General features: G+C 42.5%; 7 protein-coding genes across 19 annotated transcripts in view; 4 read left to right on the top strand and 3 right to left on the bottom strand.

Moving 5' to 3' along the window:
- Positions 1-9,613, top strand: part of LOC138958038 (protein phosphatase 2C-like domain-containing protein 1) — a 14,238-nt gene extending 4,625 nt beyond the window's left edge. For 6 of the 7 annotated variants that reach the window (XM_070329080.1, XM_070329077.1, XM_070329082.1 and 3 more), the window contains exons 6-7: positions 372-392; positions 8,013-9,613. In XM_070329080.1, coding sequence (XP_070185181.1) covers positions 372-392; positions 8,013-8,513 — 522 coding nt within the window. In that variant the 3' untranslated portion in view covers positions 8,514-9,613. The remainder of the gene's footprint in view (positions 1-371; positions 393-8,012) is intronic. The other variant, XM_070329083.1, reaches the window with a different exon arrangement.
- Positions 9,614-11,174: 1,561 nt separating this feature from the next.
- Positions 11,175-21,882, bottom strand: LOC138958037 (EF-hand domain-containing family member B-like). The gene is made up of 9 exons (XM_070329075.1): positions 21,661-21,882; positions 21,250-21,312; positions 20,435-20,765; positions 19,643-19,967; positions 19,012-19,234; positions 16,060-16,255; positions 15,541-15,753; positions 14,465-14,646; positions 11,175-13,634 (listed from the first exon to the last, which is right to left on the bottom strand). The coding sequence occupies exons 1-9, from the start codon at positions 21,748-21,750 to the stop codon at positions 13,455-13,457; spliced, it is 1,803 nt and encodes a 600-aa protein (XP_070185176.1). The 5' UTR covers positions 21,751-21,882; the 3' UTR covers positions 11,175-13,454.
- Positions 21,883-22,706: 824 nt separating this feature from the next.
- On the top strand, positions 22,707-46,197 carry LOC138958036 (ras-related protein Rab-5C-like). The gene is made up of 6 exons (XM_070329074.1): positions 22,707-22,842; positions 26,273-26,495; positions 27,058-27,209; positions 37,416-37,538; positions 41,944-42,037; positions 42,705-46,197. Exons 2-6 carry the CDS (start codon positions 26,333-26,335, stop codon positions 42,812-42,814), a joined length of 642 nt encoding a protein of 213 aa, XP_070185175.1. The 5' UTR covers positions 22,707-22,842; positions 26,273-26,332; the 3' UTR covers positions 42,815-46,197.
- A 2,567-nt stretch (positions 46,198-48,764) lies between these two features.
- Positions 48,765-80,341, top strand: LOC138958035 (ras-related protein Rab-5C-like). Of its 2 annotated transcripts, none has more exons than XM_070329072.1 (6): positions 48,765-49,093; positions 55,401-55,621; positions 58,192-58,343; positions 69,625-69,750; positions 77,947-78,040; positions 78,622-80,341. In XM_070329072.1, the coding sequence occupies exons 2-6, from the start codon at positions 55,432-55,434 to the stop codon at positions 78,723-78,725; spliced, it is 666 nt and encodes a 221-aa protein (XP_070185173.1). In that variant the 5' UTR covers positions 48,765-49,093; positions 55,401-55,431; the 3' UTR covers positions 78,726-80,341. The 2 variants fall into 2 exon arrangements, with proteins under 2 accessions (XP_070185173.1, XP_070185174.1); XM_070329073.1 differs by lacking the exon at positions 48,765-49,093 and adding an exon at positions 49,754-49,772.
- A 5,023-nt stretch (positions 80,342-85,364) lies between these two features.
- On the top strand, positions 85,365-106,427 carry LOC138955627 (zinc metalloproteinase nas-13-like). The gene is made up of 12 exons (XM_070327196.1): positions 85,365-85,470; positions 88,259-88,337; positions 88,836-88,935; positions 89,484-89,593; positions 89,874-89,994; positions 92,838-92,904; positions 93,427-93,630; positions 94,171-94,300; positions 98,350-98,577; positions 99,601-99,714; positions 102,157-102,288; positions 105,667-106,427. Exons 1-12 carry the CDS (start codon positions 85,429-85,431, stop codon positions 105,912-105,914), a joined length of 1,575 nt encoding a protein of 524 aa, XP_070183297.1. The 5' UTR covers positions 85,365-85,428; the 3' UTR covers positions 105,915-106,427.
- Positions 106,428-109,127: 2,700 nt separating this feature from the next.
- LOC138958033 (zinc metalloproteinase nas-13-like) lies at positions 109,128-131,935 on the bottom strand. Of its 6 annotated transcripts, XM_070329065.1 has the most exons (12): positions 131,569-131,935; positions 129,344-129,443; positions 127,526-127,638; positions 126,449-126,569; positions 125,937-126,006; positions 122,811-123,014; positions 122,160-122,292; positions 120,369-120,575; positions 112,548-112,661; positions 111,942-112,070; positions 110,274-110,438; positions 109,128-109,430 (listed from the first exon to the last, which is right to left on the bottom strand). In XM_070329065.1, the coding sequence occupies exons 1-12, from the start codon at positions 131,684-131,686 to the stop codon at positions 109,399-109,401; spliced, it is 1,506 nt and encodes a 501-aa protein (XP_070185166.1). In that variant the 5' UTR covers positions 131,687-131,935; the 3' UTR covers positions 109,128-109,398. The 6 variants fall into 6 exon arrangements, with proteins under 6 accessions (XP_070185166.1, XP_070185168.1, XP_070185167.1 ...); XM_070329067.1 differs by lacking the exons at positions 129,344-129,443; positions 131,569-131,935 and adding an exon at positions 129,240-129,274; XM_070329066.1 differs by lacking the exons at positions 129,344-129,443; positions 131,569-131,935 and adding an exon at positions 129,028-129,045.
- A 9,659-nt stretch (positions 131,936-141,594) lies between these two features.
- On the bottom strand, positions 141,595-143,434 carry LOC138958032 (beta-1,3-galactosyltransferase 1-like). The gene is made up of 2 exons (XM_070329064.1): positions 143,324-143,434; positions 141,595-143,133 (listed from the first exon to the last, which is right to left on the bottom strand). Coding segments are annotated over exons 1-2 (1,215 nt in total). The 5' UTR covers positions 143,326-143,434; the 3' UTR covers positions 141,595-141,920.
- Between the last annotated feature and the right edge of the window lie 745 nt (positions 143,435-144,179).

Here is a 144,179-nt window from a genome sequence, read left to right as displayed (position 1 = left end):
AGTTTTGGGATGGAGAGTAAATACTTGAGAGATATTAAAAATGTTCAGTAGAAAGAAGAAACCTGGGTAACCAAATTGGGGGAGTTTTACTCTTTTTGTGTGGATTCTTCTTTTACTTCTCTGCCCTTATTTTGTTTTGGGGAAGCAGATTGTATTTTTCTGAAGTGATATGCAAGAAATGAGGAGCATTCTACGCATTTGCTTTTTAAGCTGAAGGGGGAGGGGAAAACAACACTTTGACGTGGTGCAGTTGAAGTATTATGCATTTTCTTGTTTAGAGTGGTGTGTGTGTGTGTGTCTGCTTATATAGTATAGTATGGAAGAGATTATTTTAACAGATGAATTAAGACTGTATTTCACTTCTTTTCAAGTTCTTGGCACAGAGGAAAAAGGTACACTTTTATGAACCTAGACGCATTTGATCCGTTTGTTTGAAATGTTCTTTGTAGCATTTTTAGATTTTCTTTGTTGTGTAATGTTTTTATTTCAGATGTTTGAAGTAGCAGTCTTGGATTTTATTTGTTTTGTTAGTACTTTGTCATTCCATATGTTTACGTTACATAAGAGCGGTCTTAGAATTTCTTTGTTATTTTTGGTTTCTTTGGTTCAGTTCTGTGTTGTGCATAATTAGTACTTTTTCCATTCCAGATGTTCCCATAGGAGCAGTCTTAGCATTTCTTTGTTATTTTTGGTTTCTTTGGTTCAGTTCTGTGTTGTGTTAGTACATTCCAGATGTTCACAGAAGCATGCAGTCTTAGCATTTCTTTGTTATTTTTTGTTTTGTTTTAGTTTTTCGCCCAAGAGGATGAGGTAGTAAATGTTACATGTGTTTATAATAATATAATAATAATAAATGAGCATTTATATAGCGCAACATCATAACTTTACAATTATGCTCTTTGCGCTTGACACATTTAAAATTAAAACACAGTTATACAAGCATTTACATCTACATTCATAGTCAACAACGCTTAATTAAAAGCATACACCATCACACATACATTACAAAAGATTCTTCCACTAACTAAGTAATAAAAACATGAATAAAATAGGTAGTAAAAAACAAGGAAATACCAGCTGAATACCCTTAATCAAACAGAACATGTTATCAACAATGCTGAAAACAGTCCTAGATATGTTTATATACATTATCACTAAAACAACAAATACTTGTAGCCTACTGATGGACTGAGAAAACAAAATCAGGGGTTGTATTTCTTGAAGAGGTGCGTTTTAAGTGCTCGTTTGAATGCTTGGGGTGACTGAGAGTGGCGGATGTGAAAGGGGAGAGAATTCCATTGTGTGGGTGCGCAGAAAGTAAAAGTGCGTTGTCCGTATGTTTTGGTTTTGGTGTGTGGAATGGTAAGGATGCGACAGTCAGAAGAGGCACGGAGTTGTCTTGCTGGAGAATAGACGGTGAGGAGTTCAGAGAAGTAAGCAGGAGACGAGCCAGAAAAGAAGTTAAAGCAGAGGGTGGACAGTTTGTAGTCAATGCGGGCTTGAATAGGTAACCAGTGCAGTGTGTGAAGAAGTGGTGTTGCGTGATCTCGTTTTTGTGCTTTGAGAATGAGGCGTGCTGCCGAGTTTTGGACTTTTTGTAGTTTATGCAGGAGGTACAGAGGACAGCCAGAGAGAAGAGAGTTGCAGTAGTCAAGTTTAGAAAGAACAAAGGCACAGACAAGAGTGTTAGTTGTTTGAGAGGAGAGTGTGTGGCGAATGGTGCTGATCTTACGAAGCTCAAAATAAGCTGCTCTACAGACTAAAGATATATGTTTGTTAAGGGTCATGTCAGATGAAAGGGTGAACCCAAGGTTTCTAGCTGATGGTGAGAAAAGAATGTCGGTATTGCCTATTTGAACAGAAACAGGTTGGGGAGAGGGAAATGTAGTGTTCTTCTTTTTGCACAGTAAGACTTCAGTCTTATCATCATTCAGCTTGAGTTTGTTATCGATTATCAAAGATTTAACATCAGTGATGCATGTCTGAATGGTCTGGATGGCGGAATGTGTCTCTGCAGGGGGACTGGGTTTATACAGCTGGGTGTCATCAGCAAAAGACTGATTTAAAACAGAATGGTTTTGAATCAGTGTGGAGAGGGGCTTAGTGTACATGATGAAAAGGATGGGACCGAGTACTGAACCTTGAGGAACGCCGAAAGAAAGTGGGGCTGGAGCAGACATCTGGCCATCGACAAGCACAGCCTGAGTCCTGCCAATGAGATAGGACTCAAGCCATGCTAACGGTGGACCGGATATGCCGTACAGAGTCTGAAGTCTATGGAGAAGCGTGACATGGTCAATCGTGTCGAACGCTGCAGAAAGGTCAAGTAGGGTAAGCACTGACACATCACCACCATCCAGAGCAGACAGAATGTCACTGATTACTTTAAGTAGGGCTGTTTCAGTACAGTGAGAAGGGCGATAAGCGGACTGAGAGTGCGAGATCAAATCATGGGTGTTCAAATATGACAACAGCTGCTTCAAAACTACCTTTTCAAAAACTTTGGAAAAGAATGATAAATTAGATACAGGACGATAATTCTTCAAAATATTGACATCAAGACTAGGTTTTTTGAGAAGTGGTTTGACAAGTGCAGTTTTGAACAATGATGGAAAAACACCAGATAACAGGCTATCATTGACAATTTGAGTAAGAGTTGGCAACAACACATCAAGATTCTCAAAAAGCAGTGGTGTGGGTATGGCATCAAGTGGACAAGTTGTTGGTTTGGACTTCAGAATAATGGATTTAAGGTCTTTTTCACTGATTGGCTGAAATGATGGAAAAGAACAATCAGTGGGAACATCAACATGACTGGAGGAAGCAGAATGTGCACTCATCTGATCAAGTTCAGAACGAATATCAGAAACCTTCTTGATGAAATAATGTTTGTACTTTATTTCACAAAGCTTGGCTAATTATTAAGCAGAAGAAAATAGCTTTGTCTATGCTTGGTATCTGGGATCTTCTCCTTAAAGGCGTGCATGTGTATGGTCTTTAAAGTAATTGAGGAAGGAATCTTCTTTAAAAAAAAAAAACAAGTCGCGAAAGGCGAAAATAAAATATTTAGTCAAGTAGCTGTCGAACTCACAGAATGAAACTGAACGCAATGCCATTTTTCAGCAAGACCGTATACTCGTAGCATCGTCAGTCCACCGCTCATGGCAAAGGCAGTGAAATTGACAAGAAGAGCGGGGTAGTAGTTGCGCTAAGAAGGATAGCACGCTTTTCTGTACCTCTCTTTGTTTTAACTTTCTGAGCGTGTTTTTAATCCAAACATATCATATCTATATGTTTTTGGAATCAGGAACCGACAAGGAATAAGATGAAAGTGTTTTTAAATTGATTTCGACAATTTAATTTTGATAATAATTTTTATATATTTAATTTTCAGAGCTTGTTTTTAATCCGAATATAACATATTTATATGTTTTTGGAATCAGCAAATGATGGAGAATAAGATGAACGTAAATTTGGATCGTTTTATAAATTTTAATTTTTTTTTTAAATTTTCAGATTTTTAATGACCAAAGTCATTCATTAATTTTCAAGCCACCAAGCTGAAATGCAATACCGAAGTCCGGGCTTCGTCGAAGATTACTTGACCAAAATTTTAATCAATTTGGTTGAAAAATGAGGGCGTGACAGTGCCGCCTCAACTTTCAGGAAAAGCCGGATATGACGTCATCAAAGACATTTATCAAAAAAATGAGAAAAACGTTCGGGGATTTCATACCCAGGAACTCTCATGTCAAATTTCATAAAGATCGGTCCAGTAGTTTAGTCTGAATCGCTCTACACACACACACAGACACACACACACACACACACACATACACCACGACCCTCGTTTCGATTCCCCCTCGATGTTAAAATATTTAGTCAAAACTTGACTAAATATAAAAACCCACGGACATGTTACATGTATTACGGAGAAAACTCGAGATACACAGATGTTTAGCATTACGTATACGTCAATATGCTAGGAATCATATGACGTCATGACGTATCATGCTTGCCTACGCAGATTGTATGTTCGAAAGTCTGACTTCTGTTGGGAATTTGCGTGGTGAAGACTGCGGTAAATATGTAGATGATAAGAGAACAAGGATTGTCTCAGAAGAAACGACTAAATGTTTCAGACCGGTAACTTCATTTCAACATTGCACTATACAATGGACGTTCTATGTGACAGGAAAGTTTGCTGATTTTGTGTTAAACATTGGACAGATCGTCTGCTAGAATCAGAGATAGGTCGCTTCAGATTGCAGCTTCTGGAAATTTGCAAGGTTTGCTGCATAGCATGCTTTTCTGTATACCTCTCTTCGTTTTAACTTTCTGAGCGTGTTTTTATTCCAAACATATCATATCTATATGTTTTTGGAATCAGGAACCGACAAGAAATAAGATGAAATTGTTTTTAAATCGATTTCGGAAATTTAATTGTAATCATAATTTTCATATTTTTAATTTTCAGAGCTTGTTTTTAATCCGAATATAACATATTTATATGTTTTTAGAATCAGACAATGATGAAAAATAAGATGAACGTAAATTTGGATCGTTTTATAAAACAAAAAATGTTAATTACAATTTTCCGATTTTTAATGACCAAAGTCATCAATTAATTTTTAAGCTACCAAGCTGAAATGCAATACCAAAGTCCGGCCTTTGTCGAAGATTGCTTTACAAAAATGTCAATTAATTTGATTAAAAAATGAGGGTGTGACAGTGCCGCCTCAACTTTTACAAAAAGCCGGATATGACGTCATCAAAGACATTTATCGAAAAAATGAATTCTGGGGATATCATGCCCAGGACCTCTCATGTAAAATTTCATAAAGATCGGTCCAGTAGTTTGGTCTGAATCGCTCTACACACACACACGCACAGACACAGACACACAGACACACAGACACACACACACACACACACACACACACACACACACACACACACACACACACACACACACACACACATATACTACGACCCTCGTCTCGATTCCCTCTCTATGTTAAAACATTTAGTCAAAACTTGACTAAATGTAAAAAGGTAAAAAAAAAGAATAAAGAAAAGCGCGCTTTCCTTTAAAGCGCTTAACGCTGCTGCGCTGTACTGGGTTGTCACTTCATGCGATCAGCGGGCCGGTACGCGCCATTAGCACTTTTGATCTTTCAGGCAAAATAAAGATCTCGGCAAGTTGCCTTTTATCATTGCTTATCGGGGTGAAATGACACAGTTCGAACACTCGGTCGGACCACACGAATAGAACCTTTGATCAGACTGAAGTAATAGAACTCTTTTATTCAAGGAAGGTAATTAACCCACGGCGTGTGGAGTCCAACAAACGAGGTTGCGATCAATATGTCCCGTCAGCAAATTCTACAGCAACACCTTTGGAATTAAACATGAAAGTAAAAGTAAAAGTAACAAGTCGCGTAAGGCGAAAATACAATATTTAGTCAAGTAGCTGTCGAACTCACAGAATGAAACTGAACGCAGCAAGACCGTATACTCGTAGCATCGTCACTCCACCGCCCGTGGCAAAGGCAGTGCCCGTGGAATTGACAAGAAGAGCGGGGTATTCGTTGCGCTAAGAAGGATAGCACGCTTTTCTGTACCTCTCTTCGTTTTAACTTTCTGAGCGTGTTTTTAATCCAAACATATCATATCTATATATTTTTGGAATCAGGAACCGACAAGGAATACGATGAAAGTGTTTTTAAATTGATTTCGAAAAAAAAATTTGATAATAATTTTTATATATTTAATTTTCAGAGCTTGTTTTTAATCCAAATATAACATATTGATATGTTTTTGGAATCAGCAAATGATGGAGAATAAGATAAACGTAAATTTGGATCGTTTTATAAATTTTTAATTTTTTTTACAATTTTCAGATTTTTAATGACCAAAGTCATTAATTAATTTTTAAGCCACCAAGCTGAAATGCAATACCGAACCCCGGGCTTCGTCGAAGAGTACTTGACCAAAATTTCAACCAATTTGGTTGAAAAATGAGGGCGTGACAGTGCCGCCTCAACTTTCACGAAAAGCCGGATATGACGTCATCAAAGACATTTATCAAAAAAATGAAAAAAACGTTCGGGGATTTCATACCCAGGAACTCTCATGTCAAATTTCATAAAGATCGGTCCAGTAGTTTAGTCTGAATCGCTCTACACACACACACACACACACAGACACACACACGCACACACGCACATACACCACGACCCTCGTTTCGATTCCCCCTCGATGTTAAAATATTTAGTCAAAACTTGACTAAATATAAAAAGGACCGGAAACTTTTGTGCATTGTGGATTCATCTTTATGGTAATCAGCCATGGGTGTAGTGAGTTGGTTGGCTGTCTGTACATGTGCAGGGTAACCCCTTTGACAAGTGTGTGTGGCTGTCTGTACATGTGCAGGGTAACCCCTTTGACAAGTGTGTGTGGTTTGTCTGTGCATGTGCAGGGTAACCCCTTTGACAAGTGTGTGGGGTTTGTCTGTACATGTGCAGGGTAACCCCTTTGACAAGTGTGTGTGGTTTGTCTGTACATGTGCAGGGTAACCCCTTTGACAAGTGTGTGTGGTTTGTCTGTACATGTGCAGGGTAACCCCTTTGACAAGTGTGTGCATGTGGTTTGTCTGTACATGTGCAGGGTAACCCCTTTGACAAGTGTGTGCATGTGGTTTGTCTGTACATGTGCAGGGTAACCCCTTTGACAAGTGTGTGCATGTGGTTTGTCTGTACATGTGCAGGGTAACCCCTTTGACAAGTGTGTGTGGCTGTCTGTACATGTGCAGGGTAACCCCTTTGACAAGTGTGTGTGGTTTGTCTGTACATGTGCAGGGTAACCCCTTTGACAAGTGTGTGCATGTGGTTTGTCTGTGCATGTGCAGGGTAACCCCTTTGACAAGTGTGTGTATGTGGTTTGTCTGTACATGTGCAGGGTAACCCCTTTGACAAGTGTGTGTGGTTTGTCTGTACATGTGCAGGGTAACCCCTTTGACAAGTGTGTGCATGTGGTTGGCTGTCTGTACATGTGCAGGGTAACCCCTTTGACAAGTGTGTGTGGCTGTCTGTACATGTGCAGGGTAACCCCTTTGACAAGTGTGTGTGGTTTGTCTGGGTTAAGCCATTATAATTGTTAATGTAATTGGAGTAGAAGCAATTTAGAGGGTTTATTTTCTTACAGGTGGAAAATGGGTTTATAGTCGTTTTTATTGCTTTTCCTGTCTGAAATTTGATAGCTTTTCCAAACGTCAAAGCAACATCTAAAGCTAAGTGATCATCCAACATTATTATTTGTGTGTTGTGTATTTTTGTCGTCCACTAGTCTGGTTGGTTGAAGTTCTAGTGAGTGTTTTGTTTTGTCTGAAATTAACATTCCATAATCTCACTTTTCTTCTTCTGCTTTTTTTTGTCCCCATATGTTTTTTTCATGAAAATGAAACCACCTTTAACTTTGGCCCTTAATGTTACTCTTATACAGGTGCAAATGATATAATCATATGCACAATGTCAGGGTGAAAATGTTTCTTCATTTTATAACTGTGTAGTATTATTTTGTCATGATATTATGTGTTGAAACAATTTGCATTTGCATAGTGGATTAACTTTTAATGTAATTCAGGGGATCTTTGAGGCAGAAGCAAATTAAAGTCAAAGTTGACCGAACAGGACAGGTTGAATTATAAATAGGTGTTGCAGTTACGTGGGCAAGTATTACATGCTATTCTCAACACACACTCACAGATCCCTCTGTCTTTGTCTGTCTGCCTGTCTCTCTCCTTCCAGTTTTCTTGCCGCCTTGCCAGAACAAGATGTGAACAGATCAGTATATCTCTCTCTCTTTTTCTCTCTCTCTCTCTCTCTCTCTCTCTCTCTCTCTCTCCCCCCGCCCTTTTTCTCTTTCTTATTTTCTAACTCTCTCTTATGTGAATGTATGTTTTAGCATGTTTACCTTAAAAACACATTTTAGAACCAGCGAAACTTTTCCAGATGCTTCCAGAGAATCAAATCCCGCCACCCACCCAGCCCTCCAGTTCTCTCGCTCTCTTGCTGCAACAAGGTGCCAGCCAAACTCCCACCCCTGCTGGCAGTGACAAGACCTCTGCAACTAGAACAACTGGAGATAAGGGGCAGCGACCCTCTGACGACAAGAGAACCAGCGAAAAGGGGGCTGATGACGCGGCTGTCTCAGAAAAGACCTCCTCTGCCACGAAAGAAGAGGGACGGAGGATTAACGCTGACATGAAAACGGAGGTCGGAAGTCATTTTGGTGACGTGGATGACCAGTTGCTTAGTCACCGAGGAGGGCATGACACGTTGACTCTGCCTGAACACTCGCGACTGCAGCTAGGGGGTCAAGGGTCACCCGAGGAATATCGAAGGGAGCTTGCGAAGGCGATGGCGGAGTATTTGGTACAAGCCGCACTTCTTGCCGGATCGCGGAACAACATCACTGTCATGGTGGCTTTGCTGCCTGGCTGTGGAATTTGACGACATTCAAGGTTTGTGCTGGGAAGGAGTGTCTGAATCCTATTTTTCCCTGAGAAGCCACCAGCTGTATTATGCATGGCAGGGTTTACTGATATTACCAATGATTTACACTTTGAGTGTGCTGGCTCTGAATGTGATATTCTGCAGTTTTCAAACTCACTCACTCTATATTTGAGTTGACCGTCCAATTTTCACTCTTTTTACCAGTTATGTTCTGCCGTCCTTCTTAGTGATTGAACTGCACTCTTCACTTTTGATTGAACTGCTGTGCAAAGTTACATTCTTTAGATCAGGTTTCATCAAGATAAGATAAATGTTTTTTTAAAGCCCTCACAGTTAAACCATTAGGGGCATGTTCGACATTCCGAGGTTTTGTATATTATTTTAATACTTTAAATGCTCATCTTTGTTTTGAAAGTTTAGAGGGTGGTTTCTTTGTGTTTGTGCCTGGATAGATGCACGCACCTCTGTGTAATTGGTTGTTCAAGCTACTTTTGCCATGTCAGTTTGAACTTGTTTATTTACAATGACAAAGCATACCATACATCGTGATACTTAATTTGTGTTGTGTGTTTGATACTCGGTTTATCTTCAATTGATGCAGTAATTGTTGAATGTCTGCGGATTTATAATATAGTTTATTGAATACTAAGTATAGTTGAAGGAGCTAGGAACTGATGATTTCTTTTCTGAGCAATTAAAAAAAATATGTGATTATTCTTTTTCAGTCGTACTGGTTACATAGAACTATAAAGTGGAAGGATAAAGTGAGGCTTATTGTAGCAGATCTTCATAACAACAATATTGCTGGTCATGGATACAAATCTATACGCCCTAAAAGGAGGGTACCACTGTACTAAAATAACAGTATTTTACCTGTAAAGGTAGCATCACTTCAAAGTCAAATTTTATCACACCGGTTCAGTATAAGCAGCATCCAAGTCACGTGAACAAAGAATTACAATAATCAGGGTTCAGGTTTTTACATTAGTTTTGTAATTAATTTTATACATGGATTTCTGATGAACAAAATCTTGCTGTGTTCTCTGTGTTAAAACATTAAATATGTTTCCATGTGTAATTTACATTGCCATAACTGATTTAAGCTTTTGTACTTGATCTGTTCATGTTGTGTGTCTGTCTGTAAGTGTAAGTGAGTGGTGCAGTGACCATGTGTGGGTGGGTATGCAGATGTATGTATTGTAGACTAGAGGAATACCCGGCGAAGCCGGGGTGAATCGCGAGACAGAGATTTACAGACAACGTGGCGGTTCACCACAATCACCTTTGAAGGCGAAGTCCTCTCAAACGGGATTGAGAACTTTTGAGCTTATTTCTAAGCCCTATATTATCTGTTATGGCTTCTCAAATGCCAGAACATACAGACAGACAAAAGCCGCCAGACCCCATCACAAACAGAACTCTACAATCCACAGGTGTTGCCTCCACACACACACACACACACACACACACACACAGAGACACAGAAGCCGTATATATCTATCTATATATATAAATATATAGAGATAGATGACAGTGGATTTTTCGATAAATAGATTCGACCTTTGCACTTTTACAGTGAGGACAACTTACGGGTACATGCAAGGAAAGCCCACAACTTCTAAGGCGAACAACTCTGCAGAGTCTGCTGTGAAGGGCGACGGTAGTCTCCCTGTCACACTCGACCCCCTTTGAATGAACTTTGTCCCCAAAGTTCCAAACCATGGACCCGCCAAGCTTAGGTCCCTCCCAGGTGGAATGGGAACAGCACGAAAATGATTCAGTGGCCTGAACATTTCATATCGAGTCCCATCGCTGTCGACGCCGCCAAATGTAACCGAGTGCCGAAACACCACAATCACCTTTGAAGGCGAAGTCCACTCAAACGGGATTGAGAATAACTGTTATGGCTTCTCGAAGGAAGGCCTGAACATACAGACACACCAAAGCCGCCAGACCACATCACAAACAGAACTCTACAATCCACAGGTGTTGCCCACACACACACACAAACACACAGAGAAGCCGTATATATATATATGTATATCTATATCTATAAATATATAGAGATAGATGACAGTGTATTTTTCGCGTGGCTATAAATTGATTCGACCTTTTCACTTTTACAGTAAGGACAACTTACGGGTGCAAGGAAAGCGTTCTGGACAGTGCAGTGACATTCTAAAAATAGTAACGTAGTAACGGGAATATGGATTGACGCCACACGAAGGAAGGGAGATAAACGCTGAAAACACTGGAGAAGATAAGGAAGAGTTACTGGGAATGGATCCAGAGAAAAACCAAAATCGGTTCAGCGCTGCGCGCTGAGAGCACGTGTTAAAATATCTCATCGAGCAGGTTGTGTCCGGGGTGTAGCTGAATATGGCCACCAAATTTGAAAGAGATCCATCGAGAACTTTGGCCGTGCATCGCGGACACACACACACACACACACACACACACACACACACACACACACACACAAGTCGTATATATATATATAGATGGGGGATGTGCAAACTGAGTGGAAATATGTTTAATTGAAATTGAGATAAGAACTTTACTTATACACACACACACACACACAACACACACACACACACACACCATGCGTGTGCACGCACACACACACACACACACACACACATGAACACATACACACACATTTTAAGTATTTTATTACACAAAACAGAAAGGACGCGCAGTGTAATGCTGAGTTCAAGGGATTTGTCATCAACAGATTATCAGTGCTAGAACACAGATACATCCTTTAAATGATGCACCAAACATTAATGCTGATAGAAAATGTAATGCTGATAAAGTTTACAATGATTAAAAAACAAAATGCAATATCTGTACACTTGTAAAAGTACAGCCAGTCACAATATCAATGGATCAGTTCAGTAAATCAGTGCATGATTGAAAACAAGGGAGTTTGAATAACAAGGCAATGTTCACATCTGGGGCAAAAAACACAGAGCTCTGCAGCTCATAATATGCCAGATTAATAGTACCATAAATGAGCAATGTATCGTTCACGTAATGCTGACACAAGTTTGTTGGAAGGGCAATATAAGATATGTTTGGTGGCTTGTTGACAGACCAGCTTTTTTGTTGGTCCAAGGAGACCAAATCGTCTTTTGTCTTTTGTTTCATCTTTATCGACCAAGGCCGAAGGCCGCGGTTGATAAATATGAGACAAAAGGCGATATGCTCCCCGAGGACCAACAACAAAGTGCTGGTCTGACAACAAGCTACCAAACATCGTTTTTGTCATCATTTTGGTTGTGCAACAAAATGCACAATAACCCACAGGGAGACGAATTTTTAGAATCCAACTCCAGGCCACAAGGCATCGTCACAGTAGCATGAGATAACATGTAAAACTTGTATGTGACGTCAAACATAGCTTGTTGACGCTTTTCTTCCAGTCTGAAAATGTACAGAGCTGCGATCATACCTGTGAATTCAGTAAGTGTTGAGCATATTTCTTTTCTTTTCAGTGTTTATGACTTTTCGTTGTGGATTTTGCGATTACAGAGATAAGTTGCAAATTGACCATGAGTCGCCGCGGTAATTATCAACATTGATTGGGTCTTTGAGAGTGAATGCTTACAATCGTTGTCCTCGGAAACACAAATCCAAAGCCACGATGGTTCCACACATCAAACAATCAGCCTGATTGGCTTTTACTTTGACAATCAACGTTTCACATGAAAGCTCAAACCTATTCACCACCTCGAGTTATTGCATGGGGAACATGAGATTTATTTACCAGGTGTTTGTGAATGAAAACTCGTGAAAATGATGACAAACATTAATATACTGGGAAATGGCATTCACTCAAAACATATACAATGCTGTTGGTTCAGAAAAAGTGCAATGCTGGTCATTGTAAAAGAGATGTACACAAAAATGTACTACTTCTGCTAAACTGTCAGCATAGTTTACCTTCACAAGTGCAAAGCCTCATTGGCTGGAGATGCATCTGTATATAACCATGCTACTTAACAAATCACAGTGATGTACAGTCATGTTGCTGATATCATCTTCAAATTGTTTTGATTCCACCGAGATGTTGCTCATGAAAAACAAATAATTTTGTACACAACATTGTCCTTATGTCAAATATGCTGTGAGGCAAAAGAATTGTGTTTATACTCATCACCGTATGGTTAAATGCTTTCATGCAGACCTGAAGAACATAGCTGTAAAATGCAACAGCAAAAAATATGGAACTGAGGTAATACACATTTCTTGAATAATACAAAAATAAAAGCAAAGGCAATCATTTTGTAGACACACATCATAGAAATCAGAATATTCTATGCTTTTAATGTGAATTTAAATATCAGGTTCACCATAATCATCTTTGTCGTGTCAGAATCTGTGTAAATAATTTCATATACTGGACACAAGGAGGGGGGATGCGGGCACTTTCTTGGAGTTATGACGAAAGTACACAACGTCTCTGTGTAGTAATGCTGAACGGTCTCCTGTCAGTTCACAATATTTGTTTAATTTACAAATTACAGAGAAGGCAGTTTTCTTTTTAAAGTGTGGAAACAGAAACGGCAGTTGGGAGAAAAGACTGCAATTGGCATCATTAAAGACATACAAGCAAACCTGTTTGACTAAACAATTTAAGATGTTCACAGAACAATATGTCCTCTTTTGACAGTGTTCTTCACTTAAAGGCTGCACTAAATGCACGCTTTGAATTGTCATCAGTTTGATGTAAACTTTCAAACTCCGATGAGACAGTGAAAGAAATTTTGATGCTCAGTTTTGACTTGAAAGTTATGTTTGGTTCTTGAAAAAAAAATCAACACAAGAAATGTACACAGACACTTTTTTTCCACACATGTTTTGCACATTATTGACTCAAATTTTTTTCCAAATTGACATCTTGTTGTTTTACCTTAAGTCTTTTTTTTTATTTTAAACCGCCATTGGGTGGTCGTTCATAGCGATCTGGGCAGCCTGAACTTCGTCCAAAGCATTACGGAACGACTCAACGGACACATGCCCCTTGGGATGCTGGGAGGCCACCGATCGGTAGATGGCTTCCAGAGTCTCGCCCGTCATCAGTACACCGATGCTGCCATAGATGTCCTGAATCTGCACATAATAAATCATGATAAATAGCAATGATAATAAAGTTAGCTTGAGAATTCATTTCGAAATGATGGCACATAATAAATAATGATAAATAACAATGATAATAAAGTTAGCTTGAGAATTTATTTCAAAATGATGGCAAATGATAAATAGCAATGATAATAAAGTTAGCTTGAGATTTCATTGCGCGAACTGAACTTTGGAAATCTGGCAAAGAATTATGTCATGGGGGCCCGGTAACTCAGTTGGTAGAGCACTGGACTTGTGATCGGAAGGTCGCAGGTTCGAATTCGGGCCGGGACGGACACGGGTCAACTTTACGTGCAGACCCAGAGACGGAAGCCATGTCCCACCCCCGTGTCATCACAATGGCACGTAAAAGACCTTGGTCATTCTGCCATAAGTGCAGGTGGCTGAATACACCTAAACACGCAGACACCTGGGTAGCACGACTCCATTGCTGCTAGCTTTCCACTGGAAGGAAGCGACCCGAATTTCCCAGTGACGGGACAATAAAGTCATGAAAATGAAAATGAAGAAAGAGATGTAACCTAAGATACATGAATTTAATGCTACAAAAAAATTTTTTAAAAAGTTTTCCCAAACCCTCTGTGAAAATGAACCCAATAGTAAATAGAGGTGTGAGTGGTTTCTCCAAAAGGAGGCAGCAGATATTTCCATCTGTATTATCTTACAGGTATGTGAGGACAATCCTTCCTGGTCTTCTTCTCTGAAGTGAAATGCAAAGTTCTTCAGCAAAGCCAGTTTTTCAAGCTTCAGACAACACCTTGAAGCCATAAAAAAAATAGAGAATGTTTTATTGTTCTTACCTCTGAGATACTTCTTGGAATGAGGAGATCTTTTTCGTACACCCCTCGCTGGCTGTAGAGAGAGGGGTTAGTCAGACCATAGACGTCAGACTCTTCACCGTAATTCTGATGATCATTGATGCGACGAACACGGGGTGGTGCCAGGTCTGAGCGGATGCTTGGAGTTCCATATGTCCGGAAATCTAAGAAACGGAATAAGCAAATATCTATCAAGCCCTTGTCTCGGATTTTCTTTCTTTTTCATTGCTTTTTGTTACCAAAAAAACTAGGTAGACTCAACAAAAACGGAGCTTTATCAATTTACGATGGCTTCTGAAATGAATCATAACATGATTACATCACTGAGGAACATGATTACATCACTGAGGAACATGATTACATCACTGAGGAACATGATTACATCACTGAGGAACATGATTACATCACTGAGGAACATGATTACATCACTGAGGAACATGATTACATCACTGAGTAACATGATTACATCACTGAGGAACATGATTACATCACTGAGGAACATGATTACATCACTGAGGAACATGATTACATCACTGAGGAACATGATTACATCACTGAGGAACATGTGTTCAACAGCTTAACACCAGCACCCCTTATATTGTGTTTCAAATTAATAAATTCCCAGTTGAGTAGGCATTTTTATTTTTATTTTATTTGTGTGTGTGTGAGTGTGTGGGTGGGGGGAAGAAGGGCAATGTCAGATCAGAGCTGCTGCAGCGACTGCTGTCCAAATCTGGATAATTATCAATATAATCCAATCAGTGCCCCTCCCCCCTCACACACACACCCACAAAGAACCAAAATCCTTGTGTAATTAAGTGTACACGACACTCTAATTATTTTTGGAGGCAAAGCCAGTCAAACAGCAGTAAATATGCCAAGAAATGTTTGCAAGGGCCTATCAGGAGACAGGAGCAGTTAGACCCTATCACAAACAGCTCTGAACGTTTGAGTTATAAATAGCTCAATGCTCAAGGCCGGCAGACAACTCTGCAGAGCTGCAGAGCAGCTTCTTAATTGTGACAAGGGGGACTACTGCGTCACCCAGTCACACTCACTTCTCGTGTCCATTCCTGTGGGACCCGCAACCGAGTTGATCATGCCAGCGCTGGTGTGGTGGTTACCGATGGCGCGATCAATCTGTTTCTGCAGACGTCGCGGCGTGCTCTCTGCGCTCTGAGGGGTGCGTTGCTTCAAGTCTCCCTGCTTCACCAGGCCGGTCTGCTCGCCTGTCACCTTATCTGTAGAAAAGCCCGTGGACTTTGCGATGTCTGAAGAAAGAAAAATTGCCATGATACACAGTGTGATTACGCAGCGGTAAGGTGTATGTGTTAAAAGTGAAGTTTATTGTACCTGTGTTTAAAAACAACTACTGTATGGGACAAATTTACAACACAATCATGCGTTCAGGTACACATGCGCACGCACACACACACACACACACACACACACACAAACAGGGAGAAAACACACACACACACAAACACACGCACTCTCACATACATTAGCCTCATATATATGACAAAATATGATACCCCACGAAACTACAAAAGATGATAATCTAAACAGCAACTTACAAGGAATGTCAGCAAAGCCTGAGGGCAGTTTTTCTTTCCAGTTGAGGAAGTTGGCAAACTCGAGGTAGTTGATCTGGCCATCACGGTCAGTGTCACAGTAGTCAAAGACTTGTTCCAGCAGCCACACGTCAATGGGAAGGTCAAACTTGATGCACGCCTCTCGAAGATCGTCAATGTCGATCTTGCCCTTGCCTTCCTGGATAATGAAGGCAAGTAATGGTGATAAGTATCTTCATGATCTTCTATCTAAAATGATGGTGTGTGATGAAAGTCACTTGTTTATTTCGATGCTTGTTATTCTCGCAGGTGCCAGGAGCCTGGTTCCGAATAACTCTCACTTACTCCATTACACATATGTCACATGCAGAGCGCTTACTTCCCTTAGTTGACCAGATGATGGTGTGTGACATACATTAATAGCATACAATATTAATACATGCTCATCCATAGTAGTTATCTTCTCCTGCTAACATAAATAAGTCAATAAGATTAACTTCATTCTGGAAACATTTTGTTGTTTCAAGAGACAAACATATTAAGAAGTCTCAGGACTTTTTAACCCCTTCGCTGCCAATCAAAACTTGCGTATGTGCATTCCTGACTGCCAGGGAATATTGGAGTTCGGGGTGTAATAATTCACAAAAAATTCTAGCTCCAAACTGGCACTAGGTAGGTAAGTAAAACCTATGTTATTTTTAAGAGAAATTAAACCAAAAATCTGTTTTTAGTGTCTAATCATGGAAATAATAATTAGTTTGGCTTATAATGATGTTTAAATATGAACTTTTGAAAAATCAGTCCGGCGCGTCTTCCGGTGCCTGTGGATCAAACACAGGTGGCTGTTTTGCTCGCTCCAAGAAAGGATTATAATCACTATCATCTCCCCTACCCTGTCGCCAAGGCCGAAAATAGCCTTCAGACGCAAAACCACGTCACCATGTATTTTTATTCATGAGAATGAGGTATCCTACCAAGCCATTGGCTGCTATTTTTGTGTGTCAGCAGTGACATAGCATTTCTGGAAATTCCCAGAACGGAGAGGACGGGTAAACCCGTCCTAAGGCGCTGCGGCTGCACAAGCGCATGACGGGTATACCCGTCCTAAGGCAGTCAAGTGGTTAAGCAGGGCCGGACCCAGGGGGGGGGGGGTTCCAGGGGTTCCGGAACCCCACCCCTGGAAAAAGCATGTACCTTGCTTTGAGTGTTTTTTTGGGTTTTTTTTTAAATAAATTTTGTGTGTGTCTCTAACAAATTTTATTCAATGTGAAATCCGATGAGAACCACCAACTCACACTGACAGGCCTTAACCCTCAAAACAAGGCCCAGAATGCACCAGATTGCACAGATTTTCCGGGGGAGCATGCCCCCGGACCCCCCTAGTTCGCAGGCGTGCGCTTGTGGCTTTGCCACTTCGCTGATTTGCCCCCCCCCCCAAAAAGGAGGAACCCCCCCCCTTACAACTCATTTGGTCCCGCCCTGGGTTAAAGGCAGAGTAAGCCTCCCGTAAACCATCACAGATACGGTCAGGCTTTTACACACAGAACAAACACCCTTTCATTTAAACACTCACCAATTGAGAACATCCTAGGTGCCCTCCGTAAAGAGCGAACAATTTTCAAAGAATTTATTTTTGCGTGGTTTATCTTACCCCTGAGCCATCGTGAACCCGTGTGATCCAGTTTTCCCCCTTTTCACAATGCAGTCGTCATAGTTAGTCATTTGAATGCGACTCGACGTGAGCTTATCTACAATAGCACGTTTTTTATGCACGAAACAACGGCTGTGGTTCACAAGAACTCTAGCGATGGCTTTTGACTGTTGAGAGGAACGGCGATTTGCACTGATAAACCGGGCCGTCGTTTGCTACGACCCTTGCGTGACCCTGCTTCCAGGCTTTTCTTTTTTTAAACTTTCACAACTTCGAATTGTTCTGATCTTGTCTTGATGAAAAACGAATTCTTTTATGATTAAAGAATGTTTGTGTAACAAGCTGTCAATTTATTATTTAGATTTTAAAAGTTAGGTCTAGCGCAAAAACGAGGCGCCATTGTTCTTCAGGGCCAAGTCCACGAAAATAAATTCTTGGAAAATGTCTCACGCTCGACAGAAAGCAGCCAGGATGTTCCCGTTCGGTGAGCGTTCAAATGGAAGTATGCTTGTACTGTATTTAGACGCTCGGGGAGCTCTGTGATGGTTTACGGGAGGCTTACTGTGCCTTTAAGTGACGCCATTATTCACATTGCAACATCTTCTGCTACTTTGTGTCACTTCTGACAGCAGATATATTGCATTGAGAAGAGGCCCAGAAGATCCGTCTTGGAATTTTTGATCATTGTCATATCTCATGACAAAACAAAATGACTGTTGGGGAGATCTAATACACAAAGGGAAGTAAGCGCTCTAAATGCATCGCACATGTGTAATAGAGTAGGTGAGAGTTATTCAAAACCAGTACTAGTCTCCTAACACCTGAGAGAATAACAAGCATTGGAATGAACAAGCGACTTTCATCTTCAAAAATGTTTGGGGAGACGAACAATGTTGAACAATAAAAGAATTGTGCAAACACCAAGTGACTACATAGTTCTTTTGTGCAACATGTCTCACAAAGGAAATATTGTGTGTTGATCTGAAAGCACATAACCATGTCATAGAATCAGAAGGCAGATCTCATAGGAAAACTCCTGGGCAATGAAATATTGTGTGTTGTGAAAACCCATTACCTCGTCGTATCGCATAAAGGCAAATTCATGGTACTCTGGCAAATAAAATATTGTGTGTTGTGAAAACCCATTACCTTGTTGTATCACATAAAGGAAAATTTGTGGTACTCTGGGCAATGTAATATCGTGTGTTGTGAAAACACATTACATTGTCGCATCCCAGAAAGGTAAATAAGTGGTACTCTGGGCAATAAAAAAATCTTTGTTGTTGTGAAAACACAATCATTACCTTGTCGTAGAAGCGGAATGCCCTGACAAGGTCGGGGAAGGTGTGGTAGTTGAGCTTGGCGAGGTGTTGTCTCATGGCTGCCACCAGACCGCGCTGCTGGTCCTTGCCGCGCATGTAGTCGCCCGGCACGCGGCAGTGAAGCAGATCCCCCGCTCCGTACTCATCGGGTTTGTACAGGATGCCGAAGGTGTGGTCAGGGCCCACGTTCAGCGTGTCCTTGATGCTGCAATAAAGGATAAGGATAAGACCTTATATAGTTCTGTGAGGGTACCCTCATGGAAATTCGGGCTGCTTTCTCACTGGGGGAAGTCAGCTGCCATACAGGACGGTGCTACCCATTTGTTTTCCTTTCTCCTGCATGATTGTATTCAAGTTTCAAAGCCTTGAGACTTTCCCTGTGAACTTGGGTTCTTTATCGTGTGCGTGCATACAGGGGTGTGTGGACACCAAGGAGAGTCAGCAAAAAGTTGACTCTGGAAAATAAATCCATCGCCGAACGTGGGGATCGAACCCTCGCCGATAGTGACAACTGGTTTTGAAGCCAGCGCCGCTACCCACTGAGGTATTTCCCCACCCCACAATGGTAGTTTGTATTTGAATTAATAAAGAAGATAACATTAAAAGTACGTACGGATCATGAACCTGACCCAGCTGAGGCTGAGACTTTTCTCGGAACTCATCCACTCGTTTGGAAACGATGGGGGTGGCCTTGTCCGTCTTTGTCTCGTACGTCCACTTCATGGTGTTGCGCACCATCTTGCCAGTGATGTCGTGAGGCGTGGGCTTGCCGTACCTGCCCCTGGAATCGTACTCCGGGGCAGAGTAGCCGCGATTGACATGCTCGCCCACGTAGTAATTTTTGTGGGATCTGACGTACAAATCGTGTGCGACCGCTGCCTCATCAAACACCTGGGCGTACGTCTTGTTGGGGTTGATCAGCTCTCCTGCTCCAGCATCTGAAACACAATTTTAATTCCAGGTGAATATTTAAATTCCAGGTGAATCACAATTTGCTTAAAAGAGTATCGTGAAATAAGTCTGGTGAAAATGTCCAGGCTCTGATAGTTTTTCTAGCAACTAGCTTGATTCAACTAGAACATTCCAGGATATTGACATTTGAATTTGGCAGAAAGTGAACAAGCGTAGATACCGCAATGAAAATCTGACGTTCTTGCCAACCACTTGGTATCATCCACGCACACAAGGAAAGTCAAGCTATATCAAAGAAGTGTGTACTATAAGTATTAAAACAACAACAAAATGTCACAACAATAATTGCATGTGCACACACACACACACACACACACACACATACACACACACCCAAACACGCACACACACTCGAGCGTAGACACACACACACACATATACAAATAACAACAACAATTCCTTAAAAATAAAATAGAAACACAAGTTCACATACCAAGCTCTGTAGGGATGCCAAAAGTAAACCGGAGAGGATCCAAATTTTGCGGCAGACCAGTACTCTGGTCATGTGTTATTCCCAAAGGGCCACGTACGTGACTCGCATAATTCTTTTCCTTTATGTCCGCAGACCGCTGCTGGAATAACGTCTTTGGATGTGGGTTGACCATTTCTCCCGCAGTCAACGATGGGTGTGTGTTGACGCCATGACGCATATCCTCAGCCCATTTGAGGTGGGGGTCATATGCCTTGCCGTAGAAGACTGTTCTCTTCTCGGCATCGGGCCGAAAAGTGGCTCGAAATCGTCTGATGATTTCTGGGCTGTCCGGCTGTTGAAATGGAGAACAAAAATCCATAATTGTTCAAATTTGTATGACATATAACACAGAGTACGCTGAGTTTTTATTCAAAATAAATAAGGAAAAATAGAAGGCAAAAAAAAATTGAAGATTTCCAATAATCTTCAACCAGCTTTCTTGTTTGAATGCCCAAAGCTCCTGTTTTTAAATGTCAAAATTCCAGTTTAAAGCCTTATGAACCACGTGCATGTCTGTGTGTGTGTGTGTGTGTGTGTGTGTGTGTGTGTGTGTGTGTGTGTGTGTGTGTGTGTGCAAGCATGTGTGCATGATTTTAGTGTTTGTGTATGCATGTGTGCATGTGTGTGTTTATCATTATGTGTGTGTGCGTGTTTGTGTGTGTTTGTCAAAGAATGTATGTGCGTATGCATGAGCGCCTGTGTTCGTCCATGTCCATCTGTGACTGTGTCTGTTTATCTGTTTGCACTGTAGATACAACACACATACAATAACTCACCCTCTCTTTCTTTGGCTTGAGACATGCTGCGGCAGTGTCACCTGAGGCTGTCAGTTTCCCAGCCTGTGAAGCACACACAAGCACATATTCTTAAATTCCAGAGGATGCATACACAGAACTCCCACAGAGGTATAATAAATGTCAATTCATTGAAATTGCACAGACTTGAATTCTTGAAACCTAGTTTGTCTTTGATTTTAAATAACACATGAAGGCAAAAATATTTGTCGGTGACGTTTGTAAAAATGCTGGTCTTCTTTATAAGTTTATCACCTTAAATCAAACAAGTGATCTAGCAATAAGAGTCAAATACGGTCTGTTATAACCACAAATGATATTTATCTATCAATATCATGATTATGATGATACTACTGACACAAAATAACAGCTGAAACAAGTGAAAGGACTTACCGTTCTGACGAAGGGAGCCCTGTCTTTAAATTTGCCATCATAAATGCTGTGCGTTTGAATATTTGGCAACCTAACCGTTTCGGTCGACATCTTGTTTGTAATTTTCTAAACTCTACTCCCCACACAAAAACTGCCTCGAAACATGCACGCAGAACCTAAACCGCCTTCTTCCACTCGCCCATCGCTGTTGTTCTTAGCAACAGACGAGACAGGACATCCGGTAGGCGGCCAAGTAAGAATATAACCATTTAAGAATTATTACCAAGTCATCGCTGCTTCTACTTTCAGTTGCATGCACCTTAGCTGTAGTCTGAGATGAAACACTGTTAAAAAAAAATATAAAAAAGTGTAAATAATTTACTGATTTTTTCCTCATACAAACTTACAGATCTTAAAATGTCTCTTGTTTCTGTACAGTCCACCAAGCAGTTCTTTATTGCTCGATGAGAAGATAGTCACTCAAGCGTGCAAAAGATTGTTTATCCTCAATAGTCAATAAACTAAGTGGACGTGTATTCCTGTTACTTGTAAATGTGAATTTCACGGCAGAACGTCTCACTTTGAATATTAGAGTGGGAGGCATTTGAAGGATCCAGCCATTTCACGGACCGTTCATTTACGGGGATACATTATAGTAGTAATAGAAGTAACAACAATCAAACTTGCTCTTCGGATAAAATCAAATTTACCACGGAGCACAAGTCCCGATCTGCTCTTTCATCCCCCCATTCTAAAAGAATCTGACACAATACAGATACTGTCTCTTGAGGTATTAAAATAAAAGTTGGACTCATCGCATGCCATGACCTCAGTAAATATTCCTACATGACGTCATGTAAAGGGTGATCATTGAAAAGTGGTATCCCTGCGCATAGCTCTGGGCGATCACCTGTAACTGGTTAACAGAGTTTAATGCAAAAGCAAAACATGGATAAGATATACACATCTTATTTCATATGATATCCCAAACCGTTCACCAATGTAGAATGTGTTGTCATCCTTAGATTGTAGAAAAACCCTTGTACTACTTTCTATGCGTAGATACATCCTCCAGTGTGCATACATTAGTCTTGCCTTCTGGAGGGTGGTACTACGTAATTTACAGACGATTTTTCGCCAACTCACTGCAAACCCAGCTTGTTATTACTTTTCCAGTTCAAGTAAACGGTCCGACCTTCCTAGGTGAGTTCTATTTATTGAACAGAGTAGACTGTGATTTCGTGGATCTTGTAAAAATGTCAATTTTCTTTGGACGGGTGAACAAAATGGCTGACAGATTGACCCATTCTTCCTTGTTTACATCTTGATAATCAACATTACTGACCTGTTTCTCGTAAGAAAGTGTGATTGAATTGGTATTTTTGGACAACCAGAAGAGTTAGAAATATCTGATGTGTAGTTCACTGCTAAACGTTGCTCGCTCGTATGTATATCAGGTCATTTTTAAGACGAGTGTCCACCTGCACTGAATGGAATTGCAGACCTTGTCTTGTGACACAATGTCACTTGTTGGGAGTCGTTCTACGTCAAAGGTAGAATTTGAGAGAATTAGCTCATTTGTGTCTACTGCTTGATAGCCTAATTTAATCTGATGGAGTGTGTCGTCCTAATGCCAAAACAGTCTTTGTTGAGGAAGAGAGTATTGTGTGTGTAGTCTCACTCTCGGCAGATCATGACAGACTGGCAAGCTTTCCCTGCTCAGTGTGATAAAGAGCACAAGGCGTGTTACACTGCTTTTGTCCCTGAATATTGCTGTTCTTGCTTATCTGCCCACAAGACTCAAATGGAGCATGTTATGCTGTGTGGGGAACCAATGTCTTTTACTGTTTCAGTGCTGTTGCGTAACATGCTTGCCTGCTGTTTCACTTTCATGAGCATAGCTCATTAGCTGGAAACACCCACCATTTCTCATGAGTGCAGCCCATCGTTTCCTGACTGTAAAGATATTGTACTTGATACACTTCCACTTCGGAGATTCTGTTACAATTTTGGTCAGATCATTACATACTGGTACTGGTACAGTGGTAGTGGTACTATTGTTTCTGCATTTTACACAGTGTGACAGTGATGAAAGCTGTACACATGAGTGTGCTACTGTGACTATGACTAGTGTGAGACTGAGGGTGAAAGGGACCAACACAGTAGTGTGTACAACTACAATAAAATGAACACATAATATGTACAGCACCCTTATTCTTATTATTTTAATACTAAAAGTAGCATGTTAAGTCTGTTCAGATCATTTTTCATCTATTGTTACGCACATCCTCCGAGTTTCTGACTTTCTCAGGTCTAACTTGCAATCTGAAGGATGCTTGTCATCAGTATGTTGTAGTTGTCATCAGTATGTTGTAGTTGTCATCAGTATGTTGTAGTTGTACATACGCAGGGGTCTTACAAGGGGAGTTCCAATGTATGCCCACAATGCTTATTTGCCAGACCAGTTTTAGGAAAGACTTATCAGGATATATGTAACTGCAAGTTTATCAAAGGCAGCAGCTTTACATGTTGAACTTCGTTTGGGAGAAAAAAAGAACCTTGCCCTTGGCTTAAGAGAGTAAGAGTGACTAAGAGTGACTGCTGCACACAGTACTTTTCAGTTTCCAAACTATAGGACAGTTCTTGTGGAAAAGCCAAATCCAGAACTTGCAGTTGCACTTACAGATGATGACAAAATGGGCGGTCTAATCCAGCCATGGACAATGTAGTGATACTAATAGTCTAGAATTTCTGCAAGGTGTCGGTCCTTCTTGTTACTGTAGGGATAAAAGTTTCCATCCAGAAATCAATAATTCCTGATTTATGAAATGATTTTATGATGGACTTCCTGATTTTCAAACCACTCAATGACTCACCGGCTCTTGGTGTCAAATTCTCAAAATCACAGAGCAAAACTTGAAAAAGTCAGAGCTACCACAGTACCGGGGTCTACAGGCTGATTTTCCTGATACATGTATTGAACATATTCAACTGACATCCTTTTTTTTTAATTACATTTAGTCAAGTTTTGACTCAATGTTTTAACACAGACTTGGAATCGAGACGAGGCTCATGGTGTGTGTGTGTGTGTGTAGAGCGATTCAGACTAAACTACTGGACCGATCTTTATGAAATTTGACATGAGAGTTCCTGGGTATGATATCCCCGGACGTTTTTTTCATTTTTTCGATAAATGTCTTTGATGACGTCATATCCGGCTTTTTGTAAAAGTTGAGGCGGCACTGTCACACCCTCATTTTTCAATCAAATTGATTGAAATTTTGGCCAAGCAATCTTCGACGAAGGCCGGATGTCGGTATTGCATTTCAACTTGGTGGCTTAAAATTTAATTAATGACTTTGGTCATTAAAAATCTGAATTGTAAAATAAATAATTTTTTTATAAAATGATCCAAATTTACGTTCATCTTATTCTTCATCATTTTCTGATTCCAAAAACATATAAATATGTTATGTTTGGATTAAAAACAAGCTCTGAAAATTAAAAATAATAAAAATTATGATCAAAATAAAATTTTTGAAATCAATTTAAAAACATTTTCATCTTATTCCTTGTCGGTTCCTGATTCCAAAAACATATAGATATGATATGTTTGGATTAAAAACACGCTCAGAAAGTTAAAACGAAGAGAGGTACAGTAAAGCGTGCTATGAAGCACAGCGCAACGGCCAACCGCTACCGCGCCAAACAGGCTCGTCACTTTCACTGCCTTTTGCACTAGCGGCGGACTACGTTCAATTTCATTCTGTGAGTTCCACAGCTTGACTAAATGTAGTAATTTCGCCTTACGCGACTTGTTGAACTTTCAAAGTGGACATTGCTAACATCTTTAATATCTGCTGAAATTTCCAACGGTTTAAAATACTTTCCATTTGTGTGCGTGGTAAATGGATGACTTTGATCAATTTCTAACCCATACTTTGAAGGGTTGAAACAATTTATGTTTTGCAGTGACTGTCACAGTGTAAACTGCAACTTAATTAAAAATGTACACTGGCTGCTTTTGAAGGAATCAGAATTCAAATGTAGGTGTGAAGTCCTTAGCACTAGCAGCGTTTACTAGTACAGCTTTCTCAGTTTGTGTTCCATGTCTTTCCCTTCCACTGTTCCAGTCACAGCCACACCTACCCATTTTCACTTCTGTTTTTTTTTTCTCTCTCTCTCTCTCTGGAGTTAGCGGTTGGAAGATAAGGCTCTGCTAATTAAAACTTGTCTCTTACAAGTTACAAAATCATCCTCATGATCCACTTCTTGAGTGTTTACCTGCTTGCATCGATGTAACATGGTATATAAACAAAATCATCCTCATGATCCACTTCTTCTTGAGTGTTTACCTGCTTGCATCGATGTAACATGGTATTATTAACTAATTAAGCTCATTTTCTGTTGCTTTTCCAGAGTATCTGTTTAAATGTTCTCAATTTGCATTAACATTAACAACTATCATAAACTATGATAAAGGGTTTTTTAATAAAAAAAAAAATTGTCTTTTCACTTGTTAGTGTTACGGCATTAGGTCCATGTACTGGTGAATGTTTGGTTTTGCCTCTCCAACGACTAACTTTTCTTGGGTTTTATTAAACTTGTTTTTTCATGTGTGTTTTTTCTCTAGATCCTGGTGAGGTGAACTGCAGTGAGCGTTCTGCAAATATTCAGCACTGAAGTCAGGAGCATGGCTGGCCGGGGCGGCACACAGAGGCCAAATGGAGCAACTCAGGGCAAAATATGTCAGTTCAAGCTGGTTCTACTTGGGGAATCGGCTGTCGGGAAATCCAGTTTGGTATTGCGCTTTGTGAAAGGACAGTTTCATGAATACCAGGAGAGTACAATTGGAGGTAATACTTTTTTTTGGCACTCCATCGGACATTTGTCATCTTTGTACATGATGTAGTGTTGAGCATCTAACATCACTAATGAAACTGAATCAATGTCACTAAGAAGAGGTATTTTGTTGTCATATTGTAGATCTGCTGCATCCTTTGCTGTATCAGTATGGGGAAATCTATGGTCAGATTATTGATTTCCAGAAGATGTGGCTATCGACTTGCTGGCTCATCCACCATTAGTACTATCTTAGCCCACTCAAGTATGCGGATGTGTTTATCTCCTGATGGTTGGTATTACCGCAAGCTGTGGTGGTTGCAACCAGGAATCAGCAGTGGATGAAAGGAAGAGTGGTATTGACACTTGGAGTTAGGTTTAGAGAAAAGCTGATCTATAAGATGGTCCTACAAAGTGACACTGCAAGTGCAAGACTTTCATTTGCAGGGTGGGACAAAAAAATTTAATTTTACTTTTAGATGCGTGAAATTTAGATGCGTGCCAGAAAATGGTTGGCTGAAACATGAATATGATCTGAAGAAGAAATTTAATGTTTTTGTATTTTTTATTTTGCAGCTGCTTTCTTGACACAGACAGTTTGTCTTGATGACACGACAGTCAAGTTTGAAATTTGGGACACAGCTGGACAGGAGCGGTACCATAGTTTAGCCCCTATGTACTACAGAGGTGCTCAGGCTGCCATCGTTGTTTATGACATAACGAATCAGGTAATTAGTGTGTAGACATTTATGTTGATGTGTTTCCTTTTTAAAGTATAGTCATTTACTACATATTTGTTAGACTTTGTGAGCCTGATGACGACAGTTTATCCTTGTATAATTTAACTTAATGATAATACACAAATTTAAAATCTAAAACGTATTATATCCAAGAAAACCCTGCTCAGATCACTGATCCCTACCGCCACCCATTTTGACAAAAAATATGAGTTTAGTCTATACCTGAGAAAAAGCAAGGGACATGACTTTTTTAAAAGAAACATTTTTTCTTGACCTTATTTACAAAACCATGTATACAACTTGAACATGGGATATCAAACTTGCACACACGAATCACCGCTAATTCATTTAGCTTGATGAGGTTTAATTAAAAAACATTAGTGTGAAGAGCTGAAAATGCTAGTGTATCAACAAAGGCAAGGCTGAAGGTAAAAGTACTCTAACATTCTATCTCTGTAATAATTCCACAACTCATCTGTGATCACCCACTCCAGTTTTCCTGTCAGAGTAGAAGTAGCCTATGTAAGTACAGCGCTGAGCTGGGAAATTCACATTTTGGAGAAAACATATGCAGCACCATGTACGTGTTGCTCTTGGTGTGTAACTGTAAGTGTGTCGTGTCGTCTGAATCAGTTGTCCTTGGCTGCCATGAAGAAGTGTGTCTAATAGTTGGGGTTTGTCTCTACTATTTCAAAAGATTCGGCATAATTGTGTCAGTAAAGGTTGGGCTTTCCATGAATGCGTATTATATTGATAGGAGTATAAATAAGAACGCTGACCTGACTTTTGTCAAGAGTATTCATTTTAAGGCATGAGCGACATTTCTGAACAGATCATTGATGTCGGGTTTGATACTGATAGGTCATACATATTGAAAGGGAATCTTCTGTTACCCATAATAAGCGAAAGCTTATTCAAGTTATTGATTGCAGTGGAAGTAAATGAGCATTTGCACAAGAGCACTGTATACCAAAGGTGCACAAGTTTGAAAATAATATTTACAACTGGCTAACATTAGCAAAGTTCTAACATTAACAATAATTAAATTACATATTCTTACCCAACTCACATAGATAGCAATAACCTCGTTCAGTTGCTAAGACATTGAAGCACTCTTACATGGTAACATGGGGAGATAACTCTAAAACAAAAACCACATGCCATATTAGGCACGGTCCGTTGTGGTTATCTCCCCTACCCCGTCGCGATATAACCTTGAATGGTTGAAAACGACGTTAAACACCAAATAAAGAAAGAAAGAAATCTCCTCTACCGGTGTACCGCGCATGCGCAGGATGTATACCGGTGACACTCATTCCTTTTCCTTCAACCCACGTTGCATGACGTGTTTTGAGGTGCTCAGGCTTTTTCTTAAGCCATCGGCCTTTCTCTCGGGGAAGGCCATCGAATCTTGGTAACATATCAACAACCTTCTTTACTTCTTCAGGAATTGGTGAGTGCGTTTCTTTTTTGTATAACGGGAAGATTTCTTAGCGTTTTTGAAGGTTTTGCCACTTGTCTTTTGAACATTTGTCCACCATTCTTGACTTTCAAAATGGCCGACATCCTAGACATAAAGAGAAACTAAGAGCTCTGCCAAGCAGACTCGCTCACCTGGTTCTCAGTTGTTGCAGAGGCGACAGATGTGTTTAGTTCGGCGTCAGGTTTACCTGTCAACGAACTTTTGTCTGCCTGTCAGATATCAGCACCGCCCAGTCCTCTCGGCGCTTTAGCGTCGCGGGCGGTGTTTTTGCGCTCTCGCACGGGTTCGTTCAGAGCCTTCTGCAACAATTACGTCTGCCGACGTTGTTGCAGATCCAACAGTGGTGTTGGACTTGTCGTCAGATGTTGCTTTGGACAAATTTTTGGCTGATTTTCAGGCAACAGCACCTCCTGGTCCTCTCGGCGTTTACGCGTCGGCAGGAGGTGTTCTTGGCGAAGCGCGCAAACCTGCGGCAACGGTTTCCGCTTTAGCGGAAGTGCATACCAGCCAAAAGGTTCATTCCTCACGTCAGCCTTATGCCTTGCGTGGGTACGGGTTGGGGTGTGAAGAGCATGTGTCCGCTACTTCCGGTAGTAGGACAACAGGATCTTCCGGTTGCCATTCTATGGGGCCGGTTGGTGCTGATGCTTACCAGCACCTCCTGGTCCTCTCGGCGTTTACGCGTCGGTAGGAGGTGTTCTTGGCGAAGTACGCAAACATGCGGCAACGGCTTTAGCGGAAGTGCATACCAGCCAAAAGGTTCATTCCTCACGTCAGCCTTATGCCCTACCAGGGTACGGGTTGGGGTGTGAAGAGCATGTGTCCGCTACTTTCGGTAGTAGGACAACAGGATCTTCCGGTTGCCATTCTATGACTCCGGTTGGTGCTGATGCTTACCAATCCACTGCTGGTTCCGCTTCTGCGGCTTCCGGTGGCAGGATGGTATTGCCTTCTGCCGCTAACACGTCTGTGTTGGTAGTTGGCACTCATCAGCCTTCGGCTTCCGGTTCCGCTACTGCGGTTTCCGCTGCTGTTACACAGGCTGCATCCACTTCCTCTTCCAGTCTTTCAGCTGGCATGAGGCAGGTGGATGGGGGATCCGTTCACGGAGTTCCGGCTTCCGGGAGTTTTTTCCCAACCTTTTCCGGTTTCGGCAGATGTTGCCTCGCCGGGATTGGTTTCCGTTTCTCATCCCTTCGACGATCGTTGGGATACTACTGAACAGGATGATGAGGATATGGAAGACGAAGCTTCTGAGGCAGATGGGGATGCCTCTTTTCGATTTTCGGCTAAGCTGCCATCTTTGTTGGCACTAGCAGCAGAGGTTACTACGGAATATTTCCCTGAAGGGGTAGCAGTAGCATCGTCATCTGCCGTTGCTCCACCATCAGCTTTGGCTGATTTTGCTCCTTCTCAGGAACAATCTGCGAACTTTAGGTTTTTAGAGTCTCCTTCGGTGGCTTTTCAACTTGTAAAGTTTTCTCAAACGATGTTTTTGCCCCACCTCTGCCTTTGCTGGCATCACGTGGGGAAGCTCCTGCTTCGGCTTTGCCGGGGCTTGCGTCACATTCAGCTGATTTGAGCCTTCTCAGGAAAATCTTCGAACTTTAAGTTCTTAGATCCTCCCTCGGTGGCATTTGAACTTGTGGAAGTTTTCTCAAATGATTCTCCTTTGCCACCACTTCCTTTGTGGGCAGCGCTCGGCGAAGCACCTGCTGCGGCGTTGCTTTAGCTTGCGTCACCCGCGCAAGTAGGGCATCACTCGCTGAGCGCTTTCCGTAGGCCTCGGTTAACACCAACCCTAAGAACTTAGTTTATTCTTTTGTTCTAACTACGCGGTTCGCTCCCGGGTACCCCGGAATTGACGAACATCCATCTGGATATTTATAGCAAGGAGAAACTGTCTGTTTGCAAGAACAAGGATCTCCTGGCTGTGGAAGATTGTGGCCGCACTTCTTTACAATTATCGCCTTTGACCAAGACTTTGATTCGTTCTCTCTCTCGTGCGGTTACGTCCTCACTGGATATCTTTGTGTTCCGTAAGGATGTAGCTTTGCTGTTCACCTGGGAGTAGGTCTCGACCGAAAGTATTGTTCTTTTGGCGAGACTTTAATCTCTTCCTTGCTCGAAGGTTCTCTTTTCGAGTCCGCTTCTATGCACGTGGACTCTTCTCTAACAAAAAGAAACTCACAGCAAAAGGAAAGCGCACGGCAGGCCTCGGCTTTGTCTTGTTATCAAAAGAAAAGCGCTAGGATGGCCGGTCTCGGCTTTGGCTTTTATCTCCATGCTCTCTCATTCTCGGCAGGGCGCTGTGCCAAATACCCACCCCTCTTCTCCCTCGGGTCAAGTTAGCGGTGGGGGTCGGTGGGCAGACAAAAGCACGCTTTCACTCACACTCTTGGCAGTTATGTCAACTGGAGTTTTAGTGCTCTGCATCACCCTTCTTTCCGCCTTTGTGTTTTACCACAGCGGCTGGTGGGGATTAGGATTCCCACTTCATTGAGGGAGGCGCTGGGGCCTTCCTATTGGGTCACTTCCATAGATCGTACGGATGTTTACTTCCACATTTTGATACACAAAATAGATCGGAAGTGGCTACATTTTATTTAATTCAGAGCTTCAGGGCTCTAATTTCGATTCTAAGTCAAATGAATCCATGGCCGTTTTGATCTCTTTGAGGAGACTGTACAAGCGGCCCTTCCTAGAGGCCCTGTACTCCAGGTGGAAACTGGAATTGCAGGGCTGGAACACATCAAATGTCTAAGGCAGCACCGCTCTGATATGGCCCTTTGTGGTCGGCTGGGCGTTAAGCAAACAAACAAAGGGCTGGAACATGTTAGTGTCTTTTTTCGACTGGTTCACAGACACGACCAATCAATGGGTTCTCACACCATTGCTCTTGCAAGGCGTTCCCATTGGTTCTCTCTTCACCAGCGAAGCAGTTTTTCTGTCTCTTGTGGAATTCTTTCCCCTTGTCAGGCGAGAACATGTGTTGATTCAATCAGACAACACCACAGTGGTGTTTTATCTCAACAAGCAGGGGGGCCTCTCGCTCCCTACCGCTGCCACATCGAGCATGCGAGATTCTGATGTGGTGTTACCACCACGAGATCTTCTTAGCAGCAAAGTACCTTCCTGGGAGGCTCAATGACTTGGCGGACTCTCTAAGTCGGTCGGCCAAGAATGTCCACACAGAATGGACTCTTATCTCACCACGTGCTTCTACGCCTTCAGGCGAATTTGGAGAAGTCGCTGATAGACGTATTTGCCTCTCGGTACTATCGCCTTCAGCTGATGTTCGTCTCCCCGTTCCCGGATCCCGAAGCATACCGGCACGGTTGGCCTAGTGGTAAGGCGTCCGCCCCGTGATCGGGAGGTCGTGGGTTCGAACCCCGGCCGGGTCATACCTAAGACTTTAAAATAGGCAATCTAGTGGCTGCTCCGCCTGGCGTCTGGCATTATGGGGTTAGTGCTAGAACTGGTTGGTCCGGTGTCAGAATAATGTGACTGGGTGAGACATGAAGCCTGTGCTGCGACTTCTGTCTTGTGTGTGGCGCACGTTATATGTCAAAGCACGACCGCCCTGATATGGCCCTTCGTGGTCGGCTGGGCGTTAAGCAAACAAACAAACAAACAAAATCCCGAAGCATGGAAGATCAATGCCCGCAGTGGGGCACTGCGGTTATGAAATTAAAGGCCCCTCCTGTTTTTGGAACCGCAGGAGCTTTCTAGTTTGCTGTTAGGTAGATTTTTGGTTCCTCTTTCCTGTCATGCTCTCTTTTTCTTCATGAATTCTTTTCTTTTTTCTGCCTTCTTGCTCATTCACCTGTATTTTTTCCAAAAATCTCTTCTCTTGCCGCTTGTCTCGCGATTCATGTATAGTTTAATCTGTTAGTGTTCTGATGTAAGTCCAGCAGTAGATAGGTTAAGCCTATTTTAACATACTGGAAACTGGTAATCTTCCAGTAGGTATTAATTTAGTTTTACTAAAGCCTGCTGGGACACAAGTAATGGGTTAGTGCATTTGTAAACAGGAATCGCTTGACAAGTGGCCCCCTTCATCCCCCCCTTCCTCGTCCTGATATGGCTCTGCGCAGTCGGCTGGGCGTTAAGCAAACAAACAAACAAACAAAATCCCGAAGCATGGAAGATCAATACTCTCGATTTTACTTTGAGCGGCCTGCCGGTCGCACAGTATGGGCCCATTCAATCTTGGTTGCCAGGCCTTTTAAGGCTGGCAAGAGGATGCCGTTTTTTACACTCGAGCCACACGGGTGTCTACTGTACGGGAATCATTGAGACGCTCAGGGGCTTCTGCCTCACCTCTGGATTTGGTCCAGAAATCCCATAGGGGTTCAGCCTCTTCGTTTTACGTGTCACATTGACAGGCTTGGAACAAATGGCGTAATATTAACGGAAAGAACTCCACTTCTCTCCGTTCAATGCAGGTGGCGAACCACCTATCCTGGCTTTCCGAATTTTCTCCCACGTCTTTGAATTAAGACGATACGCGATATCAGTTGCACTGAAACAGCTAGGTCGCAATATTTCACTTGGGGGCTTTATAGCCAGCGTGATTAAGGGAGCCTCCCTTCCGTTGTCTGAAAACAAATCTCCAGTCCCGACTTGGGATTTGCTCCTAGTTTTGGAGCTTTTGAGATCAGATTCTTTGATCCGTTACAAAAACTAGCCTTGCTAATCTAACACGGAAAGCGGTCATGCTTACTCTAGTAGCTTCTGAGAGAAGTGGGAGTAAGTGTATTTTCTGTCTGGTTTTGCTATAGGCCCATTGCAGAAACTCAAGTTAACAACAGCATTTCTACTCGGCGCGCGCGGTATGAGAATCACGGGTCGTAACTCTCTGGAATTGGTCATCCGCCGCCATGTTGGATGCCTTGCACGATCTCTGACAGTGCTTGAGCGTTGGGTGGCGACTCGACAAAAGTGAAAATGACACGTTGTGTGGCCAAAAACTGCAGTCAGCAGGCACACTTTAGGATCCCTAAAGTTGTTTACCATCAGGGTGACAACTGGAAGGAAGTTACTGAGCGGAGAAGACGATTATAACTGGTTATTTTTTAATGTGTGCAGTGCGCTAGTCAACAATTGTCCATCGGTTGTGCCTTTAGAGTGAACACTGTGATAGGATGCTTTGAAAATTATACTTTGCAGTAGTTACCTGAGCTGCATTGTACCTCATTTGCCTGTCTTGAGAGCTTTATCTTGTGAATTTTGGTGCACTGTCTGCATGGTAATTTAAGATAAAGAATAAATAAATGAATATAATAATGTATTCTTGCTTTACTTTTTATGTTGTGCTGTTGTGTTAAAAAGGCAGATCCCCTTTGGACTCATGCATGCACAGTTTTCTTCATTTTGTCTGCATACACAGTGAAATACGCAAAAAGAACAAGAGTGCAATGAAGAAAACTAACAAAGACGGCATCCAATATGGTGGCGCGAAGAGAGTATGAGCGGAGTTGTGCCCCTTAGGGCTAAAGCTAGCCGATCCATTTGATAACGTCACGCAGAGTAAGAAGAATGAATTGGACCTATAGACATCTCTTTGGAGAAAGACGGATCTTTGGCTCTTAGGTTTCGTTCAAAATTTCTGGCAAATAAGCAGAAACCACAGAAACCAGCTCCGATAATACAATTCAAACCACTTAGCAATATTTTGGCTCCGCTAGAGCCATATTTAACCAATTGAACATTTCGAGTTTTGAAAACTTTTCTGACTCGCACTGATCCGTTTAGATCACCAAAACAAAGGCTCTTGTTAATATACATCAACAATGGTAGAGGCAATGACTTAGTGAAGTCAACCTTAGTTAGATGGACAGCCACATTGATTAGGCATGCCTACAAGTGGTGGCAAGAAAAAAAGGGGGGGGGGGGCAGTCAGTCCTCCCTCTTCAGGCAGCACGGACTCAAGAAGTCAGAGTGTGTGCCTCTTCTTTAGCTGTATTCAAGTCTGAAAGACTTGCAGAATTTATGAATGCAGCTTATTGGACGTCCAAGGACGTAGTCGTGAGTTTCTATCTGCGGGATATTTCAAGTACCCACTATTATAGTACACATTGTAAGACTAAGCAACGCCTAAAATCTCCATCCTTCTGTAATAAAAAAAAAAACGCTGGCGCTGGACCCGAGTACTCTTCAGACTGGCTCGCTCCCCCAGTATGAAAGTTTTTGTCTTGTGCACGTTTAACACTTTCGCGACGGGAGGTGACTATATTAGTAATAGCACTGCAACGCCCACGGACGGGAAGTGACTATTTTAGTATTAGACATACAAGGTACACGACTCGTGATTGCTTCCCGGTTTTTGAAGCTTGCAGTAAATTGAGTTGTTTCCCTTGACACACTTAGTGTGCCCTTCCGCCATATGCAATATTAGTCTGATTTGTGCGGTTTTTTCGAGAAAAAAAATGAATCGAAGGCGAGCCTTGTCACGGGAGGAGATTCTCCGGATGTTGGATCTTGAGGACCCTGTAGATCATGATTCCGACGTGTTGTTTTCGCCTCAAGAAAGCGATAATAGCAGTGATATTGAGGAAGAAACAGTCCTGTTGTTCCTGCTAGTATGAGTCGGCAAACTACACGTGTTAGGGTGGTACTGCATGAATCTTCGAATGTGTAGTTGCAAGGGGGGCGTGGCAGCACTGATAACAATGGATGGCTGGAGCCTAATCCTTTTGGAAATGTTCATAGGTGTACAGTTGGGACTTTGTTGTGAAAATGTGACTTATATTCAATATGGATTACCTAGACATCATTTGGTGAGTGTCACAGTTTTGTTTCATTTGAGTCAGGATGCTGTGAGTGAATGCGGGATTTGCTTGTTTTTTTCTTTGTACTGTCTCCTTATTTCTGTGTAGAATTTTAACAATATTTCAGCTAATTCATAGGTTTTACACCTTGTTTGGTTATACAATTATTTATAATACTTTCTGTTAAAAAATAACTTTTAAAAAAGCAGTGGAAAAGAAAACACACACAAAAAAATGTTAAAAAACACAAATTATCCCCCTTTCACCCCCCCTTTGCTAAAACAAATCGCGTGACAAACTTATAAATAGCACGACTGAACTGGGCATCCATTTTTTAATTAGTACACAAAATTTGGTGGTGATTGGACTTAATTCAAGCTTGCTAGACAGATTCCTTTACGGTTACTGTTTTTTGGGAAGTTTCTTGGTGGCAAGCTTGGGCAGGCAGGACGTTAACGCCGTGGCAATGCTAGTCACAATAGTGTTAAGACCAAGTGATTGATCTGTGTGAATTACAGGCATTCCCTTTGCTATATAAATACATTGCATGCGAGCCGAGGATGTGCGTGGTGACTGGCCTTTCTCTTTTATTTGTAATTTGATCACAGTGAAAATGCACACACACACATTCACACACAAACACACACACACACACACTCTCTCTCCCTCACTCCCTCTCTCTCTTCCTCTCTATCTCTCTCTCTTACACACACACACACACACACACACACACACACACACGAGTACAGACTCATGCACGCGCACGCACACACACACACACACACACACACACACACACAGTAACACTAACACATGTGCACAAAATGAACACACACCGCGCGACAGAAAAAGACGTCAAAGACTATTGACCGTGACGTAATCTTTTTATGACGCTATATTTCTCGTCAATGTGTGACGCGTTCGGCTGTTCTATGAGACTGCCGCCTGGCTGGCTGTGGCTCCGCGAATTCCCCCCGCCGTCAAGTCGTTTTTTTGTGGTTTATTTCGCATTTAGGTCCCAGGTAACATTATGAAGTTTTAATACGATCAATCGGACCTATTATCAAGTTAGTGTATCAACTTTTGAACGAACTGCGCCCAGTAGTTTCCCAGCAATAAGCTGTTAAGTCGAGACACACACACAGACACACAGACAATTAAAGTCTGCTGGACCCTTGTACTAGCGTACTCGGGGATAAAGTTTAATCAATCAATCAATCAATCACATGGTCTGCCAGCTTTAGTTGCTGCAAGACAAGTACTTACAAGATATTGACTGTGAATATTTTCCCACCACCTAAATTAGCAATCTGCTATCTATGTGAGTTGGGTAAGAATATGTAATTTAATATAAAGTTTCAAAAGTAAACTTTGATTTAATTAATATACTTACCAACTCACATACTTAATTCCCTCCCAGCCTGCCCCGCAAATTGTATAAAGGGGTATATGTTTCAGGACGGAATGAGTGTCACATCCTGCGCGGTACACCGGTAGGGGAGATAACCACCACGGACCGTGCCTTATATGGCATGTGGTTTTTGTTTTAGAGTTATCTCCCCATGTTACCATGTAAGAGTGCTTCCATGTCTTAGCAACTGAACGAGGTTATTGCTATCTATGTGAGTTGGTAAGTATATTAATAAAATCAAAGTTTATTTTTGAAACTTTATATTTAATACAAATTAAAACATTTACATGGAAATGTCAGAAATGTGGAAGGTTTGGTCTGCCTTTTGTAACAGCAACATTGTCACAGCAATTGAGAAATATGTGGCCATTGTTAGTCTCGTATATATATATGTATATGGGTCATCTGTTTCATTTGCAAGCTGTGCTGATGATAAGACATCCCGGTCTTTATGTAATTATAGCTGAAATAGCTTTGTTCTGTTTTGAAAGTCCAGTTCTGTGATTTAGTTCAAAACTTGCTTGCAGGATACGTTTGGCCGCGCAAAGACGTGGGTGAAAGAGCTCCAGAGACAAGCCAGTCCAAATATTGTGATAGCCCTTGCCGGCAACAAAGCAGACCTGGCAAACAAGCGCATGGTGGAATTTGAGGTGAGTGCGCGTTTGCAGTAGGGATTTTGCACGGCTGGTAGTTACGATGGATTAACATTGAAAATGAGTTCAACCAATAGTTTTTGTGTAGACATCTTCTTTGGAAAGTTGATGCAGCGGTATTTTATTAGTAACACAATTGTAGAAACCAGATGCGCGCGATATAAGCCTTCATATGTGTTTGTGAGAATTTAAGGGGGGACAGGGTAGGCAAGCACTTTTTTTTTTTTTTTTGGAAACAGCTTGCTGCTTGTTTGATTTTTGCAAGCAGAATAACCTAATTAAGGGAAACCATTTTAAATTTTGAGTGAAAAGCAATTTTGGGGGGTTTTATTCACCAAAATGTGAGAAAAACGTTATAAAATGTGCTTTTTTTAAAATGTTGCAGTTTGTGAACCAGTGCATGTCTTGATCCAATTTTTCTTCTTTGCAGCAATATGTGTGTGTTTAATAATTCTGTGTATCGAAAAGCATTTCTAAGCAATATATTATTTTAATTTAGCATTTTCAGTTACCGGTTCAGTTTTGATAAGAAAAATACATGAAATCCTAACTGTCAGACTCATAAAAACCCAACCAATGCACTGAACTCTTATTCCATACACAGAACTGATGCTGTAAAACTCATAAACAACATATACAAAAACTGAACAAATCCATCAAGCCTTTCAAAAGTTGCAACATTTTAATTGTAGCGTTTTGTCTGAAAATTACATTCAGAGAAAACAGCATTTTAAAGATTTGAACCAGTACATAAAAAAACCAGTAGCACAGTGCACCCTGAATTCATATGTTTTTATCAGAATGACCACTTTACTATGTAGGGAAAAGGATTTGACAATCAAATTATCAGGATTTTTTTTATATACATCATATGAAAACAGCCATCTTTGTTTGTACCGATATGAAAACATGAATCAGAACCAAACTGTCAGACTCATAAAAACCCAACCAATGCACTTAACTCTTATTCCATACACAAAACTGACGCTTTACAAATCATAAACAACATAAACAAAAATGAAACAAATCCATCAAGCCATTCAAAAGTTGCAACATTTTAATTACAGATGTTTGTCTGAAAATTACATTCAGAGAAAACAGCATTTGAAAGATTCCAACCAGTACCTCAAACTAGTAGCACAGTGCAGCCTGAATTGATATGTTTTTTATAAGAATAACCACTTTACTATGATGGGGAAATGATTTGACGATCAAATTATCCAGACTTTTTTTAAAAAATCATTTGAAAACTCATCTATGTTAGTGCAGATATGAATCAAAACGAAACTGTCGGACTCATAAAAACACAAGGAATCCACTGTATTCTTATTCCATGCACAGAAATGGTGCTTCACAAATCATAAACAACATATACAAAATTGGAACAAATCCATCTTGCCATTCAAAAGTTACAACATTTTAATTACCACATTTTGTCTCAAATTACATGTAGAGAAAACAGCATGTAAAAGAGTCTCACTAGTACCCCGGTAAACTAGTACCACAGTAGAGCTTGAATTAATGGGGTGGTTTTTTTTTTAACCAGAATAACACTTTAACTATGAAGGGGAAATGATTTGATAATCAAATTATCAGATTTTTTTTATTTAAAAAAAAAATTATATGAAAACATTAAAAAAAGTCAATTATCTGTGTTTGTGCTGATATGAAAATATTGATCAGAACCAAACTGTCAGACTCATAAAAACCCAACGGATGCACCGATTTCTTATTCCATTGCATAGAAATGATGCTTTACAAATCATCAACAACATTACATAATTATATATACACAAATGGAACAAAGCTATCAAGCCATTCAAAAGTTGCAACATTTTAATTACAGTATTTCTGTGCTCAATCCTAACACTGCAGCAAATTTCTGTAAAGCTGAATGTCCCTTTCCATGTACCAACTTGGTCATACGCGGATTATTTAAAATGCAACTTTACCACCCGAAGCGTTGCAAACACCGGGAGAAGAGTAAACAACTGCAGACTTGAATGGACACTCATATGCACTCCAGATGCAGGGCCTGTGCAAATCCTTGGGCTGATGCATCACCTTCTTTCATAATCAGACTGCTATCAGACAAGCATTCAGTACAGGATATAAACCTTTCAGCAATAGATTGAGCTGATCAATGTTGACAAAAGCCCAACACATGTCAGCGGAGTGACGTTGCACAGTACCAGTATCCATATCTGCTTGTGATGGGTCAGAAGATGGCAAAGTATCTGTATCTTCTTATGGTTGGTCAGAAGATGGCAAAGCTGATGTTTCTGCTGTGGAGGGGGGTAGTTCCGGTTTAGCAAACTTTTCCATCAGGTCAATCTTTCTCCTCGCTGCCACCACAGGAGGACTGGCTCTCCCCTTGCTCCAACCTAATAAATACACAAAAACTGATTTAATATTTGATACAACTGTCCATGGTTTTTGTTTGTAATAAGCTGCAAATTTTAAGACTCAATATAAACGTCAACAAGTGCTTGTACTTTATTTTGCAAATGACCATGTTACATGGGGTGTACCTCAACTTTTTGGCTAGGCTGGTAAATCAGAAATCCCAATCAGCCCCCAACCACTGAACCAGGCGGGTTTTCTTACAACCACCTCAGCGGCTCGTACCCACATATGTCGGTTGACGAACACACACACACACACACACACACACACACACACACAAAAGACATTCATTAATTGGCCCCTATCACAAAATGTACATGTCAAGTTTACTATGGGATTTGAGTAACCACACAATCACATACACACAGGAACTAATACTGAAACTAGCTGAATTATTTTCTTTCTTTCTTTCTTTCTTTTCATATTTTTCTTTTAAAATTAATTTATTTCATCACACTTGCTATGTATTTGCTTGTTTCTTGTCTGTTGTCTGTTTTGTGTGTGTGTGTGTGTGTGTTCTGTGTGTGTGTATACATTTTCAGATTTCCTAAACCTAGCACTGTTTGCAGGTGATCTTTATGCTTTTGATTCATGAGTTGCATCCCCAGTCCTTTAGTTTAACTCTTTTTTTTTCTTTGGTGAAGTAAATTGGATCTATTTTTTTTATTCCTTAGTTAATGGAAAAGATTTGACAACAATATTGCTGTCAATGATAGGTTGGTCAGCCATGCTGGTGTAAACCAATCCTTTAGAATTAGAGAACGCTCTCTAGTAGGGTACTTATTTTCCTACGGTCAATGACCAGAAACAGAAACTGTGTCAGTCGTACATCGCTCAGATGCTGCTTCTCAGTTTGACCCCAGACAAAGAATACTGATGACATGTTACACCATAGTAAGCTCTCAAGGACTGGCCAGCGAAGAACAATAAAATAGGGGTTGTGAAGACGATATCACAGAGATGATCGAGGGAGGGAGGGGGGGGGGGGGGGTGTGCGGCGGCGGCATGGTCAGTAAATTGGATCAAGAAACCCGCAAAATACTTCAGACACAAACTGTTTATCATTTACCTGCAAACCCTAACACATTCTTACAACAACAACAACATAACGATGTGCAATAAATCACGTTGTCAAACAAACAAGATCGAAAAGAGAAAGAAGCAAAACCCACCTCGTCGAGTCAAGAATCTTAGAATGTCGTCTGCTCAAATACGATCATGTTGGTTCATTTCGGAGAGTTGTTACTTCCTTCTACTGTTCGCTGCTGCTGGTTCATCTTTCTCTGATATTTCTTGTCACTATGCCGAACATTTCCAATGTTAGGGTTGTTCTCCGCAGCTCAAAACTTTGAAAAATGCTGCTGAATCGGTGAAAACGTCATGGATTTGTTGACACCGGGGGACTGATAAGTTGTCTACTGCGCTTGCGCCAAATGCCTTTGACCTACATATATTTGCATATATTAATTCCGGGGTTTCGGTTGGAACGGATTCTCTCTCTTTGTGCCTATGTCAACGGAAATTCCCCAACGGTGATGACGTCATCTTGAAGAACGGAAATTTCCACACAGTTTGAACAGCGAAGGGTCATGTCATGTGCGCACATTTACCAGCACGGAGTATCCAAAGTTGACCATTTTTTCGATTTTTTTGATAAAACACAGACAAAAACAACAAAACATCGGTTTGAAAATGGTTTTATTTACATGAATACATGTCTAAAATGACAAAAGCAGATTATTGAATGCATTCCAGGATGTTCAAAGGTGTGAAAAATGCAACAACCCCAAAAAGGTGTATGAGACCAAAAATAACTCATTTTGCCTACCCGGTCTGCCCTTAAGTAATTCACTAATTGCAAGATTGATCAGATGTTTGTCGTCTTTTGTTATGATTTGAAAAATGTTTTTTCCTCTTTGTTTTGCTCATTCTGTGTTTGAAGGATGAACAAGGTTTCGTAATAGTTTGACTGATTTTGAAAATGATTTTCTTGCAGGAAGCACAGGCCTACGCAGAAGAAAACAGTTTGCTGTTTATGGAAACATCAGCGAAGACAGCGATGAATGTCAACGACATTTTTCTAGCCATCGGTAAGTGTATGAAAGACAAGGCAGTGGTTGGTTTGTTTACTCATTTGTTAGTTCACTGCTGGGTTATTTGATGAATGTTACTGCGTTGGAAGGACCACTGTAAGTTGCACTGTACGTCAACTCCATGGATGGTCCTTGTTGCTTTATGATGTTGATATCAACAAACGTTAATATGATTCAAAACGCCCTGCAAGTATGTGGAGTTGGCCATTGCCAAAAAAATAGAGATGATGAAAAAGGTTCCTGTTAAAAAAAAAAACTGTTGTGAGAGTGGCAGTGTGAGATTACTTCTCTTTGCTGTAGCTTAGTGGGTTCTTCAGCAGGTCACGGAAAGCCGTTTAGTGTGTGGCCCTCCATAAAAACGTAGAACATTAGTGTAAGGATATGACTTCAGTAATTCAGGTAAATCATGAGTTTGGGGATGGAGTGTTCTGGAGCGTGGAATGGCTTTACAATAGAACCCCCTTTAAAGACTTACAAAAATCTGAGAAAATCGGATTTTAAAAGACAGGTAAATTTGCATAGGTTATGAGAAATCAAGATCTTAAATTTTAAGTAAGAAGGGGGGTTAAACTGTATTGACCTTTCCTTTTCTGACTCCATTTCACTGCAATTTCTTGCCACCATCTTGTCATTCAGCTTAGTCATGGGCCTATGTATTTTTCAGCCAAGAAGCTGCCGAAGAACGAAGGGGGCAGCGCGGCGCAGCAGAGACAGCAGGGTGTGCGACTCAACAATGAACAGAATCAGCAGTCGGAAGGAGGATGCTGCAAGTAGCTGTGTGTGCCCTTCTCCCTGTGTCGTGTCAGCTTCTGCCTCCCCCCGGCCTCCCCACGGACACTGTGTGCTACACGTGGGATCCCTCTGTGGTCCAAAGACTGGTCAGAATTGATCGCCAGCTGGATACAGCGCAACGCAGCCGCTCTGGGGGTGCTGCGCAGTGCTGCTGGTTCATTTGTCATTTTGGCATAGAGCAACTATCAGAATACAACAAAGAAAGGAAAAAAAGCAAATGACCAGTTTCTCTTTTCTCCCTTTCACTCCTCTTTCTCTCGTTTCTCTCACCGACACTGTTCACTGACGAAGCCTGAAGATCCAGTCAGAAGAAGAAAAGTCATCCATAACATCTTAGTTGTAGGTTCTGTGTAATATTGATGAACAAAGACTTTTGCTGTTTATTTTGGAAGGATGCATGAAAACTGCGGGGCATGACTTCTAAGTTGAGAGTGTGTGTCTTGGCACTTGTGGTACAGAAAATAAGTAACTATGATTTCGTCATTGTATCAAGTAAGCCTGCTTTCTACTATTTCAATTTGGGTTTTTTGTTTTTCTTTGGTTCTTTTATCTCTATCTCCCACCTTACTCGTACTTCCCTCAACCCCCGTTCCCCATCAGTCTGTCTGTCAGGTAAATCTACTGCGAAGGTTCCGGGCAGTCCATTTTGTCATTTCAGCTTATCCGAAACACATGGAGAAGATGAACAGCTTACCTTTGCTTGAAACATCGCTGTCTTTCATGGTTAACCGTTTTATTTTTTTAAGCAAGGCAATGTTACTGAATTTTATTTCATAATACATTCTTATTTCTGTTAATGGTCTTTGTTTTTTGTTTTGTTTTTCTCAAAGATGAAAGCCAAGTAATGTTACATGAATTTTTTTTAAATTTGGTTATTTTTTTCCATGAATTGTCATTTGTTAAGTTGAGTGTGTATATCAGAAGTAGCGATGGTTTTGTGTGGAGTATGATCCTCACAGTGAAATAACTTGTGAATGTGTAATGTTCTTCTCCCAGAAAATATCTACTCAGGTGGGTCAATAACATACTGTCATCACCAGAAATAGACCTCCCAACCTTCATCGGTAACACTCTTGTCTTTTGTTTGTTTGTGTTTTGTTTTTTTCGATATGCTAACTAAAGTAAAAGAACATTTATATGTTTTGTAGTGATCACTTTGTGAATTCATCATTTTGTCATTTTTGATACAACATGTTTAGCTTGTTTCTGAGAATTTCAGTTTCACTCCTTTTTTTGTCAATATGAAAGTTCCACCATAAATCAGAGTAGCTTTCTTGTTTACAAAAAATCTTTGGGGGGGGGGGGGGGGGGGGGGGGCAAGGGGTGGAACTGGCATGAGATGTTTTAAAATGAGATCAAGAATACCCCTTCAACTGTGCAAATATTCTATGTCTGTCACTGTCAGTTTGCGTACATGTGTTGAAGGAGTTACAGCCTGTCGGTGGCTGTGTGCAAGGCCCAGCTGTGCAGTGTGTTACAGTTGTCATTATTTTTGTGTAGCTCACTCATCATGCACTGGTGTTTTGTTGTTCATGAGACTGTTGTGATATGGTAGTGATTGGAAAGATTCTATGCTCATCTATTGTACATATACACTTCTCTCAAGATAATAAAATAAAGGAGGAAAATTTTGTTTCAAATTTATTTTTTACAAAGGATTGATTGACGTGGTTGATGGAAATGAAAAGGCTGTTTTTCGCTGCTGGAAATACCACTGTCCTTTTTTTATGCTGCATGTTTTATTTCGGGGTACTTTTTTTTTTTTACAGGCATTTTTCTTTTTTCTGTTGCTGAATAGTTTTTGTTTTATCATGCTGTTATTTAGGGGTAGAATATGGCATTTTAGTTGTTACGCTAGTCAAGGCTTGCATTTGAGTTGGGCAGTAACAAGTCTTGAGTTTGAGAGCAGTGACAATTCCAGGGACCAGCTAGCTAGGGTAGATCAGGAATCTTTTGTAGGTTAGAGCATCTGCATCCTTCTGATAAATAGGTGGCTTCTAGCTGTAGACTTTTGACATTCTTTGAGAAAGATGAGTACATGACACAAGGAATGTTTATTCAGAGTATGGCGTTCCTTAGATGAGTAAGTGTAAAATTGATGAATTTTTATGTACACAGTAATTCAGTCTTTCAGTACATGCAATGGTGTTTCGTTTGATCAGATCAGTGGCTGGATACTGTGTGAAATAAGTCCTCTGAGTAGTAATATAGGTGGGTGTTCCTTCCCTTTCATGCAAGTAAGGGCACATCTTTGCATCACAGTTGGTCAGCACTGGAGTTTAGTGCTTTTCAAACCTACTAAAGACGGGCACATGTTACTGCACAAACTAATTTTACTGTCGAGTTAGTTTCGGGAAAAGACAGTCCATGAAATGTGATTGAGGGACGAAGAAGGCATGTTAAAATATGCTTACTTTCCGAAATGTTCATGGGAAACGAAATAACATTTAAAAATGTTGGTAAATGTCAGACATGGGGCAGAAATCGCAGGTGAAAAAAAGCAAAGTGTTGTGTGCTTGAGGTGTGGTGATGATTTTATGAGTTACAAGTGTATCGAGTATAAAGGTATTGAGTGTAACAACGCAAGGTTGAAGTGGAAGGATTAGTCTGCAGGCAGATCAAAGGGAGAAGGCATAGGTGGACTGTGTTAGCAAGTAACCCCAATTGTGGAATGATTAGGAGCTGTAAACAAATTATATGGAGGACTTTAGTGTGAATTTATTATGTAGGATTCCGTTTCTTGTGGTTTTCATCTCTCAGTCTCAGTGGGGCTTAGTAGATTTTCCAGCTCTTTTCTAGGTGTGCTTATGGTGTCTGCGTGACGACTGTACAAATAAATGGATGATTGTGAAGCATGTCTGTCTTGAGAGAGAAAAAAGGTGAACTGTTTTTCCCCTTGAAAATTGTGGGCAATTTTCTTTATCCATAGTGTACGTTTGCATAGTGAATGTTTGCATCCACTGACAGTTTTAATATCAAGCTTCACGTGCGTTACTGTTTATACCCGCATTGTACAGTACTCGTGTACCTATCTTCTCAGTTCTGTTCCTCATCTGTGCCTCTGGCCAGATGTAGAAGTCAGATCTTTAAAAGGGTTCCCTGTCCAGGAAAGAACTAAAACTGCTCTCAGATTGTGTACAAAGCAGCGAAGGAACTTTCTCCTAGCAGCAATACAAAAATCCATGTGGATGTTGAAATTGACTAGGGAACCAGTTTGTCCGGGATATATATTCATTCAAGATTGTCATGCTTGCAATCCATTACTTTGCAGGTAAAATATGAATTGTAAATGTGACACATGTGTGTCTCAGCTGTGTATACACATGATGTTCAGTTGGATGTACATTAAATCATTCATTAACACACACAGGTTTGGTGCATATTTGTGTGGATGAGTGCTGAGTCTAGATAACTGGATCAGAGTGATTTTAACTTTGTCAACAGAAGTCTTCTTGCTTTTGTTCATGCTTGGTTCTTCAGTTAACTTGTAGTATACACACGTAGGCTTTGATGAACCTGACTAAGATGCACCATAAGTGTTTGGAGATAAACCCTACCTCACAAGTTGAATTTGAGCAAAAGGTAAACTGTGTTACTTTTGTCAAAGGTGACATGTGGTTACCCCTATAGCAGGGGTAAAGAAAACAAACACATTACATGTACCTGCACTCACACCAGACCTCAAATAATCCGAAGCGAACTCGTTTGAAATTATATTGCAAAACAAGGAGTCGAAAACTTCAACATTTTTACGAATGAGTTTTTATTATTATTAGGGGAAAACAGCGTGGTTCCGTAAATATAATAATAATAAGAAGAAGAAGAACATTTATATAGCGCTAAATCAAAAACTTTCGTTAAAAAGGCTTGCTCTAAGCGCTTGACATCTAAACTAAAACGTCATTCACACTCTTTGCAATGATGTACAAGAACTTCATGTCACACTCTTTCATTCAGTATAGCACCATTCACACAGTTGTTATTCTGTACAAGACAATAAGTTAGTCTAACATTTAGAATGTTCATAAGATGAAAACAAGAGAAAACCAGACTGATTAAAAACAACTGCTTAGTGCTAACAAAGCATGAATCTTAATGATAACGTAATACATATTTAACTGTTAAGACCATAAAAAAACCTATATGCTAAAATAACTTCGAACTTTTAAGAACTTCTTATAAGATACACAGCACATCTAGATAAACACCAGAATGATAAAACAAAAGGCAACTCGTTAAAACTATTAAATGCATCAATGTCTAAAACACGAAAGACTCAAATATAAGATACACAATTCTCTAGAATTGTTTATTAAAACTGAAACCGACCTGCTCAAAGTAAACCATACCCACCCCCTCCCTACCCACCCCCAACCCTCCTCCTACACTAAATACTAATTATTTCTACTCTTAACTTCCCAACTACACGTTATCCATAAACTATGCACAGGAACATGTGTGTCAGCATTATGTGGCACCGACATGACTTGTGCATATCTAGCTTACAGCTAAGGGTTAAAGTTAAAGGACTGCTGCAGTGAAAAATTATATTTATAATAATTTAAAACAAAAGACAAAAATAACAAGCTGAATAGAGATGGAACCGTTACAGAACAGGATGGCAAAATGTTGCGACTTTAGGAGTTGTGTTTCTGGAAGAGGTGAGTTTTGAGTGCTCGCTTGAATGACAGTACTGACTGAGAGTGGCGAATGTGAGAGGGGAGAGAGTTCCATTGAGTAGATGCGCAAAATGCAAAAGTGCGTTGTCCATATGCTTTTGATTTTGTGTGTGGGATGACTAGGGTGCGGCTATCAGAAGAGGAGCGGAGTTGTCTAGCAGGAGTGTATACAGTGAGAAGTTCAGAGAAATAAGCAGGAGACGAGGCAGAGAAGAAGTGAAAGCAGAGAGTGGACAGTTTGTATTCAATGCGGGCTTGGATGGGTAACCAGTGGAGTGTGCGGCGAAGTGGTGTGACATGATCTTTTTTTCGTGCTTTGAGGATCAGGCGTGCTGCAGAATTTTGAACTTTCTGTAGTTTGTGCAGGAGGTAGAGTGGACAGCCAGAGAGAAGAGAGTTACAGTAGTCAAGTTTAGAAAGAACAAGAGAGCAGACTAGAGTGTTTGTAGTTTGAACGGACAGAGTATGGCGGATGGTTGCGATCTTGCAGAGTTCAAAGTATGCGGACCTACAGATGTTGGAGATGTGCTTTTGACTCTTTATATTGTTATCTGCAACAAAAGGACAAATCGATGATTCAGTAATGCGGCTGTGACCTGCACAGTATCTTTAAATTAAATTAAAGAGAAGTGAAAGAATGTTAACTCAACGGAGAGAAAAAGAGACTTGAAACAAGTGTGCGCGTGTGTGTATGAGTGCGTGTGAAAAACAAAAATCCTGCAACATCAAAACACCCTCCTGTTTGTTAGGAAAGAGTGAATACTCTGGCTTTTATTGAAGCAAATTTTCCAATGTGACATTGGCCAGCCACTACCGAGGATGTGTTTTTCCACATGTGGACAAGGAGCACTGGGAAAGCTTGCCTCAATAAAAGGAAGAGTATTAACTCTTTCACGACCCATACAAACCTGACAGACTTTTTTCCGGAATTCGTCTATTTCTCCCTAAAAATAAATTAATGAATAAAGCGTTTTGTACTGTATACATAGATTGTTCATTTCATTTATTCAATTGAAGAAAGAAAACAATTTAATCACACAAAGAAGTGTGAAAATCATGCCTCAAAAAGTAGGGTCGGTCCGGTTGCCATAAACATATGACGACACGGGAGCGAAGTCCCCCATTCTCTCAAAGCGGAAGAAAAATAGGGATGAGGAGAGATTACTGATTAAAAAGAGACGCAAAGCTCGCTTCGCGCGTATTTCTTCGCGTGACTCTTTTTAGCAGACGACACATTGTTTCTCTGCTGCCGCGAGGTGGCGTCGCGAATTAAGGTCAAAGGTTACAAAGTGATGTCTGTCCATCTTGCAGACAAGAGAAAAAGTGTTCTGGGGATATTATTCCTTCCGTGAACTCCACGAATCGTGAGAAAACTCTGACGGATATGATTCACTGAAGGAACGAGAGGGTAATTTCTGTTTCACCGTGAATGAGCCGAAGCTCCAATGTTTTTGAGTGCCTGAAAAGGGGGCGTGCACCGCGACGAACCTCCAGAGAGAGAGTGGTCTGTCAACTCAACTGTCACACTGACTGGACAGATACCCTGCTGGTTGTCGTCTGCTTTTACGATGTACTGAGAAATGTAAGTTTTTGCTTTTTCGTGTTAGAGGAAGACTTTGTCGTCTTGTCTGGTTTGTTCAGAAGCGCAGCGACGCCAAGAAAACTTGTCGTCGAGTCGCAGTTGTTTTCTGTGTAACAAATCGTAGGATGGTCTAGCTATGACTCAGTAACGAGAAGGAAATCCACTTCTGGATTAGGTTTAATTATTCCCTGAGTTACAGTATTAGGAGATGTGGCAGTTAAAATGCCGGATGTAGTGATGCGCAGAAATGTCAGCTGTGAATGGGCAACTAGCTTTGTATAGCAGAATAAAACTGATAAGCAGTCCCATTGTGAATACAGACGTCCATATAATATATTGTGAACCCCACATTGTGTCTAATTTCAGTTAGATCATTTGACACCTTCCAAGAATAAGAAATAGAGAAAGATTATATTCCTAAATTACTTTCAATTTAAGTAAAGCAACACATTGCAATATATTTTGAGTGGATTAAATAACTACCTGCTTCTCTCACTTCAGGCAGGGATGAGAGGTGGTAAATTCAATAGGTGTGTTAATATCATTAAATGTAGGCGACATCAGAGTATAATGAATTATGTGGCAATACATTGGTGCCATTGTTTGCAGTCCAAGATTTCAAGATGATCATCACCCCCTTCAAATGATCCAAAGGGAGTGAAGTGTTGTTCTTAGCTCTGTAAGCATCCATAACCTTATTCTTTGGGATGCTGTGGCTGTTCAATAAGTCTTCTTTAATCCTAATCCTATCAGCCCCGTGCGAACGTTGTTGTCACACTGAATGAATCTCAAAATTGTCACTCTTTTTTCAATATGATGTCACTTGCATCACAAGGGGATGTATGTCGAGAGCATGCCTTTTATACTACCTTCTGTGTAATTGTTTAACCCAGAAAGAGCAACTTCATGCACACACACTACCACTACAACAAACAAAATATATATATATATGTGTATGTTCGTGTACCTGTGTTTGTGTTCCCTTCCTCCTCCCCCCCCCCCCCCCCCCCTCCCCCCCCCCCCCCCCCCCCCCCCCCGGAAGGATTTTTAGTTAGGTTCACATGTGTAAAGAAAGCGCTGTTTTCTTAAATTACAAAAGCCTGTTTCTTGTGAAAGCTAGTGTCTTATACATGTTGAATACTCTTACACTTGTGCAAGTTGTAACAGTTTGAATAGTGAAACAGTGAAAGGCTTTGAAAGTTGAAACTGAAAGAGTTTTGGCAGGGAGGCAAATAATTTTACTTAATTGTAGCTGATTAGCCAAGTTTGTGGCAGTGATAAATTTGTTTAACTTCTCCCTTTTCTTTGCATATTGTGATGGTAACTGGACAGTTTTGTAAACAAAGTTGATGATTTCGCTGCTCAATCTGTATTGATCAATGTAATTGATGGTAATTACCAGACACATAAACAAGGCTGAATTGGAGTATTTACTTCATCTGCTGTCATGAGCTTGTTACTGTCACTCTCACGATCACCTTATGGTGACAGTTTCATGTGCCACACTGTTTTTTGAGTCACTTGAGAAAAAGTGACTATGTAATCGGTCAGTGTTAGTCTGTCCGTCCGGCCGGCCGTCCGGCCAGCCGGCCGTCCGTCCGTAGACACCACCTTAACGTTGGACTTTTCTCGGAAACTATCAAAGCGATCGGGCTCATATTTTGTTTAGTCGTGACCTCCAATGACCTCTACACTTTAACGATGGTTTCGTTGACCTTTGACCTTTTTCAAGGTCACAGGTCAGCGTCAAAGGAAAAATTAGACATTTTATATCTTTTCTCGGAAACTATCAAAGCGATCGGGCTCATATTTTGTTTAGTCGTGACCTCCAATGACCTCTACACTTTAACGATGGTTTCGTTGACCTTTGACCTTTTTCAAGGTCACAGGTCAGCGTCAAAGGAAAAATTAGACATTTTAATTTTTATATCTTTGACAAAGTTCATCGGATGTGATTGAAACTTTGTAGGATTATTCTTTACATCAAAGTATTTACATCTGTAGCCTTTTACGAACGTTATCAGAAAAACAAGGGAGATAACTAGCCTTTTCTGTTCGGCAACACACAACTTAACGTTGGGCTTTTCTCGGAAACTATAAAAGTGACCGGGCTCAAATTTTATGTGAACGTGACTCATTGTGTTGTGAATAGCAATTTCTTCCTGTCCATCTGATGCCTCATATAATATTCAGAACTGCGAAAGTGACTCGATCGAGCGTTTGCTCTTCTTGTTTACCTTCGCTGTCTTCAAGGGTGGGCATTCTAGGTACAGGTGCTTGTTTTTTTTAGTCCCTAGACATTTGCTGGAAACTCAGGATCTGTAACACGCCCATCAGTCTTTGTGCATCATGCACACACGGGTGGTAAGATTCTATCCACTTTGAGTCTGCACTAAATCAGTAAATGAGTAATGACTCTGGGAAATCAAGAAAATTCATGAAGTACATTGGAAACCCTCTTTCTGAAGACGCCCCAATTTAAGACTCCCTCCCTTTTAAGACCTTGTTTTCTCAGATTTTCTGTTCACAACCTCTGTAAATTTACCCCCATTTTAAGACCCCCTCATTTTTAAGACTGATTTTCTAATATTTTTGGAGGTCTTAGTGGGGTGTTCCACTGTAGCTGGATTTGAACCTACGCCAGACGGGCTCAGTGGTAAGACGTCGGCCTCCTAATCGGGAGGTCGTGAGTTCGAATCCCGGTCGCTGCCGCCTGGTGGGTTAAGAGTGGAGATTTTTCGATCTCCCAGGTCAACTTATGTGCAGACCTGCTATAGTGACTTAACCCCCTTTGTGTGTACACGCAAGCACATTTAGACCAAGTGCGCACGGAAAAGATCCTGTAATCCATGTCGGAGTTCGGTGGGTTATGGAAACACGGAAATACCAAGCATGCCTACCCAACGAAAGCGGAGTGAAGCTGACTATGCCAGCACAAGGCTTGTTCGTATGACCAACTTCTCGTTCGTATTGCATACGAGAATAACGGTATTTTTAACGGCACATGAGCCAAAGCGAGGCTCACTTCCTTCCGTTATCTCGTCGTGTCGTCTGCCCTGCATTTGAGTCGGTTTCGTCGAAGTTTTCTGCTTTTGTTTTTGCATCGATAAAGTACTTTAGCGCTTCAACAAGCAAGATGGAGGATGATGAGTTTGAAACTTTCTTTCGAGTTGTTTCTTGACAACAAAAAGTATGCGGAATTGGAACAAATTACAGAGGAAGATCTTCGCAATGAACTGTGTATCGCGGTGAAAAAAAATGACAGTTCGTCAAGTTACAGTGACGGTTACGAAACGGAATTTACGAAAGTGCAGATGGATACAAACAGTGGCTGGTCCAGTTTAGTGAAATGACAGGACCAGCAAACATTACCGATAATCTGACTGCGTAGCAAATGCTTGACTTGCTTGTCGAAGAGACACTGCGTAGAAACTGACTCAAATTCAGTGCAAAGCAAGCCAGTGTCAAAACTGGCAGTGACAAGACGTAAAAAATTTGCGTGTTCGGAAATGGCGACCTGTGGATCTAGTCATGGAAAATGTTATTGAGGCTCATGGAAAGTCATGGAAAAGTCATGGAATTTTTTTTCTAAAAACCAGTGGGGACCCTGAGCAATGCACATGAGGGTAGTCTGTGAAACTAGAGCATTTTCTATGGTTGACTGCATCGTGAACATTTGGCTTTGTTTGGCTGCATGCCATTAACCTTGAATACAGGAAAGGATGATTGTTTAGATTTCTATCAATGGACGCATCAATCTTTATATATCTCAGCCATCAAGCTGAGGTAAGCTACTAAAGCTGGCCTGACCAGTTGAATGTGTCATCAGACATGCTCAGAAAAAAATAAAAGGAAATGAGTCAGTGGTTTGCCTACTGTTGCATGATTTGACTTGATTCAGTTAGTGAGTGTACACTTATTGATAGACTCTATTATGATACATCCGTTTACTTGTAACTAAATGTAAGTTCCTCTTTCTCTTCTGTCGTCCCAACCTCTCTGCCCCTTTAAGTTCCAACTTAGGTTTGAACCAAAGTTAATGTTTCGTTTAATGTAAAGCATCATTAGTAAAACTAACAAAGATCAACAAAACAAATGATCTTGACAGCTGGTGCGTTCAGTTACATTTGAAGAGCAATTTAAGATACATAGAAATAAATGTAAATAGTACGACTCGGGTGACACACATGTTATATATATATATATGCCATCAACCAATGCCATGTAAACATATACTCAGTCAGAGCATGACAGTAGAAATATTTTTGGACTCAGACGTGTCATGCCTCTAAAGACTGAGCCAGGGTAAATATTAAGGCACCTGCGCTTTCACTGCAGCATTTTCAGACCAATCTGGCAAGGGTCTAATGCCACCAGCTCAACCTTTCTCAAAATGTCAGGCAGGTGTACTATCTCCATTACCTTCTCTACCATAGTACACAGCTAAAATGTTTGCTTTGTGTCCGAATAAAGTAGTCCTGAAAATGTTGAAGCAAGAAAAGTCACACTGAGCATGTGACCTGATCGGTTTCTGTGGCTTTTGGGGGAACAAGCAGTATTCTGGCTTTAAGTGTGTATCACACATTCCAAGCCCAATTACTGAATTAGTCTCTGGTTTAATTCTTTCTGTTGAAAAGAAAGGTAGCATATATTGTTTAAAAGAATTTCCTGTCACCTGAGTACTAATGACGTTTTCATATTGCTACACTAGTTATTTCAGGCTTATATATTTAAACAAGTCGCGTAAGGCGAAAATACAACATTTAGTCAAGTAGCTGTCGAACTCACAGAATGAAACTGAACGCAATGCAAGTTTTCAGCAAGACCGTATACTCGTAGCATCGTCAGTCCACCGCTCATGGCGAAGGCAGTGAAATTGACAAGAAGAGCGGGGTAGTAGTTGCGCTGAGAAGGATAGCACGCTTTTCTGTACCTCTCTTCGTTTTAACTTTCCGAGCGTGTTTTTAATCCAAACATATCATATCTATATGTTTTTGGAATCAGGAACCGACAAGGAATAAGATGAAAGTGTTTTTAAATTGATTTGGAGAAGAAAAAAAATTGATAATAATTTTTATATTTTTAATTTTCAGAGCTTGTTTTTAATCCAAATATAACATATGTATATGTTTTTGGAATCAGAAAATGATGGAGAATAAGATGAACGTAATTTTGGATCGTTTTATAATTTTTTTTTTACAATTTTCAGATTTTTAATGACCAAAGTCATAAATTAATTTTTAAGCCACCAAGCTGAAATGCAATACCGAAGTCCGGGCTTCGTCGAAGATTACTTGACCAAAATTTCAATCAATTTGGTTGAAAAATGAGAGCGTGACAGTGCCGCCTCAACTTTCACAAAAAGCCGGATATGACGTCATCAAAGACATTTATCGAAAAAATGAAAAAAACGTCTGGCGATTTCATACCCAGAAACTCTCATGTCAAATTTCATAAAGATCGGTCCAGTAGTTTTCTCTGAATCGCTCTACACACACACACAGACACACATACACCATATGACCCTCGTCTCGATTCCCCCCTCTACGTTAATACATTTAGTCAAAACTTGACTAAATGTAAAAACAAACAAACTAGTTTTAAATAAAAATAGTATGCATGTCAGAGATTTTTGTCCAGATAAAAGATGGGAACTCCACATTTCAGCGCCAGCCAGCGTCATTCTGGTTCAGTGAACTATCAGGAAATGATGAAGATAGTTTTGCATTGCACTGACAGTTTAGTCCTTAAATCAACTACTTTTAAGATAATAAAATCTACAAGGATGTTCTCTATTGTGGGGACAAGTTGTTCATACTCAGAGTCAGATGTATAATGAAACAGGATATATATGAATAGCTACTCGATCTGCATGCTTACTTGAACCACATAATTGTTATCTAATCTAGGTATCTTGGTAAAGGCATTTAGCTGTCACTTGTTTGAGAGTGGGTGGCAGATCAATCGACAATAATTTGAATGGTTATAGCTCATGGTGCGAAATGAGTGAGAAAAACACCATCAGAGCAACAAACAGATTTGAACATTTCTCTACAATGAACCAAGCACATACAGACACACACACACACACACATGTGCGTGTACACACACACACACACACACACACACACACACGCACACACACACACACACACACACATAAAACACACTCCTACACTCTCACGCACACAAAATCACAAACACACATGTACATATATACATGCGCACACAAACTTTACACACAAATACACCACAGACCAACAACCAGCAAACATCCTATAACTCTAAGCCTGTTTATCCATTTCAGAACAACTAGACCAAGCAGCAGAGCGTAAGGGATGAGCGTGAGAGGAGCGGCGGGCCGTAGCGGGCCCAGTGCGGCAGGGGAGGGGAGTAGCGGAGGCAAACCGCGAAGCAACCGACAGGTGAAACTGGTGCTGCTGGGAGATCAAGGTGTGGGAAAGTCGTCCCTGGCACTTCGCTTCGCCAGGGGAGAGTTCCATGAACATCATGAGGCCACCATTGGAGGTGAGGAGGCTAATGGGTGATGGATTACTACACCGCTGAAAGAGCTTGCAACACAGAGAGAGAGAGAGAGAGAGAGAGAGAGAGAGAGAGAGAGAGAGAGAGAGAGCGTGTGTAGGGCATTCTCTGTGTGTGTGCTTGCGTGTGTGTGAGTTTGTCCCTCTGTGTGAGTGTATTTGTGAGAGTAAAGCCTGTCCTTAACTGGGCGAAGTTGACTACGTGAAATATACTTCTCGCAGCTGGCCGCACGGAGCTTCAGCACTGAGTTTTCGGTAAAAAGACTTCGCGTAGTCTTCACGAAGTCGACTTCGGGCTCAATTAAGGACCGCCTTGAGAGAGAAAGTCTGAAAGTGGCTGAGCCATATTATGAGTTCAGTAAATGTAGTTAAAACTTGGAAAATACTGCATGCAGATGGTTGTAGACTATGTGGAGAGGAATATTACACCAGTAGACCTGGTAACATTTATAACAACATATTCACTGTTGATTCAAGACTCAGAGTACAATAGGTCATTTAGACTTAGATTAAAAATATGTATAGGGCTAAGTGTCCTGGCTAAGACCTCTTACATTTTAAAACTATTGAACAGTTGACCAGCCCATTTCAGAACTTTTCATCCATCAGATCAAATGTACAATTCAGTGACCGGAGACCAAGGCCTTGGAACAACATTACCCAATATTGACGGTCTGTGTGATATCTTCTGCTATAATCTGTTGAGACAGTGATATCAAAATCGAGACCGGAGGTCAAGATTTTGATATCACTGTCGAAACAGACCAATAGCAGAAGATATCATCACACAGTCAGTCAATGTTAGATATATTGCTAAGGCCAACAAAAAAAATAGGTGTGGTTAAGGTAACATAGCCCCAAAAAATAGGGTAGTAAGGTAGGCAATCACTTTTTTTTTTAAACTTTTTTTTCCTAATGTGTGCAAATTAAACCTACTTGAAAGGGAAATAAGTGTGCGACTCGAGCGCTTTCGCTTTCATTGCGTTTTCTGCACTCGTTTTCTTGGTTTTTTGGTTGTTTTTTTGACAAATGTAATAAAAAGTTATAGGGTCGGCCCCTAAAAATAGGGTAGGTCGGGTTACTGTAACCACACATATTTTTTTTTAGGCCTAATTCTCTGGACATTTTGTATTTACTGTAAAGAAATTACAAAAGTATTTGTCTCAGTTTTGGCTGTTCCATATCCCTCCCTCTGATTATTATTCCTTTTTACATTTAGTCAAGTTTTGACTAAATGTTTTAACATAGAGGGGGAATCGAGACGAGAGTCGTGGTGTATGTGTGTGTGTGTGTGTGTGTGTGTCTGTGCGTGTCTGTGCGTGTGTGTGTGTAGAGCAATTCAGACTAAACTACTGGACCGATTTTTTATTAAATTTTACACGAGAGTTCCAGGGTATGATATCCCCAGACGTTTTTTTCTTTTTTTCGATAAATATCTTTTATGACGTCATATCCGGCTTTTTTGTATAAGTTGAGGAGGCACTGTCACACCTTTATTTTCCAATCAAATTGATTGAAATTTTGGCCAAGCAATCTTCGACGAAGGCCGGACTTTGGTATTGCATTTCAGCATGGAGGCTTAAAAATTAATTAATGACGTTGGTCATTACAAATCTGAAAATTGTAATTAAATTTTTTTTTTATAAAACGATTCAAAATTACTTTTATTTTATTCTTTATCATGTTCTGATTCCAAAAACATATAAATATGTTATATTCAGATTAAAAACAAGCTCTGAAAATTAAAAATATAAAGATTATGATTAAAATTAAATTTCCGAAATCGTTTTAAAAACAATTTCATCTTATTCCTTGTTGGTTCCTGATTCCAAAAACATATAGGTATGATACGTTTGGATTAAAAACACGCTCAGAAAGTCAAAACGAAGAGAGGTACAGTAAAGCGTGCTATGCAGCGCAGCGCAACCGCTACCGTGTTAAACAGGCTCGTCACTTTCACTGCCTTTTGCACTAGCGGCGGACTACGGTCATTGTGAAAAAATGCAGTGCGTTCACTTTCATTCTGTGAGTTCCACAGCTTGACTAAATGTAGTAATTTCGCCTTACGCGACTTGTTGTTTACTCTTTTCTTGTACTTTTCAGTTTTTTTATGTCTTTTCTTTCAAAAAGTCTCTAGTCACTTGCTCAACTAAATTCTGGGATAATTACATTTTCATATATATTTGTTTGTTTTTAAATTTAGGTGTTTTTGTTTTTGAAGTGGGGAAGCATTAAAGAGGTCGTCGATATCAAAACTGATATCGACGGAAATGTCGTCGATATCACTTTTGCACTGAGCTCAGTTTTGCCCAATTGACCAATGGAAATCCACGTAACATATGAAATAGCAATATTGCATATTTATAGTCAATTTAGTAGACTCTCTGATAACTTGACAATTTTCACACATTTTTGAAAAGTGCAAGTTGGTTGAATAACATGTTTTACTGTAGGGATGCAGAATTAAATAAATAAAAAATTAGTAATTATTATCAGTACATAATATAACCAAGAGCCTAATGTACTATATGTTTGTTCTTTCTTGTCCCATGACAGCTGCCTTCCTGACCCAGACAGTGACCGTCGGTCAGAGCAACATCAAGTTTGACATCTGGGACACGGCCGGCCAGGAGCGCTACCACAGTCTGGCGCCCATGTACTACAGAGGAGCTGCCGCTGCCGTTGTTGTCTACGATGTCAATAATACAGTCAGTGTTTACCTTTCTTTCCTTGATTTAGATAGCAGTCTTTACAAAGGTGGCCCTTAACTCACTGTCTCCCAGGTACAGATATATCCGTACCCACGCATATGGCTTTATCTGACCAGGTACGGATATGGCCAAGAATCTGTCAAGGAGTCTAAAAAGTGTTACAATTTTTAGACTTTTTTAAACCTCCTTAAATTTACATGAATAAACATCTCGGTATTCCTGTCCTTCAATTGCAGCATTTTATTTTCCAGTCAAGTGTTCGGTTTATCAAATATTTGCAGATAAAGCACAAATGACTGTATGTTACATTTACACCATAACATAATTTTAAGGTGCTGTCATTTTCTTAGGTTCAGCTTTAGGCAACTGTTTCACTATCCAATGGCTTGATGGCTGAATGTAGAGTTGATCTGTACTAAAGCAACACTTGAAAAAAGTTTCTCCTGTCTCAATATAAGCAAAATCATTTATCCGTTAGTTACTTTACACCAAAGCCCAGAATCAAAGATACAATTCAACATTTACCTATTTACACTGTTTTTAAAGCAATGAAATTCTCTATGGAAGTGCAGAAAAAGTTCCAGTAAATATTCATGTCATTTGTTTTGCAAACCTTAACCTCAATCATCAGGTTATTACGTAATTTGAAAAAAAAGCATTGTCAGTGGTGTAGAAATCATTATCAAATCACCCTCTTTAAATATGTTTACACTATTTTTGTCTGCAGTTGTGTGAGTTACAAACAAGAAATCATAAAACAATCCTTTTCACGATAGAATAGTCAGCTTGGTACTCCACTACTGTACCAAATGTTAATTTTACCCATGATCTGTACGTTACTTTACACCAAACAGCAAGTACAAGGTACTGAATTTACATTTAATGGGCTATGCTCACATCAGTTAAACAGTATTTCTAACTTGTTTGTTCTAAACTACCTATCTCAAGTCAAAATAAAGGGTTAAATTAATGGTTGTGCCTTTTTGGTTGTGTGTACATCTTTACACAAAAGGATGGTGTAAAGTAACATACAGAAGGCTCCGAAGATCTGCAGGTCCATTTCAAGGGTAATTTCTCTTTTATTAAATATCATATTCTTACTCCGAATCACATTAGCATTGAGTCACCTGAGATGCTTATCACTGAAAAACGCTTACCCGGCTAAAGAATTTAAAGGGAAGCAACCCCATCACCAAAACGAAAGTGAAAGTAGCTTTGGTAATGGGCCAGCACACCGGGAGTTACCTCCCATACGGGTGTATGCCACGTCACTTCCTCTAGGAACACGTGCCTATTATCATACGTCTTTTTCACCTCGGAGAGGACGGTTCACTTTTTGACGCTCTGTGGCTGACCTTGTGTGTTTGAGTGACACCCGCCGGCCACGTTACCCAGCTTTTCTGCTCGCCTTGCCTACAGTTTGGTGAGCTCGTTCCCGTTTGTTGTTGGTTGTTTGCGCTGTTTCGTTACTGTACGTTGTCCGTTTTTTACGGACTTGTGTGTCAGTGACTTGCGTGTTTCGCCATTTTGTTGTGTGAGTTAGTTAGCTAACTCGTGTGACTTTGCTAGTAGCTCTGCGTGCCCTCTTTCTGTTTGGGCAAGTGTAGCTTTAGTATTTTGTTGACGCGTAAGCGTGTGTGTTTACTGTGTTTTCAGTCGTTTAGACTTACGTTTCAGTAAATCTTTTTACTTTGCCACGTGTTGTTGACGTTCGTGTCAGTGTCTTGCGTGTCGCCATTTTGTTGTGTGAGTTAGTTTTCTAGCTCGTGTGACTTTGTTCGTAGCTCTCCGTGCCTCTGCTTTTTGTGGGGCAAGTTTAGCTATAGTATTTTGTAAACGCATTAGTGCGTGTGTTTACTGAATTTTCCAGTCGTTTAGACTTATGTTTCAGTAAATTTTTTCGCGTTGCCACGTGTTGTTGTCAACATGTCTGATTCAGACAAGCGCCGTGGCAAGTCGGACCCCAAGGGGAAAATTAAGTCTTCCTCTTCCAAAGCAACGTTACTTGTTACAGACCAAGAGCGTAACACTTTGTTGGCTGTACCAATTTCGGCGCCTAGCGCTGTTACTACTTCTGCTTCTTTTGCGGCGCCTAGCGCTACTGTTACTTCTGCACCTGTCTCTACATCGGAGACTTCGTCATCGTTGTTAGCACCTGGACAAGGTGCGTTGGTTTCCTCTCTGTTAAAGTCACTGGTTCCGGAAATCCGCAGCTTGGTGCAGGCAGAATTTCAGCGTTCCGTCGCCAGCAGTTCGGCGTTTCCGGCATCTGGCAGTGACGTCCGGGCATTGGCTTCCGTGTCTTTGTCCTCCACTTCCGGCTTGGAGCAGCGTCCTCCCTCTTCAGCGTCGGCTGGTAAGCAGAGCTGGTCCGATAGCCCTCGTGAGGCGCCTGGACGTTCTCCTTCGGGGGACAGCTCTTTCGCATCGGGTCACGACCGATACCTTGCTGATCTTTCATTTCCGGCGATAACCTACGAGGCCCCGGACTTGATCGAACAGCGGCGGCAGTCGGTTTCGACTGCCGCATTTCCGGCACTTGCCGGAAGTGATGATCCGTCCGCTCCGGCACGCTACGGCGGTCGCGGCAGGATGGAGTATTCACTGACTTCCGGTCCTTCCGGATCGCGAAGTCAACCAGTGCAGTCTTCACTTCCGCATTTTGCGGTTCCGTTGACTACACTTCCGGTTTCGGCCGGAAACGCTTCTTCCTCTTCTGGTGGTTCCTTCCGGATACCAGATAGTGGATTACAGCGTGCGCCTTCCGGCTTTCAAGCGCCTAGGCTTGAGCAGGCATCACTCCACTCAGTCGGGGGAGTGACGTCAGCTCATCCAGCTCCGGTTTTTGCGGATGGTCGTCCTGCTTACCCTTTACCTTCACAGGGTTTTGGGCGGCAGGATGACGTTAGTGCTCAGGCTTTTCCGGTTTCCGGTTTGCCAGGGCATGCTTCTGCTTCCGGAACTGGTGACTTCGGTCATGGTTCCACGTGTGACTATTCTGATGCTCCATCAGTGGTCAGCGAGGAGTCGCGGGGCGTGTTTCCGTCGAAGCTCAAGTCTGTTCTTGACGTCGCGGCGGAAGTAACGTCTCGTTATTTTCCTGAAGGGGTGGTGGCTGCGGACTCTTCCGCATCATTCGTTCCTTCTGCCATGGCGGACTTCCGGCCGGCACAGGAAGATGTTTCTTCCTTCCGGTTCGCCGAGTCTCCGTCAGTGGCTTACCAACTTTCGCATTCACTGGTTCGTCCAGCACATGCGGGGAGTGGTATTCGGCCAGTGCCTGTTCCGTTACTGCTTCCTTTTGGTCCAGTTCCGGAATCAGCTCAGCAGTGGGTGGCTTCAGCTGCTCAAGCCTCTTCCTTCGTGCCTACGGCCAATAGGAAGCTTGGCATGCCCAATCAGAGCCAGAGTTGGCTGGCGTCTTTTGCACTCCCTAGGGCTACCCTTCCGGTTTCCCGGGAATTGCTGCCTCTTCTGACTAAACCGATCAAGCGTGATTCGGTTTTGCCGGTTTCCGAGGCTTCCCTCCTCTCTGCTGAGGAGGTTGGACGTCGGCAGATCGAACTGTCCTCCATTGCGGAGACTCTCGTTCGGGCTCTGTCTCGGGCATTGACCGATTCGCTGGTTCCTTTCACTCTCAGTGAAGAACAGAATGCGGACGATGTCTCTGCGCTTTTGACCGCATTGGCCAAGGTCAATGAGGAACAATTGCGTCTTTCCTCCCTGCAGTACACCCAAGCGGTACTCTGTAGGAGGGATCTCTTCCTCTCGCAGTCCCAATTCACGGAGCTGGCTACTAGGGAGACCTTGAGAGTCTCCCCGGTCTCAGAGGAGTCTCTCTTCTGTCCGCTGGCACTGGATGCCAGACAGAAGGAGATTCAGTCGAACAAGGACAGTCAGTTCCTTGACTACACTCTGAAGGGGGTGAAACAGTCTCAGCCTTCTAAGCAGAAGCAGGCTCAGACATCGTCAAACCCCAAGCCAGCTCAGAAGCGGCAGGCTCCGCCGGCCGCTCGTGGTGGGAAGAAGAGGACGGCATCGGGGAGGGGGCGTGGCGGCTCTGGAAGTAAGCCACACCCCCAATGAAGCGCTCCCGATCTCACCTCCCTCCCGCCCTCCACCTTGGGGATGGCGGGAGGCCCCTCCCGGGCACTTTCTCGTTGGATGTCGGTAGTAGACAGCCAATGGATTGTGGGAGTGGTGAGATCGGGCTTCCGTCTACTCTGGCGGGAGGAAAAGGCGCCTCTTACCCGAGTGCCTCCGCGGTTCAAGCCCCCCTTCTCGCAGGAAGCACGTTCCGTCTTGCAGTCGGAAATTGCCTCCCTGGAGCAGAAGGGCGCGGTGGAGAGAGTTCGGGTCCACAGCTCCCTGGGATTTTACGGGCGTCTGTTCGCTGTTCCCAAAGCATCAGGAGGATGGCGTCCCGTGTTGGATTTATCTCTCCTCAATACTTTCTTGAGGGAGATAAAATTCAAGATGGAGACGCCAGCCTCTGTCCGAGACTCTCTCCGACCAGGAGACTGGGTGACCTCGATCGATCTCACGGACGCATACTTTCACATTCTTATGCATCCGGCCGACCGGAAATGGCTTCGTTTCCGGTGGGGAGATCAGATCTACCAGTTTCGCGCACTCCCTTTTGGGCTGTCTCTCGCACCATGGATTTTCACCATGGTGGTGAGACAGGTCTGTGCACTGGTGAGGTCCCAGGGTATCCGCCTGCGGGCTTATCTGGACGACTGGCTCATCATGAACCAGTCCCAGAGCGGCTGTTCGCAGGATACCCTGACGGTTCTTCGAGAATCCAACTCGTTGGGGTTCTCGATCAACCGGGTAAAGTCGGAGCTGACCCCGTCACAGACATTCACTTATCTGGGGATGTCTTTCGACACGGTCGCTTGGACTGTCCAGCCTTCTCAGAGAAGGGTGGACAAGCTCCAAGCTCAGATTCGCTCCACTTTACCTCTCCTGATGGCTTCCATCCGCTCGCTCGCCTCCATCTTGGGGCAGATGGAGTCTATGGCTCTTCTGGTTTCACTGGGCCGGGTCCACAAACGTCCGCTTCAGTTCGCGCTGAAGCCGTTTGTGGACTCTCCTCTGGTGGACTGGGACGCCCTCATCCCTTTGCAGGGATGGTTCCAGTCTGCGACCCTTCCGTGGTTGGACACGGAGTGGGTCTGCAGAGGTGTTCCGATCGTCGTGCCCCTCCCCGACCTGGACCTCTTTACAGATGCGTCCAGGGAGGGTTGGGGGGCACATACAGATCTTCAGACTACTTCCGGTCTGTGGACGACGGAGCAGTCCTTGTGGCACATCAACTTGCTGGAGCTAGAGGCAGTTGCTCTAGCTCTGGCCAAGTTTCTGCCCTCCCTGTACGCCAAACATGTTCGTCTGTTTACAGACAACATGACAGTGGCGGCGTACATCAACAAGCAGGGAGGCTCGCGGTCCCCGTCTCTCTCGGAGAGGGCTTGCGAGATCCTGGTGTGGTGCTTTCAGCATCATATCACGATCTCGGCCAGGTACCTTCCAGGGAGGCTGAACACTTTGGCGGATGCGCTCAGTCGTTCCGGTACAGTGCTTCAGTCGGAGTGGACGATCACTCACGGGGCACTGCTTCGCCTTTGGGCCCAGGTCCAAAAGCCTCTGGTGGACCTTTTTGCCACAAGGTACTCAAAGAGGCTTCCGGTGTTCGTCTCGCCATTCCCGGACCCTCAGGCATGGCGAGTGAACGCTCTGGACTTTCCCTGGACGGGTCTGGAGGCGTACGCCTTTCCTCCCTTTCCGTTACTCAGCCGAGTAATCCGGAAAGCGGAGATGGAGGAGCCGGCCCTTCTTCTTCTGGTCGCTCCTCTGTGGCCGTCGCAGGTCTGGTTTCCAGATCTTCTTCGGCTCGCCCAAGGGCCCCCCATTCCTCTCGCACTCGTGCGAGGGGAACTAGTGCAGCCCCGAACAGGCATTCCACACGAGGAGCCCAGTCTTCTGAAGCTTCACGTGTGGAAGTTGTTCGGGACTCGCTGAAGCGCTCTGGGGCGTCGTCTTTGACTCTGGACTTGGTGGCTCGCTCGCATAGAGCGTCCACCTCTTCAGTTTATGCTTCCCACTGGAAGGCATGGACTGCCTGGTGTTCAGCTAGAGGGGCGAGTTCGGTGGCTCCGCGCTCTATTCAGGTCGCTAACCACCTCTCTTTCATGTCTTCACAGGGCACCTCAGTCTCCTCGTTGAGGGTCCGGCGCTCCGCTATCTCGGCGACTCTTAAGCAGATTGGTCGTTCTGTTCGAGTCGGGGGCGTTATTGCTGCAGTCATTAAAGGGGCTGCTCTTAAGGAAGCTAAAGCTCGTTTGCCCGCTCCCAAGTGGGACTTGTTTTTAATCCTGGAATTCCTTCGTTCTGCGGATTTTGAGCCTTTAAGCGAGGCCAGTCTGTTCAATGTCACTCGCAAAGCGCTGTTTCTCCTTTTGTTGGCTACGGCCCGACGGGGTAGCGAGGTCCACGCCCTGTCGGGTCAGCCTGGAGATATCTCCTTTGAGCCGGACGGTTCCGCATCTTTGCGTTTCCGGCCTGATTTCCTGGCCAAGAATCAGTCTCCGGGGCAGGCCTCTCCGCTGGTTAGAGTTAAGGCTCTGACCAGCGCGTTGGCCCCGGGTGACCCCGATTCGGTCAATTGCCCTGTGAGGGCACTTCGTCTGTACTTAGCCCGGACTCAGCCGATTCGGTCTAGTTCTCAGAAGTTGTTGTTTATCTCTCTCCTTACTAGGCGCGAGAAAGATTTGTCGAAGGTAACGTTGGCCCGGTGGGTGTCCTCGCTCATCAAGCAGGCTTATGAGTGGAGTCGCACAAAGAGGGGGGGGGTTATGCCCTCCTTGCCACTTGACTCGGCCCGAGCCCATGAAACGAGGGCGTGGGCATCCTCTCTGGCAGTTCTGCGCTCCAGACGTCTAGAGGAGGTGCTGACAACTGCGTATTGGCGTTCCGAAGATGTTTTCATAAACTTTTATCTTCGGGACGTCACAGCTCTTCGACAGGATGGCTCCAGAGGCCTTCCAGCGCTCATAGCAGCAGGCCAGTTCCTGTCCAGAACTTGATGGTGAGTTTTGATTCATTTCTAGCCCACCGCCTTGTTGATGTTATCTGCTAATGTGATTCGGAGTAAGAATATGATATTTAATGGAAAATTTCCTAAATAAATTTTCATTTAATTAATATACTTACCCGAATCACATACTGTATTCCCTCCCACCTGCCCCGCTTATGGTTTTAAGATTTTTTAAAGCCGTATGATAATAGGCACGTGTTCCTAGAGGAAGTGACGTGGCATACACCCGTATGGGAGGTAACTCCCGGTGTGCTGGCCCATTACCAAAGCTACTTTCACTTTCGTTTTGGTGATGGGGTTGCTTCCCTTTAAATTCTTTAGCCGGGTAAGCGTTTTTCAGTGATAAGCATCTCAGGTGACTCAATGCTAATGTGATTCGGGTAAGTATATTAATTAAATGAAAATTTATTTAGGAAATTTTCCATTTAGCTCATAAACCCTCAACAGACTGTTATGTGCTGTTTTTAGCATTATTATGTGCTGCATATGGTCTCAGTAAAAAAAACAAGGTGATGTATGTTACGTTACACCAAAATGCCCCAACAGTGGTCCTTCTGAGGTAAATTTTGTCATTCAGTGTGCTTGTTTTCATGTTGAAACAAAGGTTTGGTCTTGCTGGTTGTTCTTAAGCACTGATACGTTATCTTCTGTCTCTAAAACAAATTCATTGTCATTTTCAGTTATTCTCAGTATGTACGTTACATTTACACTCTTGTCAGAAGGCCTCATTTAAGTCTCTCTACAAGCCAACAGGTGCAAGCACTAGGAATCCTGTGACCATAGTTTAACTACCAGGTGTCTGAGGTATAAGAAAACACACACTTTTGTGTATTATGGCATTATTTAAAGATTGTGACAAAACTTGTTTGGGCAAGTAGGTAAAATTTCATTTACACCAAACGCATATTTGGCTCACGTAAGTGTAGCCTATGCGATCGTAACTTTGTCTGTCTGTGCGTGTGTGTGTGCGTGTGTGTGCGTGTGTGCGTGTGTATGTCTGTGGTAGAAACTTTAACGTAAGAGGGTTAGACGTCACGCGAAGGAATTACTGAAAGTCTCGGTCATTTTGGCTCATTATTTTGAGCGGGCCGAGACTAGTTGGAAGGCACTATGGCGGAAAAGAGAGTTATCTTTTCATGTCTTGGCGTCTCAAATCTTATTAGTCAGAAAGCGCATGCACGTAGTCTCGACCAGCGCGTGGTGTGCTTCTTTCTGAGTACTTTACGTCACAAATTGTACTTTACGTACTTGATGATGACGTAAGTTAATTGTATGTGTTCTATTTCGTTGACTGAGCACGGCCGGGACCAGTTGGCGTGAGCGCTGGGATTTCGAGTTTCATTCGACATGTCAATGCATCGCAGTATGAAATAATACAGGTAGGAGGTTAGTCGATATCGACCAAAGTCGATAAGTGCATTCTTCACTATGGTATTGAGTCTGATTTCGTCGTCCATCTTGAATCAAAAAGCACTCTTCTTACAAACAAAAAAAAAACTTCGTTGCGAGCTACGGCGAAGCTTCGCATGTCAAAACTTGAGAAGCGATGTTGGGGTCAAAGTACCACGCCGTAGCTGCGGGTTTTTGGTATTAAGACTTTGCGAAGCTTCGTGTAGTCGACTACGGGCTCAATTAAGGACAGGCTTAAGTAGGCTAGATCTAGATCTAGTGTCTCGCTTTCTTGCACAGTGTCACCTATGCTTACTGTGTGTGTGTGTGTGTGTGTGTGTGTATGTGTGTGTGTGTGTATGTGTGACGGAGTGATTGAGTTTGTGTTACTGTTTGTCGATTTCTTACGTGAGCCTTGAAGGCTTCGCCTCTTGTTTTAACTTTGAAGGACAATTAAATTACATCAAACACAACTTTTTCGCTCAATATCTTTAAAATTACAATCATCCTACCTAATGACCTTCCTCTGCAATGATTTTTAAGTAAGTTTGACCAGAAACATTTTTTTAAGATAGTTTCCCTTTTTTCATGATTATTTACACCAAATGTAACGTACTGACCAGCTAAAAAAGAACGCTCAAAATTCAAAACCTATTTTCAGATCAAACTTTTAATAATCTAACATATGTTTCTCCATCCATTTCTGGACCTATTAAAAATTAGATTGAGATGATACCCTTATCAGTAACTTGGTTATTCAATGCACAATGTACCATGCATTTCGCGTAACGCCTTGTGTGCCCAAAAAGGTGCTTTTTTTCTTGAACAAAGTCAATTTTCTCAGCATCCAGACGACTGACAGACATAAATTTGGTATGGATAGAATCTGCATGAGGAATACTTCATAACTGTATTGTTTATATTGTAGTCATTTAAAAACAGAATAAAATACAAAGTAATAAAAGTATCCAGAACAGGATTTTTGCATTTGGACACCTTGACAGATTCCTGACCATATATCCGTACCCACGCATATGGCTTTATCTGACCAGGTACGGATATATCCGTACCCACTCATATGGCTTTATCTGACCAGGTACGGATATATCCGTACCTACTCATATGGCTTTATCTGACCAGGTACGGATATATCCGCTCAGACTGTTAGCTTCAGTCGCTTCCTGTAACGTCCATCTAACGCCTGCATTTCAGCGTGTTGATACACAGTTACTACAATTATGAGTGACCTGCTGCAGCACAGCTGGTCACGGCTTAAAAATAAGGTTGACATAGGTGGGGTAGAAAGTGTTAATTGAGCCCGAAATCAATATCTCAAAGACTTCACAAAGTCTTTTTCCCAAAACTCGGTGCTAAAGCTTCATGCGGCCAGCTTCGCGAATCGCGAAGTCTACTTCGCCCAGTTAAGGACAGGCTTTAGGGCTGTGAATTAAGACCAGAAAGTCATATTAATTCCAAAGAGTTCTAGGAGTACTGGTGTGATCATTGTTATGTGTGTGTGTGTTAGTGTGTGTGTGAATCCACGCGTTAGATTTATCTTTCTTCTGCGTTCGTGGGCTGAAACTCCCACGTACACTCGTGTTTCTGCACGAGTGGAATTTTACGTGTATGACCGTTTTTACCCCGCCATTAACTCTTACCAGTTCGCTCCCTTGCCCATCGTAAGCAAGCTTACGATGCCCCCCCTGTAGTTTTCCACTGACCAATTATCTAATTATAATTTTTTTTTTATTTTTTTTTTTTTACATTGGATGGGTCGGACAGTGGATAAACTCATATTTAAGACACACTTTATGACTGAAACAAGCTGGGTTTTTAAGTTAGTTATAGAAATGCATTATTAGGCACAAAAAAAAAAAAAGTCTGTTAACGGTAACATAGGCCAAAAAAAATAGGGTCGGTAGGTCGGGACTTTTTTTTTATTTTTTTTTTATTTCCCCAAAACATATTTTTAAGTTATTTTGCCAAAAAACAAAGCCCCCTTTTTTTTTTTTTTTTTCAAAATTTTTTTTTTTCCAATTTTTTTTTCCAATTTTTTTTCAATTTTTTATTTTTCAATTTTTTTTTTTTTTTTTTTTTTTTTTACCAAATGCCAAACAAAAGTCTAGGGTCGCGCGAAAAAATAGGGTCAGTCAGGATACCGTAAACAGAATATTTTTTGGGGGGAGGGCCTTAGGCATGAAACGTCCAACTTTGAAATTTGGGTGGGGGTATTCAGGTGACAATAACTTTTTTGTTTATCAGCAAAACTCTATAAAACTTTGCTATGTTATGTAAAATGAATGCCCAAACAGACTAGTTAGCAGCATATCTAAAATAAACAGAACACAAAAAAAATTTCTTCTTTGTGTTTGTCACGTGTTCCAAAAAATGGGCGTACAAATTTCAACAAAAATCATGTTGTCACCCCCATAAAATTTTTACCTTTAAAGATAGCACAATTCTCTTTGCAAATATGAAAAGCTTATTCATTTTCCTTTCATTTGATATATAACTTTCTCTATTTCATTTAGAATATGACCCCAGATAGCCACTCGGCAAGTAGGCACCAACAGCACTGTAAAATATGCCCTAAAACCCCCGAACTGGTAAGAGTTAAGGCAGCCATACGCCGCTTTCGGAGGAGATTTATCTTTATCAAGTAGGTAGAAATGACAGTAGTTCTTCAAAGCATGCAATTTGAGAAGTGTGAGTACAGTGCATTCTTGCTAAGCATGTATCACTTTATAAGTTTCACCCAACATGACAGGAATAACATGCTTTCTGTTATGACAGCACTCATTCAGCCGAGCCTTGGCGTGGGTCAAAGAGCTGCGACAACAAAATGCATCCTCCGTGCTGATCGTTTTGGCCGGGAACAAAGCAGACTTAGCTTCTGACCACAGGGCCGTCTCTGTCGATGTGAGTCAAACAGTTCTCTTTACCAATACAGTGGAACCCCCCTTTTAAGGCCCCCCAATGAAAGACTCCCTCCCTTTTAAGACACCGTTTTCTCAGACATTCTGTTCATAACGTCAGTAAATGTACCCCCATTTTAAGACTCACTCCTTTTGAAGACGTCTTTTTCTAAAGATTTTTGGAGGTCTTAACAGGGAGGTTCCACTGTACAAGGTTTGACGTGATGGTTTGACGTGAAGGTTTGACGTGATGGTTTGACGTGATGGTTTGACGTGATGGTTTGACGTGATGGTTTGACGTGATGGTTTGACGTGATGGTTTGACGTGATGGTTTGACGTGAAGGTTTGACGTGAAGGTTTGACGTGATGGGTTGACGTGATGGTTTGACGTGAAGGTTTGACGTGATGGTTTGACGTGATGGTTTGACGTGCAAACCATGATGGTTTGACGTGCAAACCATGATGGTTTGACGTGATGGTTTGACGTGATGGTTTGACGTGATGGTTTGACGTGAAGGTTTGACGTGAAGGTTTGACGTGAAGGTTTGACGTGATGGTTTGACGTGATGGTTTGACGTGATGGTTTGACGTGATGGTTTGACGTGATGGTTTGACGTGAAGGTTTGACGTGAAGGTTTGACGTGAAGGTTTGACGTGAAGGTTTGACGTGATGGTTTGACGTGATGGTTTGACGTGATGGTTTGACGTGATGGTTTGACGTGATGGTTTGACGTGATGGTTTGACGTGATGGTTTGACGTGATGGTTTGACATAATTGTTGCCAAGTTTCATTTTCAGAAGACAGTGATCTGGACATGTAGCATATCATATGTGGTAACATTGTCTGAACACTGATTTCGAATTGTGATGTGCTTGCAAGGAGCGATTGCCCGGTGTTTCTGGACGATTTTCCACCAGATTGAGTAGATTTTAAAGGGCAGTAGAGTTGTTGCTGTTATGCTGAGGCCTTACTATAACTGCAGGCATGGGAATTGGAAATTTTTGTTTGTTCCGCCGGAAAAGCAAAAGTGTCCGCCGAAAAAATAAAGGGGGGAGGCACACAAAAAAAGCACTGGTTACTTTTGCCTTAGCGCAAAAGCCCGCGAAAACTTTGTTCACGCACTGCTACCGCCCGCCTCAGTTACTTGAACTTTGAGTGAAACAGCTCGCTGTTGATTCGCGGACACGCTATAGGATTCGCGGGCACGCGACAGCATTGAACGCAGTGTACCAGTGAAAATTTCGATCGCGCATGTTGTAAAACGTGGTCAAAGATTCGATGACACTGGATGCGCGAACAAATGGAAATGAGAGTGGGTGTCGGCTGTTGTGGAAGTGAATAAAGACAAACAGCGCGTCGGCACCCGATTTAGAAAAATTGATGTCCGTGGTTCAGCATGATGGATGCGTCTGCAACACCTACTAACTGTTACTGACCATCTCCGCAGGGAAGCACATTGAAACGTGCTCTTCTTTGAAGGACAATCAACGTTTGCCAGGTGGGTTTTTTTCTGCTCAAGTAAGGCACAGTGCTCCTGAATTCTTTGATTTTCCTTCGATTTTATACGGCAGAAGAAGAACAGATTTTGGCTCAAGTCAAGCGAAGAACACCGCTCTAGATCTGAACTTTGCGCATCTGTTTCAGTTTTTCTCCATTCGAATGTCACTGTGCTGATCATATTCGTAATCTTCGAACTATATTTACCAAATTTGGTTGGAGCTGGGCTGGTACCCAAACCGCTAACCCACAAATCGAAGAAAAATCTATGCGTTGAGCCTTATTTTCTTCTTCTTTTTTTTATACTTTTTTTTAAAACTCATTGTAAGAGATCATGGGAAAGTAACTTAAGTAGGCAATTCTTATTGGTGAGCCTTTGTAACTTTTATGTTTGAAAGTAAACCAGATTGTGTTACAAGTTACATTTTCCTGTTTGTCTCAACAGATCAATTTTTTAACAAATTTCAACCATATAATACATGTATATATTTTTTTTCTTCAAAAAATCAAAAATTGGTACTAAAAACTCTGATTCTAAAAACAGAATTTAATGGCAAACTTGGAGCTCAGATGACACCAGATTGCACCATTTGGGTTCTTTGGAGAAACAAATTTCCGGGGGGACATGCCCCCGGACCCCCCTAGTAAGGCTGGGCGCTTCGCGCCGTCGACTTAACACTTCGCGTCTTCAGTTAAAAATTTTCAGCCTTTTTTACAATTTTCAATTCCCATGCCTGAACTGGCAATTTGCTTTTGAAATGTTTTCCCTTTACAAAATAGACTTGTCACCATGTTATTACGTGTTCTTCTTCGTTAGACTGGCTGCTGTGATAAAAATGATACAGTTTTGTGGGATTTTGCTATGATACCAGTCATACCAGTTTATTAAATGCCATGGGCAATTACTGTATTCTAATGCATAATATTACTTTTTAAAACAAAAAGAAAACAAAACGAGACTGTAGTACTATCAACTGTGCCACCACCCAGCCTCTCCTGACTGTTATCTCTCAGACCTCTTCCCACGGTCTGGTATCATCAGTTGGAATAAGAGTACATTGTGCACCCTAAACTTCTTCCAGCACAGCATCCTTATGCTAATGAGTTTCACTCTGTGCTCAGCTCTGTTACTGTATGCTGCTTATATCTTATGCTCTATACTTTAATGAATAAACTTAGTGATAGACATTCGTCTGATGTTATACTGATGTGGCTGAGAGTGTGACCCTACGATAGCCTCCGAATACAAACACCAAACACCATACCATTACAATTTACATGGTGGCAGCTCTGGTGCCCCAGTGTGAACATCTTACAACTTGTGTTTTCTGTGCCAGTTTTTGTGTGTGTGACACTGACAGCTTCTGATCATCGGAACTGTACTACCTGGAACTTTGTGACTGTGATTGTGATCTATGTGAGTCTGGAACAGTGACTAACCATTAGTAACTGTGTCATTCCCTGTCTTCAACTGGATTACTGAATAATTATCCTGGACACTATCCTGACCACCAGTGACTGTGTCTCTGACAGACAGTAATGCTAGTGTTGTACACGGATACATCATTGACTCCATAACTGTCACTCCGCACAATCCGGTAAGTGGTATCTTTCTCAATTTTACCACGCACACACAACCAACATGGCTGATGCACCATTGCCACGCCCAAAGATGGACTGGTCATCAGATGACAAGGCACAATCACTCCAAGATTTTAAGCAGCTCTGCGACATGTGGTTTAAAGTGAAAAACACTGAGAAAAAACTGCAACACAACTACATCATGTTGTGGCTTGGCAGTGAAGGTTTACGTCTACTCAACACATGGAACCTCACTGTCGAACAGCTCGAAGACCCCAAAAACATCTGGGACAGACTGCAGCTACTCCAACCACCACAAAATTTCCGCATTCATCGGCTAGAAATGCAGCGACTGACGCAACGGACAGGGGAGTCGGTAGAAGATTTTTGCACAAGATGCAGAACAAAGGCCATCAAATGCAAGTATACTGACAAAGCCGCAGAAGATGAGAGAGTTTTAGAGCAACTTATCGCTGGGACATCTATTTCCACTGTCCAGCGTGAACTCCTCTCTCGGGACAGCACCCTGACCCTCGCTACAGCCCTAGAACTAGCAAAGTCACACGAGGCTACAGCGAACCATATGCGTCAAATGCAGGAATTGACAGCTACAGGCTCGACCATAGACGCCGTCAGAGCAAAGGACAGCAGAGCATGCGGCAACTGCGGTGGAAAACACCCACCTCGACAATGCCCAGCCTACGGCACTAAGTGCTCAAAATGCCTCAGGCCCAACCACTGGCAGAAGGTATGCCGCTCGAGCACCAGCGGTAGCACAGACAGACCTGGACATGCTGCACAGAGTCTTAAACAACACAAACCCCGAGGGCGGCGACGCGGTAGACCTGGCCAACAGCAAGGCGGCAGGAAACGCATCAACGCAGTGCAAGACATCAGCGATGATGACCCTAGTGACGACTTCGCCTGCCTGGATTTCTCTAGCATAGAGACAAATAACGGCGACAACCGGGATGAGCTATACGCCAGCCTGGACATCAAGTATTCAATGCCAGCATCCCTTAGAGTAAAGGTGGACACGGGAGCACAGGGAAACATACTCCCACTCCGCATCTATCGGCGAATGTTTCCCGAGCAGCTCAACCATGAGGGTTTCCCGGCAGCAGGCGCCACAGAACTACGTCGCACCGTACTACAAGCGTACAACGGGACACTCATCAAGCAATTTGGAGTCATCACGATCCAATGCAAATTCAAGAAAACAGAATGGCATGACGCAGAATTTTTTGTCACAGACAGCAACGGTCCAGCCATCCTGGGACTACCCAGCAGCAGACAGCTGAAGCTGGTCACCGTTCACTGCGCCATTCAAACAGCAGCAGCACCAGCACTGAAGCCAGTCAAGAACGCCAGTGACCTGGAGCGTACATACCCTGACAGATTTGAGGGTATAGGCAACTTTGAAGGTGAGCTACACATCACGCTCAAGGAGGGAGCCCAAGCAGTGGTGCAGCCTCCACGCAAGTATCCCATCCAGCTTCTAGATGAAATCAAATCGGAGCTGAAGAAGATGGAAAACATTGGCGTAATCACCCCCGTCATGGAGCCCACAGACTGGGTTAACGCACTAGCTTTCAGCAGGAAGGCTAGTGGCGGTCTGCGTGTGTGCCTGGATCCCAGAGCACTGAATCAGTGCATCAAGAGGACTCACCACAAGACCCCTACAATCGAGGAGATCACCAATCGCCTCAGTGGCTCCAAGGTTTTCAGCAAACTCGACGCCAAACACGGATATTGGGCCATCAAACTTGATGAAGAATCCTCCATGCTCACCACCTTCAACAGCCCTGTTGGCCGATTCCGCTTCAATCGTCTTCCCTTTGGCCTCAACGTGAGCCAAGATGCGTTCCAGCAAGCCATGGACCGCATTCTCAGCCAGTGTCCTGGTACCATCGGAATCACCGATGACGTCATTGTTCATGGCAAGGATGAAGAGGACCACGACAGGAACCTTCACCATCTGATGGACGTGGCAAGAAAATGTGGACTCGTCTTCAACAGCGACAAATGCCACATCAAGACATCTCAAATCAAATTCTTTGGGATGATCTATGACCTAGAAGGAGTCCATCCTGATCCAGACAAATGCTCAGAGATCCAGGCCTTGCCAGCCCCAAAGTCCGTCACTGATGTTCAGCGCTTCCTTGGTATAGTACAGTTCATGTCTCCTTTCATCCCCAAACTGTCCGGCAAGACAGCACCCCTCCGTGCATTGACCAAGAAAGGAGTCAACTTTGAGTGGAACAGCTCGTTGCAGAAAGTATTCGACGACCTCAAAGCATCAATCTGCAAAGACACAGCCCTCTCCTTCTTCGACGTATCCAAGAAGACTACCATACAGGTCGACGCATCGAAAATCGGCGTTGGAGCAGCCCTATTACAAGACGGCAAACCCATAGCGTTCGCCAGCAAGGCCCTGACCGACACCGAACAACGCTATGCGAACATTGAACGTGAACTTCTTGCTGTCGTCTTTGGATGCACGCGATTCCATACGTACATCTATGGAAAACACTTTGTGGTCGAAAGTGACCACAAACCCCTGGAACAGGTGCAGAAGAAAAGCCTAGCTAGTACTCCACCTCGCTTGCAGCGAATGATGTTACAGTTACAACACTATGACGTCACCATTCAATATCGCCCCGGAAAAGAGATGATCCTTGCTGACAGTCTCTCCAGACTTAACCCGACACCCGGTAAATCAATCAGCCTGGAGCAGTCCATCTACGCAGTCCAGTTTTCATCTGACAGGCTTCAGGAGCTACGGCAGAAAACAGATGCCGACCCTGACCTTGCAGCATTGAGAGACACCATCATCGATGGGTGGCCAGATAACGCAAAACTTCTGCCCAAACGACTGCGAGACTACTGGTCATGCAAAGATGAACTAAGTGTGGAGGATGATTTGGTGCTCAAAGGAGATCGAATCATCATACCGGCAGCGATGCAAGCATACATACTGCAGAACATTCATGCTGGTCATCAAGGAAGTGAAAAATGCAAGCTTCGCGCCAAGACTTGCGTCTACTGGCCCGTGGAATCAATACACACATCGATGACTGGGTGAAGAGATGCAACGTCTGCCAAAGCAACCTAAACAGCCAGCAGTCAGAAACTCTCCTCCCCCACGACGTTCCAACCAGACCTTGGCAAAACGTCGGCACAGACCTATTTCATTTTGACGGAAAGGAATACATCTTAGTCTCAGACTACTTCTCCAAGATGCCTTTCATCAGACGCTTACCCGCTCAGCCAACAAGCACTTCAGTCATCACAGCACTGAAACAGCTGTTTAGCGAACACGGAATACCTACAAAGGTCATATCAGACAACGGACCACAATATGACTCTAACGAGTTCACAACATTCTCAGCAGAATGGGGATTCCAACATGTCACCAGTTCCCCAAGATACCCCCAGTCCAATGGATTTGCCGAACGCATGGTGCAGACAGTCAAGAAGACATTGCTCAAAGCAAAGCAGAGCAACTCTGACCCAGACCTGGCACTGCTTTGTCTCCGCACCACCCCCATTGACAGTTCGCTCCCTTCTCCTGCTCAACTCCTCTACTCCCGCAATCTCCAGTCCAATCTCCCACACCTGGCCAAATCCACTCCATACAACAGGAAAGCGCGCAGGAATCTTCAAGTCCGCCAACAGAATCAAAAGAAATACCACGATCGTTCAGCCCGAGACCTTCCTCCACTTCACACAGGCCAGAAGGTTCAGATGCAAGAAAACAACGGCACATGGATACCAGCAACTGTCGTCAACAAGAGGCCTGAACCAAGATCATACACCATCCGGACACCCAATGGTGGCATCTACCGCCGCAACAGAAGACAGCTGCGAGACCTGCCCACCATGCAGAAACGTCTCACCTGGGCAGACCAACAACAAGATGCCAGTCTCAGACCGCCTCGCCAAGACACTCCACAACCTGTGAACAACACACCCCAACGCAGTGACAACACCGAGTCGACAGTTCCAACAACCCTTCGACGATCCAACAGACACACACAACAACCACAGCGACTCATTCAAACAATGTAGCTAACAGAAGTACTTGCAAGAAAGAAGAAAGAAGAGCATGCATGAAGACAGCAAGTTTTCCTGAAGAAGAGGAGAAACACACATACACAATGTGTTTTACATACATACATTTATAATCACACAACAATACAATCCTCACACACTGACACATGTGAAGTGTTGTCAATGTGTATGTTTATGTTTTTTTCTAGTAGTCCTTGGTTTTTTTATGTGTAGAAAGTAGTATGTGTATAGTCAATCTTTAACCTCAATGTAATTTTCTAACCGTAGTTGAAACAAACTGGTAAGAAAGAAAAAAATCAAAGAACTGACTGAACAAAGTCAAAGTACTGTGTGACTCCTCCAGACATTACTTTCAATTAACGACTACATATCTCGTGGTTTCAAGAAAGTATTCTATGATCTAATCTGTGACACTGATATAATGCAGAACAGTGCCAACCAGCACCAACAGTTTCCAAGACACTTGCTAGTAGCGTTTCTGTGTCCTCAGCCACTGCAACCACGACTCTTGTGAAAACAGTCTAAGAACAGTTCCTATCACCCTTGGTGTTGATAATATAATATCTTTTGTGGTTGTAGGTTATCCTATGTTACTTAGTAAGAAGTGACACTATGTTCGAGATTTGTACAGTGTGTTATACTTGCTTTCCAAAAGAGAGGGGATGTAGTACTAGCAACTGTGCCACCACCCAGCCTCTCCTCACTGTTATATCTCAGACCTCTTCCCACGGTCTGGTATCATCAGTTAGAATAAGAGTACATTGTGCACCCTAAGCTTCTCCCAGCACAGCATCCTTATGCTAATGAGTTTCACTCTGTGCTCAGCTCTGTTACTGTATGCTGCTTATATCTTGTGCTCTATACTTTAATGAATAAACTTAGTGATAGACATTCGTCTGATGTTATACTGATGTGGCTGAGAGTGTGACCCTACGATAGCCTCCGAATATAAACACCAAACACCATAATATTACAGAGACCAAAGAAATGAAAAACAATTGCATACATTCATGTATCTTGATACTGATTCACTTTTTCTTTTTCAGGAAGCCAGAGCGTTCGCAGAAGACAACGGATTAATATTTGCTGAAGTGTCAGCCAAGACAGGCATGGCAGTCAACGAAGTGTTTATGACAATAGGTAAATGAAAGTCCAGCTTTCTATCTATTTTTGATTACAGAAACTGAAACAGTGCAGCACTTCCTTGATTGTGCATCCAGTCATAGTGTCATTTGTAAATCTGTCTACTTTCGTTTTATCATGTTCAGTAAGTCCTAGTTTGTGTTCTCCTTTTATGAGTCTATTCAGAAAGATGTTTGTGTGTGTGTGGGGGGGGGGGGGGGGGGGTGTCATGCATGCATATGTGTATGCTTGCTTTCTCATACGATGCAGCTGGTGACTACAACTTGTTCCATGTAATTTGTAACGTTCATGATAGAGTCTGGAATTGGTCAGTGTTTCATAGTCTTGCTCTTTTGTACCAAACAGGCACAAAAGACCATATTGTTTTTTAAATTAAAATTATAAGTAGGCTTATTTTTGTTTTAATCGATTTAACCTTGTGACAAAAGAAGTTTTTCCCCTTCCTTGTGATTTATTTGCTCTGACTGGCTGTTTGAGTGGTAACTACGTGCTTTTCTTGCAGTGAATGGTACTGCAGTTGTACCCCTTGCTCTGTTCATCTCAACTGACCTTGACGCTGTGTATTCTTTTTCCTGCAGCACACAAGCTTGTCCGACGTGCGGAAGAGGGCCAGGGTTCGGGCCGGGAAGGGGTCAGATTGAACGGCGAGGAAGAGGAAAGCAGGAGTGGGTGCAAGTGCTGAGCTGTGTGAACAAGACAGGACAAAGTGTGCTTGTGTGCTCGGACACGTAATCTATTGGTCGACAGGGGTATACTTGTGTATGTCCTACCCCTTGTAAACATTCCACGAACTGTTGCGCAAGAAGATGGGTTGTCTTTGGCTTTATCAGAGGACAGGACCTGCCACAAAGACGGAGCTTGCAGTCATCTTTGAATACAAGACTTTATCATTTGAATCAAAGAACATTGCTTTATGAAAAACATTCCAAAGATCGTTGCAATTGGAGAAGAAGATCATTGCTCTACAGCTATGAGAATTGTGCCAACTTCCAAGACAAGACGAGCATTTCATCTGTGACAAACTTTTTGTCCGTTGATTATGAAAAAAAGGGTAAATTGTGATATAAAAAGAGGTTATGCTGCTGTTTTGATTATTTTTACAACAGAACAGATTGTTCTGGTGTTATACTCATAGTTTTGCCATTAGTTGTCATCCAGCGCCCTTACTGTACACGTGACATGTAACACAAGCATATGCACCAATAGTAACACATGCACTCGCGTGTGTGTGCATGCATGCATGCATTCAGACGCTGGCTGTAACACAAAGACAAAGCAGGCTTATAGTTAAACATATGTGTGCGCTTACACACACACACACACACACACACACACACACACACACACACACACACACCACACACACACACATTCATTTTGCAGTTACAATAGTTTGCCCATTTTGCTTACAATTTTATTTTGAACAATTTATTGAATCAGTTTATTTTGCTACGAAAATGAGATGTATGGTTGAAGTTGAATTGTGTCATCCACGCATGTCTGTCTTCCAAAAGGCAAAGGTACTTTGCGGAGTGATGTGAGTTGATTTGGGAAACAGTGGATTTGTTTGTTTCTGTCTGACTGAGGTGCTACACGTCTAAATTGAGTGTCTGGTATGGTGAAAAGAACTACATGGTCACTCCTCTTTTGAAATGGAGGAAAGACAGTTTTGAGCAAAGTTAATAAAGTTAAGTACATGTTGTCAAAGTAGAAGGAATTATGATTGTCATCTGCGATTTTCAAACGTTTTTGCAGATGTAAAATTGAAATCTATTGCCCCTATTCAAAACAGGGGAAACTTGTTGGTGACTTTTGAAAAAGAAGAACTTTTTGACAATGCACTGTCATTTTGTAATGGTGGTAAACTGTTGGTGGTAAACTGTTTCAGTGATCAGCTACTGATTGAGTTTGATGATTTAATCTTTAAGTTTAAAGAGATCAAAGTAGAACTATATGATTGTTCTTGTGTATATTTTGCACACCAATCTTTTATGAACATTTCATGAAAGAGAGATTTTGACAGATTTGTCTGTACATTTAGGTGTAATCACATTGCAGTATTTTATTGTGTAAGCATTACATAATCTTTGATATATTGTACTGCTAATTTCTCTCCAAAATGAATACACATTCCTAATGGAGACAAGAGAATACTCATAACTAAGCAGAAATGGTCTGTAAAAACCAAGTGCTACACTTTCGATAGAAATAAATTGTATGTTTGTTTTTTTAACCACTTTATCACATAGAATACTCTTAAAAGCCTTATATCAAAGAAATAAAGAAAGATGAATTTTTTGCATGTGTGCATGCTAGTCCCCAAAGGTTGATTGTGGCAATGAAGACCTTGTGTCTCGTTGGGCGTACTTCACTGTCTCGCTTCGTTTAAGTTTCATTTGACCTGTGCCGGTGACCTTGAAATGTATGAGCACATTTGTCTGAGTCACCAATGGGAACCATCACTTCCTCTGCAAAATGATTTTGTGTTGCTGTTATCTCTCTCCCTCCCCCTCCCCCCTCGTCCCTCCTGATTTTACACACCTCTCACTAGAAAAAGAAGTGACCATAACTGCACAATCTTTACTGTTGGTCATGTTGATTAAATTAACCAGCTGGGGATACTGTGTTTGACAATGGTAAAGAAGGACTTAAACTTTCTTTCCATGGTCTTTGGGGAAAGTGTGTGGGTATGGGAGGTGGGGGAAAGTGTGTGGATATGGGAGGTGGGGGAAAGTGTGTGGGTATGGGAGGTGGGGGAAAGTGTGTGGGTATGGGAGGTGGGGGAAAGTGTGTGGGTATGGGAGGTGGGGGAAAGTGTGTGGGTATGGGAGGTGGGGGAAAGTGTGTGGGTATGGGAGGTGGGGGAAAGTGTGTGGGTATGGGAGGTGGGGGAAAGGAATGGTGAGGTGAAGGGAGGGGGGGGGGGAAGGGAGCAGTTGATGGACAGATATGGGGATGGTGTTCGGCATCAGCAGTAGGCAAAAGACAACAAATTCTTTCAAATCGAGGAACCTTTGCCAATATGAAGGAGATAACGGAACAGGAACAGTTCATTTAGATATGGGTGGTAATGTCTTCCCACCTTTTGGTTATGCTGCCCGCCAAACATTCCACTGTGGCATTGTCACTGAATTTTATTGCACCCCTTTTTTTTTTGGGGGGGGGGGGGGGGGGAGAGGGACGGGGCTGTATTTGCTACTTTTTTTCTGGTTTAAATGCATACAGTAAATTCTGCTAGAAATTATTATTATTATTATTATTCATCTTCAGCGTTCCAGAAATTCTGGTGATGTGTGAGCTTGTTTGCCCATTTGGGTTCCCCACACTATACGCTGAGAGCATAGTCAGCTTCACTCCGCTTTTGTTGGGGTTATTATTCTAAATATTATACTTGCTCTAGTTTTATCTGTTTCTTTGTTATTATTTTTTATTTTGTTTACAGGTCATTCAATCTTCTGTTCATTCAAAGATTGAATCTTTTTAAAGTGACTATATGTTTGTATGGATTGTTAAAGCCAGTGGAAAGAAATGTGCATGAAGACTTTTTTACTCGTAAACATTTGTTCATGGAATTTGAAATCGATGGCTATGACCTCTTTCCCACCTTTTGTTTTACTGAGTGTGTACTCCTAAATTCTCATTCTCAGGAAGTATGCACAGAAGTCTTTGATAGAGTTTGAACAATTAGGTCAAGCAATTGAGCAAGCACCGCTTCTTTTGTTTTGTTTTGTTTCAAAGAAAATCTTTATTTGATTACATGCCTCATACAGAAATGTCATATTTTTCTTGAAGCAATTTTGTTAGCTTTTTTTGAAAATTTATACTTTACCTGTTTTCTACCAAAATACACATAAATACTTAAACCAAAGAGATGGTTCTGTAAACCCCATACTGCAAGTTTTATACATAATTTTTATAGTTTGCATAATTCATGTGAAATATTGTTTTGTATTTGGTTTGTCACTGTACACATTTATTTGAAAAATAAACTTTAAGCTAAGGTAATAATTGTGTACTCTGTGTGAATTGTTGATGGCGCGAGTGCCCCCCCCCCCCCCCCCACCTCGTTCACTCCCCTCCCTCCCTCGTTCGCCTGCCCTGCCCCGCCCTGCCCCGCCCCCCCCCCCCCCCCAAAAAAAAAAACAAAAAAACCCATGCATGTCATTATCCCTTGCTGGTGTTTCTGCTACCAGTCTTAGATGTGTGTGTGCGAGTGTGTATGTGGGTGTGTGTGGATGTGTGATCGGTTATTTGTGTCCGCTTGCATAACCCCTTGCATAATCCCTTGATATCTATCACTACAGTGATCAGAGAGCTTGACCTCTGCCAATCAACCAGACATTCGGTGACACGTTATTATACAATGTGCAGTTGCCCAACGCCCAACAAGCAACTCCCGACCGACAGTTTTTCGATTAAGATGTCAAGACAGAATTTGTTTTAATGCCCTAGATGAGAACTAAAACGGTTTCAATTTCATCCAAAAGTGAGTGAACTGACGCGGGTATTAGTTTGCTTGACCTATGGAACGGCTTCCCCCAGGTAAAACAAAGCAAAGCAGGCCACTAAAGCAAGCAAAATAGTCCACCACGTGCCATCTTCGTGTAAACAGTATTGCCAAAGCATTACCAAGAAAGCTCTTCGATCAACCTTACCCCCGGGGAGGGAAAGAAAGTGAAAAAGAGAAATACATGAACGCTCCCTTTACTTCGACCCCCTCCACCAAGGTAAAGAAAACAGAGGGGGGAAAAGAAGCAGAAGAAAGCAAGTGAACGATCCCTTTACTTCGTCCCCCTCCACCAAAGTAAAGAAAACAGAGGGGGGGGGGGGGGGGGAAGAAGCAGAAGAAAGCAAGTGAACGATCCCTTTACTTCGACCCCCTCCACCAAGGTAAAGAAAACAGAGGGGGGAAAAGAAGCAGAAGAAAGCAAGTGAACGATAAAAAGGAAAGATCAACAGAAAAAAAGTTAAAAAGAAAAAGAAAATAAGGGGTTTCCAAACACGCACGCGCACGCACGCACGCACGCAAACCGCTTTGCACCTAGCTTTTACAAACACCAGATTGTAGACAATCCTCCTGGCTGACCTGACCTGAATTAATATTCTTTCTTTCTTTATTTGGTGTTTAACGTCGTTTTCAACCGTTCAAGGTTATATCGCGACGGGGAAAGGGGGGGGGGGGGGGGGGTATGGGAAAGAATCACTTGTTAATTGTTTCTTGTTCACAAAAGCACAAATCAAAAAATTGCTCCAGGGGCTTGCAACATCTATATATATATATATATGATACGACTTGTGTCTGTCTGTGTGTGTGTGTGTGTGTCCGCGATGCACGCCCAAGGTTCTCGATGGATCTGTTTCAAATTTGGTGGCCATATTCAGGTACACCCCGGACACAACCTGCTCGATGAGATATTTCAACCGATTTTGGTTTTTCTTTGGATCCATTCCCAGTAACTCTTCCTTATCTTCTCCAGTGTTTTCAGCGTTTATCTCCCTTCCTTCGTGTGGCGTCAATCCATATTCCCGTTTCTATTTTTAGAAGGTCACTGTCGACAACGCTCAATCCATATTCCCGTTATACTATTTTTAGACTCTTCTCCAGTGTTTTGCGCGTTTATCTCCCTTCCTTCGGGCGGTGCGCCGGCAAAGCCGTTTCTATTTTTAGAAGGTCACTGTCGACAACGCTCAATCCATATTCCCTTTATACTATTTTTAGACTCTTCTCCAGTGTTTTGCGCGTTTATCTCTCTTCCTTCGTGCGGTGCGCCGGCAAAGCCGGCGTACACCTGGCAAAGCCGGGTCCCCGGCGCAGCCGAGTATTCGGCTCGACTTCTTCCCGGCGAAGCCGTACCCGGCGAAGCGGGTATTCATCTAGTATATCTATATATATATACGACTTGTGTCTGTGTCTGTCTGTGTGTGTGTGTGTGTGTGTGTGTGTGTGTGTGTGTGTGTGTGTCCGCAATGCACGGCCAAAGTTCTCGGTGGATCTTTTTCAAATTTGGAGACCGTATTCAGCTACACCCCGGACACAACCTCATCGATGAGATATTTCAACACGTGCTCTCAGCGCGCAGCGCTGAACCGATTTTGGTTTTTCTCTGGATCCATTCCCAGTAACTCTTCCTTATCTTCTCCAGTGTTTTCAGCGTTTATCTCCCTTCCTTCGTGTGGCGTCAATCCATATTCCCGTTTCTATTTTTAGAAGGTCACTGTCGACAATGATCAATCCATATTCCCGTTATACTATTTTTACTCTTCTCCAGTGTTTTGCGCGTTTATCTCCCTTTCTTCGTGCGGTGCAAAGCCGGGTCCCCGGCGCAGCCGGGTATTCGGCTCGACTTCTTCCCGGCGAAGCCGGCTACCCGGCGAAGCGGGTATTCATTCTAGTTGTACAATATATGACCTTACTGGGAGAATGCAAGATTCCAGTACAAAGGACTTAACATTTCTTACATAGGGCCTACTGCTTGACTAAATTCTTTACAAACATTGACTATATTCTAACAAGAAACACTTAACAAGGGTAAAAGGAGAAACAGAATCCGTTAGTCGCCTCTTACGAAATGCTGGGGAGTATCGGGTAAATTCTTCCCCCTAACACGCGGGGGGTCTGAATTAATATGGCACCTCAGTCGTAAAATCACCCGAGAGACAGAGACAGAGAGAGACGGACAGACGGACGGACGGATGGACTGACGACTGAACAGACAGTAAGACTGACAAGACAGACAGTCAGGCAGGCAGGCAGACAGACAGACAGAGACAGAGAGAACAATGTACGTTGAAAGATAAAGTTCAAAGAAAAGAAGAAGAAAAACCACAGGATGGGAAACTTAGATCTGTCAATCAAAATGTTTCAAATTTGTTAAGAGAGAAAAAAATGAAAAATATAAAACTAAGTTCAAAGAACACACACAGACACCTCCAAACTCCCCCACCCACCCACACACACCCACCCACACACACATACACACACAAACACACCACCAACCCCACCACCACCACCACTACAACCACCAATATACATCAAACCAGGAGACCCTTTCTCTGCTCTCCCATCCAGGTTTTACAAACACCCGCGTATCTAATACAAACCTTACAAACTGACCTGAATTGAATAACTCTGGCACCTCACACGTGAAATCAGCACAACTTTTGGCAGGTGAGCTTCAAAGTTTGGTCTTCTCATCTGTTGCACACTCAGTGACGAGCACAGGTAAGATGGGGGGGGGGGGGGGGGTAGGGAGAGAGTGGTTTGTGCTGCCAGCGGTGAACCTGACAAACTGTGAATCAGTTTTCTAGAACAGGGGGTGAGGCAAAAAGTGTTTTTGGTGCTCGCACGTGTTGTACGTGGGAAGGGAACTCTCTCCGTCTTCAACATGTCTTGCGCGTGCTTGTTACGTCATGTTATTGTCACCACGGTAAGTGCAATGATTATTTAGTATCATTCAGTTTTTATTTTATTTTTTTAAGTTCGTTTCTTTCAAGATGTATTCGTTTGCTTGTGTTTCTAATGCGCGAAAGAATGGAACAACACTTAGTGAACGACAGACCAAATGAAGTGAATGAACTGTGGTATCAGTCAGTTTCTTGCAGACCACTGTTAGGGTAATCTCGTCTCGCATGCGATGCTTGGTCTGTTTGCCTTCATTGACAATGATCAAGTTTCACTTAGATTTCTCCGTACCTAATTGCCTGTAAACCGTCAATGTTTAGAAATGTTATTTTCATCATATGTGAATTTCTCGTTGGGAAGTGGCCTCTGCATGCCGTAAATAGAGAGGCTTCTAGCGTCTAACATTTTGTTGCAAAGTATTGGTTGAGAATGTTCACAGCCACACCTTATTCTCACCAGAGAAAGGAAAAGATAGAGAAAAGGTACATTTACGTAAAAAGAAAGATGAGACGCACACGGTAAGAGCACCGACATAACCTTGACACTGAATATGATATGCTCAAGATCATTTATAAAGACATTTGTCGATGTGTGAATACACATGTGTATATATCAGTTCAATAAATAATAACAATAACAATAACAATAACAATAACAACACTTTATTGTCCATTAAAATGTTACCGAAAAATGGAAAATTTTCTTCGGCACACCCTGTTGGAACTGTTACTACCAGGGTTAAGTTTTAGAGTGTGCGCAATGAGGATGGACGTTGTGTGCATATGTGTAAATATGTGATAAGTGGTGTCTCGACAATACGACATAAAGATCAAATTTAGCTTAGTTCATAGTAGGCAAACACACTTTGTACTTGAACTTGTACTTCTGCTACGCATGAGGTTTTTCAAAATTCTGTTCGCCGGTCTTGAATAAATGTAATTTTCATCTTTTATGAATTTCGCGTTGGAAATTTAGTGGCTGAGAAAGTTCTAAGCCATAACTTATTCTCACAAGAGAAAGGAAAAGATAAGTTTAAAAAGAAGAAAACCTACCTTTTCATAAAGACAAAGGAGAGATTTCTTATTCTTGTGAGAGGAAACAGAGGGGGGAGGGGCAAAACTTACCGGCTTGACGTATACACAAAGAAGAGCTCATAAAAGAAAGGAAAAGAGAAAATTACCATTACGTAAAAACAGAGACGCACACGTAACAGCACCAACATGACCTTGACCCTGAACCGGCTTCCAGAAGACGGAGGGGGTGGGGGAGGTGAGGGATTTCCAGGTGTTTGGTTTTGAGGAGCGGAGGGGGTGGGAGGGATGGGATTATTAGACCTTGAGTTTGATTTGAAGATGTATATATACAGTGGAACCCCCCTTTTAAGACCCCCAATTTAAGACTTCATTCTTTTTAAGACCTTGTTTTCTCAGACTTTCTGTTCTTAACCTCTGGAAAATTACCCCCATTTTAAGGCTCCCTCCTTTTTAAGAACCGATTTTCTCTGAGTGTTGAAAGTTTTAAAAGGGGGTTCCATTGCTTTGTAAGCTCTCACGGTAACCTAACTCCTGTTGTTGTTGCTGTGTTTGTTTGTTTTAAATGTATATTTTGGTAACTCTCTCTCTCTCTGCCTTTCTCTCCCTTCCACTCTCTCTCCCTTTCTCTCTCTCTCTTTCTCTCTCTCTCTCTCGCCCTTTGAGGGCCAGATGCAAAAAAGTATACCAATGCTTATTCTGTTACCCTCGTAAAATAAAGAATTGTCATTGTCAAAGAATTGTCCCTTTCTTTCTCTCTCTTTCTCTCTCTCTCTCTCCCTCTCTCTCCCTCTCTCTCTCTCCCACCTCTCTCTCTCCCTCTCTTTCTTCCCCCTCTCTCTCTCCACCCTCCTCCCTCTCTCTCTTCCCGTGCTGGGCCGAGCGCCGTGTTAACGTGTTAATTAAGCCTCTGAGGGAGTTTTTTTCTTGAAACAGACCGTCAGGCGCTGTCTGCACAGACAGTTAATTCTCCTAATCATGTTTGGGTGCAGTGATGGTACAGTGCAGTGATGTTTGGTGCAGGTAACATGTTCTAACTTTGGGCAGAAGACTTTAAAGGAAGATTAAGATTAATTTGTATGTACACGATGATGATCACAGCATCTTTGTTGAGATGAAAATTAATTGCCAGTGACAGCGTGTGGGGAAAAGGGATACAAGTCGCATGAAACACTTTCGCGTTGCGTTCTAAAAACCGGCGTCATCAAGTGCACACGATCATTTATGGATCCTTACATTCAGATTTTGTCTTTCTTTTTCTTAAAGTATACAGGGTCTAATGTAGGCCCTATGTACGTACCGAATGTTTTTACCAAATTACGAAATGTGAACAGGGTTTTTTTGGCCTACAATTCAATACCATTCTGTATCCATGTGAACAGGTTTTGTAAATTCTGTGACTGGGTGCAAGGTCACTGTGCGCTCAGATGCTTGACATTTCCAAACAAAAAAAATGGAGTGTTTTTTTTAACTATTGTTTTATTGGTCGCCGTCGTCGTTGTTGAGGATTTGTTTAAATTCATTATGTACACTCCAAACTCACTTATTACATTTATTTCATGAATTTAGCAGGTATGCGTCGATTTAGTTAGAAAAAGAAAATAATTTTATGGTCGCGAGTTCACATCAAACGCAAGTGAAGCAGGCAGTTTGACTCTGGTTTGACGACTGATATCGACCTTGTGCCCTTACATGATATTTGGTTCAAATCTACAGACATTGTTTGATTAGTATGTCTCTTTCAGTTTGTGCTGATTTTGATCGGATTTGTTTTCTTGGCAGCTGTTATGCGTGACGTCATATCTACATCTTTGTGAGTGTATCAGCATTGACCACATCATCTCCAACTCCATGACGTCACGTAAGTAGCCTGCACGTGGTGCATGTAGAGTTGACTCATTCTATGTCAATCCCACTATTAAGCGGAATGGGATTCTTTCAAATCCACCCATCCGTGGTTTTTTTTTTGTGCAGCTTTCTATCTATATCATTAAAAGGTGTATATCTGTCTGTCCGTCCATCACAATATCTGTCCGTCTGACAGAAAACCTTTTTTTTTTAAACACCTGTAGCGTGTACCAAGTTAAATCGAAACGTGCTTCAGAAACGACCCTCAACCCGCGATCCTGAACACCAATTGTTAAAATGTCTTCAATTTTTTAATTTTTTATTTTGCTTCAAAATTGTTTATTCTTCTTTCAATACATGACACGTCTGATACTCGTATATATACCAGTAGTCAGTACACCAACTACCTTTTCAGCATTCAAACCAAGAATTGTGTTGCTATAGTGAGGCTTCTATGTTGTATGTGACTTTGATCTCCGGTGGTAAAAGCTGGGTATGTGTGTGTCCCCAGCGAGTGGGTACGGGTTTATGTACGACGAGGCGAGCAGCATCGTGAGGGTGGACATGGACATGATCTTCTCTGTGCAAGACTGGAACATGATCACCAGCTTGTGAGTTTTCTAACAACCGCATTTTTCCCCTCATTTTTGGGCAACGTTGTGTGGTATGGCAGAATATGTTCTTGTTCTAACAGCCATGAAGTTAACTGCTGCTGCTGCTGCTGTTTGTGAAATTAGAATATAAGACTGCAATTTGCACCAAATAACCACACAATGATCAAGCTAGACGCTGCCCTAATGCAAATGTTGTTTGGCGACGGTATGGGAAAAAGAAACGACGACCATGACGACTACGAGGGCGACGACAATAATGGTGGTGGTGTTGCGATGGAAACCAAACTGATGACGACGACAACGACGTCTTATGACCGTTGAAAACAATGACAATTCTGACTACAGAATGATGACAATGAAACACCGATAACGACTGATGTCGAAGATTATGGTGACGGAATTGTTCAGACGACCATGACGATGACGACGATGACGACGATGATGATGATAATGACGACGACGATGATGATGACGATGATGGTGGTGATGATGATGACGACGACGACGACGATAATGATGCTAATGATGCTGATTATGCGTTGCAGGAACAACAGCTACCATGGGTCGTACAAACGCCAGGCGATCAAGAGCAGCACGAGAGAAAAGTATTGGCCTGGGGGGGTCATCTACTACCAGATCGACCAGTATCACTTCAGTAAGTGATGTATTGCGAGTGTGTGTGTGTGTGTGTGTGTGTGTGTGTGTGTGTGTGTGTGTGTGTGTGTGTGTGTGTGTCTCTCTCTCTCTCTCTCTCTCTCTCTCTGCATGTGTCTGTGTCTGTGTGTGTGTGTGCCTGTGTGTCTCTGTGTGTTTGTATCTGCCTGTCTGTCTGTCTGCCTATCTGTGTGCCTGTGCGTCTCGGTACAGAAACTTGAAAGCTCACGAATGAATATGTAATCACCTTCTTTAAATATTTGTTACCTGACTGCGCACAGGAGAAAGTGGATCCCAGATGTTACACGCAGCCATGAATGACTGGATGCGATACACATGTGTTCAGTTCCGCCCCGCCTACCCAAACACGCAGAACAAAATCCGTTTTGTCGATGGGGATGGGTAAGTAATTAGAACAAGTTCGGCAACTCTTGTGAGAATCTGCGTCATTGTTAAAGGCGCAGTCCTTCCCATGACAGTGATTTGGCTCAACATCGTCACAGAGCTGGCCCGCTGTTTACATGGGATGAGTGCATCCGTCCATTTGACACATACCAAAAATCAACAGCGTGGATGCTTTGTGTGCAGAGTGGGAGTATGTTTGTGTGCAGAGTGGGAGTATGTTTGTGTGCAGAGTGGGAGTATGTTTGTGTGCAGAGTGGGAGTATGTTTGTGTGCAGAGTGGGAGTATGTTTGTGTGCAGAGTAGGAGTATGTTTGTGTGCAGAGTGGGAGTATGTTTGTGTGCAGAGTGGGAGTATGTTTGTGTGCAGAGTGGGAGTATGTTTGGGTGCAGAGTGGGAGTATGTTTGTGTGCAGAGTGGGGGTATGTTTGGGTGCAGAGTGGGAGTATGTTTGTGTGCAGAGTGGGAGTATGTTTGTGTGCAGAGTGGGGGTATGTTTGTGTGCAGAGTGGGAGGAGTATGTTTGGGTGCAGAGTGGGGGTATGTTTGGGTGCAGAGTGGGAGTATGTTTGTGTGCAGAGTGGGGGTATGTTTGGGTGCAGAGTGGGAGTATGTTTGTGTGCAGAGTGGGAGTATGTTTGTGTGCAGAGTGGGGGTATGTTTGTGTGCAGAGTGGGAGTATGTTTGTGTGCAGAGTGGGGGTATGTTTGGGTGCAGAGTGGGAGTATGTTTGTGTGCAGAGTGGGAGTATGTTTGTGTGCAGAGTGGGAGTATGTTTGTGTGCAGAGTGGGAGTATGTTTGTGTGCAGAGTGGGAGTATGTTTGTGTGCAGAGTGGGAGTATGTTTGTGTGTAGAGTGGGAGTATGTTTGTGTGCAGAGTGGGAGGAGTATGTTTGTGTGCAGAGTGGGGGTATGTTTGGGTGCAGAGTGGGAGTATGTTTGTGTGCAGAGTGGGGGTATGTTTGGGTGCAGAGTGGGAGTATGTTTGTGTGCAGAGTGGGAGTATGTTTGTGTGCAGAGTGGGGGTATGTTTGTGTGCAGAGTGGGAGGAGTATGTTTGTGTGCAGAGTGGGGGTATGTTTGGGTGCAGAGTGGGAGTATGTTTGTGTGCAGAGTGGGGGTATGTTTGGGTGCAGAGTGGGAGTATGTTTGTGTGCAGAGTGGGAGTATGTTTGGGTGCAGAGTGGGAGTATGTTTGTGTGCAGAGTGGGGGTATGTTTGGGTGCAGAGTGGGAGGAGTATGTTTGTGTGCAGAGTGGGGGTATGTTTGGGTGCAGAGTGGGAGTATGTTTGTGTGCAGAGTGGGGGTATGTTTGGGTGCAGAGTGGGAGTATGTTTGTGTGCAGAGTGGGAGTATGTTTGTGTGCAGAGTGGGGGTATGTTTGTGTGCAGAGTGGGAGGAGTATGTTTGTGTGCAGAGTGGGGGTATGTTTGGGTGCAGAGTGGGAGTATGTTTGTGTGCAGAGTGGGGGTATGTTTGTGTGCAGAGTGGGAGGAGTATGTTTGTGTGCAGAGTGGGGGTATGTTTGGGTGCAGAGTGGGAGTATGTTTGGGTGCAGAGTGGGAGTATGTTTGTTGGCAGAGTGGGGGTATGTTTGGGTGCAGAGTGGGAGTATGTTTGTGTGCAGAGTGGGGGTATGTTTGTGTGCAGAGTGGGAGGAGTATGTTTGTGTGCAGAGTGGGGGTATGTTTGTGTGCAGAGTGGGAGTATGTTTGTGTGCAGAGTGGGGGTATGTTTGTGTGCAGAGTGGGAGTATGTTTGTGTGTAGAGTGGGAGTATGTTTGTGTGCAGAGTGGGAGTATGTTTGTGTGTAGAGTGGGAGTATGTTTGTGTGCAGAGTGGGAGTATGTTTGTGTGTAGAGTGGGAGTATGTTTGTGTGCAGAGTGGGGGTATGTTTGGGTGCAGAGTGGGAGTATGTTTGTGTGCAGAGTGGGAGTATGTTTGTGTGCAGAGTGGGAGTATGTTTGTGTGCAGAGTGGGAGTATGTTTGTGTGCAGAGTGGGAGTATGTTTGTGTGCAGAGTGGGAGTATGTTTGTGTGTAGAGTGGGAGTATGTTTGTGTGCAGAGTGGGAGGAGTATGTTTGTGTGCAGAGTGGGAGTATGTTTGTGTGCAGAGTGGGGGTATGTTTGTGTGCAGAGTGGGAGTATGTTTGTGTCCAGAGTGGGAGTATGTTTGTGTGCAGAGTGGGAGTATGTTTGTGTGCAGAGTGGGAGGAGTATGTTTGTGTGCAGAGTGGGAGTATGTTTGTGTGCAGAGTGGGAGTATGTTTGTGTGCAGAGTGGGAGTATGTTTGTGTGCAGAGTGGGAGTATGTTTGTGTGCAGAGTGGGAGTATGTTTGTGTGCAGAGTGGGAGTATGTTTGTGTGCAGAGTGGGAGTATGTTTGTGTGTAGAGTGGGAGTATGTTTGTGTGCAGAGTGGGAGTATGTTTGTGTGCAGAGTGGGAGTATGTTTGTGTGTGTGTTAATTTCTTGAAAGCCATTGGTGCCAATCTGCAAAATGAGTTTTTAAAAATCAAATCAAATTAACTTTATTATCTCAAATCTGAGAAATTACCTTGGTTTTAAAATAGACGAAAAACAGCACAGCACAAAACAGCACCACCTGAGTCGCCCCGTGTGAAGCGCTCCTCAAAAGGTTGTCAACATTTGTTTTGTTAAATCACCCAGGCTCTCCATTGTAAATGTTACGTTCACTTGTCTGTTTCTTTCTTTTACCTTTTTTTGAAATTCTATTCTGTCGTTATTTCCCGTTGTTTTTTCCTTTTTTTCCTTCTTTTTTTTTTTTTTTTTAGAGAATAACTATACCATGAAAATTACATATTATTTATTTTTTTAGGTGTTCGTCAAATGTTGGGATGATTGGTGGCACCCAAAAAGTTACCCTGGCCAACGGATGTCGAGTGGTAAAGTTACATTAATTTTCTTTCATATAAATTCAGTTTTCAAAATAAATTCACGTATTGCAAATCCGGCTGAGTTAGTCTGCTTTAAACATAATAAACGTAACACTCCTGCTATTTTAGTAGCTTAAACTGCTCTCTCATATTTTTGTCAGTAATTTTGTAAGACAATTTCATATCCCAAATTGATTTGCCGTGTCTTCACTTTTTAGTCCAAGATGTCAGCATAACTAAGGACGGTGGAAAGGGTAAACTTGCTACTGTCAAGTCATACGCGAAAGCCGTGAAGAAAATAGGAAGTAGGTTAGTTGCCATCTTTGGTCTATGGAGAAAGCTGTCGTGATGTGGTTCGTTTTTCACCTTCTCTGTCCTCGATTAAGAGATGCGCTTTCCCTCAAAGAAAATGTCCGCTTTGTGAAATTTACATCGACAAATTCCCAGATTAATAATAATTTAGTCGTTGTCTTCACCTACCTATGCGAACAATCCATTGCCATTTATGTACATTTCTTTGTCACGTGACAGAAAGGTGTGGTAACTCACGAGCTGGGTCACGTGCTTGGCTTTCACCACGAACAAACGAGACCTGACCGAGACTACTACGTGAAGATCCACCCAGAGAACATCCCAGACCACTTGGAGTTCAACTTCCGCAAGTACACGTGGGCGGTGATACAGAACCTGGGGGTTCCCTATGACTACAACAGTATCATGCACTATGGAAGAGATGTAAGATCGCAAATATGGCGCAATTTCACATGTGCAGGCTTAAAGGGCTTACACAATTCATGTCTTGCTAGTTTTCATTTAGAAATTTGTCACGAATTCGACTAGGTATGAAAAGACAAATGATAATAATGGTAATAGCAAGGGCCCTCACTCAAAATGTTGTACTTTTTTAATCATTCGGTAAGAAAGTATTGCAAGGCTAGCAGTAAGTTTTTTTAATTGTTTGTTTGTTTGTGCGTTTGTTTGTTTGGTTGATTGCTAGTTAGTTAGTTTGTTAGTTAGTTTTTTTGTCCGAATTTGACTTGTTTTCTCATATTTTTGAATTGGTTTTATGTCATCTTATAATATTATTTAAACCGACTGAAAATCTCCAGAAGGACATTACCTGATCTTCCTTCGTACTTGTAGGGTTTGTATTTTGAAATCGAAATGAAACTCAAGTTATAAAACATATTTCATGTCCGTCTTCAAATGATTCACTGGATTGTAAACAGGGATTACTCAAATCAAAATAGATTTATACATTGTTATTATTTTCAGGCCTTTTCATACAACGGCAGAGACACAATCGAAACAATTGATAGCAGATACCAAGATGTCATTGGCAACCGACAGGCTCTAAGTTTCCGAGACATCAAATCCGTCAACATCCTGTACAACTGTCGTGCTGGTAAGATGCGGTTTTTACCAAATCTGATGTAAGTCTTGACTATCAGCATCATCCACACAACGAAACTTTGATTAGAAAGATATAAGCCTCACGCTTCTTGACCGACAACGCAGCCTGTTACATGTATAACACATTTGTTTGTGTTACATGCCCGCACGCCCGCCCGCATGCACGGACGTAGCCCATACACACACATACTGCACACACACACACACACACACACACACACACACGCACGCACGCACGCACGCACGCACGCAGACATATATACACACCCGCTCACCGTGACACACACATACACACACACGCGCGCGCGCATGCACGATTGAGAGATGGACAGACAGATAGACAGACTGGCAGACAGAGGAGGGGGGGGGGGGGTTGGTTGTGGTAAAAAACAAAACAAAAAAACTTTAAGATCACTCAAGGGACTCATGTTACCCACGTTACATTCAGTTGCCACCATTTTTGTTTTTATCAATCAATCAATCAATCAATCAATATGAGGCTTATATCGCGCGTATTCCGTGGGTACAGTTCTAAGCGCAGGGATTTTTAAATTTTTTAAATTTTTTTAATGCAATTTATATTGCGCACATATTCAAGGCGCAGGGATTTATTTATTTTTATATATATATATATACGACTTGTGTCTGTCTGTCTGTCTGTCTGTGTGTGTGTGTGTGTGTGTGTGTGTGTGTGTGTGTGTGTGTGTGTGTGCGCGATGCACGGCCAAAGTTCTCGATGGATCTGCTTCAAATTTGGTGGGCATATTCAGGTACACCCGGGACAGGACACAACCTGGTCGATATTTCAACACGTGCTCTCAGCGCGCAGCGCCGAACCGATTTTGGTTCCACCTCAGCTACCCGGGCCCCCATACCGACACACCAAAGCCAAAGTTCTCGGTGGATCTTTTTCAAATTTGGACACCGTATTCAGCTACACCCCGGACACAATATCATCGATGAGATATTTCAACACGTGCTCTCAGCGCGCAGCGCTGAACCGATTTTGGTTTTTCTGTTCATTTCACCATTCCCAGTAACTCTTCCTTATCTTCTCCATGTTTTCAGCGTTTACCTCCCTTCCTTCGTATGGTGCATTATAGTATGAGGGGGCATCTTCGGATATTCCCGGCGTTCTGTTACTATTTTTAGAAGGTCACCGCAGTGTCCAGAACGTAAATTGGACCCGTAAATTATCCTCACTGTAAAAGTGCAAAGGTCGAATCAATTTATAGCCACGCGAAAAATACACTGTCATCTATCTCTCTATATATACGGCTTCTCTGTGTTTGTGTGTGTGTGTGTGTCTGTGTGTCTCTATGTGGGCAACACCTGTGGATTGTTCAGTTCTGTTTGTGATGTGGTCTGGCGGCTTTTGTGTATTTGTATGAACTGGCCTTCCTTTGAGAAGCCATACTGACAGTTCAAAAGGGCTTAGAGATAAGCTCTAACTTGCTCAGTCCTGTATGAGTTGAGTTCGCCTCCAAAGGTGATTAACACGGTTACATTCGTCGACAAGGATGGGACTCGATATGGTCAGGAATGGCATTATGGCCACTGAATCATTTTCGTGCTGTTCCCATTCCACGAATCTGGGAGGGACCTAAGCTTGGCGGGTCCATTGTTCGGACCCGGCGAAGCCGGCGTACGGCTCTAAGTACTTCTTCCCGGCGAAGCCGGCTACCCGGCGAAGCGGGTATTCATCTAGTATATATATATATATGTAGTACTTAAAGGCACAGTAAGCCTTCCGTAAACCATCACATATACTGTCAGGCTTTTACACACAGTACAAACACCCTTCCATTTGAACGCTCACCAAACGGGAACATCCTAGGTGCCCTCCGTATAGAGCGAGCAATTTTCAACGAATTTATTTTTGCGTGGTTTATCTTACCCCTGAGCCATCGTGAACCCGTGTGATCAAGTTTCCCTTTTTCACAATGTATTCGTCAGTTAGTAATTTGAATATATAATAATAATAACGGGCATTTATAAAGCGCCTTATCAGAAGTTCAAAGCGCGTGACAACAATACATGTATACAAAATTCATACAATCACCGTCAGATTCAAACAACACATCATGCACATCTCACATCCCCAGACTCTATGCTAAGGAACTATCCGTAATGTTGTTGGAACAAGTGAGTTTTCAAATTGGACTTAAAAGATGAAATGGATGGAGAGTGACGTAATTGAAAGGGGAGTGAATTCCATCATCAGAAGAACGAAGGGTGCGAGAGGGAGTGTAGAGGGAGACCAGTTCCGAAAGATAGGCAGGTGCCGATTCAGAGATGATATTGTAGCAGAAGCAGGCAGCTTTATACCTAATACGTTCAGACACAGGAAGCCAGTGAAGTTCTTTCATGAGAGGAGTGCAGGGTTGTCGATGCTGTGCTCTGAAAATGAGACGTGCAGCAGAGTGTTTGCAAGGGTTGGAGAGTGGAGTCAGGACAGCCTATGAGAAGGGAGTTACAGTAATCTAATCTAGACAAAATGAAGGATGTAACGAGAGTTTTAGTGGCATCAACAGTGAGAAATTTTCTTATGGAACCTATTCTTCTGATCTCAAAGTAACATGTCTGACAGACTTTTTTGATGTGTTGTTTCATTGAGAGGTGGGAGTCCATGACGAACCCAAGATTCCTAGCACTATCAGAGAAAGAAATGTCACTAGAACCTACTGTGATGGAGGCTGGAAGGGAAGTGGTCGAGGAGGAAGATCCAGAGAAAAGAAGGAATTCAGTCTTGTCATCATTTAACTTGAGCATATTGTTTGTCATCCATGATTTAATATCTGAAGTGCAGTTTTGGAGAGTGTGCGTCAGCGCTTGGATTTCTGTAGACTTGCATGCTTGTTGGAGTTGTGTGTCGTCTGCAAAGAGGTAGTGATTGACTGCGTTTTGCTTGATGACGGCAGAGAGAGGAGTGGTGTTTAGTACAAATAAAACTGGGCCTAGAACTGATCCCTGGGGAACGCCGAAACAGAGAGGAGATGGAGGAGATGAGAGATTATTGACAGACACATACTGACTACGGCCCTGTAGATATGAACTAAACCAGTGAAGAGCGGTAGAGTGAACGCCAAAAACAGATTCGAGACGAGAGAGCAGAACAGAGTGATCGATCGTATCGAACGCAGCTGAGTTATCCAAGAGAAGCAGAACTGATAGGTCATCATTATCCAGAGCAGAAAGAATGTCATTCACAACACGAAGCAGAACAGTCTCGGTGCTGTGGCCAGCCCTATACGCTGACTGAAGAGGGTTGCAGAGGTTGTTGGTTTCAAGGTGGGAGAGAAGCTGACTAAGCACTACTTTTTCCAGAATTTTAGAAATGAATGGCAAGTTGGAAACAGGCCCATAGTTTTTCAACTGATTTTTGTCCAGAGATGGTTTCTTGATCAAAGGTTTAACTACTGCGAGCTGTGAGCTTATCTGCAATAGCACGTTATTAAGTACCTCTGACTATGCACGAAACAAACGGCTGTGGTTCACAAGAACCCTAGCGATGTTTGTTTGTTTGCTTAACGCCCAGCCACGAAGGGCCATATCAGGGCGGTGCTGCTTTGACATATAACGTGCGCCACACACAAGACAGAAGTCGCAGCACAGGCTTCATGTCTCACCCAGTCACATTATTCTGACACCGGACCAACCAGTCCTAGCACTAACCCCATAATGCCAGACGCCAGGCGGAGCAGCCACTAGATTGCCAATTTTAAAGTCTTAGGTATGACCCGGCCGGGGTTCGAACCCACGACCTCCCTTACCACTAGGCCAACCGTGCCGGTCTCTAGCGATGGCTTTTGCGATGGCTTTTGACTGTTCAGAGGAACTGGCGATAGGTATAAACCGTCGTCTGCTACGAGAACCACGACCTTGCGTGACCCTGCTTCCGGGCTTTTCTTTTTTTAAACTTTTCAAAACTGACAGCCTGACAGTATTTGTGATGGTTTACGGGAGGCTTACTGGGCCTTTAACTGAATCAGCAACAGTCGAGGGCATTTTATTCATTTCTCTCTCTCTCTCTTTTCCCAGCGACCAGTAACTGTCGTCTGCAAGACCAGGACTGTCCGGGGGAGGGTTTTGTGAGTAAAGACTGTACCTGCTGGTGTCCCTCGCAAAACCACAACAATGACCAGCCCTACTATGTCTGTCAACCCGGCAGTAACCCTGACAACAACGGCCCTTACCCTAACAACGGAGGGTCTTACCCTGGCAACGGAGGGTCTTACCCTGGCAACGGTAACCAGGGAGGAGGTTCAGGTAAAATGAACGCTCCCTCTTTAAATCTGTGTATGAAATTGATGGAACAACAGAGGGCAGGGGCAAAGATATTCTATTAAGTATATTATCCTTGGTGGGGGCTTCTGCATCTGCATCTGCATTGGTAACGCCGGCAAAATCCAAAACTTTGTTGCGGTTTCTCTTTAAGAATAGTGGTACAGTTATCGAAACACTTTTGATCATACGAGTTTTTAAACATAATTTATTGAAAACTTTTATCGAGTTAACTCTTGATTTGAGCTTTAAAAGCAAAACATGGCAAATAATTGTTTTCTGCAGGGCAGCTATGTCGATATCAGAGTTACTGAATGCCACGTCTGTTCGTTCTACGAAATCCTTGTGAAGGTTTTCCTCACCTATTTTAAGGAATGTTAGCGTTATCCAAAACAGCGTAGCAAGAGTATAAGAATGATGTCTCATGTTTTTTTGGTCAAACTTGCTTGTTTTTTGTTTGTGTCGGTCCGACGGGAGGTCGAGGTTGAAAAATATGAAATAGAAGGCGTTGTGCTCCCCAAGGCCCAACAATGTCTTTTGTTGTCTACATGTGTATGGTCGTTTCGTTTGATGTAAATCTCTAGTTACACCCCCGGTATAGGGGTGTGTATAGGTTTCGCTCGATGTGTTTGTGTGTTTGTGTGTTTGTGTTCGCATATAGATCTCAAGAATGAACGGACCGATCGTCACCAAACTTGGTGAACAGGTTCTATACATTCCTGAGACGGTCCTTACAAAAATTGGGACCAGTCAAACACACGGTTAGGGAGTTATTGGTGGATTAAGATTCTACAAGGACTTATAGAGTAACATATTAATGGTCAAAGGGAAATAACCTTCTCAGTTGGTGGCAGTGAGAATGGTTATTTCCCTTTGACCAACGGGGGTGTTTTTCCTACCTCGAAGGAATTTCTTGTTTTGTAATTTTTTAATATGCTGTCTTCCTGTCCTTTTGAAGGATTAATTGTGTGTACCGCAAACATCACTGTGTGATTGTGTTGACTGCAGGGTGTAACGACCAGCACGGCAGCTGCAGCATGTGGGCTTCACGCGGAGAGTGTCGGAACAACCCGGCCTACATGGAGTACTACTGCAGGAGAGCATGCGGGCTGTGTAACACTGGTCAGTATTGTGCGTTACATACGAGGGTTTGTCTGTCAGACCTGTCAATTTTGCCTTTATTCGTTCAATTTGACAGATAGTACTACTCCGTAACACTTGTCAGTATTCTGCGTTATGTACGAGGGTTTGTCTGTCAGACATGTAAATTTTGCCTTTATTCGTTCATGTGATGGATGTAGCGGCTACATGCCGAGTCTCAGTGATTATTAAAAATAATGGTCGAAGTTAGCGGATCATGAAAAATGCGAGCTTCAGCCTGTAACCAAACTCATGGATTTTATATGGAGATTCATGTGTTCAAGCCTGTAGTTGCCAGTTTAAAATAATGCAATATGTTTGTATTGTTTGGTCTAAATATGTATATTTCGTACATTGGAGCGTTCGGAACTTTTCAATCGCTAAAGTAGTTCCCTCAAAGTCTAGCTCATCAACCTGTGAGCTATCGAGGATTCAGGCCCGTTGTTGGGTAAGTGATTTTGGTTGTTGGGTAAGTTACCGAAAAATAACTGTCTTGCCCTACAAGTTTACAGAGGTAAAGAAGCAGAGGAGGGAATAAAGTACTACTTCGTACCGCTTGTCAGTATTCTGCGTTACATACGAGGGTTTGTCTATATCAGACATGTCCATTTTGCCTTTATTCGTTCATTTGACAGATAGTACTACTCCGTAACACTTGTCAGTATTCTGCGTTATGTACGAGGGTTTGCCTGTCAGACATGTCAATTTTGCCTTCATTCGTTCATTTGACAGATAGTACTAGTACTCCGTAACACTTGTCAGTATTCTGATTTATGTTAATGTACGAGGGTTTGTCTCTCAGACATGTCAGTTTTGCCTTTATTCGTTCATTTGACAGATATTAGGGGAAGGGCTCCTAATATGGACCACTTTTTGTTTCACGCTGATAACTAGCTTGTTTTCTTGCGAAGAAGTTTCATTTTGTGTTAGGTAGTCCTTCTCTCTTAGGTTAACCGTTAGGCCTAATTAGAGTGAAATAGCTTTGATAGATATTCAGCAAAAATTAAATACAGAAAAAAACACAAAGGGTCCATATTAGGAGCCTGGGCGCCTAATATGGACCACTGAAGCGGACTTCTCGAATCACTGTAAAAAGCCCCCTATACTTCAAAATAACATGATACAACTTAGTTTGCAAGTCAGACTAATCAAAATATGCTTTAGATTTATCTGTTTCGGGTTGATGAGAGCATTATTTGAAGCACACCAGGAAACTAAAGAAGCTTATCAACAAGTCGCGTAAGGCGAAAATACAACATTTAGTCAAGCTGTCGAACTCACAGAATGAAACTGAACGCAATGCAATTTTTCAGCAAGACCGTATACTCGTAGCATCGTCAGTCCACCGCTCATGGCAAAGGCAGTGAAATTGACAAGAAGAGCGGGGTAGTAGTTGCGCTGAGAAGGATAGCACGCTTTTCTGTACCTCTATTGTGATATTTTTTTTAAATCTCGAAGGCTAGTTATAGGTTATTTCCAGCAAGCTTCTGAATGAATTAATAAAAATAGCATTTAGCTTTTATTTTCTTCGATTTGTTGAAGGTGGTCCATATTAGGGGACTCCCACATACTTTGAGATTTTGCAATTATTTTTTGTTTGCAGTAGAAACTCGGGGTCAACACTGCTAAAATGTAACAAATACGGACTTAGCTGTCATATGTAGCTATTTTTGTGTGATAAAAGCTTTGACTGTGGACAGAAACGAGTCCGTTTTAGGCGGCAAATTTAGAGTGAACCCTGCCAAAAGTGAAAAAAAGAGAAAAAGCCTAACGGTTTTGAGGTTTGTGTTTCTGCAATTGTTTTGACATGTGCAAGTTATCCAGAGAGGGTGAATACAGCCAATGAAATTGTTTTGAGCGCTCTAGCGCCGTTAGTTTGTCAGAACAGGAGGTGGTCCATATTAGGAGCCGGTCCATATTAGGAGCCCTTCCCCTACAATACTACAGTGTAAAGCTGGTCAATATTCTACTATAGATACGAGGGGTTGTCTTTCAGATCTGACCCGCTTTTCAATCAGTGCATTTGACAGATTTCTAAGACTGGTCAGTATTCTGCGCTAGATACGAGGGTATGTCTGTCAGATATGTCCATTTTGCGTTTATTCCTTTATTTGACAGATATTATACATGACAGTTGAAAGCCTAAGGGTCTGCAAAGTGATTGGTGGATCAATGAAAGTAGGTCAAGTGCAATATGCAGAGTGCAATATGCAGAGTAATGGCAAGAGTTAATTCATTCATGATCAATGAAATAACTTATTAATGAAGTTATTGTGCTTCAAAGATAGCTTTGTGTTAACCTAAACAAAAACTAAGCAAAACAAAACATTTCAACGGTTTGGGGGAACCCATGATGATAACTTTAACACTCGTGTAGTTAGGTTTCCCTCGAGTTGTAACCTGAAGAGTTGTAACCTGTTTCAGTGACGCCGTCGTGTCGTGACGCATACGCCGCCTGTGGTTACTGGGTTCAGAAGGGATTCTGTCGAGTGGGGTCACCCTTCAGTGTCGTCATTGCCACCAGCTGCAGGCAGTCGTGCGGATTCTGTCAGACCAGTGAGTAGTTTCACAGAGAATTAGGGGGGGGGGGGGGGGGTGGATTAACGTCCTTACAGGGAATTTCCTATTAGGGACATGTATGTGGTGATATGCTAAATAAAGAGTAGTTTCAGCATTACACAGTTCTTTTAGGGCACAGACCTTCCCCTTAAAGCAGTTGTGCTAATTATCTCAGATCTGGCCAGGCTTTTACACGGGATAAGACCATCCCTCCACTTGGCCAGGCTTTTACACGGGATAAGACCATCCCTCCACTTGGACACATACCCACAATGTACAGGCTGGCTGATGCCTGTGCACAGTGGCATTATTTTGTGACGAATTAATGTCTTAACGGAGACTAGTGGCGATCTGTGAAATTAATTCCTACCAAAGCAAATTACATTATCAGGATGTTTATTCTTAGTATGTGTACCAGTGCAAGGATGTTCTTATCCCGCATAAAAGTCTGGCCAGATCTGAGAGGGTGAGCCACACCGTTCTCATGGAAAGGACTGTCGCTTTAACTGTCAAAGTTGCTAGCAGTCATCTGTTGCGGTAGCTTGCTGTTTTGCTGTAGTCTGGATGGAAGCATGGTGTGCCATGTAGATACATATATACAAACAACAGAGGTGTAAGCTCAGTAGTTGCACGTGTGCATGTGGCTGTACAGTGTATTTGGCATGTATGTGTGACGAAAATCTGTTTCCCCATTTCTCCACTCGGCATGAGCTCAAGTTATTCGTCGCAACTGAGGGGTACGGGTACCAACTTTCTCCCGGCCCCCGGCACCACCCTCGCGCCCTTTCAACCACCACTCCCATCTTTTCTTATTCGAATGATGTTACGATATATATTTTTACGGCAATGGGCGTCACTGACATTCTGCTGAAGTGTGTCAACTCTCTGTGCTTCATTCTTAATGACATATAATTTTGTATTTGACGTAACAATTAGCCTAACGTCACCGGCTTTGTGCACTCATGTAACGGCATCGTATATCATTAAACGAAAGCATTAGCGAGTCTGTCTCTGAAACCCCGAGTCGCGCAGTAAAAATGTTTCCTTTAAACCGAGCCCTCGACGTTACACAAAATTACAGTCTATGGTTTGAAAGGATCCTTCAGCATTGCTGTACAAATGACGACAGGGATTCTATGTGTACGACTTTTAAATCAGATTACAAATCATGTCACTCTTGCAAGAGTTGCAGGATACTGAATGGATGTGTGAGGCTAAAGTGAGATAATCCTCTCTGCCACAAAATAATACCATCCCCCATGCATGAAAACCAGTAACTGCATGTTTTACTCCATTTAACGCAGACGGTGGCTCGTACTACGCACTTTCACCAATGAACCCTGAAAGTGATGACGTAGGACTCGGAAGTGACGTAGGCCGCTGGTGTAGTGACGTGGAGCCCAAAGAAGCGTGTGCGAAAGTGAAAGACGACGGAGAGTGTCATTTGAGTCGTGACGTCATGGCTGGAAGATGTCAGCGCACGTGCGGAATGTGCGATAGCCGCAACAACTGAATGAATAGTAATTACACGCACCCCAACTTTTATCGTAAGATCTAAAGATCCTAAATAATTTACATGTAAAACGGTCCAAATTGCGAAATACTTTTAAAATAAATCATATCAAAAGAACCGCATGAATTGAGTTTTCGTTCTCAGGGTTAGACAAAAAGACAGCAATACCCCAAGTATGTTTTTAATGTAGTGAGATTGTTTGCAGCGTCAAAATCAGTCAAAATTGCCATTTGTTTTTTAAAACAATAAATCGGTACCGTGGAGGTATTTAATGAGTAATTATATACCTCTAGAAATTAGATTTTCATGTTTGTTTCATTAGATACTTAAACTCATTCAGCAGAAAATGTGTGTTGAAAAATGTATCTGTTCGTTAAGTAAGTTATTGCGGATGAAGCGAATGACTTTGTTCAGCAGTCTTCTTCTTCTTCTTCTTCTTCTGCGTTCGTGGGCTCAAACTCCCACGTACACTCATGTTTTTTACACGAGTGGAATTTTACGTGTATAACCGTTTTTTACCCCGCCATTTAGGCAGCCATACGCCGTTTTCGGAGGAAGCATGCTGGGTATTTTCGTGTTTCTATAACCCACCGAACTCTGACATGGATTACAGGATCGTTTTTTGTTCAGCAGTCTCATTACATTTAGTCAAGTTTTGACTAAATGTTTTAACGTTGACCGGGAATCGAGATGATTTTTTTTAGTATGTTTGAATAAAATTGTCTTTTTATCGATCATTGCATTTATAAAGGAAAACAAGCGTCGCATTTTCTTGCTCTTGTAATCTGTTCATCTTTGGAGGAAGAAACATGCATTCTCTTACTACCCTACTGTTGTGGTCATATATAAAACTGTGCGTGCCTGCATGAAAGCACTGTGAATAACATCAGCTAACACGCAGTGATTGCATCAAATTTGGCACTGAGTCTGTCAGTCTGACTCAAAAGGGGTAGTACCAAAAAAAGCGGAAAATCAAATCAATCGAACTTCTTGTGTTATTCAACTCAAGTTATCTAATCAAAAGTGGCCTTAAAAGCAAGGGGTTCTTTTTCCAATTGAATGAGTTCACCTTTCACATTTATATTGTAGACCTTAACTTATTTAATTTTATTGTATTTTAAAAAAAAAAGTGTATTCGTTTTTCCTCAAGAAGATCCACTTCCGTTTTTCTTGAATAAATCTTTCCCAAAACGAACCTTTCTGGTGATCATGTTCTATGGGACCAGGACTTATAGGTATCCTCTGTGTGTGTTTGTGTGTACGTGTGTGTGTGTGTGTGTGTGTGTGTGTGTGTGTGTGTGTGAGAGAGAGAGTTTATGCTTGTGTGCGTGGGAGTGTAAATGGGAATGTGAGTATATGTATCAGGGGCGGATCAGTTCATTTTATGGGGGGGGGGGGGGTTCCAAAAGTATATTGTGAAGATATGGGTGTGAAGGCGCGAAGCGCCTAGCTTGCTAGGGGGTCCGGGGGCATGCCCCCCCGGAAAATTTTGAAAAAAAGGATGCAAAATGGTGCAATCTGGTGCATTCTGAGGATGATCATTACCAGTTTCAGGCAGCAGATTTTGTCACTGATTAATACCCCAAACAACAACAACCCAAAAAAACGCACACAAATATTTTTATTGTTTGGGTGGGGGGGGGGGGGGGTTCCCCCTCGTCCGCCCCTGTGTGTGTTTTTGCGTCCGTGTGTGTGTTTGTGTGTGCGTGATTTCGTGTGTGTGTGTGTGTGTGTGTGTGTGTGTATGCATTCAGTTTGGGGTGCGTGCGTGTGAGTGAAGTATCTACGTTTGTGAAGCACTCACATGTTATCATCGGAGCCACAATTTTACTGAGCCAAATTCTGACCATGATTTGATTCAGCCCCAGAACCAGGGAAACGCAAGATTCTGCCATGTGAGCGGAAATGTCGCAATGAGCATGCGCGGTGTGAGGAGTGGGCGTCACGAGGCGAATGCAGCGCCACCCCCGACTACATGCTGCGTCGTTGTCGCAAGGCTTGCGACACATGCTGTACGGCAGGGAAATATCGAACAGCGACGGAAAGTCCGCCGCAAAGAAAGGACAGACGGCTGAAGAAGTCGTTTATGCCGGATTGTATAGAACGATAGTCAAAAGATATTCAAATGTAGGACTATAGAACAATCCTCGATTAATTCATAATGGACTTGTAAAGAGCGACCCTGGAATGGTGCATGCCATGTAAAAGGATACATGAATGATGCATAATCATTAATTTTTTAGGACTATTCTTGAATAATGTATAATGTTTAGGACGATACATGAATGATGCATAACTTGTGTAGGACGATTGGTGAACGATGTGTACAGTTGTGGGACAATACTCAGAGAATGAAGCATAATGTGTAGGTCAATACTTGAGTAATCTGACATGTAGGACGATACTTGAATGATGCATAATGTGTAGGTCAATACTTGAGTAATCTGACATGTAGGACGATACTTGAATAAAGCATAATGTTTGGGACGATACTTGAGTAATCTGACATGTAGGACGAAACTTGAATGAAGCATAATGTTTAGGACGATACTTGAGTAATCTGACATGTAGGACGATACTTGAATGAAGCATAATGTTTTGGACGATACTTGAGTAATCTGACATGTAGGACGATACTTGAATGAAGCATAATGTTTAGGACGATGCTTGAGTAATCTGACATGTAGGACGATACTTGAATGAAGCATAATGTTTAGGACAATACTTGAGTAATCTGACATGTAGGACGATACTTGAATGAAGCATATTGTTTAGGACGATACTTGAGTAATCTGACATGTAGGACGATACTTGAATGAAGCATAATGTTTAGGCCAATACTTGAGTAATCTGACATGTAGGACGATACTTGAATGAAGCATAATGTTTAGGACGATACTTGAGTAATCTGACATGTAGGACGATACTTGAATGAAGCATAATGTTTTGGACGATACTTGAGTAATCTGACATGTAGGACGATACTTGAATGAAGCATAATGTTTAGGACGATGCTTGAGTAATCTGACATGTAGGACGATACTTGAATGAAGCATAATGTTTAGGACAATACTTGAGTAATCTGACATGTAGGACGATACTTGAATGAAGCATAATTTTTAGGACGATACTTGAGTAATCTGACATGTAGGACGATACTTGAAAATAGCATAATGTTTAGGACGATACTTGAGTAATCTGACATGTAGGACGATACTTGAATGAAGCATAATGTTTAGGACGATACTTGAGTAATCTGACATGTAGGACGATACTTGAATGAAGCATAATGTTTAGGCCAATACTTGAGTAATCTGACATGTAGGACGATACTTGAATGAAGCATAATGTTTAGTACGATACTTGAGTAATCTGACATGTAGGACGATACTTGAATGAAGCATAATGTTTTGGACGATACTTGAGTAATCTGACATGTAGGACGATACTTGAATGAAGCATAATGTTTAGGACGATGCTTGAGTAATCTGACATGTAGGACGATACTTGAATGAAGCATAATGTTTAGGACAATACTTGAGTAATCTGACATGTAGGACGATACTTGAATGAAGCATAATGTTTAGGACGATGCTTGAGTAATCTGACATGTAGGACGATACTTGAATGAAGCATATTGTTTAGGACGATACTTGAGTAATCTGACATGTAGGACGATACTTGAATGAAGCATAATGTTTAGGACGATACTTGAGTAATCTGACATGTAGGACGATACTTGAATGAAGCATAATGTTTAGGCCAATACTTGAGTAATCTGACATGTAGGACGATACTTGAATGAAGCATAATGTTTAGGACGATACTTGAGTAATCTGACATGTAGGACGATACTTGAATGAAGCATAATGTTTAGGACGATACTTGAGTAATCTTACATGTAGGACGAAACTTGAATGAAGCATAATGTTTAGGACGATACTTGAGTAATCTGACATGTAGGACGATACTTGAATGATGCACACATGTATGAAGCAATCCTTGAATGATGCACGAATATTCACAAAAATAATCGAGTTTGTCTCATTCGTGGCAGCCCAGATTCGTTCTTCAGACCAAGAGATTGTACATTCTTTTATATCATCAGATACTATATCACTCGCATCTCTCGCTTCACTTATGCCACATGCTATTCATGTACACGTACATAAGTTTTCACGGCCAGGAAAATCATATTTGTTTTTTCACGTTCACTGCAGATGGTGTTGAGTTACTCATTGTTACTCCATGGTTTTAAAAAAGAGAACAATGCGTGAATACTAAACGTGCGTTCTTATGTCTGCTACATGTGTGACAGATGTGAGTGCAACTCCCGACTTAGGCATGCTGCGATCAGAACTTGTGTAAATATAAGTTATAAGGATTTATCAGCCTGCTAAAATTACGATGCCTTAGTTTGTGGATGAGAATCATTGTTTGTGTTAAGGATGCTTACTTCCCTGGTTAGGTCAACCTAGCTGTAAATCTGTTGTTGTGGATATGTTGTTGTTGTTGTTGACGTTGTTTTTCTTCTTATTTTGTTGTTGTTACTGTTGTCATCTTTTTTGTTACCGATGACTTGATGAAATCGTTATTGGAGAGCCCGTAATTCGCCTTGATTGCAATTATTTTTGTGTTTAACTTTCATGGTCACAATAAATGTGGTTTCATATAGATGTATGTGTTGTGTACGTTTTGTTTGTACATAACGCTAGAGAGTTGGTGAAAGAGCAAGACGTGAGGTCAATCGTGCACGATGGTGTACACACACCGGGCGAAGCTCCAAGTTTTCATCACTAACACGACCGTTTTAAAGCCTGCGTATGCCGACGTATGGGACATTTGAATAAGTACGCTGGCGTACGTCGAATACGTTATGGGTACGTTTTGTATACGTTAAGAGGACGCTGAAGCACGCTGGCATACGTCGTAGTACGCTGAGCACGCAGCAAAGTTTTGTGCATGCACAAAAATTCTCGACGTATGGTCAGCGTACTACGACGTATGCCAGCGTGCTTCAGCGTCCTCTTAACGTATACAAAACGTACCCATAACGTATTCGACGTACGCCAGCGTACTTATTCAAATGTCCCATACGTCGGCATACGCAGGCTTTAAAACGGTCGTGTGACAGGGCAGTAACACCAAAAGATACAACGCACTGAGAGAGAGAGAGAGAGAGAGAGAGAGAGAGAGAGAGAGAGAGAGAGAGAGAGAGAGAGAGAGACACACACACACACACACACACACACACACACACACACACAGAGACATATGAGACACACAGACAGACGACGACTTTGACGACATAAATAATGAGACATAGTGTGGAACTCTTTTTATTGTATAAAGAACAAAATCCTAAACCACATACCTAAGGCCAAGGTTTTATGCGTTGGCAGAAACTAAAGGAAGTTGAACATTTGGGGTATTTAATTCTGTATTCATTCAATTTATCTGTTTGCTTCTTCTTTTTCCTGTTCAAATATAATCACTGTTTAAACGACCAGAAAGCTGGTTTATTCGAAGAAACCCGGATGTGTTTCAGAGGTAATGCCGCACGCATGTGCATGTGGAATCGTAGAATGGTTTCCTCATTTCCCGTACCAATCAGAGAACGCGCCATCTGCAAACATAAAACAAAATAGCAGTGGTCATCTTTACAATCGCAGATACACATTTTCAGAAATTCCTTCTTGGTTCAAGGCATGTGCATGAATAGCGTTTGGCGTCGGCAGAACGCCGAAAATTATTCAAAATCCACGAAAGTTATACCGTAATTTTGGCCGAATGTTTTTTGTTTTTTTTTACATTGGGGGGTAAAAGTGACACCAAGGTCTGCTGAAAACTTCCGAAAATTGTCCACATTCTGTCTACAAATTTGGAGAGAAAAAATATATTGCACTACATTAAAAGTAATGTAGTAAATTTACAAGAACAGGAACATTTACTTAGAAGTATTCATTTAAAAAGACTGAAAACTTTAAATGATACAAACTCTTCTTTGATTTTTGGGTCAACAAGTGATCGAAATGTCTGACATTGTTTCTTCTGCTTATAAATCGAATACGACCGTATAGGGGCAACCAGAAGGCAGCAACCGATGTCGACTTTTTGTGTGAACATTTTTGAACTCAGTCTTTGTTTGCGGGAAAAAACTTTCGATGGAGCCGTCAGAGACCGATCCGAGGGACTTCGTGCGGCGTCCAGCGAGGTAAAGCCTCAAAGCAACTGGGCAAAGTCGACTACGGGAAGTATGCTTCGCGAAGCTGGCCGCACGGAGCTTTAGCACTGAGTTTTGCAGTAAAAAGACTTCGCGTAGTCTTCACGAAGTCAACTTCAAGCTCAGTCGAGGACCGCCTTAACGAACAGCAAGGACTCGAGCTACACTGACTCAGTGAAGAGTGATTTCGACCATCTAGTGGATTTGAATTGGTTCTCAACTACCCATCTCTCCCCAGTTACTCACTGTTGCCGCCTTGGATTTGTGGACAGAGGTTGCAGGATCGCTTGCATGACATTGACATGTACTCCATGTACTCGGGGTGGCCGCAGTGTCCCACCCGGGACCAATAGCTGCAGTGCTCGTTCTCATCCCTGCACACCGTCGCGCCAGCGTCGAAAATCTGTCCCACTGAAATGAATGATAAAGATAAGGATACGATTTCATATAGTCTTGTGAGGTTACCCTCATGGAAATTCGGGCTGCTTTCTCACTGGGATAAGCGAGCTGCCATACAGTACGGCGCTACCCATTTTTTTTGGTAATAGTGAACACTGAAACCTAATCATAGCGCAAACTACAAAATAACTCAGAGCTTTCGGCGCTGTACAATATTACCTACGAATAATAATTATACCCTATATCAATACCAAAACATCTGAATTTTTAGCATCATACATTTTCAACAATATAACATGCTTAATTTTAATTTTATTACATCAAGGTACATAATAAAATTTGAAAAAAACATGAGCATTATAGCAACCTAAGCGCTTGGAGCTCATGCCCATAAAGGCAGCGTACGGTATCGTATATAATTAAATGAAAGATAAACGCCGCCGCACAAGCCACATGATCTCTTGCAGGTCGTGCCCATGAAGGCACCGGTCGGTATAGTATATGCAGACTAACAGCCGCCGCAAAAGCCACAGGATCGCTAGCTTGCAGTTCATGCCCATGAAGGCTGCGTTCGGTATCGTATATAATTAATGAGAAACAACCCAAAACCAAGACGTTTCCTCTTGACTCTGTCACCCCGAGGAAATGACAAAGAATTTTGAGAACGAAGTTTTTTTGTTGTTGTCTCGGTGAATTCGTAATGTCAGAAGTAAGAAAAAAATGCGCGTAAGGTCAGGGCCGGATCCAGGGGGGAGGGGGGGGGGGGGGGGTCCTGTTGCCCGGACCCCCCCTGGCCTGACCATGTACCTACTCCAAGGGTAACAAAAATAATATATCATTATTGTTTTGCCTTTAAAACTCATGACAAATACTCCCAGAATGCGCCAGATTGCACACATTTTAATCTAGATTTCAAAACATTTCCCAGGGGGCATTCCCCTAGACCCCCCTAGGAGGTTCGGGTGCTTCGCACCCTCAACTAATGTACCCCTACCATGGTTGGGACCCCCTCCCCCTCCCCCTCAACCTACTTAGGTCCGGCCCTGAAGGTCACCGTCAGGCTGTGCATGTATCGGTGTCGTATATAATTAAATGAAGACTTGCAGCCGCAGCCACACAGGCCACAGGATCGCTTGCAGGTCATGCCCATGAACGCAGCGTTTGTTATCGTATATAATTAAATGAAGACTTACAGCCGCCGCCATGAATGCAGCGTTTGGTATCGTATATAATTAAATGAAGACTTACAGCCACCGCCACACAGGCCACAGGATCGCTTGCAGGTTATGCCCATGAAAGCAGCGTTTGGTATCGTATATAATTTAGTGAAGACTTACAGCCACCGCCACACAGGCCACAGGATCGCTTGCAGGTCATGCCCATGAAAGCAGCGTTTGGTATCGTATATAATTTAGTGAAGACTTACAGCCACCGCCACACAGGCCACAGGATCGCTTGCAGGTCATGCCCATGAAAGCAGCGTTTGGTATCGTATATAATTTAGTGAAGACTTACAGCCACCGCCACACAGGCCACAGGATCGCTTGCAGGTCAAGCCCATGAAAGCAGCGTAGCCATCACTGCAGTGTCCGCTCTGGGTCCAGTAGCTGCACATGTTGTGAAGGTCCTGACACTGCTCGTTGTCTGTCAAACACACGATGCGCGGGGTTATGTGGTGCTATGTGTAATACGTGTGTCTGTGTGTGTGCGTGTGTGTGTGTGTGGGGGCCGCGTGTGTGTGTGTTTGTGTGTGTGTGACTCACTGGCACCGCAGAGGTTGCATGACTTTTTGCAGACGGACGACATGTAGGTCTTGCTGATGTGTGTGTGTGTGTGTGTGTGTGTGTGTGTGTGTGTGTGTGTGTGTGTGTTGCGTGTGTATGTGTCTTGCGTGTATATATTATGTGTGTGTGTGTGCGTGCGTGCGTTCGTGCATGCGTGTGTGTGTGTGTGTGTGTGTGTGTGTGTGTGTGTTTGTGTGTGTGTGTGTATGTGATTGTGACTTACTGGTACCGCAGAGGTTGCATGACTTTTTGCAGAAGGACATGTAGGTCTTGCTGATGTGTGTGTGTGTATGTGCGTGTGTGTGTTTGTGTGTGTGTGTATGTGATTGTGACTTACTGGTACCGCAGAGGTTGCAGGACTTTTTGCAGAAGGACGACATGTAGGTCTTGCTGGTGGAGCAGTGACCTGCTCGCGACCACGCGGTGCACTTGGAGTTCTGGTCCTCACACGCTGCAACCAAACACCAGCCATAAGGCAAAGGAAAATAAAACTCACAACACACAACAACAACAAACAGGTCGCGTAAGGCGTAATAACAACATTTAGTCAAGCTGTCGAACTCACAGAATGAAACTGAACTCACTGCATACTCGTAGTTTCGTCAGTCCACCGCTCGTGGCAAAGGCAGTGAAATCGACAAGCCAGAATAGCGCGGAAATGGTCGCGCTTTTCTGTATCTCTGTTCTTTTTAGCTTACTGAGTTTGTTTTTTATCCAAACATATCATATCTATATGTTTTTGGAATCAGGGACTGACAAGAAATAAGATGAAATTGTTTTTAAATCGATTTCGGAAAATTAATTTTAATCATAATTTTTATATTTTTAATTTTCAGAGCTTGTTTGTAAACCAAATATAACATATGTATATGTTTTTGGAATAAGAAAATGACGAAGAATAAGATGAAATTGTTTTTGGATCGTTTAATAAAAAAATAATTTGAATTACAAGTTTCCGATTTTTAATGACCAAACTCATTAATTATTTTTTAAGCCACCAAGCTGAAATGCAATACCAAAGTCCGGCCTTTGTCGAAGATTGCTTGGCCAAAATTTCAATCAATTTGATTAAAAAATGAGGGTGTGACAGTGCCGCCTCAAATTTTACAAAAAGCCGGATATGACGTCATCAAAGGTATTTATCGAAAAAATGAAAAAAAATATCCGAGGATATCATTCCCAGGAACTCTCATATCAAATTTCATAAAGATCGGTCCAGTAGTGTAGTCTGAATCGCTCTACACACACACACACACAGACAGACAGACAGACACACACACACACACACACACACACACACACACACATACACCACGACCCTCTTGCTGTAAAAATGCAGTGAGTTCAGTTTCATTCTGTTAGTTCGACAGCTTGACTAAATGTTCTAATTTCGCCTTACGCGACTTGTTATCTGTTTGCCTTCTTTTGAAAATTATACATGGAGTTGATATGATGCGTTAGTTTTAACTGTGTGTGTGTGTGTGTGTGTGTGTGTGTGTGTGTGGGGGTGTGTGTGAACTGCTCTCATAGTGAGGTCTTAGGTGGTCTACACACCTACACACTGAGGTCCTACAGTAAGTCCTCACTCGGTGTGAGGTCTTACAGTAAGTCCTCACTTTGTTTTGACACCGTTAAGTTGACTTTTTTCCCGTTAAGTTGACTTTTTTGACGACGAAATAGGTCAAATTTTGTGCCTTTTTTAGTGAAAATTCTTCGATGCCGGAGCGAGTACTGCACTCAGTGCCGTTGTAGTGCAAGTGCACTAGAAAGGCACTGCACCCAGTGCCGTTGTAGTGCAAGTGCACTACAAAGGCACTATCCGTGTGTGTATAGTCCTCACTATGAGAGCAGTCCAAACAGGGGTGTGTGTGTGTGTGTGTGTGTGCGTGCGTGTGTGTGTGTGTGTGTGTGTGTGTGACGGAGTGAGTGAGTTTGTGTTACTCACTTACTGTTTGTTGATTTCTTACGGGAAAGGCTGAAGGCTTCGCTTCTTGTTTTCAAGTACATATACTGTTCAAAAAAAGAAACGCATAGTTGCTACTTGCCAAATTTGTTTTATTTTTCGAAAAAATTAACAGAAAATCCAATATTTAGATTATTTGTTTGAAATTTGGTATGGACACAGTTGAATGCACACACAGTTCATTTGCATCTTCAAATCAATCAGTCAATCAATACGATTGGGTGCCGAGGCTGTCAAGTCAGTAGGGGGTGTGACTGCCTTGAGCAGCAACAACTGCCCGGCACCTTCTGGGCATGGACTGGATCAGATGCCGGATATCTTGCTGTGGGATGGTGTCCCACTCCTCCTGAAGTGCCTGCAATAGATCGCGGTGATTTGCCGGCGCTTCTTCTCGCCTGCGCACACGTCTGTCCAATTCATCCCAGAGGTGTTCTATCGGGTTCATGTCTGGCGACATGGATGGCCAGGGAAGCACCTGGACATGGTGGTCGGTGAGGAACTGGGTGGTGAGTCGTGCTGTGTGCGGGCGAGCGTTGTCCTGCTGGAATATGGCATCCTGGTCAGCCAGAAGAGGAAGGGCGTGTGGGCGCAGAATTTCCTCCACGTATCGCTGGGCAGTTATGCGCCCTTGGACGTGCACCAGGGTGCTCCTTCCAGCGGTATTGATCGCCCCCCACACCATGACGCCTCCACCACCATGAACGGGTGCCTCATCCACACAGTTGGGCGCGTAACGTTCGTTTACTCTCCGGTAGACCCTCCTCCGACCATCATGTCGCTGGAGCAGGAAGTAGGACTCGTCGCTGAACCACACGTGTCTCCAGTGATTCCGGACGGTCCAGCGAAGGTGCTGGTTGCCCCACTGCACTCGGTTCTGGCGATGGCGGCGGGTGAGGACAGCTCCTCTGTGAGGTCTGCGAGCTCTCAAACCAGCTTCATGCAGGCGGTTCCGCACGGTCTGGTCCGATAATCGGTGTGGCCCGGGGAGAGCCTGGACAGAAGATGAGGCCGACAGGAAACGATTCCGGAGGTGGCGGAGCCGTATGAAGCGGTCGTGAGCAGCAGTTGTCGCCCTTGGTCTTCCCGCTCGTGGCAAGTCAGCAACGGAGCCAGTGGCTTGAAACCTGACCCACAGTCTACTGATGGTGCTCTGGGACACGTGGAAGTGCCTGGCGATTGCACTTTGACTTTGGCCTGCTTGTAAACGACCCAATGCAATTTGGCGGTCTTCTCTGCTCAATCGGGCCATCTTTCGTCGCTGAATTGTCGTCTGATTTCTTTGTGGCGAACAATCCGCTTTTATGGGTTTTGGAAGACATGGTGAGAGCTCAATATTCCCCGAGTTTCACGAGATTACACTGAAGCATGACGAGTGGTCATGCCAAATGAGCAATTTTGACATTGTAGCCACTGATAACGCATGCGTCACGTGCAGAGCTCACTTGTGGCAATGGACGAAAGGTCGACGACCAGATAAACATTTTCTGCAGTTTGGTGGATATCCTTGTAGCCATATAACTAAATTATCCAAATATTACAAGCTATGCGTTTCTTTTTTTGAACAGTATATTTAGAGCTGATCGTAATGTGTTATTGATATAAGCAGATTCGCGATCGTCGATAATGATTTTTCATGGTGTTAAAATTCAGAAAGGAATTGTTATGTAAGACACTTTCAAGCGAGCTATCTTACGCGGATGTATTTACTGTGCAAACAACTCTAAATATGGCAAAAGTGTCACGTGATAATCAACCGTTTGGTTTCGGCGCTCACTGGAGCAGACGATTTTTTCTGTAACCAGTTGACAGTGATAAAACCATATATTGCTATTTCATATGATACGTGGATTTCCATTGGTCAATTGGGCAAAACTGAGCTCAGTGTAAAAGGGATATCGACGATATTTCCGTCGATATCAATTTTGATATCGACGACCTCTTTATTGCTTCCCCACTTCAAAAACAAAAACACATAAATTTAAAAACAAACAAATATATATGAAAATGTAATTATCCCAGAATTTAGTTGAGCAAGTGACTAAAGACTTTTTGAAAGGAAAGACATTTTAAAATACTGAAAAGTACAAGAAAAGAGTGAACAAAAGGAAATAATAATCAGAGGGAGGGATATGGAACAGCCAAAACTAAGACATACTTTTGTAATTTCTTTACAGTAAATACAAAATGTCCAGAGAATTAGCAATATATCTAACATTGACTGACTGTGTGATGATATCTTCTGCTATTGGTCTGTTTCGACAGTGATGACAGTGATATCAAAATCTCGACCTCCGGTCTCGATTTTGATATCACTGTCTCAACAGACCATAGCAGAAGATATCATCACACAGTCCGTCAATATTGGGTAATATTACGGTCTGCTTCCGGCAGCAGTCCCAAAATTTCGACTTGTTTTGACCTTAGAACGATTTCTTTATCATAACTGCGAAGAACAGAACGGAGATCACTGTCGAAGTCGGCCAATCTGCAATCATTTTCGTCTCGCGAACACTGATCTCAAATTTAGATCAGTGCTCGCGAAAAACATATGGCAGATAACTCTTTATTCTTATTTTGATAAATTCGCGTAGGACTGTACAGCGTCCGGTCAGAGAGACAACTGGCAATAGCCGTGGAGCGATGCTTATCAGAATGACAAACAAGACGAAAATCATTTTCTATATACGACTAGTGTCTGTCTGTCTGTCTGTTTGTCTGTCTGTCTGTCTGTCTGTCTATCTGTTCGCGATGCAAGGCCAAAGTTCTCGGTGGATCTTTTTCAAATTCGGACACCGTATTCAGCTACACCCCGGACACAACCTCATCGATGAGATATTTCAACACGTGCTCTCAGCGCGCAGCGCTGTGCGCGCTGAACCGATTTTTTTGTTTTGTTGCTGTTGTTGTCGGGATCCACTACCAGTAACTCTTCCTTATCTTCTCAAGTGTTTTCAGCCGCGATTATCTCCCTTCCTCCGTGTGGCGTCTATCCATATTCCCGTTTATACGTTACTATTTTTAGAAGGTCACTGCACGTTACTATTTTTAGAAGGTCTGCAGCGTTTTGCGCGTTTATCTCCTTTCCTTCGTGCAAAGCCGGGTCCCAGGCGCAGCCTGGTATTCGGCTCTACATCTTCCCGGCGAAGCCGGTACCCGGCGAAGCGGGTAATCATCTAGTCCTTCATATTTTGGCAATCGGCTAGGTTACGGACATGATAAAATCATTAAACTTTATTGAGTTCTTTATTTAGTTGAAGTCTGATTTTAAGAAAGCGCTTTGAAGCTGTGTGTTTATATCTTGTATAGTTTGTAAAAATCTGTACCTTGAAGCTTTGTGTCATCTATCTATATATATATACGACTTGTGTCTGTGTGTGTGTCTGTGTGTTTGTGTATCTGTGTATTTGTGTATTTGTGTATTTGTGTATTCGCCATGCACGGCCAAAGTTCTCGATGGATCTGCTTCAAATTTGGTGGGCATATTCAGGTTGACCCGGTACAGGACACAACCTGGTCGATATTTCAACACGTGCTCTCAGCGCGCAGCGCTGAACCGATTTTGGTTCCACCTCAGCTACCCGGGCCCCCATACCGACACACCATAGCCGCTACACCACATCACAACGCCAAAGTTCTCGGTGGATCTTTTTCAAATTTGGACACCGTATTCAGCTACACCCCGGACACAATATCATCGATGAGATATTTCAACACGTGCTCTCAGCGCGCAGCGCTGAACTGATTTTGGTTTTTGTGTTCATTTCACCATTATAAGTAACTCTTCCTTATCTTCTCATCTTCTCCAGGTTTTCAGCGTTTACCTCCCTTCCTTCGTATGGTGCACTATAGTTTGAGGGAGGCATCTTCGGATATTCCCGTTCTGTTACTATTTTTAGAAGGTCACCGCAGTGTCCAGAACGTAAATTGGACCCGTAAATTATCCTCACTGTAAAAGTGCAAAGGTCGAATCAATTTATAGCCACGCGAAAAATACACTGTCATCTATCTCTCTATAGATATGGCTTCTCTGTGTTTGTGTGTGTGTGTGTGTGTGTGTGTGTGTGTTTTTATGTGAGCAACACCTGTGCATTGTTCAGTTCTGTTTGTGATGTGGTCTGGCGGCTTTTGTGTAATTTTATGTACTGGCCTTCCTTTCAGAAGCCATAACAGTTCAAAAGGGCTTAGAGATAAGCTCTAAATTGCTCAATCCTGTTTGAGTGGAGTTCGCCTCCAAAGGTGATTAACACGGTTACATTCGTCGACAAGGATGGGACTCGATATGGTCAGGAATGGCATTATGGCCACTGAATCATTTTCGTGCTGTTCCCATTCCACGAATCTGGGAGGGACCTAAGCTTGGCGGGTCCATTGTTCGGACCCGGCGAAGCCGGCGTACGGCTCTAAGTACTTCTTCCCGGCGAAGCCGGCTACCCGGCGAAGCGGGTATTCATTCTAGTATATATATATATACGACTTGTGTGTGTGTCTGTGTGTGTGTGTGTGTGTGTGTGTGTGTGTGTGTGTTCGCTATGCCAAGCCAAAGTTCTCGATGGATCTGCTTCAAATTTGGTGGGCATATTCAGGTAGACCCCGGACACAACCTGGTCGATGAGAATTTTCAACACGTGCTCTCAGCGCGCAGCGCTGAACCCATTTTGGTTTTTCTGTTCATCTTCCCAGATCCATTCCCACTAACTCTTCCTTATCTTCTCCAGTGTTTTGCGTTTATCTCCCTTCCTTCGTGTGGCGTCAATCCATATTCCCGTTACTACGTTACTATTTTTAGAATGTCACTGCACTGTCCAGAACGCTTTCCTTGCACCCGTAAGTTGTCCTCACTGTAAAAGTGCAAAGGTCGAATCAATTTATAGCCACGCGAAAAATACACTGTCATCTATCTCTATATATTTATAGATATAGATATACATATATTTATATATATATATATATGGCTTCTCTGTGTTTGTGTGTGTATGTGTGTGTGTGTGTGTGTGTGTGTGTGTGTGTGTGTGTGTGTGTGTGTGTGTGTGTGTGTGTGTGTGTGTGTGCGGAGGCAACACCTTTGGATTGTAGAGTTCTGTTTGTGATGGGGTCTAGCGGCTTTTGTCTGTCTGTATGTTCTGGCATTTGAGCAGCCATAACAGTTAATATAGGGCTTAGAAATAAGCTCTAAAATTCTCAATCCCGTTTGAGAGGACTTCGCCTTCAAAGGTGATTGTGGTGTTTCGGCACTCGGTTACATTTGACGTCGTCGACAGGGATGGGACTCGACATGATATGTTCAGGAATGGCATTATGGCCACTGAATCATTTTCGTGCTGTTCCCATTCCACCAACCTGGGAGGGACCTAAGCTTGGCGGGTCCATGGTTCGGAACTTTGGGGACAAAGTTCATTCAAAGGGGGTCGAGTGTGACAGGGAGACTACCGTCGCCCTTCACAGCAGACTCTGCAGAGTTGTTCGCCTTAGAAGTTGTGGGCTTTCCTTGCATGTACCCGTAAGTTGTCCTCACTGTAAAAGTGCAAAGGTCGAATCTATTTATCGAAAAATCCACTGTCATCTATCTCTATATATTTATATATATAGATAGATATATACGGCTTCTGTGTCTGTGTGTGTGTGTGTGTGTGTGTGTGTGTGGAGGCAACACCTGTGGATTGTAGAGTTCTGTTTGTGATGGGGTCTGGCGGCTTTTGTCTGTCTGTATGTTCTGGCCTTTGAGAAGCCATAACAGTTAATATAGGGCTTAGAAATAAGCTCTAAAATTCTCAATCCCGTTTGAGAGGACTTCGCCTTCAAAGGTGATTGTGGTGAACCGCCACGCTGTCTGTCTCTGTCTCGCGATTCACCCCGGCGAAGCCGGATATTCCTCTAGGATATATATATTTGTATTGGCTTCAAGAGAGCAACTTGTATGTAGGATAGTTTCATAGTAGTGTTATTCAGTTATTAGTATATTACCTGTATTTTAGTGCATGTGTGTGTGTGTGTGTGTGTGTGTGTGTGTGTGTGTGTGTGTGTGTGTGTGTGTGTGTGTGTGTGTGTGTGAATGTGAGTGTGTGCGTGTGTGTAATTGTGCGTGCGTGCGAGCGTGCGTGTGTGCATTTTGCTTTTGTACATCGCCGTGAGCTCCGGTGAGAAGAGGCGATGAATAAGTGTTCATTATTATTATTATCAGTTATTATAACTCCCTACCAGCAGGCTTGTTGATCGGGCCACCGCCACCGGTGTTGCCTCCAGTGTTGCCACCCCAGTTGGTTCCTTGGTTACCGGTGCCGGCTATCCTGTCGCACTGGACGTAGGGGTCCGAGTCCTTGCTGACATCCGCCGGACACCAGCACTCGCAGTCCATCCCCACAAAGCCCTCCCCCTTGCAGTAGGAGTCCTGTAGGTTGCAGTTCTCTGCAGAGGACAATCATACAATAACAATAACAATAACAGCACTCGCAGTCCATCCCACAAAGCCCTCCCCCTTGCAGTAGGAGTCCTGTAGGTTGCAGTTCTCTGCAGAGGACAATCATACAATAACAATAACAATAACAGCACTCGCAGTCCATCCCCACAAAGCCCAACAATAACAATAACAGCACTCGCAGTCCATCCCCACAAAGCCCTCCCCCTTGCAGTAGGAGTCCTGCAGGTTGCAGTTCTCTGCAGGGGACAATCATACAATAACAATAACAATAACAGCACTCGCAGTCCATCCCCACAAAGCCCAACAATAACAATAACAGCACTCGCAGTCCATCCCCACAAAGCCCTCCCCCTTGCAGTAGGAGTCCTGCAGGTTGCAGTTCTCTGCAGGGGACAATCATACAATAACAATAACAATAACAGCACTCGCAGTCCATCCCCACAAAGCCCTCCCCCTTGCAGTAGGAGTCCTGCAGGTTGCAGTTCTCTGCAGGGGACAATCATACAATAACAATAACAATAACAATAACAGCACTCGCAGTCCATCCCCACAAAGCCCTCAGCCTTGCAGTAAGAGTCCTGTAGGTTGAAGTTCTCTGGAGGGGAGACAATCATCATTTATGTTTTTTAAAAATTTTATCCTATTACAGCCCTGAAAGTGGCGAGTGTTTTACTCACCATGGCGAGTAGAAACATGTAACTTGCGTGTAGAAATGTTCATCTACTCGAAAAATGCGTGTAAAGTTGCTGTAACAAATTGTTGATTTGGCTGGTAAAGTTAAACTTTGCTCTCTGGCGAGTAAATTTTCAGAATCACTCGCCAAAGTGCACCATTTTTGGGACTTTCAGGGCTGTATAACTGGGAAATTCGGGTCACTTCCTCCCAGTGAAAAGTTAGCAACGTGAAGGGTCGCGCTTAATGACAGGTGTGACAGGTGTGTGCGTGTTTTGGAGCAATCAGCCACCTGCCAAAATGACCGAGTTTTTGTATTCGTCTCACGGCGTTGAAACGGGAATAGAACATAGATACCGTCTCAGAGTCATCACACAAAATCGAACCGTGTCGGCTTCGATTTGAACATGTGACCTGGGAATCACAAGTCTAGTGCTCTGCGAACTGAGCTATCAAACCCCGAAGAAGACACACATACTCATTCAAATATATACACTCTCAACGTACGAATCACATTGCCAGCAGTTCACTGGATGCTTAAACAGTCATGATATGTTTACGAACATATGCAATTTTCCGTCAATTGTAAATTAAGCCCTGCTTTTATTCTTGTGTTTTTGTTTGTCAAAATCCACAGCTTTCACAGCATTCGCTGAATCAAAGATTATGATCTCATCTTTGCGGTTTGATTCGCGCAATTCTAGTCTAATTCACGCAGGTATCAGTTGTCTGCATGGTAATAAAAAGAAGATGTGGAAAAAATAGTATTCATTGGACCAGCACAAGAAACATGATTGATTCAACAAGCGAAGCCTTATATAAAAACTGGCTTCAATTGTACCACAGTGAAGATAAGCGAGAAGACGTCAGAAATATAATTTGTCTTTGACTGTACTCACGAGGTTGGCACTCGTAGACCTTGTTGATGGTCTTGATGTCTCGGAAACTCAGACCCACCCTGTTGCCGATCACGTCCTTCGCCGATTTGTCCACAGTCTCGATGGTGGGCTTGCTTTTGTCCTCCGCGAAGTACTAAACAGATAAGATAAGATAAGATAAGATAAAGTCAGATCAGATCAGATCAGATAAGATTTCATATAGTCCGGTGAAGTTACCCTCATGGATATTCGGGCCGCTTTTTGAAAGCGAGCTGCCATACAGTCCGCCGCTACCCATTTTTTCTTCTTTTTCCTGCATGCGTGTATTCATGATCCCAAGCCGCTTCCGACTGAGCTATTTCCCCGCCTGTTATGTTGGGCAAGTTCAAGGGCGTATTAAAATTATCTCCCTTTGTCAACTGTCCGCCATGTAGTTGTTTCCATTGAACATGAAAATAAGAAATAAGGTTTACGAATTTCAAAGTCAAAATAATCGCTCTTCATCACAAGTTTGCTTCAGTAACAACAGTCTGGCATGGTTCTCTCCTGTTGCAAAGTTTGTTATATCCTTATCTGCGACAAAAAGACAAATCGTTGCTTCAACACTGCTGTGAGCGGACCAGCATCTTTAAGTGACAAGTGTACGGTGGGCCTCACTGTGAACGATCTTACCGTTTTGCCGTAGTGCATGATGCTGGTGTAGTCGTAAGGCACGTCCACGTTAGCGATGACGCTCCACGAGTACTTCTTGAAGTTGTACTCCAGGTGGTCGGGGATGTTGTCGTAGTTGATCTTGACGTACTGGTCTCGGTCAGGCCGCGTCTGCTCGTGGTGCAAGCCCAGCGCGTGACCCAGTTCGTGAATCACCGTGCCTTTCTGTATATCACGTGCACACACATAGGTTAGACAGGGCTAGTGTATGAGAGTGGGGCAGGGTTCGGTTTACTTGTGCGCCTTGCCATGCTTGCGCCATCATAGCGCTGTGATCTTTAAAGGCACAGTAAGCCTCCCGTAAACCATCACAGATACGGTCAGGCTTTTACACACAGTACAAACACCCTTCCATTTGAACGCTCACCAAACGAGAACATCCTAGGTGGCCTACGTAAAGAGCGAGCAATTTTCAAAGAATTTATTTTTGCGTGGTTTATCTTACCCCTGAGCCATCGTGAACCCGTGTGATCCAGTTTCCCTTTTTCACAATGTAGTCGTCAGTTAGTCATTTGAATGCGACTCGATGTGAGCTTATTTACAATAGCACGTTTTTATGCACGAAACAAACGGCTGTGGTTCACAAGAACTCTAGCGATGGCTTTTGACTGTTGAGAGGAACGGCGATATGCACTGATAAACCGTCGTCTGCTACGACCCTTGCGTGACCCTGCTTCCGGGCTTTTCTTTTTTCAAACTTTCACAACTTCGAATTGTACTGATCTTGTCTTGATGAAAAAAGAATTCTTTTATGATTAAAGAATGTTTGTGTAACAAGCTGTCAATTTATTATTTAAATTTTAAAAGTTAGGTCTAGCGCAAAAACGCACCACGGTCCAAAAACATTTTGATAATCATCGATTCACGGCTATCGCCAGTTTACATCGATAGAATGAGACCCGAAGGGAAGTAACTCATGTTTGACCTGAGTTCAGGATGGGTCCAAAAAGTGTTCGAGACAATCTGCAAAATTAATTCTTTAAAAATTGCTCGCTCTTTACGTAGGGCACCTAGGATGTTCCCGTTTGGTGAGCGTTCAAATGGAAGGGTGTTTGTACTGTGTGTAAAAGCCTGACAGTATCTGGGATGGTTTACGGGAGGCTTACTGTCCGGGCGTGATTTCCGGTATCATAACAGCCGTCCAGCACCAAAACGAGGCGCCATTGTTGTTGGACCAGGTCCACGAAAATAAATTATTTGAAAATTTCTCACGCTCGACAGAAAGCAGCCAGGATGTTCCCGTTCGGTGAGCGTTCAAATGGAAGTATGCTTGTACTGTATGTAGACGCTCGGGGAGCTCTGTGATGGTTTACGGGAGGCTTACTGTGCCTTTAAATGTCCCATTATAATTCACTTCAGCGCGTTATTGAAGGGCGCGCTTAGCTTACGTACCACTGCGCCACACCATGCATATTTCACGTCGGAGTACAGCGTTCGAAATGAACAAAGGAAAGGAAAGCGCGGGTTGAGCCCAATCCTGCAAACTATCTTTTTTTCTCTCTCACATACTTGTCTTTCTGAACGCACCAACCGAGCGTCCATCGATTGTAGGAAACACAGGGCCGCACCATTAAATGATGCCTCACAACAAAAGACAGACTATTATGGGGGCTCAGCGGCTGACCGTGTGAAAAAAGAAGGACGCAACAGATACCGCAAAGCGGGCTTAAACCTGATGCAAGGTACAAAAGCAGATTTTCACAAGAAGGAACAGACATTCAGTGTGGCTTTAAAAGCACACACACACACACACATACACACACACACACACACACACACACACACACACACACACACACACAAACCTTCTTCTTCGAATAGTGAGGAAATCCCTGAACAGGGCAACTATCCTCATTTGGTTGATGCGCCTAATTTCACACACACACACACACACACACACACACACACACACACACACACACACACACACGCACGCACACACACACACACACACACACGCACAGACACACACACACACACACACACACACACACGCACGCACGCACACACACACACACACACACACACACACGCACACACACACCATTTTGCATCTTTGGGCAACAACATTTCCGACCCACCAGCTAAGCCTTCTTGGTTTTTCTTGCCTTCGACTATGTCCCATCGGAATTCGGTTGAGGGGGACACAAGTCCCATTGTCTTTTTCTTCCAGGCTGAACCCTGTGAGGGGCTTCCAAAATGAGGCAGGGGTACAGGGGCTCGACCTACATTATGATAGGGAGGGGCTTCCAAAATGAGGCAGGGGTACTGGGGCTCGACCTACATTATGATAGGGAGGGGCTTCCAAAATGAGGCAGGGGTACAGGGGCTCGACCTACATTATGATAGGGAGGGGCTTCGAAAATGAGGCAGGGGTACAGGGGCTCGACCTACATTATGATAGGGAGGGGCTTCCAAAATGAGGCAGGGGTACAGGGGCTCGATCTACATTATGATAGGGAGGGGCTTCCAAAATGATGTAGGGGTACAGGGGCTCGACCTACATTATGATAGGGAGGGGCTTCCAAAATGAGGCAGGGGTACAGGGGCTCGACCTACATTATGATAGGGAGGGGCTTCCAAAATGAGGCAGGGGTACAGGGGCTCGACCTACATTATGATAGGGAGGGACTTCCAAAATGAGGCAGGGGTACAGGGGCTCGACCTACATTATGACAGGGAGGGGCTTCCAAAATGAGGCAGGGGTACAGGGGCTCGACCTACATTATGATAGGGAGGGGCTTCCAAAATGAGGCAGGGGTACCGGGGCTCGACCTACATTATGATAGGGAGGGGCTTCCAAAATGAGGCAGGGGTACCGGGGCTCGACCTACATTATGAGAGGGAGGGGCTTTCCGTGAAAATAAGGCAGGGGTACAGGGGCTGAACCCAGTGAATGAGAGGGAGGGGCATCCAAAATGCGGCAGGGGCTGTCAAAATTTAGCATAAATTGAAAGGGGTTATTTTGGTACATTTTCTGGATAAGGGGCGGAGGGGCTTCGGGAACCCAGACCGCCCCACTGCCCGGCAAATGTAACAGGGATTCGTCTATGGTCAGTAAAGACAAAAAGAGATGTTTCCACTCACATGCCGACAGCCAGAAGCCAGAAGCACGTCCTGTTTGCTGCCTGACTGCATGCCCACGTAGGATGCACATCTGAAAAGGGACACATATTCCTGAAAGAGGGAGATATGCTCCATAAGATTAGTCACACGACATAAGACTTTGTCATAACAATGCACGCACGCGCTAAGAAAATCTGGTAGTTTTGAGTGAGCATGCATCAAGTACATTCAAACATTCAAGCACAGTTAGAGTAGTATCGACAGTTATCTTTTGTCAAAATATTCCCTATTTACGCTCCGATTCATTTTTTTGTAATCATTGTAACGCAATAACATCTATCCTCTAGCAATGCATTTTATAAGGGAGGGGGGTCTTCAACAAAGTGCCCAACTGATTGAGACCCAAGATCGTACTGGATCGGATTTGTTTAAATTGAGATTTGTTCAGCCAATTCCACCCACTGCTTCGATCCCACCCACTTGGGGGATTTCTTGTGCATACCACCCCCAGTCAACAACGGGAGCATACATACCCATCCCCGTCGACGAATTTGATCTTGTGCCTGTCGCTCGACGTGGCGGGGCGAAAGTTGAGGCAGGTGTACTTCATCCAGTCGTTCATTGCGCTCTGCAGCACCCGTTGCTCACGCTCGTCTGCAACGTCATCAGAGTAGCTTGCGTCATAACAGTGACTATATACGTCATCGCCCTACTACAGATCTATCTGCGTTATTTCACACCCTTCAGATGTGTGTGTGTGTGTGTGTGTGTGTGTGTGTGTGTGTGTGTGTGTTTGTGTGTATGTGCGTGCGTGCGTGCGTGCGTGCTTGCGTGTATGAGTGCGTGCGCGCGTGCGTGCGTGCGTGTGTGTGTGTGTGAAAGAGCCCAAAAGTATAATATACTGACGAAATGCTCTGGTGTCGATCTCGTATGGCACAGACTGTGATTATAAAGAGGTTTAAATCCGAGTTACCCAATTCTGACTAAACGCTCTGGTGTCGATCTGCATGGTATGGCACAGTCTGTGATTCCATTGACATATTAAATAGGTTTAAATCCGTGAGACCAAATACTGACTAAACACTCCGGGCGTTGATCTCGTATGGGCCTTTGGCACAGTCCGTGATTCTATTGACATATTAAAGAGGTTTAAATCCGTGAGACCAACTACTGACTAAACGCTCTGGTGTCGATTGTGTAAGGAACAGTCTGTGATTCCATTGACATATTAAAGAGGTTTAAATCCGTGAGACCCAATACTGACTAAACGCTCTGGTGTCGATCTCGTATGGCCCAGTCTGTGATTCCATTGACATATTAAAGAGGTTTAACCCAATACTGACTGAACGCTCTGGTGTCGATCTCGTATGGCACAGTCTGTGATTCCATTGACATATTAAAGAGGTCTAAATCCGTAAGACCAAATACTGACTGAACGCTCTGGTGTCGATCTCGTATGGCACAGTCTGTGATTCCATTGACATATTAAAGAGGTTTAAATCCGTGAGACCCAATACTGACTGAACGCTCTGGTGTCGATCTCGTATGGCACAGTCTGTGATTCCATTGACATATTAAAGAGGTTTAAATCCGTGAGACCCAATACTGACTAAACGCTCTGGTGTCGATCTCGTATGGCACAGTCTGTGATGACCAACGTTGACCGCCGGCGCCCTCTTTGATTGCCTGACGTTTGCCCGGCATCCCGATCGTACTCTCGTTCCTAAAACACACAGCAATCACATTTTCATAAATAGTAATAACAAAAACTGAAAGTCAAAACGAACGGTTGTTTAGTATAGACTATATGTCATGCTTGAGATCGAAATCTGACCAGAATCCGAATCCGGCTGCATAGAATCAGAATGCTGATCTCATCTGGCTGTGATCGCAATTCGGTTCTCAGCTAGATGAAACGAGAATCTTTGTTGAATTGGTTATAATACACCGATTCTAATTTCACCTGTATGAGATCGGATTCCGATTCTATCCGACATATTACTGGATAGAATAAGAATTCATTCTTTTCAAACAGAATCGAACGTTACTTTGCCAATGTGAATACAAATGTTATCAAAACTCCCATGGCAGTGTTGCTCGCGGCGTTTTCATCATTTCGCACTCTCTCTTGTAAAACAGCATCTGACATTACAAAACTGGTGTGATACAAATACTCCCATGACATTGGTTCTTACAGGATCTGAAGCACTTTACATTATTGGCGTGTATATAAATGTTATCAACACTCCTACGACATTCCGTTCCTTACAGTATCTGCAACATGTCTTTAGTGCCAAACAAGCAGCAAACGTAAACATTTGTGGTGTGTATAAAGATGCTATCAACATTTCCATGACATCGTCTCTGCAGCATGTTCCACTGTCTCTTTTCAAACAGCATCAAACGTGACATTACTAGTGTGTTTTCAGATGTTATCAATACTCCTATTGAATCGTTTCTTACAACATGTGCAGCATGTCCCACTCTGTCTTGTTATACAGCATCAAATGTAACATTACTAGTGTGTATACAGATGTTATCAATACTCTTATTGCATCGTTTCTTACCACATCTGCAGCATGTCCCACTCTGTCTTGTTATACAGCATCAAACGTGACATTACTAGTGTGTTTTCAGATGTTATCAATACTCCTATTGAATCGTTTCTTACAACATGTGCAGCATGTCCCACTCTGTCTTGTTATACAGCATCAAATGTAACATTACTGGTGTGTATATATAGATGTTATCAATACTCCTATTGCGGGGGCCCGGGTAGCTCAGGTGGTAGAGCACTGGACTTGTGATCGAAAGGTCGCTGGTTCGAATTCGGTCCGGGACGGACACGGGTCAACTTTATGTGCAGACCCAGAGACGGTATCCATCTCCCACCCCGTGTCACCACAATGGCACGTTAAAGATCTTGGTCATTCTACCATAAGTGCAGATGGCTGATACCACCTAAACACGCATACATCAAAAGCCGTGAGGGCGTAAAAACTCGAATCGTATAAACCAATTCATGTCCAATATAGGCAATTAAGACCTGACGGACAATAAGCCCCTTAAAATTTACGTGTTTTTTTTTTACTCCTATTGCATCATTTCTTACAACATCTGCAGCATGTCCCACTCTGTCTTGTTATACAGAATCAAATGTAACATTACTGGTGTGTATATATAGATGTTCAAGTATCAACATTCCCATGACGTCGTTTCTTACATCTGTAGTATTTCCCACTCTCTCTTGTCAAGCAGCATCAAACGTGATATCACTTGTATGTATATAAATGTAATCAATACACCCATGACATTGGTACTTACAACATCTGCAGCATGTCCCACTCTCTCTTGTCAAGCAGCATCAAACGTGATATCACTTGTATGTATATAAATGTAATCAATACACCCATGACATTGGTACTTACAACATCTGCAGCATGTCCCACTCTCTTTTGTCATACAGCATGTCCATGTCCACTCTGACAATGTTGCTCGCCTCGTCAAAGATGAAGTCGAACCCCTGAGCTGTCGACGCAACAAGACATGAAAGTCATGAGGATGAAAGTCGCTTGTTCATTTCAATGCTTGTTATTCTCTCAGGTGCCAGGAGAAAGGTTCCGAATAAATATCCCCTTCTCTGTTACATATGTCGTACGCCTTTAGAGCACTAACTTCCCTTTGGTTATCAGATTACTAAACAGCGCGCTGCCTCATTGGTCTAAGATTGTCAACACAACAGTTATGATTAGTCCTGCAGAAACCCCATTTTAAGGCATACACAAATATGAAAATATCAGGTCTTACAATGGAAGGAAGACACAATATGGAGGTCAATTTTGAGAGCCTGAGGTAACGAACCTAACATCTGAGAAAGCATGACGATCTTACAATGGAAGGGAGACACAATATGGAGGTCAATTTAGAGAGGTAACGAACCTAACATCTGAGAAAGCATGACGGTCTTACAAGGGGAGGGGGTCTTAACACTTATGTATTTGACTTTGTATTTTCAAAACCTGCGGCAGTATGCGGCGAGCTGTCATTCAGGCCAAGAAATAGATGTGGTCATCTTTCAAATGTCTGGCTTATTGTGGTTTTCGCTGCAGAAGTATGCTATGATTTGGCATGAAGTATGATTGCGTAATCTACGTTTGTTAAAAAGGTCATCATGTGACTACATTTATAGATATTAACACGAACTCTCCTATTGTCAAATTTTGACTAAAGCCCAAATATTTCTTCTGTCCGTGCAGCCTGACAACTTTGGTGTGTGTAGATGTCTGTCACTGAAAGGCAGCATCCTTGTAGATGTCTGTCACTGAAAGGCAGCATCCTTCTGGTGTACGAGATCATGTTTACCAAGCAAAAAATAAACAGCCTCATGGCTGCTTCTTGTGCATCGTGGAAATGTTGTGATGAATTTGATGAATTTGTGTAAATAGTTAAGTTAAAGAACGCTGGCCAGGCTTTAACATAGAATCAGACCATCCCTCCATTTGGTCACTTACCAAAAATAAACAGCCCGGGTGTTATTTGCGCACCGTGGGAATTTTTTGATGAATTGATTTCTTAGAAAGCCACTGGTTGCATTTATATGTAATTAATACAAATTATTTTAAAAAAAACACAGTTCACAGAGAAGCTATTGCTTCTTACACATCAGATTATGTCGCTTTGCAAGTGCCTTACAAAGTTTGAATTGCAAACAATGTGACTTTTACAAGCTTTGAGAAGAATTGAATGTGTACTTGTGAATTTTTGTCATTTTGTTTCCTGATAGCTATAGCCTCACAAATTGTTTTTTCCCGAAACACAGCAATATCAAACCGTGTAAAAAAAATAGCTATAAAAGAAATGAAAGGAAAGGAAAAAATAAGACAGAATTAATTGTCCTTTTCTGTCTATAACGTTCTTGTATATTAACAAAGTACAACAGATAACGGAAACCTAATAATGAAAATGAGACCAGCATTTATTGTCTCTTTTTGTATTTAACTGTTCTGTCAATTTGGAACAACAACAGATGACAGAAACGAATAGAGGCACAATTTGACGTACCGTTATTTTGTCAGCCTTTATCTATACTTTACAAAACCCAAATTTGTTAAGTAATATTTGGATCTGGACCGTTTACGGCTAGAGACAGTAACAGCAACAATACAAAAATGAAATCACAGAATGAAATATTAGAGAAACGGTTGAATAGTTTACATTGGCGATCCACATCAACCTTGTAATGAAATTACAGCATAAAATATTAAAGAAACTGTGGAACCGTATAGGACTACTTACATGATCAACATCAAAATAAAAACGAAATTACAGCATGAAAGATTACAGAAACTGTTGAGCTATTTGGTTACACGATCAGCATCAAAATGAAAACGAAATTACAGCATAAAACATTACAGAAACTATTGAGCTATTTACTTACACGATCAGCATCAAAATGAAAACGAAATTACAGCATAAAACATTACAGAAACTATTGAGCTATTTACTTACACGATCAGCATCAAAATGGAAAAAAAATTACAGCATAAAACATTACAGAAACTATTGAGCTATTTACTACTTACACGATCAACACCAAAAGTAAAACAAAATGACAACATGAAACATTACACATACTGTTGGACTGTTCACTTACGCGATGTCATGGCACCAGCGATGATTTCGTCCATTGTCATGCACTGACATTTGTGTAGGACGTGCAGAAGTCCCACACATTGCAGTAACAATTGCCACATCCATCGTGCGATATGCATTTTTATCAGTCGTTAACCTCGTTTTTGAATTCTAGTTGGTGTTGTTAGGGTTGAGTACTGGTCAGATTACAAAGTAAATGTTGTAAATACTGTAATGTTCCTGAGACTGAAATTGGCTGGAAGCTTTTTCTTGACCAGCTGCCGTGGAGAAGAGCACGAACCAAAAGACCCGTTGCCTCTTTAGCTTCACTCTGTGTGACAGTTTTCACATCGGTCCCTTCGGAGTCGAGCTGTTTGATGCTGATGAAAGATCGAACGTTGCCTAAATGAAATATCTAATTATTATTTTGACACATAACCCGCATGTCACTGCTATCACGTCATATCATGACAGCTCGCGTGACGTCTGTGTTATATTAGCGGGTGGTGGTAGGTTGTGGAGGCTGTCAGATCGGCTTTGAACGTCCTACATATATACGATTGAAGTGGATACCAACATTTTAACATTTGGTACCAACATTTCGACATTTCGTTTCAACATTTCGACATTTGGTCCCTAAATGTTGACCAAAAATATCAATATTTTGGCATTGGTGCCAACATTTCACATTTCGATATTTAGAGCAAACATTTTCACATTTGGAACAAAAGATTCCACATTGGACACTTACATTTCAATATTCTGCAAAATGAGCTCGCGCTGGCATGCAAAGGAGTTTTTACATATAAATCTGGTGTTAAAGTGCAGAAAATATGCCACCTCTGAGTCATCTCTAACCCCACTGGAATATCCACTGAGACGTACACACGCATAGACACGGAGGAGGCAGAGAGAGAGTGAGAGAGAGAGAGAGAGAGAGAGAGAGAGAGAGAGAGAGAGGGAGAGAGAGAGAGAGAGAGGGAGAGAGAGAGAGAGAGAGAGAGGGAGACAGACAGACAGACAGACAGACAGACAGACAGGGACAGACAAACAGACAGACAGAAGGACGGACGGACGGACTGACGAACGGACATTAAGACAGACAGACAGACAGACAAAGACATAGAGAACCAATTACGTATGTCAATATGCAATGCAAATGATGACGTATTATATCTACCTTCTACGTCAACAGCATCATTAGCCTACAATCCCAATTGCTTCCGCAATATTCTTTTTTTAATTTTTTTTATTGATATATATACATAAAGACAAGTTTACAAATATACATTGGCCCGTGTATACAATTAACATACATTTAATATTCTTAGGATTCGCTTGGGGGTAGGGTGAAGATCGAGACAAGATAATCCCCGCTGTCTTTTACAGTCTGGTGGGCAAACTCATACTGGGAACGTCAGAACGACGTTTAAACGAATGTTGTTATCGTGTGCTCAAGCCTTCTCGGGATAATTAAGGAATGAGGTCATTGAACAATGTTTCAAAAATTAAATAGATACAACAAATTATAGAAATTGAAAGGAGAAAGAAAGGGATGGATGGAGGAACACACACACACACACACACACACACACACACACACACACGCACGCACACACACACACAAACACACACAAACACACACACACACACACACACACACACACACACACACACACACACACACACACACACACACACACACACACAGGCAGTAAATCAACAACATCGGCTTCATATTCTGACACCATTACAGCGTAGTTGGAACCTCTCCCTGACTTAATATGCCAAGAGGGTCGTTGGGTGCAGGCCATCACATTTCCTAGACTAGCGCACTCATAGGCCGGCTTTGGTGAAGATGGTAAGTTTTATTTACACATCCATTTGTAAGGCCTGAGCCTAGGTAATTGTGAGCAAGCTTTCTGGTCGTTATACTCAATACAATGAAGACCAAATCCCGCTCAGCCTCACCTAACTAGATGATCTGATTCACACACAAAAAGCAACTAACACACAAACAAACAAATAACAAGTCGCGTAAGGCGAAAATACAACATTTAGTCAAGCTGTCGAACTCACAGAATGAAACTGAACGCAATGCAATTTTTCAGCAAGACCGTATACTCGTAGCATCGTCAGTCCACCGCTCGTGGCAAAGGCAGTGAAATTGACAAGAAGAGCGGGGTAGTAGTTGCGCTGAGAAGGATAGCACGCTTTTCTGTACCTCTCTTCGTTTTAACTTTCTGAGCGTGTTTTTAATCCAAACATACCATATCTATATGTTTTTGGAATCAGGAACCGACAAGGAATAAGATGAAAGTGTTTTTAAATTGATTTCGAAAATTTAATTTTGATCATAATTTTTATATTTTTAATTTTCAGAGCTTGTTTTTAATCCAAATATAACATATTTATATGTTTTTGGAATCAGAAAATGATGAAAAATAAGATGTACGTAAACTTGGATCGTTTTATAATTTTGTAATGACCAAAGTCATTAATTAATTTTTAAGCCACCAAGCTGAAATGCAATACCGAAATCCGGCCTTCGTCGAAGATTGCTTGGCCAAAATTTCAATCAATTTGATTGAAAAATGAGGGTGTGACAGTGCCGCCTCAACTTTTACAAAAAGCCGGATATGACGTCATCAAAGGTATTTATCGAAAAAAAGAAAAAATGTTCGGGGATATCATTCCCAGGAACTGTCATGTAAAATTTAATAAAGATCGGTCCAGTAGTTTGGTCTGAATCGCTCTACACACACACACACGCACAGACACAGACGCACACACACACACACACACACACACACACACACACACACACACACACACACACACACACACCACGACCCTCGTCTCGATTCCCCCTCTATGTTAAAACATTTAGTCAAAACTTGACTAAATGTAAAAACAAACAATCAATCAATGAAACAAACAAACAAACAAACAAACAAACAAACAAACAAATAAACACTCAAACAAACAAACACCTTACTAACTAATAAACAAAACAAAACTAACAAACTAACAAACATAAACCCACACAAACAAACTTGAAATTGACTTCCGCGAGAAGAGAGTCGGGGAACAAAGATGATCTCGATGATAATTTTTTTGGTGTCAGTAATGGAAAGGTCGCCTGTAAGGTCACCGCTACGCTGCGCATGTGTTGATGGCCTGCATTTTTAATAACAAAGATCGATGTTTTATCTTTGTCGTATTTAGAAGTGAGGAAAGTTTAAGCGTGTACGCCTTCTATATGCTCCCTCATATGTCATATTAAAGCAAGCTTATATAACTAAAGTACCGTGTAATAGTAATGAAGATCAAATCCAAATGTGCCTCATGTAGACTTTTCCAAACTGTCACATCAAAGTTGGAGGGGATGGGCGCATGTAACCAGCTCGTTGTTATCTCGTCTTTTTGTGACAGTCTGTCTGGTTTATATGACTGTGACAATTCTATTTAAGCGAAAATGTAGAGTACTATTTGGGAGTGCGTTTTAAACACAACACTGGGTTTTTATTTCATTTGTTTTTCGTTTTACTATAGTTTTGCTCAATCACTCACTGGCTCAGCAAGCAATCGAGTTATTTCTTTTGAAACAAATAAAACAAAATACATTGTGGAAATGTATTTTTGTTGTTGTTGGTTTTTTTTATTATTGTTGTTGTTGTTGTGCGTGTGTTTGCTGGTTTTTGTTTTTTTAACTCTCTGGGGCAGTATGATTCCACGTAATGTCCAATGTCCAACTTATTGATTCGAGTGCCTGTGGCTCCCTCTCTATATCTTTACCATAACGTATTTAACGTGCAGCATCACTGATGGCATTACAGACTCATGACACTTTCGTCAATCTGTGATCCATATAAACCCTACCCAACCCCCCCCCCCCCCTCCACCCCCACAACCACACCCCCTGTCTTCATGCCCCCCTCCCCTCCTCCACCATCCTATTAATGATTTGTCGTACTCTTCATTGTGACTTTTGGAGGCCGTAGATGTATCACTGATAACGTCTTTCAAATAAAAATGAAGGGAAATATATGGGACCATGTGTCACACGCAGAGCGGAGATTCGGCCTGAAGTGAAATACACTGAACACAAAAAGTTAAGGATATTTTTTCAGTGGTATGGCACAGATGTTTAACAGCAGTGGTTTGGTCAGAAACATATGTATATTTGAAGATCTTCCTTTGTTCTGTTCACAAATGTGTTTCTTGGATTTGAGCAATATGTGGGTAGGACGTCACGGGTCCTTCATCACGCCTACCCTCAAAGATTACGTTTTGTGACGGTATGATTCACTTTCAACCGTCGAAACCTGTGACGTCGTACCCAAGGACCAGTGACGTCACACACAAATATTGCTCAAATCCAAGAAACATATTTTTCAGCAGTAGAAAGGCAGATCTTCAAATACACATATGTTTTTGACCAAAACACTGCTGTTTAACATCTGGGCTATACTACTAACAAATATATCCTTAACTTGAACGGTGTCGTTCACTGCAGAAACAGCTACCAGTAGACGCACGTACGTCTCTACAAGGAGGAAGAGTACTTATCATTTCAGCCTGCACACTGATTCGAATGTCAGGTACACATGACTAATATCACAACCATGCACTCACGCACATACACACGCGCGTGAGTATACGCACAGACAGAGCAGACTGAAAAACATATAAACATTCAGATACAGAAACCGACATAGACATAGAACAAGTCGCGTAAGGCGAAATTACTACATTTAGTCAAGCTGTGGAACTCACAGAATGAAACTGAACGTAGTCCGCCGCTAGTGCAAAAGGCAGTGAAAGTGACGAGCCTGTTTGGCGCGGTAGCGGTTGCGCTGTGCTTCATATAGCACGCTTTACTGTACCTCTCTTCGTTTTAACTTTCTGAGCGTGTTTTTAATCCAAACATATCATATCTATATGTTTTTGGAATCAGGAACCGACAAGAAATAAGATGAAAGTGTTTTAAAATTGATTTTGAAAATTTAATTTTGATCATAATTTTTATATTTTTAATTTTCAGAGCTTGTTTTTAATCCAAATATAACATATTTATATGTTTTTGGAATCAGGAAATGATGAAGAATAAGATGAACGTAAATTTGGATCGTTTTATCAAATTTTGTTTTTAAACAATTTTCAGATTTTTAATGACCAAAGTCATTAATTAATTTTTAAGCCACCAAGCTGAAATGCAATACCGAAGTCCGGCCTTCGTCGAAGATTGCTTGGCCAAAATTTCAATCAATTTGATTGAAAAATGAGGGTGTGACAGTGCCGCCTCAACTTTTACAAAAAGCCGGATATGACGTCATCAAAGGTATTTATCGAAAAAATAAAAAATTTCCGGGGTTATTATTCCCAGGAACGCTCATGTCAAATTTTATAAAGATCGGTCCAGTAGTTTAGTCAGACAGACAGACAGACAGACAGACACATATACACCACGACCCTCGTCTCGATTCCCCCTCTATGTTAAAACATTTAGTCAAAACTTGACTGAATGTAAAAAGATACACGCATGGCCGCACACGCGCGCGCGCGCGCACACACACACACACTCACACCAACACATACACACACACACACACAGACTCACATACACACACACACACACATACACACACATACACACATACATACACACACAGACACACACACACACACTTACAGACACACACAGACACACACACACAGACACACACACACACACACACACACACACACACATATATGCACGCACGCACGCCTATACACACACAGACCGGGAAATAAACTGAAGACGGATCCTTGGCTTTGGTCCGCGATGTAAAATAATTTATTGACATGATATACTCAAATAATGTCGCTAACATAGTCGTACTTTTTGTCACCATCGTGTCATGTTATCGTAGTTTCAATGCTTCAAGTTTAAAGGCACAGTAAGCCTCCCGTAAACCACCACAGAGCTCCCCGAGCGTCTACATACAGTACAAGCATACAAGTTTCCATTTGAACGCTCACCGAACGGGAACATCCTGGCTGCTTTCTGTCGAGCGTGAGAAATTTTCAAAGAATTTATTTTGATGGACCTGCTCCTCTACAACAATAGCGCCTCGTTTTGGTGCTGGACGGCTGTTATGAATATTCAATACCGGAAATCACGCCCGGACAGTAAGCCTCCCGTAAACCATCACAGATACTGTCAGGCTTTTACACACAGTACAAACACCCTTCCATTTGAACGCTCACCAAACGGGAACATCCTAGGTGCCCTACGTAAAGAGCGAGCAATTTTTAAAGAATTAATTTTGCAGATTGTCTCGAACACTTTTTGGACCCATCATGAACTCAGGTCAAAAATGAGTTACTTCCCTTCGGGTCTCATTCTATTGATGTAAACTGGCCATAGCCGTGGATCGATGATTATCAGAATGTTTTTGGACCGTGGTGCGTTTTTGCGCTAGACCTAACTTTTAAAATCTAAATAAAAAAATTGACAGCTTGTTACACAAACATTCTTTATGATCATAAAAGAATTCTTTTTTCATCAAGACAAGATCGAAGTTGTGAAAGTTTGAAAGAAGAAAAGCCCGGAAGCAGGGTCACGCAAGGGTCGTAGCAGACGACGGTTTATGCATATTGCCGTTCCTCTCAACAGTCAAAAGCCATCGCTAGAGTTCTTGTGAACCACAGCTGTTTGTTCCGTGCATAAAAACGTGCTATTGTAGATAAGCTCACATCGAGTCGCATTCAAATTACTAATACTGACGAGTGCATAGTGAAAAAGGGAAACTGGATCACACGGGTTCACGATGGCTCAGGGGTAAGATAAACCACGCAAAACTAAATTCTTTTAAAATTGCTCTCTCTTTACGGAGGGCACATAGGATGTTCTCTAGCGGTGAGTGTTTAAGTGAAAGGGTGTTTGTACTGTGTGTAAAAGCCTGACAGTATATGTGATGGTTTACGGAAGGCTTACTGTGCCTTTAATGTCTCAAATTCAAGGAAATTGTTGCAAGGTACAGGATTTGCAAACGGATAGAATCGTCGAAGTGTGTTGTAACTGAAGCAAAATTCTGATGTTTCACTCGCTGCTTAATCACTGTTATATCTACCAATCTACTATTCAATTCAATTCAATTTAATTCATTCATTCATTCATTCATTCATTCATTTAATACATCAATCAATCAATCATTCAATCAATCAGTCTTACATTAAATGGTCAAGTTCATTCTTTCTTTCTTTCATATTTACAAACAACTAGTCAACCATAAAACAAATGCAATTGAATGGCAGTTTCCATAAAAATAAACACAACAGTCTGATTGGTATCAAATATAACTTTTTTTTAAACATCAAACAATCACATTTCTTAGATAATTCATGAAGAGACGAAACATGTGCAAGGCAACACACGATATTAATAGGCGTTGTTCGGAAATAATTCAGTCGGTGTTTATTTTAAATGTTCTGGATTGTGGACGAGTTGCACCGCTTGAATCCGGGGCAAGGGATCATGGTGTCTCACTGAATAACTCTGTTGTCCTCTGAACAACTCTGTTGTCCTCTGAATAACTCTGTTGTTCTCTGAATAACTCCCTTGTCTTCTGAGTAATTCTCTTGTCCGCTGAATAACTCTCTTGTCCTCTGAATAACTCTCTTGTCCGCTGAATAACTCTGTTGTCCTCTGAATAACTTTCTTGTCCTCTGAATAACCCTCTTGTCCGCTGAATAACTCTCTTTTCCTCTGAATAGCTCTCTTGTCCTCTGAATAACTCTCTTGTCCTCTGAATAACTCTCTTGTCCTCGGAATAACTCTCTTGTCCTCTGAATAACTCTCTCGTCCTTTGAATAACTCTCTTGTCTTCTGAATAACTCTCTTGCTTGCTGAATAACAACCTCACCTGCTTGTTCAAAAACTGCTTTCTTACAACGTCACTCCCAGACTCGTCCTTTGGATCACACAGTTTCTAGTGAACAGAACCCAGTCCGTCCGTTTCCATAGCGCACTTTCATCCATAGTTAGTACTTCTACTGGAGCCCCTCAGGGCACAGTATACTAGTATTGTCTCCAGTTCTGTTCACATTATACACTAACGATTGTCAAGGCACTGTTACGACCCCTCTTGTGAAATATTCTGACGATTCTGCCCTTGAAGACCTGTCTGACTCTGATTCTGTTTATTTTTCTGAAGTTCAAAATTTCAGCTCCTGGTGTAAAGATAACTATTTAGCCCTAAATGTGACAAAAACAAAAGAGCTAGTTATTGACTTTCGCAAAAACCCAGCTACAGTTTCAGATTTGTACATAGATGGTGTGAAAGTTGAGCGAGTGACTGAATACAAATATCTCGGTACAGTCATTGACAACAAACTAAATTTCTCCTCAAACACTAAAGCTATCCACAAGAAGTGTCAGTCAAGAATCTACTGCTTACAAAAGCTCAGAAGTCTGAACATCAACAGCCGCATCCTCCAAACATTCTATACTTCATTCATTGAATCCATTCTCACTTTCTCTTTCATCTGCTGGTATGGAGGTCTGTGTGTGAAGAGTAAGAATGTGCTTGGGCGGGTGGTGAACACATGTGGTAAGATTGTGGGGGTGAGACAGGAAGGACTGACTGTGCTGTATGAACGACGTGTGGTGCGAAAGGCCCGCTGCATCATCCAGGATAGTAGTCATGTGCTCGCTCACCACTTTGAGGTCCTGCCCTCAGGACGTCGCCTCCGCACTCCCAGATTCCGCACGCTCAGAACTAAGAACAGTTTTATTCCAAAGTCAATTGGCTTTTTAAATACCTAAGCTAATTAAAACTAGTATGTGTGCCGGTGAACATATGCACTGATTTCTGTGATGAATATTTTTTTATACTCTTTGATGTGCACCCTTATGCTGAGTGTGATAACCCTCGAATGACTAGTCCTGTGATAAATATTGTTCAATGACATATCTAGTCCTGTGATAATGATAGTTTTTAGCGGTAAACTTTTAGCTAAAGCTGACGGCAATTAACCTATTTGGAATCATGTTACTATTCCTGTTAGTGTACATATGCGTGCGCGAGTGTAGTATGCTTCGTATGGTATTTTTATCTGTTGTCTTATTATTTGTTTTGTCTTTTAATGTGCACCACACTGAAATTTCTCTGTATGAGATAATAAAGTATTCGTATTCGTATTCGTATTCGTATAACTCTATCGTCCTCTGAATAACTCTCTTGCCCTTTGAGTGACTTTCTTGTTCTCTGAATAACTCTTTAAGTTATGACTCTCTTGTCCTCTACCGATCCGATGTATGCACTGTCCCCTCGATACGATTGCATTTTATTTAATAAAAAATAATTAATTAACATATTGGAGCTCATTGGTGGCATAAGAACTTGCATCAGATTCAAGCAGCACAACTTTTACACCGTCTGTTATATTGTGCTGCCTGTTTGTTTGTTTTTAACGTATGTTTTTTACATTTTGTCAAGTTTTGACTAAATGTTTTAACGTAGAGGGGGGAATCGAGACGAGGGTCGTGGTGTATGTGTGTGTGTGTGTGTGTGTATGTGTGTGTGTGTGGCGTGCGTGCGTGTAGAGCGATTCAGACCAAACTACTGGACCGATCTTTATGAAATTTGACATGAAAGTTCCTGGGTATGATATCCCCGAACGTTTTTTTCATTTTTTTGATAAATGTCTTTGATGACGTCATATCCGGCTTTTCGTGAAAGTTGAGGCGGCACTGTCACGCCCTCATTTTTCAACCAAATTGGTTGACATTTTGGTCAAGTAATGTTCGACGAAGCCCGGACTTTCGGTATTGCATTTCAGCGTGGTGGCTTAAAAATTAATTAATGACTTTGGTCATTAAAAATCTGAAAATTGTAAAAAAAATATTATTTTTATAAAACGATCCAAATTTACGTTCATCTTATTCTCCATCATTTGCTGATTCCAAAAACATATAAATATGTTATATTTGGATTAAAAACAAGCTCTGAAAATTAAATATATAAAAATTATTATCAAAATTAAATTTTCGAAATCAATTTAAAAACACTTTCATCTTATTCCTTGTCGGTTCCTGATTCCAAAAACATATAGATATGATATGTTTGGATTAAAAACACGCTCAGAAAGTTAAAACGAAGAGAGGTACAGAAAAGCGTGCTATCCTTCTCAGCGCAACTACTATACCCCGCTCTTCTTGTCAATTTCACTGCCTTTGCCGTGAGCGGTGGACTGACGATGCTACGAGTATACGGTCTTGCTGCGTTGCATTGCGTTCAGTTTCATTCTGTGAGTTCCACAGCTTGACTAAATGTAGTAATTTCGCCTTACGCGACTTGTTTTTCTTTCTGTCAAGCATTTTATTTAACAAAGACGGCGATCGTTGATTCTCAACAGGGCCCACATACTTGTCTTCTCCACTGCAGGCATGCCGTTGCCGACTAATCTTTTGTCCAGCATGAAATCACAGAGTACAGGCTTCCCTTCTGTATGATGGGTGAAACCGGAACAGAACATGCGCCGAATCTGCCCGATCTGAGCCAGTATACCCGTTACGTACGCGTCCTCAATGGGAATGAGAGGCACGTTCTTTGAAGCTTCAACTATCTTTTCAGCCGCGTCCTTGGAAACGACGTATCCGGTCCCGGACATGTACACGGGGTAAACAGGGAAGGGGAAGGCTGACTGAGGCACCGCCCATCGTCCTTTTCGGGCGACCTCGCTTGCGAAGTAAGGATGTCCGTAGAGCGAGTTGTTGCGTCCTCGCTGCAAGAGGAATGTCGTGAGGAGCGGCAGGTTGACGAACGTGTCGTCGTCCGTCTTGAGGATAAAGCTGGCCTGCGGGCAGTGGTGGCGAGCCCAGTCCAGTCCCACCAACACCTTGAGGGTCAGGTTCTGGTAGGAGTCCACAAAGTCCGCCACCACCAGGTCACCGTGCTTCTTAACCTCCTGTTGAACGATCAGCTGCTGAACGCCTGGAGGCGGCCTCCCCAGCACAAACACCAGACTGACCGGAGCGGCGATGGACTTGGTCGGCCACCGCTGCCCTCTGGCCACACTGCCGTAGGTTGACCTGATGGCTTGTCGCTCTGTCGCGCCATTGTCTAGGTAACTGGACAGCACCAGAACAACAAGGAACGTTTCGTTGCCCTTCTCTCCGGAACAGGCGTCGGAAGGGTTGTGTAAGAGTTGGGGTAGGTTCAAGGGCCGGTTAGAGCTGGGCGGGTGGAAGTAGAGTTCGGTGGAGAATCTGTAGGAGGGTGGAATGTAAGAAGTCCTGATGGCCGAAGCGGCTTGTTGCATGGGGTCAAGGTTCACTGGCTCTGCTGTTGTCGTCCGGCCATGATGACTGAGTTGTACATCGACATTGTTCTCTTCTGATTCCACTCTCTGCTGCTTGTCGTCGTTCATGGCAACAGAGTGGTTCTGTTTTTCTCCACCCTCGGCCGTCTTCTTCTCGTGAGGCTTGTTGAAATGCATCCCCCCGGGCAGCTGGCTGGACGTGTAATACACCCCCAGTAGACCCACCACCAGTACCGTCACCACTCCAAACACTAGCTTCTTTCTTCCTTTGCTCCTGAAACAAGCAGAGAAGCACCACTAAATAACACCTGCATTGAAACACACACACACACACGTGAGGTGTGCTGCCAGAGTAGAACATCTTGATTAAAATAATCTGATGCTGATGTTGACTCAATAATTACAAACTATTATATATTTCACTTATTCCAAACAACTGACAAATAACCCACTTAGGCACTTACATCTTGACTGAAGCTCGCCGATTTTCGTCACATACTTCTTTCTCTACACGCTGTCATGTTTCTCAGAGTAAAATGCAATGCTTCCTACAATCAAACTGGTGAAATACAGTGAACACTATGTGATTTTCCCAATTTGCGGTTTTGAATAAGCTTACATACGTATATACTTCTTCCAGACAAAGACTGTCTGTGCAGCTGTCTCAGCTTCAAACTTTTAATCGGACTAAGCTATTGACTGAACGATTTCTAACGTTGGATGTGCGCTTATACTCATTGTCATGGTTACATTTGCTTGTAGATTTCAATTGTGCACATGTTAAGGCAAGCTGTCGACTCAATCATTACTCTGCATAATAATGCTCCATTCTTCAATACTGGTTTTTGACAGGTTGAAAGACGGCCAAAAATCAGAATTCACGCTAGATACATTTTTTGTATGCTAGTTGAATGTGTAAAACAGGTTAAACAGGTTTAAAATAAGCATTGCAACATATAACTCTCACAAACAAAGCAAGACGCAATACCAAGTCATCTGGGCTTGTTGCGTGCTTGGCGACGTCATTCCTTGGTAGTCTGACGCTTGCTTGGTTGGTGTGTTCAACGTCCCCTCAACCAACATGGCTATGCGTGACCGACGATTTTATTTTATTTTTAAATATTGTTTGGGCGCGTTTGAAAATATTTACATAAAATAGGCCTATCACTCCAAAATGTAGAAGGTTCCCAAACAAACATTCCGCCATCCAGACCATTCAGACATGCATCACTGATGTTAAATCTTGGATGGTCGATAACAAACTTAAGCTGAATGATGATAAGACTGAAGTCTTACTGTGCAAAAAGAAGAACACTACAT

Source organism: Littorina saxatilis, linkage group LG2, assembly GCF_037325665.1.
Source record: "Littorina saxatilis isolate snail1 linkage group LG2, US_GU_Lsax_2.0, whole genome shotgun sequence".
In the NCBI taxonomy this organism is placed as follows: Eukaryota; Metazoa; Mollusca; class Gastropoda; order Littorinimorpha; family Littorinidae; genus Littorina; species Littorina saxatilis.
Note: the sequence above shows the minus strand (reverse complement) of the source record. Positions and strands in the feature narration are given on the sequence as shown.

Coding starts and splice junctions, on each gene's coding strand:
- LOC138958037 (XM_070329075.1), bottom strand. CDS start 21,750: ATGTCGACCGAAACGGTTAGGTTGCCAAATATTCAAACGCACAGCATT. Junction 19,968..20,434: donor TGGCATCCCTACAGAGCTTG/GTATGTGAACTT, acceptor ATTGTGTTTCAG/ATGCTGGAGCAGGAGAGCTG. Junction 19,235..19,642: donor CTGGGTCAGGTTCATGATCC/GTACGTACTTTT, acceptor CCTTTATTGCAG/CATCAAGGACACGCTGAACG.
- LOC138958036 (XM_070329074.1), top strand. CDS start 26,333: ATGGCTGGCCGGGGCGGCACACAGAGGCCAAATGGAGCAACTCAGGGC. Junction 27,210..37,415: donor TTTATGACATAACGAATCAG/GTAATTAGTGTG, acceptor ACTTGCTTGCAG/GATACGTTTGGCCGCGCAAA. Junction 37,539..41,943: donor AGCGCATGGTGGAATTTGAG/GTGAGTGCGCGT, acceptor ATTTTCTTGCAG/GAAGCACAGGCCTACGCAGA.
- LOC138958035 (XM_070329072.1), top strand. CDS start 55,432: ATGAGCGTGAGAGGAGCGGCGGGCCGTAGCGGGCCCAGTGCGGCAGGG. Junction 55,622..58,191: donor TCATGAGGCCACCATTGGAG/GTGAGGAGGCTA, acceptor GTCCCATGACAG/CTGCCTTCCTGACCCAGACA. Junction 58,344..69,624: donor TCTACGATGTCAATAATACA/GTCAGTGTTTAC, acceptor CTGTTATGACAG/CACTCATTCAGCCGAGCCTT.
- LOC138955627 (XM_070327196.1), top strand. CDS start 85,429: ATGTCTTGCGCGTGCTTGTTACGTCATGTTATTGTCACCACG. Junction 92,905..93,426: donor TGGCCAACGGATGTCGAGTG/GTAAAGTTACAT, acceptor GTCACGTGACAG/AAAGGTGTGGTAACTCACGA. Junction 102,289..105,666: donor GTGCGGATTCTGTCAGACCA/GTGAGTAGTTTC, acceptor GATTTGATTCAG/CCCCAGAACCAGGGAAACGC.
- LOC138958033 (XM_070329065.1), bottom strand. CDS start 131,686: ATGCATATCGCACGATGGATGTGGCAATTGTTACTGCAATGTGTGGGA. Junction 129,444..131,568: donor CGCTGGTGCCATGACATCGC/GTAAGTGAACAG, acceptor TTGCGTCGACAG/CTCAGGGGTTCGACTTCATC. Junction 110,439..111,941: donor TGGCCTGTGTGGCGGTGGCT/GTAAGTCTTCAC, acceptor CATTCATTTCAG/TGGGACAGATTTTCGACGCT.